Below are 144,179 nucleotides of genomic sequence, written 5' to 3' on the forward strand. Positions count from 1 at the left end.
TAAAAAGTATTTCAGATCATAAGTTGCTGAGAGGAATCCACTCCCACTAAATAATCTTTTGATCTTTAGTTCATTGAGATTGACTTCCTTTCTTCTTCCTCCAGCTGATACTCAGCTTGGTAAATATTTTTTCTATGAAAGAATTGGAATAAAGTAACTTTCCTTGATACTGGAAGCCCAGCTTACAATAAGTAAACAGTTACAATAAGTACCCTTGGCAACGAGATTTTTCAATCTATACTAAGTATTTTCAAGGAGGCAGGGTTTTCCTCCCAAGAAAATGGAGAGATGTAGCAGCCTTTTATTAGAAAAGAAAACACTCCTTTACTAAAAACTCAATTAAGTGAAGGAAGAAACTGTCCCTGGCTGTAGGGTTAATCATCTTAACAAAAACTGATAACATTAGATAACAGATCTATAATTAATGTAGTTCTAATTACTGGAAGACTGGTCAGCAGATAGGCACATTGCTGCTTGAGTCCAGCAATATCTACACCTTGAATTTCTAAACTATTTTTTTTTCCCGAGGCAACAATCCCTTCTCACAAATACAGATTTAAAAATAAATGAATTGCAAGTTTTCTTCTCTGGGTAGATCAGTCACTGTTAGGCCTATTCTTTGATTAAAAACCCAAAGTTCAGGAACAAATATTTCTTATACAAAAGTATGGGAAAAGATTTTTATCCTGCATTTCAGCTGTTAGAATGGCTTGAAGACCATCTCTTCTTTAAAAAATGGAAATGAGAAATTATAGCTCATGAAACTAACTGCCCCTCTTGTGGACAACTGTGGTGATGGACACACCACAGACAAATTTGTAGAGGATTTACTGTTGGCATCTACTAATTTTGATTGCTATTTATTAAACTGATGTGAAACTGATGTGAATTAATTCAATTTAGAAAATTGTGTTAATTCAAATGTTGGTTTCAAAGAACCAGATAAGTTCAGTTTACCTGACTGATTTCATTTGAAAAATGAGGGTTGTTTTTGGCAATATGCAAATTGTCAAATAGATTGAGAAAGTTAATTTGCAAAATTGATTTAATGAAACAGTTTAGCAACTCAGTTACTAGTACTAGCATAACTGTGGTTATAGGATGGTCTGAGAAATTGAAAAGAATCTCAGGAGGCAATAGAAAACTTCTTGGGTACTAGTGCCAAGAAAACTGCATGGATGTGTGCATGAAACCACTAGGAACCAAGCTCAACTTAAACTTTATCTGACTAACAAGAAGCACACAGAAAAACAATTGTAAGGTAGCCACAGAAGAAAAAGAGATATCATCCTCTTGCCTTTATGTATGAATTTCCTGAATTTATTTGGTTATTCAGAGAAGAAATATGTTGGATTAAATGGGCCTTTATTCTAATTCTGCAAGTTTTAAAAATACGTTTCTAAATCCTACACTTACAGTAATATTTAATAATAGAAAAGACTCAGTATAGTTGAATACATTTATTTCAAAAATGCAAGATTGCCACCTTGTGGTTATTTCAGTAACTTACTATCCTGACAAGATCTCTTCTATTTACTTGGGAGTAACCACAACTAAATACTGTTTATTTCTTAATAAGGCACTTAGTCTGAAAGATATTTTAAGGCGTTTTTCCAGACAAAAATATTTCAGACAGTTTTCTTCCCTAGCCTCTTTTGAGTCAGTGTTAAGACTAAGGTACTTTCTGCCCCAATACTGAACCTAATTGTGAATGCCTCAGTTTTATGAGATGTAGTGTTTCATTGTAGCACCTTATTGTAAGCAGATTTAGAGGTTTCAGTACAGAACCAAAAGGCAAACTCACGCTTTTTCTTTAGACATGCGAATGGATCCTTTAAACATATGGTATTTTAAATGAATTTATTAAATAATAAAACTCTGTCCAAGCGTGACTGTAATAGCACCGAAGATGCTAATCTAATTGCAATTTCACTTTGAGGTATTTATAAACCGTCTTATTTGGCCTCAAAACCCCAGTTTTTGTAGTTATGTAGTTTTGGATTATTTTCCTCAACGAACCAATAAACTAGTGTTTTGAACTCCTGTGTTCAACGGTTTTTTTTTTTTTTAAATCTAGTTTTAGGACTTGGGCGGAGAACAGATCACGTTTTCAGTTCATGTTTATGCAGAAATATGGAAAATTCAAAAGCGTTTACAAAACACTGTAAACTGGGTTAGTCACACTAGATTAGAATTATGGCGAGGGGGGAAAAATCTGAAGAAAGCAGCGGCAAAATATTCTCTTGAGCAGGGGATCCTCCAACCTTGGCAACTTTAAGCCTGGCGGACTTCAACTCCCAGAATTCCCCAGCCAGTTTGCTGGGGAATTCTGGGAGTTGAAGTCCGCCAGGCTTAAAGTTGCCAAGGTTGGAGGACCCCCTGCTCTTGAGGACTCAATTGAAACCACCAGCAATACAAGAGTTCACTCCTAAACCAGCAAACACCCGATGAAAGAGTTCCGCTTTCGTCTTCCGTCATCTCACTGCCTTCACGTCACTTCCCCCCTCGCCGTCCCACGATTGGCTGCACGGAGCCGGATGCGAGGGCGGGCAATCCTTCCCCGTTGCCGCAGTGACAGGACCAGAGCGCTCTTGGAGCGGGGAAATGGCGGCGGCATCATCGTCGTCGCGTCGCTCGCAGCAGCATCATCACCATCACCCCGCTCACCCTCCAAGTCATCACTCAGTCCAGACGCCCGTATCTCCGCCTCGCAGCCCCAACCTTTCTCCCACCGGAGCTTCCCCTCAGCAGCGGCCCACTCTGGCCGGACTCGAGGGCGAGGCCCCCGCCAACAGCGGCCGGGAAGGGACGGCGGGAACCGAGAGGCCTTTTTCTCCAGAGAGCGCCTGCGAAAGCTCCGGGCCTCCGCCGCCTCCGGGCTCCGGAGCCAGCAGCGTCGCCACCACTAGCAGCAGCAGCAGCAGCTCCGTGTCTTCGTCTTCCTCCTCTGCGGCCTCCAGCCCGGCTGCTCCCGACAGCCCCGACCCACCCCCTCCGCCGTTGCAGCCCCTTCCTCCGCCCGTGGGAAGCGGCGCTTTTCGGGAGCTGCTCGAAGCCTGCCGCAATGGGGACGTAACTCGGGTCAGGCGCTTGGTGGATGCTACCAACGTCAACGCCAAAGATATGGCCGGGCGGAAATCCACCCCTTTGCACTTCGCGGCAGGTGAGAGTCCCGTGGGGCGGAGCGGGGCGGGGGGAGCTCCAAAGTATAGCGCCGGGCCCGCCGTTTGGTTGAGATGCTTTTGCCACCGATCTCTGAGGTGAAGAAACAGCCGCTCACCGTCCAAGGCCTCTAAGGCCAATGGCCCCAACTCCTTCTTGACCAAAAAAGAGGTGGTAGTAAGCCACAATTGGCTTCAGGCTTTCCGTCGCCTGCATGGAGCAAGGAGAAAAGCCTTGCACAGGAGGCAGCAAAAATGACTAGTTTCCTTCTGTGGGAACCATCCCCTCTGCTCTTGTCTGACCTGCTGAGGGTAAAGGAGGGTTTGCCCTGCTCAGACTGGCTCTTGTACTGTCCAGTGAAGAATGTAGGAAGTTGTGCCTGCCTTTTTTGGCTTTTCATTCTTTCTGGGGGCTCAGGAAAGAGACAAACAGATAAATCGGGGAAGGGGTGAAAGAATGTATCTTGAGGCGTTGCGCAGTAGGAAAGATAGAATAGAATATAATTTTTTATTGGCCAAGTGTGATTGGACACACAAGGAATTTGTCTTGGTGCATACTCTCTCAGTGTTATACTGTTAGAGCAAAGTAGGCTTGCACATTGTATTAAAATCATAAAATAGTTAATTGGTCAGATTTCAGCTTAGTCTACGATGTGAATCCGGCCATTGTGTTAATATGGCGAAGGAACCAAGAAAAGTGTGAGGGTTTGGCTCAGAAGGGCTGCCTGGAGAATGCCCATTCTGAATGGATCCTTTGATGAAGAAATGTATAGTTCCTAAGGATGAGAATAAGGAGTTCTTGGAAAAGGATTCTCTATATAACTTGGAATCATTCCTGGAAGGGTGAACAGTCCTGTATCCCTGACTACAGCATTCATTTAAAGAACAAGGAATGTAGAGCGTTTTAGGATTTTAATCCCAGTTTAGCAATAGTTGTTTCTAAGGCTCACTCCTCACATTGTGTTTTTCAGTTTATGGCTTTCATTAAATGTACAGTAATGTGAACTTATAATTATGCAGAAGATGTATCATCAGAAATTTTTATACGGTGTCTCAAAGATCATGTGGTATAGAGTTTCATAAATTAGACTTGGTAAAATCAATTGCATATGAAATTATTCCATTGAGTGGTCTATGTAATATGAAGTAACAAAAATAAATTTTATTTTATTTATTTATTTTATTTCGAATTTATATACCGCACCTTCTCCCGAGGGACTCAGGGCGGTGTACAGCCAGATAAAAATATACAATACAAACATTAAAAAACAAAAGGATATATATTAATTTGGCCCCAATTTAAGATAACAAACCAATTAAAAATTAAAAATATGTTAAAAAATACTTTAAGCCAGCCCGGCTTGCTGAAAAAAGAAAGTTTTAAGGGCACGGCGGAAGGCACCGAGGTCTTGGATTCTCCTTATCTCTGGGGGCAGCTGATTCCAGAGGGTAGGTGCCCCCACAGAGAAGGCCCTCCCCCTGGGGGTCACCAGCCTACATTGTTTGGCTGATGGCACCCCGAGGAGGCCCTCTCTGTGGGAGCGCACAGGTCGGTGGGAGGCCATCGGTAGCAGCAGGCGGTCTTGAAGATAACTAGGTCCTATGCCATGGAGCGCTTTAAAGGTGGTAACCAACACCTTGAAGCGCACCCGGAAGACCACTGGGAGCCAGTGCAGCTCACGCAGGAGCGGTGTTATGTGGGAGCGCCAGGTGGCTCCTGTAATTACCCGCACGGCCGCATTCTGGACCAGTTGGAGCCTCCAGGTGCTCCTCAAGGGGAGCCCCATGTAGAGAACGTTGCAGTAGTCCAGGCGCGAGGTGACGAGGGCGTGAGTGACTGCACCGGGAATCCCAATCAAGAAAGGGCCGATCAAGAAATTGATTTGCGATTTCACATTCCAAGAAAGAAATGGGAAAAGTAGTGGAAAAGCATAAAAAACTTGAAAGTGTGATTCTTGCAATAATTTTACTTAAACAATTATTTATGGAATTGAATGGTTGATTTTGAAGAGCTAACTCAAAGATTGGTTGATTACATAACTGGCATTTTTAGTTTTGTTATATAAAATGTGAGAAACAATATGCCCAGAAATAATGGTTTTCTCTTTTCGGAAGCACTGCTTATAATTACAGCAAATGTCTTAAAAGTTTCCAAAAGAGGGACTTAAAGGATAGATCACATGCTTAAATCAGTTTAATAGACTTTGTCCCCCCAAACTGCTATTTCCAGTATTCTTTTGTTGGTCAGTATGAAACAAATACAGTATTATTTCCACAACCACATTTGGTACATAACTGGGAAAAAATCCTCCCATTTATTACCCTGTTTGGACCAACAATATGGAAAACACATGTTTATGTTTGAATGCAGACTATCCAAAACCAACTGTTCTCCCTTTATTGGTAAAACTCCACGACTTTTTTAAAAAAAGTTTTTGCTTGCTTTTCTGAGATGCATAAGATAAAATGAGGTAAAGCTATTTCAAATTGCTCCCATCATCTTCCTTCTGTTATCCAAATATTTTGTATTGTCAGCATTTTAAAGAAAAACCTTCTGGAGGTTCTAATATTTGTTCCAGTAATGTAGTGTAGTTTGCCCTGATAGCATATCCTGAATATATAGGGGTGCATAGATACATTAAGGGGGACGGTTTGATGTCGTGATTGTCAGGATAAAAACTGGGAGACTGAATTCTAGTGCTGTTTTAGGCACAAAGCCATCTGGGTAATCTTGGAAAAATCACTTTCCTCCAAGAAGGGAGGCAATGACAGACCACTTCCAAAACACCTTTCTGAGAAAATTGCAGGGACTTACTTATCCAGGCAGTCATTAGGAGTCAAAAACTAGCTTGAAGGCATAAACACATAATAAATGCATTGGAGATGATGCTCTGAGTTTGTATGTAATATTGATTAGATCTCACCTGCAATAATCTGTGAAATTCCACCCAATCTGCATCAAATAGTTATAGGTTCAGTAATAGGGCATTGATGTGCTAATAGTTTTTTGACACTAGTCAGCAGTGCCATTGTATTAAAAATTACTTTAGAGGAATAAATAATATTAGATTCAGGAATGATATGACTTGTGGTAGGTTAGATTCATACTGGTAATACCAAGCAGTAAAATGGTGTTTTTGATGTGTGAAATGGTTTGGAACACAGTTTGTTTTAGGATTACACTGTAATTCTAACCCATGATATCAGAACCTTTAATCTACAGAGATGTAGGAATAGGTAGCTGAGGGAATAAAATAAACCAGAAATTGGTCAAGGAAACAATCATTATTTTATATTATATTATTTTAATTTACATAAGTGATTAGAAAACCCAAACATTCACGAAGCACAGAAAATGTAACACTCAAAGTGAATCAATTTTTTTTTTACTCTAAACCGTGGCAAATAAATTCATGTCCTAAATTCTAATAATGTGCTTCATAGGAGATGTTAAAAATATAAAGTAAGGATGACAGAATTAATTGAACTGAATGTACAACTCTTTCTAAGCCTATAGATAGAATAAGGGATGCACTTCAGAAACTAGTGTGAGGAGCCAGGACAAAAACTAATTTAAAGTAATTAGATTTAATTAAGGTAACTATAGATAATATGATTGTTCTAATAAAGTATTTAATGATTTTTCCCTTCTATCATATAAAAACTAGTTTCGTAAAATTTTTAAGGTCTCTGGAGTTGGATATGCAAGACTTTCAGGGGCTCTTTGGGGTTGTGCATCTCTGCCCTATAATCTTGCTTGAGTGTTACAGAAATAATGTTGCTATTGAAGTTTTGAATGAAGGAATTAAATTCTGATGTACACGATAATGATACATAGCTAGTAGATTTAAATCTGTTTATTACTTGGTTTAGATCAGGGTGGATTTGATTTAAATCAACTCGATTTAAATCATTATTTTTAAAGAGCAACTGTCATTCCTGTCCCCCAGCAGCTCCTCCTCTGACCGATAATCCCAACATTGCAGAATATACAGCCTCATACTACATAACTAAGCTCCATTTCATGCTGAATAAACTAAATTATTAATGTATCTTAAATAGAAAGATAGAATCTATCTTTAGATAGATTTTTACTCCAAAAGCATTTTATTAAAATAAATTTGATTAAAAAATCAATTTAAATTTTAAAAATCTGATTTTTTTGATTTTTTTAAAAAAAATCTTGATTTTTATCCATCCTAGTTTGGATGTTATTACTGTAGACGTGCACTTTGATATATAGCTATTTTTAAATAACAACTCTAGAAAGTTTCTGATCTGAATTAAAGTAACAGGCCAGTGAAGTAAATTAGATTATCTTATATATTTTAACACTGTTTGCTGTGGGAAAGGATTTTAGCAAGAAAGAAAAGAGGTTAGAAATATTTTTTGATTGGCATTTGTAAACTTTTTTAAAACCAACAAAGCAAAATAGAGCTATACTATTTGCAGTGTATTAGCAACAGAGTAAATTATAAATGCGGTAAAATTTATTTTAGAGAGTTATACTCCTGTGTGCCATATAAAGTGGTAATATTTATGCATTTTATATTGCATTAATTCAACTTCTTTTCTAGGTTTTGGAAGAAAGGATGTTGTGGAACACTTGTTACAAACAGGAGCTAATGTCCATGCTCGTGATGATGGTGGACTGATACCTCTTCACAATGCCTGTTCCTTTGGTCATGCTGAGGTAGTTAGTCTCTTGCTGTGTCAAGGAGCAGAACCAAATGCCAGAGACAATTGGAACTATACTCCTTTGCATGAAGCTGCAATCAAAGGCAAGATAGATGTGTGTATTGGTAAGTACACCTTTGTTCACAACAACTGTTTTTTTATGTTAAAAAATTGGTAAATATCAAAGCCAAAGCTCATTTAGAAAATCCATTGAGTAGTCTGTACAAATAATCTAACTGCATTTTATAGCTCATAATCCATGGTTCTTACTGTGTAATACAAAAAATAGAAATAGAATGAAACTTAATCAGCCAAAACAATGAATACATTCAGCACTGCCAAATTCAGTTTAAATATAAAACGCTACCATCTGTGGACTGAAAAATCTTGATATTTGATTCATAGAATGTTTGGGAATAACTTGCAACTTTTCTAAATGTAAGATAAGAGATAGCTGTCTATCCTTACCATATGTAAAATTTAAGAATACTTTCTATAATGTTTTCAGCAGGTTTTGTAGTTGTAATGCTGAATTACCATCATCATAAGACACTAATGTGCATAAATAATGGTGTAAGAATATATTTGATTGTAGTTTAACCTCTATATCAGTTAGGTTTTGATATTAAACTTAATTTTCCTTTCTTTTATTGATTATTAAATTCTTGATTTGACAGTTTTTTTTCCAGTATAGTAAGTTTAATTGTAATCACAGGTCATAAAATATAAAACATACCATAAAATGCAATATAATAAAATAACTGGAATACTGTTTGTATTATAGCATGAAGTTATAAAACAGTATCGGATGTAAAAAAGTTAAACAAGATAAATCTGAGGCTACAAATAAAAAATATTTCTAAGTTTTGAATTTTGAATTAGTGATATCTCACTTTACTTTGTGTTTTAGAACAAATATTTGTATTAGCTAAATTGTTAATTTTACTATGAAGATCAAGAATAGATAAAAATGCTTCTTAGTTATCTGTATTATTAAAAGAAAATAGTTTGGGCTTCTTGTTTTTGAAAGTCTATGAGTATTTGGTAAAGTAAAATAGATAACTGCAACTTATTTGCAGAAAGTAAAGCTAATTGAAATTAAGCTCCTAAAAATCAGCATTATTAGTGTTTTAACACTACAAAATACAATTATCACATACTTTTTTGCAATAAAATATAGCAATTTTCAATATTGTTTAGGGATAATTATTAGCAAAGTGACAGATGACTGCATGTTTATGATGCTTGGTATATTTTAGAAGAATCAATGTAACAGACAATCTGCTTACTCAGAAAACTTTGTAACAAATTATATGTGCATATTTTCTAGACAGTAGATGTGTTCATGGCAAAATACTTTTTGAAACTTTTACACCAAATGTCAGTTAAAGGAGATAGAGAATGTGCTCTGTACATTCATGTCAATTCTGTATTGTCAATAATTAGTTTAGAGAAAATTTGCAGTCTAATAGTAGATTTATGGGTCTAAATTGTTATGTGATATAAGGAGGGATGTTCACCCTTGAGGAAAAACCAGTCAGTAGTTGAATAGTCTATTAAACAAAAGCAGCTTTCTGGATTATGATCTTTGTTGGAAAAAAATGGCAGCATGATCAGTGTATATGTTTATTGGCAGTTGCATTTATTCTATATGCCAAATGTTTGAGAATTATTATTATTTCTTTATTCAGTACTGCTGCAACATGGAGCTGATCCAAATATTCGGAATACAGATGGAAAATCAGCTTTAGATCTTGCAGATCCTTCTGCAAAAGCTGTACTTACTGGTGAGTACATATGATTGTTAAGACATATAATTAGCTTCTAAAATTCTATCTAGATTTTCTGGGATAAAAACAGAACACTGTATGTGTTGATTTACTGCTATTAAGGGATCAAAATCTACTTTGCTTATTGTGTTTACTTTTAGGCATATGATAGGACTTGGAACTTGTAATTTAATGATTTTGGTTAAAGTTTACGTAACTAAGTATTCTTTAAGAAATCTGCAAAGATTTAGGATGGAAATGGCACAGAATTGTACAGAAGTGACATTAATTGCATGCGTGGATACTCCTATGGTGTGAGTACAATCCTCATTGTGTTGCGTTATCTCTAAGTGGCTTTCCATATTACTATATCCTGGGCTTTCACCAGTGGTTGGGAGTGGGAGGCTGTGAGTTGCAGAAGTTTTGCTTCTTAGACTGTTGGTTCCAATTGGTGATGATAAGGGAAAAGTCCATTTCATAACTCCTTAATTGTGGCGTACCATAGTGGTCAGTGCTCTTTCCTTTCTTCAAGAAACTCTCAAAAAATTTCATGAAGCCCTGAGTGAGGCCATCTTTCAACACAGGTTCTGATGTCATCAATATATTGATGATACTTAATTTCCCATCTTGACTTTGAGCCAAGCATGTAATACCATTGACGTGTTGTATTGGGATCTAGTGGCTGACAGAATCTGAATAGAGAGAAACAGAGTTATGCTTGGGTTTGGAAGCTATCCAATTCCAGAGAATTATCAGCTTTACTACTGGATGAAATCATACTCCTTCTTATGGAACTGACTTGTAAAAGGGATTCTTCTGGTCTTTTAGGTTCTGCTGGTTGGGTAGGTTACAGTTACGTCCAAGAAAACTTTGTACAATTAAATTTATTGCAACTCCACTGATTGGCTCTAATCATAGTCACGCCTCATTTACTGTTTCACTGACTATACTATCACTTTGTACTCTACAGTGGGCTGTCTTGTAAAGTAATGAGAAGCTGTAGTTGGTCTCTAATATAGTGCTATCAGGGCTTCTACAGGAAGTAGTGCAAATTGAAGATGGTTCTGCAAAAAGTGGGACTGACAACCATGGTGAAGAACGGAGAACTAGCGAGTAGACTGATTCTCCTCAGATAAGAAGAGGATAGATTACCCACATGCAAGACAGCAGTCCCTGGCCGATTTTGAGCACTGGGAGATGATGGGAATAGCCATCTTGCTTGCAACCACGGTCAGTGCCTTTGAAAAAACACTATGTTTGAAGGCTCTCTTACAATTTAGAAATTATGTTTGGAAATTGCTTGTTAACTACTACTAAGCTATTGAAGACCTTCAGATCAACAAATGTGAAAAATTCAGATGAGTTTGCCTTCAATTCTTAATGAAAGAAAATTTTAATCATAAGCTTAAGTATTTTTTAAAAACTGATATTAACAGCAAAACATTGATCCTTGAAAGTTATAAACTGATTAATTTTAAGTAACTTTAAAAATTGGACACGAGAGAATTAAATATTTTAATTAAGGGAGACGAATATACAGGCCTGATTGACAGGAAATTAACTAGAACTTATTAAATGATGCAAAACATAAAGTGAAAGTACTGAAGGACACTTTTGAAAAACAGAATCAGAAGTTGATATCAACAGTGTCAGTAGCAAGTGTTTGCTTCTACAGATAGACTATGTCCAAAATATGTTATGGAAGAAATAGCAGATGAGAAACAAGTTTTATTTGACATGATAGAGATGGCATTGAAAATGGATCTATAAATGACATTCTATGAACATGACATGGAAAAGAATGTGCCACTGAACATAACAAATGTGCCACTGGACATAACAAAAGAAACTGGTTGATGTTTCAAAAAATACAAATAATGAACAAGGAGAGTAACCTGAATAATTTTTATATTGGATTTACAAACAAGGATTGTTAAAGCTTTGAGAAGAAGAGGCAAAGAATAAATAAAAAGAAAGCATATTTTATTTGATTGGATTAAAAATTAAGACTGTTTAAAGTAAAAAAAAATGAAATTGGTTTATTTGATCAAGGTTAAAATAAAATACGTTGTTATTTTGATAAACCTTAATTCATTAACTTTCTGGTGTTACCAAGACTGAAAAGATCATGCTTTGTGGATTTGTCTATAGATAAGAGATGGAATATGGATGAAGAGGTCATGCATTGTAAACGAAGAGGGAATGAGGAGTTACTAAAATTATTTATAATTGAACTGAAGGCTGAAGGTCACCCTTTTCCTTCTTGTTATTATATTCTTTCTTTTTTTCTTCCCATTTTCTGATTTTTCCTTTTGTACCTTTCACTCTTTTTATTTTTTTAGTTTTACACACATACGCATACATACTGTCTTTCGTAATTAAGGTCACTTTCATATGAAGAACAGTTGCAGGAATTGGGTATGTCTAGTTCAATGAAAAGAAGGATTAAGGGTGACAGCAATGTTCTAAGGGGCTGCCACAAAGCACCAAGAGGTAGGACAGGAAGCAATGGATGGAAACTAATCAAAAAGGGAACCAATCTAGAACTAAGGAGAAATTTCCTGACAGAACAATTAATCAGTGGAACAACTTATTTCCAGAAATTGTGGGTGCTCCAACACTGAAAGTTTTTAAGAAGAAACTGGACAACCATTTGTCTGAAATAGTATAGGGCAAGAGTGTCAAACTCGTGGTCCACAGGCTGGATGCATCACACGCTGGCCACGCCCATCCCCAGTTTAGCAAAGGGAAAAAAGTCATGATATGTCATGTGACGACAATGTGACGCCACGAGTTTGACACCCCTGGTATAGGGTCTTCTGCTGTTGGACTAGAAGACCTCCAAGATCCCTCCCAACTCTGTTATTCTGTTATTCATCCTTTGTTTACATAACACCACAATTTTAAGAGTTACACTGATCGTCATCTGACTGAGTGCCATTCAAGGTGGTAGTTAGAATCTTTGGTTTTCTCTAGGCTTGGTTGTTTTCTTGCAGAAATTTTATTACCTAATTCTTCAGTGTTAGAAGACGTTTGCTCGTATTTATATACAGTATTTTTATTTATTTGTTTATTTGTCTATTATTTTTACAAATAACTAAAGGTGGTGAACTTACACAACACACCTTCCTCCTCCTATTTTTATACAGTAGCTTTCCTTTTCAGTGTTAGTGGGCAACTCTTTATGGTTCAGGATTTGGATTTTGGCAATAGTCCTGTCCTCATACCGTAATATAATCAAGTAGGGTGGGCTTGCTCACAATCTTAGTTTCTTTGCTCATCAATTACCTATTTACTCATAAACTGCCATTTTCAAGGATCACAGAGACAAGCCTTCTCAATTGCTGCCCCCTTTGAAGTCAGCCCTTCAGCATAGACCAGACTAGGAAACTAAAATTATGAATGCTAGTACTACTTTTTTATTTTATTTTATTTTATTTTTTATTATTATTATTTTTTATTTTTTTATTTTTATTTTTATTTTTATTTTTATTTTATTTATTTATTTTATTTTATTTATTTCATTTCATTTCATTTTATTTATTTTTTTTATTTTTTTATTTCATTTGCCACCCTTTTCATTTTGAAGCGATTCTTTTATTATAGGTTTATAGTAATAGAATCTTGTAAGACTAATGCACTTACCCTCTCCTGCCTTTATCTTCAAGGAAACTAGGGATGGTCAATTTTGAGACATTTTCTCTAAATTACTTTTCTCCTTTTGTTTTTATTTGATTGTTGCCTTGGTTGCAACTCTTCCTCCTATTTTTTTCAGGATTATTCTTACACCCCATTACATCTAGACAAAAATATTCCCCTGGATATCTGAATGGCCTGCTTAGCTAAATTCCATCCAGTCACATCCAAACAAATTTTGTACAATTGTTTCACCAAAAAGTCAAAACATTTTATTAAATACATGATTATTTTTCTCCTATAGATTGTCATTTCAAATTAGGGCAAATGGGATTTGTTTGAGAATTGCTTAATATAGCCCTAAACTCTTTGATTAAAGAAGTCAGTCTTAATCCTAGACAAGGCCCTGATGACACATCTTTCATTTTAATAATGCAGGCCCTAAATCCAACAGATTATCCTAAATTAGACCTACTCGTAGACAAAGGAAACAGTGGAGAGGTATGAAGGTTGGTGCAATTAGCCATGAAATTTGATTGATTGATTGATTCAAATTGGAGTAGTTAATGGAAGATAGGGGTGCTAGTATGATAATACCCTCATCTCTCTCTGCCAGTTTTATTGCTTTTAAAGTAGCATTTAGTCCTGATAATAATCATTCTCCTTATTGAGAGTTTAGCTCCCAGTACATTATTAGACAGATACTGTACTTGCGTAAATGTGGGATCAGAGTTGCTCTAGTTGAGAATTCTAAATTAAGTGAACTAGTGAGCTTGCTAGTGCTACTTTCCCATTCTTTAGTATGACATTAATCTCCCATTCTGTCCAATTTTGAGTCAGTATTGAGTATTAGTAAGTTATATAATAGAAACCTTAACGGAAATTTGCTGATTGCTTCTGGTCTCTCATGTAGACCTCGTTATGTCACCTTTGGTGATTTGAAAGCAATCTTTGAATAATTATTTAGAGATAATTTATAGAGAAAGTTGATGTATACATCTACAAATTATTACTAACTAGTGCTTCATAAAAATACAGAAATGCAGATCAGATATGCCATTATTTGTGACCTGGAGAAACAATCTGAAATTGTTTGCTTCAATACCTATTCTAAAGTATGCATTCTTGCCACTCATTTTTCAGGGTTTTGTGTCTCATAGCTACCAAAAGAGGCCTTTGAAGAATAGGAATGTTGTCTCTAAATCAAATTCTGTCCTCCTGGCCAGACTGCTTAAAGAGAAAGCTGTTCAGAGAAGCTCTTGATGATATCCTAATTGAAAATATGAAGAAAGCCATGTCCTTAATCACCATCATCACCACCACCAAAAACAAAACAGGGGTAGCAGAATGCCCAGTTACACTTCCCATTCTTTCGTCTTTACAGCATTCAAACAGATCTGCAGAAGAGCCATAAAACATTGGGGGTGGGTGATAGTAGAAATCCCAAAATAGATTATGCCAGAATGTCAGGCAGAATCCCTTATTCACTCACAGAAGGGTGGGGGGAGTAACAATTTAGTGAGTGTCTTAGCTTCCCTGTGTATAGAAGACTAATGGAATTTGCAGACAACTAGATTCACATGAAATATCAAATGCATGGGTCACAAAGATACATTTCAAATTTGCCATGCCCCCTTGACATTCCAATCCTCAAGTTTTCATAAGATAACCAAACAACAGCTGATCGTAAAGATCATAAGATGTACAAGCTATCAGATACAGTTGCAAGAAAAAGTATGTGAACCCCTTGGGATTACATGGAGTTTTGCATGAATTGGTCATAAAATGTGCTCTGAACTTCATCTAAGTCACAACAATAGAACAACACAGTCTGCTTAAAATAATACTACACAAACATTAGATGTTGCCATGGTTTAATTGAACATAACATGTAAACATTCACAGTGGAGGGAGGAAAAAGTATGTGAGCCCCTAGCCTAATGACTTCTCCAAGAGCTAATTGGAGCCAGGAGTGAGCCAACCTTGACTCCAATCAGGGTGATGATATTGGATGTGTTGCTGACAGCTGTCCTGCCCTTTAAAAACACACACCTATTTTGGGTTTACTGGTTTCAAGAAGCACTGTCTGATGTGAACCATGCCTTGCAGAAAAGAGTTCTCAGAAGACCTACGATCAAGAATTGTTGACTTGCATGAAGCTGGAAAGGGTTACAAAAGTATCTCTAAAAGCTTTGATGTTCATGTGTCCACGGTAAGACAGTCCACAAATGGAGAAAGTTTAGCACTGTTACTACTCTCCCTAGGCGTGGTCGTTCTGTAAAAATGACTGCAAGAGCACAGCGCAGAATGCTTCATGAGGTAAAGAAGAATCCCAGAACGTCAGCTAAAGACCTACAGAAATCTCTGGCAAATGCTAACATTTTTGTTGACACATCTACAATAAGGAAAACATTAAACAAGAATGGAGTACATGGGAGGACACCACGGAGGAAGCCATTGCTGTTCAAAAAAAATATTGCAGCACGTTTGAAGTTTGCAAAAGAGCACCTGGATGTTCCACAGCACTACTGGCAAAATATACTGTGGACAGATGAAACCAAAGTTGAGTTGTTTGGGAAGAACACACAACACTATGTGTGGAGAAAAAAAGGCACAGCACACCAACATCAAAACCTCATCCCCACTGTAAAACATGGCGGAGGGAGCATCATGGTTTGGGGCTGCTTTGCTGTCTCAGGGCCTGGACGGATTGTTGTCATTGATCGGAAAATGAATTCCAGAGTTTATCAAGACATTTTGCAGGAAAACGTACGACCATCTGTCCGCCAACTGAAGCTCCGCAGAGAATGGGTGATGCAACAGGACAATGACCCAAAGCATACAAGTAATTCAACAAAAAAATGGCTTCAACAGCACAGAATACGCCTTCTGGAGTGGCCCAGTCAGAGTCCTGACTTCAACCCGATTGAAATGCTGTGGCATGACCTTAAGAGAGCGATTCACACCAGACATCCCAAGAATATTGCTACCCTGAAACAGTTTTGTGAAGAGGAGTGGTCCAAAATTACTCCAGATCGTTGTGCAGGTCTGATCTGCAACTACAGGAAACGTTTGGTTGAGGTTATTGCTGCCAAAGGAGGGTCAACCAGTTATTAAGTCCAAAGGTTCACATACTTTTTCCTCCCTGCACTGTGAATGTTTACATGTTATGTTCAATTAAACCATGGCAACATCTAATGTTTGTGTAGTATTATTTTAAGCAGACTGTGTTTTTCTATTGTTGTGACTTAGATGAAGTTCAGAGCACATTTTATGACCAATTCATGCAAAACTCCACGTAATCCCAAGGGGTTCACATACTTTTTCTTGCAACTGTAGGTTTAAAGAAGCAAGAGCTTCTCTGATTTATACTCCATAGTTCCAAGAATAGGATTAGTGGATTATCTTGGATCTCATGCAAATAAATCACCATATCAAATACAACAGAATAGAGCCCCTTACGGGGAAAAAAAATACGTTGTGCTCTCAGTAGATTTACTGGAGATGGTTTATACTTTTCTGTCCACCCATCCCACCTATATTCCTTTTATGACCAAGGCCCCCAGGGTTAATTCACATCCCCTAATTTTGCTGTTATCACATCCCAAAGTATTAATGGAAGAACTTGGATTTCAAAAACAAGAGATGAACATCCTTTAACTCTATAGTAATGTTCCGGACAATAAGGGAGACCTGATCTCCATTCCAAAAGAGAGGAAGTAGTTTATATAGCTGCTGATCTTTTCAGGCTATAGCTACCTGGACCTCATACTTTTTGCCAGTCTTCCCGACCAAATTATCAGGGCCTGCATCAGGCAGTGGTCCAAATAAGCTTATCTCACTGGGCATTGAGTCTTTCTCCATTAGAAGTAAAAACATCTTGGCTGTTCCCCTGAGAGATTGGTAAGGTTCTTTATTTCTTTGGACTTGCTGACTGGTTTATCACTCTGAAATGAGGAAGGGAGTTAGCCTTTCCCATAAGAACTAACATCAGAATGCTTATCTCTGCTGTAGAAAAGGACTTTCATATTAAGTCCACTTGAACCATTTCCATACTTTGATGGCATATTTCTCTCTTTTAAATGGACCTGCTTTTATTCTGTTTAGATGTACATCTTATTTTTTTTTGTTTGATGGTATCCCACTGTGTTTTAGCTTTTCAGTCGTATCAATTACAGCTAAAAAAGAAAATTGACATTGTGAAAGATGAAGGGAAACCTGCAAAAAATATAATTCTGACTTTCCATTCACCACTCAGCTGACATGAATTGAGTTGAAAATAATACTTATGTGAAATATTAAATAATTTGTTGTGTTATTTTTTATTCTGTTGAGTATAAGATTGACTGATTTTGGAAACAATTGTGTAACATCTATTGTGATAGCATAGGAATATAGTATTTTGTAGGGAAGACAAAAATGAATTGGGAGACACCAGCATCATTTCTTCTAATGGGTGCTTCCAAAGGAACCTCTCCTTGACATTTAGGATCAGCAACTATACACACTTTTTGAGTAACAAGTGGATTGAAAATAACACAGTATACTGGGATTACAGTTTTTCATGTTTTGGAGCCATCAAACCCAACAAGGTCCCTTCCAACTCTGTTATTCTAATCTATTCTAATCTACAAATCATAGCTGTGTATATTTCCCCCAGTGCCAACAAGAATGAAGTCCTGAGTACTCTTTATTGCACTATCAATGACTTGTAAACCACGTACATGTATACATCCGAACTAGACTGTTGTTCCATGTGTCATATAATATATGAGTATATGCATAATTTATATTTATTTATTTATTTGTTTGTCATGTATATGTAGTGTATATTGGAGGTGGTGACCCTTTTGAGAGCTGAATGCAACAAAATTTCATTTTAATGTATGCCGATTAGCGTGCATTCAAAGTGACAATAAAGTTAGTCTACATGATTAGTTTACCAGAAACAGTTTTGTGAATACTTTCATTTTGTTTCTCTTGAAAAAGGAGTGCTCATGCCCATAGAAAATACAGGTAGTCCTCGATTTACAACCATTCATTTAGTGAGTGTTCAAAGTGACAACAGCATTTTAAAAAGTTACTTATGACCATTTTTACACTTACGACCGTTGCAGCATTCGTATGGTCAGGTGATCAAAATTCGGATGCTGGTCAACTGGCATATAATTATGATGTTTGCAGTATCCTGAAGTCACATGATCACCTTTTGCAACCTTCTGACAAGCAACGTCAATGGGGAAGCCAGATTCACTTAACAACCATGTTACTAACTTAACAACAGTGTTGTTGCAATGTCTCCTGTGCCTGATCTGATTTTTCTCCTCCTCCCCCTAGTACACCAAAGAGATTGAAGAGGAAGGGATTATTAAAAAGTAAGCAGGCACACAATGAGGAGTATATATTGAAAGGATAGTACGATGGCAGTTGGAACTACCAGAATTGCTGTCTAAGAGATCATGTGATGTCACACTATGATCATGTTGCTTAGTAACAGAGTTGCTGATCCCAATTACTGTACTTAAGAGAGTACGACCTGTAATTATATGAGCACCAGGGTGAGCATTGCAAAGGGTAGGGAATGGGGACAAAGAAAGGCTGAAGTAAAAGTATAAGCGCAGTCACTGTCATGTGCTTTTTCTTTTTTACTTAGTGACTGCATCACTTAGTGGCTATGTTATTGATCCCAGTTTTGGTTGCTAAACAAGAAATATCTGTAGTTGCTTGGAATATTTCCTTCATGCGTCACTCCAGAGAACCTAGATAGTTCCCAGTGATTTCACAAGTTATTCGACTCTATTTTAAAGGACAGAAGCAATCCTATAGCCCACGGATGTCAAACTCAATCATGTCATATGACATATTGTGACAAATTGCAGCATTTTTTGCCTTTGCGGAGCTGGGGTGGGCGTGGCCTGCACATGACACATCCAGCTCGCAGGCCACCAGTTTGACAGGCCTGCTATAGCCTTTTAACTCAGAAAAATAGCTAAGAACTGTTTATATATTCTTTTTATGTTAGATTTATATTCTGCTTTTTAGGAGTTGAAAATGGTATTCATTGTTTTCTTGCAAGATCATTTGGGGATAAATGAGGCTGAGACTCAAAGGCTAGCTGAAAGTTAAACAGTAAGCTGAAAATCAGACAGTAAGATTCCTGACATCTAATGTTAACAAAGATATAACATACAGGTGAAACTCAAAAAATTAGAATATTGTACAAAAGTTCATTTATTTCGGTAATGCAACTTAAAAGTTGAAACTAATATATGAGATAGACTCATTACATGCAAAGCGAGATAGTTCAAGCCTTGATTTGTCATAATTTTGATGATTATGGCTTATAGCTCATGAAAACCCCAAATTCACAATCTCAGAAAATTAGTATATTGTGAAAAGGTTCAATATTCTAGGCTCAAAGTGTTCCACTCTAATCAGCTAAGTAAGCCATAACACCTGCAAAGGGTTCCTGAGCCTTTAATGGTCTCTCAGTCTGGTTCAGTAGGAATCACAATCATGGGAAAGACTGCTGACCTGACAGTTGTGCAGAAAACCATCATTGACACCCTCCATAAGGAGGGAAAGCCTCAAAAGGTAATTGCAAAAGAAGTTGGATGTTCCCAAAGTGCTGTATCAAAGCACATTAATAGAAAGTTATGTGGAAGGAAAAAGTGTGGAAGAAAAAGGTGCACAAGCAGCAGGGATGACCGCAATCTGGAGAGGATTGTCAGGAAAAGGCCATTCAAAAGTGTTGGGGACTTTCACAAGAAGTGGACTGAGGCTGGAGTCAGTGCATCAAGAGCCACCACACACGGACGGATCCTGGACATGGGCTTCAAATGTTGTATTCCTCTTGTCAAGCCGCTCCTGAACAACAAACAACGTCAGAAGCATCTTACCTGGGCTAAAGACAAAAAGAACTGGTCTGTTGCTCAGTGGTTCAAAGTCCTCTTTTCTGATGAGAGCAACTTTTGCATCTCATTTGGAAACCAAGGACCCAGAGTCTGGAGGAAGACTGGAGAGGCACACACTGCAAGATACTTGAAGTCCAGTGTGAAGTTTTCACAGTCTGTGTTGATTTGGGGAGCCGTATCATCTGCTGGTGTTGGTCCACTGCGCTTCATTAAGTCCAGGGTCAACACAGCCGTCTACCAGGAGATTTTGGAGCACTTCATGCTTCCTTCCGCAGACGAGCTTTATGGAGATGCTGACTTCATTTTCCAGCAGGACTTGGCACCTGCCCACGCTGCCAAAAGTACCAAAACCTGGTTCAATGACCATGGGATTACTGTGCTTGATTGGCCAGCAAACTTGCCTGACCTAAACCCCATAGAGAATCTATGGGGCATTGCCAAGAGAAAGATGAGAGACATGAGACCGAACAATGCAGAAGAGCTAAAGGCCGCTATTGAAGCATCCTGGTCTTCCATAACACCTCAGCAGTGCCACAGGCTGATAGCATCCATGCCATGCTGCATTGAAGCAGTAATTGATGCAAAAGGGGCCCAAACCAAGTACTGAGTACATATGCATGCTTATACTTTTCAGAGGTCCGATATTGTTCTATGTACAACCTTGTTTTATTGATTTCATGTAAAATTCTAATTTTCTGAGATTGTGAATTTGGGGTTTTCATGAGCTGTAAGCCATAATCATCAAAATTATGACAAATCAAGGCTTGAACAATCTCGCTTTGCATGTAATGAGTCTATCTCATATATTAGTTTCACCTTTTAAGTTGCATTACTGAAATAAATGAACTTTTGCACGATATTCTAATTTTTCGAGTTTCACCTGTATTTGGATACAAGCTCTCAAAAATAGTCTGGAAAGTCAATGTCTTATTATTTTATGTTTGCTGACTTCTTTCTAGATTACATTTCACTTACCAAAGTTAAATATTATCAGGGTGGATAAAAATCTTTAATTTTTTTTTTTAAAAAAAATAAAAAATTGGAATTTTTAAAATTTAAATTGGATTTTTTTGATTTTTATCAAATTTATTTTAATAAAGTGCTTTTGGAGTAAACATCTATCTAAAGATAGTTTTCTATTTAAGATACATTCATAATTTAGTTTATTCAGCATGAAATGAAGCTTAGCTATGTAGCATGAGGCTGTATATTCTGCAATATTGGGACTGTTGGTGAGTCAACAGCGGGTCAGAGGAGGAGCTGCTGCAGGACAGAGATGACAGTTGCTCTTTAAAAATTATGATTTAAATCAAGTTGATTTAAATCAAACCTTTTTACTGGTGATTTAAAGCGTAATTTAAATCGACTTGATTTAAATCAAATCCACCTTGAATATTATGCTATATGAATTTACCAGTTTCCATAGAATGATTTAGGATATTGCCATCATAGGCTTTCCAGTGATTTTCATTTGAAATCTGGATAGTAATTATAACAACAGTTATAATTACTATTATAGTATAGTTACAACAATATAACTTGATGGTAATCTGACGAGTAAAGATTAGACATATGGTTATGATTTAGTGGTATTAACATAAAGCTATCTTTCTGGATCTAGGAATCTGCAAACATTAATGGGGTGTTTTTAAAGAGGTGTTTAGCTATGTGGAAATGTATAGAGATGTTTTTTGTTATATCTGCCAATTTTGCTGCCAAATTTTCATGGAGCAGGTCAAAATACTTTGAAGGAGGCAGAAATGGGATGCTAGAAATGGTAACTAGTTGAATTATTCTTTATCCTCTTGATTACCAAATTTCCTGTCAGAAAATTTAGGGATATTCTAAGGCAGAGGTCCCCAATCTATGGGCCGCAGCCCATTAGTAGGCCATGGCTTATTCGCAAGCGGACTGTGTGAGGCCTCGGCACATGCACACAATCCCACTCATGTTAACATTGCGGGGGCTCATGGTCCCACTCGCACGAGCATCGCAGGTGCTCAGGGCCTCACTCATGCAAGCATCGTGGGAGTTCGGAGCCTAACTTGTGCAAGCATTGCAGGCGTTCACAGCCCCACTCATGCGAGCATCTCAGGTGCTCAGAGCCCCACTTGTGGGCACTCAGCCCCACCTGTGCAAGTGTTGCAGGTGCTTGGAGCCCCACTCGCTTGAGCATCACAAGTGTTCTTGGTCCCACTCACACAAGCCTACCCGTCCCACAAAACCATCCCCTCTTTCCCCTCCCCCCCTCCAGGCTGCCAACCTAGAAAGGTTGAGGAACTCTGCTCTAAAGTATATTTTGGGAAGTGAAGAAAGCAAAATCTGGCATGCTAACACATATTTCTTCATAATGAATATTGCCTTATAACTATGTTCCTGATTTCTTTGATTAGTTTAAATGTTTAAATGTCTCTTAAAATACTTTTGATGTTTCCTAATTTCAACATTCAACAATATTGGATTTTTTCAAAATAAAAAGTTCACATATTTTGAAACCATCTCAACCAGCGGTCAATGATGGTAATGAATTCAATGCAATGACAATGTTGGATGGTGATCAGTAGGAAGAAATGTTACGTAGAAATCTGAATGAAATCTGCAGCATTCCTTTCACTGATGGAACTATTTCTTTCAGTAGACCGAAAAGATGTACAACTACACTGCCATGTGCAGTTTCCTATTGCATTGGAAGTCAGTGCAGTTTATGTCACAAAAGGACAACAGCTGCCTTGGTTGGGCATGCCTGATCAGCAGTGAAAGGAAGAAGATGGCATAGGTCAGTGGGTGTTGGTGACAGCCATCAGGGATAGGTTGCAGAGGCACAGTGCAGGGAGGCCAAAAGGGCACAAATTGGGGAAAGATAGGCAGGTGGGAGGAATTGGAGGAGACCATAGCAGGGCAGGAGAGGTGTGAGATGCTCACCAATGATGATATAATGATTGCCTAATGATCGCAATCAGAGTTTCTGGAACTGCTGTTGCTAAGTGATTTTGTCACGTTTCGCCTAACAACAACCTTTCTGGAAATTCCAGTCCCCATTAGTGTTTTAAAGGAAGGATTACCTGTAAGGTATAATGTGTTTTGTAAGATGATGTGCATACTTCTGTAATTTTGAAGCTGCATTTATAAATCAATTTGAAAGTAGTAATTATATTCATTATCTGTGCAGATACAGAAATAGTACCTGACCAGTGCTAATCACACATAAAATGGCTGTAACATTTTATTAAACAAGATCTGAAATATTAACCTCCTACTCTCCCAAATCATATTTGCAATAGCGGCAGTCCATGGTTAGTGGGTCCAACAGTAGTTTTTGTAATTTTCAGATTTTGTTACCTGTAAAAGGGACACAACAAGGCTAAATTATATAGTCTTAAAAGTTAGGTGACTGGATCTAATGTTTTGCGGTCCTGCTTCTTTGTATATACAAACTAAAACGAAAATAAACATTCTTAGTTTTTAAAAATTGTTTTATTTTGCTTTGAGTAAATAAAACAATGAAACTACTTGATTTATCTCTGTTGTGAAAACTGATTGTGTCTAAAGAAACTTTAGTTTAAAATACTTGAATGTCCAACAAGACAACCAAACATTTCAAATCATTAGTAAATTCATGAAATGATTTTGTAAAATGAGAGCAATTATTACCTAACAAGAGAATGTAATAAGGTTGCTAATTACTGTGCTCAACTTGAAAAGATTTCATTTTCCTACCACCCCTCAAAATATGTCCCCTCTAAAATGGGAATGTTATTTTGGATTCACTGAGAATAAGGGGAATCTTGCAAGTAGGAGGTTATATAAAACTGGCTCTTTTTAGACCTTTTTCATTGGAGGGGAACACAGTGGCAAAATCTAAGTTGTCCCAAGAGGAAGGTTAAAGAAGATGCTTTGCTGATTGTTGTATTCCTTATTGCTTGAATTTTTTTTCTTGCAAAATACTTTCTACAACATCCAATAATGGTTGAAAGTGTCCCAACATCAGAGTGGCCTATTCCAACCTTAGATGAAGTGATTGAACCATGAAATGGAACATTTGATTTCTGTATTGCAATCTGTAAATCTTTCAAGTTCAAACTAGGCTGGCTGAGCAGGACATTTTGACCACACAATGTTTTACACAGCTTTATTTCATAATAATGTTACTGTATGAGAAGAAGCAATAGCTCATATTGTCATGTATATTTAATATTAATTGACATATTACAATTCGACATCATAATTTCATATTTCATAAAGGTGTTGGTCACCACCTTTAAAGCGCTCCATGGCACAGGACCCGGGTACCTTCGAGACCGTCTTCTGCCACCAATAGCCTCCCACCGGCCAGTCCGCTCCCACAGAGAGGGTCTCCTCAGGGTGCCATCGGCCAAGTCATGTCGGCTGGCGACACCCAGGGGGAGGGCCTTCTCTGTGGGAGCCCCAGCCCTGTGGAATGAACTGTCCCCGGAAATTCGTAAGATTTCTGACCTCCGGGTATTTCGCTGCGCACTCAAGACCCTATTGTTCCGCCAAGCTGGGTTACCAACATAATTTTAAATTGGATGTTTTAAATTTTTGGGATTTTAAGTTAAGCCAAATTTATTTAATATTTTTAAATTATTTTAAATTGATGTCTATTCTGTTTTTAAATAGGCTGTACACTGCCCTGAGTCCTTCGAGAGAAGGGCGGTATAGAAATAAAATAATAATAATAATAATAATAATAATAATAATAATAATAATAATCATCATCATCATCATCATCATCATCATCATCATCTCTGTGTTTGGAATATCTAATTAGCTATTTAAATCATAAATAAATCAGAACTAATTTTAAAGTTAAAAAGCAAAAGTGGCATATGTAACAACATATCAAAAATTTTGAATTGGAATCTAAAGAGACATTTTTTTCAAAACTCTCAAGAGCAGCCCCAGAAAGCAGCATTTTCTGGAATTTGATATGGAAGCACTACCACTGAAAAACCTATCATTAGTGGTAATTCATCTAAATGGTAGTCCAGAAATAGGGCCTCTGTGAATCTTCAAACATGAATACCATTCATCGACATAAATCATAGTTTTACATATCCTTCAAATAATCAGGTTATGATGTTTAAATATTGAATGGCTGAAATAAACAAATTGGACATGGAAAAACCAACTATCCAGGATTCAGGTATTTCCATTTGGTAATTGAACTTTCCATGTTCCATTCAAAATCTGTCCCATACAGAATATATTACAGAAATTAGACATGCATCTCTGAATTTAGATAGGATCACATTTGTTATATCAACCAAAGCACTTGGCTACCACTGCCATCTGTGATTCCACACAAAAATTCTAAAATTCATCCAGTTACAAATCTGGTTCTTTAGAAATGGGCAACCCCATCCAATATTAGGAATTCTGCAACAAGGTTTTTTCCCATTATTATTTTTGGTTGCACAGCCAGATATTCAGACTGTATTTGGCATTTGTGTCCACCAATCAAGTCTTTCCCAAGGATCTGGAATAAGCAGATTTGTTTAATAGTACAGGTAGTTCTTGAGTTACAAATGTAATGGAATCTGCCAATTACATTCATAACCTTAGGATTCGTTGGAGTGAATTACAAAAAATGAACGTGAAAACTTCCTGCTTTGGCCTACACTTTTGTTAATTGAATGTGCCAGATGTTAAGTGCACATGAAGTGTCTCAGGGTGGGGAAGGCCAAGAGGAGGCCTAGTGATGGAACAGTCCACCTGCTTAAGACCATCCAAGGTCTCCCCTGATCCACTGAGATACCTCATACAATTGCTTCCCCACCATCCTGCCACGCTGGATCAGTTACCTTGCGAAGATCTAGTGAGCTGTCTCCTCTCCAGCTTCTCTGCAGCGCAAGTTCATGAAATTGCACTCCCTTAAAGCATCCGCAGAAGCGTTTGCAAGGCAATCGGATGCTGGAAGAGAAATTGTTCTGCTCTCAAAGAAATCGCGGAAGAGAGGAAACAAATCTTTGCAAGGTAAATGAGTCCAGTGTGGCAGGATGGAAGGGGCAAAGCAATTGGGAAGGGGGGAGGGGGAATAGTCAGGGTGAATGTTGCAGTGCCTCTGCTGTCGTTCATAAGGGTGAGCAACTACCGTGGTGCTGCAAAAGTCATAATTTTCCTGAGCGCTGCTCCCACTATCCATGGCTGGATTACTTCCTTCAGCTTTGACAACAACTGAGTGAGAGCTAATTTTCCTTTCCTGTAGCCTAGCCACATCCACAATCCCATGATTCCACAGTCTTCACTCAGTTGCTGGCAATCATTGAAGTGACTATTTGAGCTAGTGGAATTTTTATCCAATTTCTTTCCCTTTCCTTCGGGATTTTTCTGTTATTTTTGATTATTTGTTTTACTCAAGGTAAGGAGAAGAGGAGTTTCGTTTTATCAGCTGTGAGGCACGCCTGGTGCTCCGGGCCGCCCACGTTTTTGCGCTAGAAGGTTTCGGCCGCAGCCGGTCTCTGTTCCCCTCGGGACGGGTCCGGCTTCGCTAGTAAATTGCGGAAGGTGTGCTGAGTCCAGCGGCCGCCCCCGCCATCGCGGCTCTCCCTCCTCGCTTCCAGCAGCTTCGGAATATCGGGCTGCCATTGTGAACCGCGGCTCTGTGCCTTGAGGGACGTGAGTAAAGCAGGCGCTGGCTCTACCCTGGCTTCTGGCAAGCGTCGGGAGAGTCGGGCTGCCGCTTATCAGAGGGAGGCGCTACTCACCTACTGCTTGGGCAGCGCAGCATCTGGTCGGACCTTCGGGCCGCCATTGTGAATCCGCGGCTCTGCACCCGCCATTTTAAAATTCGCGCCAGGAGCGCCGCCATTTTGACGGACCTTTGGGCCGCCATTTTGGACCTCTCTGCGTGGCCGCCTTCCCTCTTAGGCCTCGAACTATTTCCTGTGTGCCTCGAGGGGACTTTTGGGCCAACATCGGTGATTTCGGGCACGGAGAGCTTCCCCACAGCCTCGATTTAGCTGACAATCACCAGTGGGAGGACCGGCAGACCTGCATTGGGCCTATCCTTATTGATCCTTGCCCGCCTCATTCAGGACTCATTTCGGGCAGATACTGTGGTAGTCGCCAGTCACCTTGGGCCTCATTTGACCTGAGCACTGTTACCAGCTTATTGCATCAAGCCTGTAACAGGCATGGCAGACTCACCGCTCTCATCAGATTTGGAACCTGAGGCGAGTCCTCCCTGCAAGGCGGCCAGAACTGCTAAAAAGTCAGCTGGGAAGCGGCCGGAGCGTACCAGCTGCAAACCTCGCTCTGACAAGGCGCCACCTGTACAGGACAAGGACGCGTTAAGGCACCACAAGGCCCTAGAGCGCCAGTACTCCAAGGCGCAGAGGGCAGTGGCAACTTCCCCTACCTCGGACAACGGCAGCTCAATGCCTGCTCCTTCCGCACCAAGGGAGGCAGGACCTCCCGTGGGTGATTCCACCACACCAAATATCTCTGTGCCAGGGGGCTGTCTGTCATCCAGAGCCTCAGTGGCTCCAGTTGGCCATCTGGCATTTGAACAGGTCAGGTTAAAAAAGCACAACCTGTCAGATAGGGTCATAGGTACCATTCAAGCAGCGAGATGCCCTTCAGCTGCTCGTATTTACGAGGCCTCGTGGCGAGCGTTCTGTAGCTGGTGCTCGAACCACCACATGGACCCTGCTTCTGCGGTAGTGCACAACATCCTCGAATTTCTTCAGTCAGGGCTAGACAAAGGTTTGGCTCCTTCTACATTGCGTCGTCAGACGGCGGCACTGTCAATGGTGATCAGGTGTCTACCTTACCAATCTCTCTCACACCACCCGCTGATCAGGGGCTTCCTGCATGGCGCAGCAAATTTGCGCCCTCCCACAGTGCACTGCTATCCGACGTGGGATCTTCCCCTGGTTCTCCTGGGCCTTAATGCCCCCCCTTTGAACCTTTGGGGTCTGTTACACTAAAGTACTTGTCCTTCAAGGTGGACTTCCTCCTGGCTATCACCTCAGCCAGGAGGGTTTCAGAACTAGCAGCACTATCTATTAGGAAGGACCTTTGTATTTTTAGGGAAAGCACGGTGATTCTACGCCTGGACCCCTCCTTTGTTCCTAAGGTGAGCTCGTGGTTTCACTGGGACCAGGAGCTCATCTTGCCAGATTTTTGCCCATCTCCTCATGACCACCAGGAGAAGAAATGGTACACCCTCGACGTTCGTCGCGCCCTCTGCCTTTACATTCGTCGGACGTCTTCCTTTCGGCGAATGGAGGCGCTTCTCGTCTCGTTCAATCCTGCCTCGATGGGTCTGAAGATCTCAGCTTCCACGGTTGGCAGGTGGACCAAAGCCTGCATTGCTCTGGTGTACGACTTGAACTCCAAACGATTACCGGACAGGATTCTACCACATTCCACTTGTAGTGTGGCCACCACTGCGGTCTGGGTGACACAGGCGTCGGCGGTGGACATTTGCAGGGCGGCGACCTGGTCGTTGTTTTCCCCGTTCATTCGCCACTACAAGATAGACGCTTATGCCTTGGCTGAGGCATCCTTTGGTCATTGGGTGCTCCAAAAAGGTTTGTCGGACGGGACACTGGAGGGCAGTCAGCCTCCCACCCTTGAGTTTGAGCTTGGGTATATCCCAGCCATGGATAGTGGGAGCAGCGCTCAGGAAAATGGAAGTTGTCTTACCTGAACGTCCCTTTTCTGAGTGCTGCGAACACTATCCATCCCCTCCCTAGTTTGGCTTCCTGCCTAGTTGGTTCGTTGTTGCTGTTTCTTTTTGTTAATAAAAGTTATTTGTTTTACCTCATAAGCAAGGTGGATTTGATTTAAATCGAGTTGATTTAAATCACAATTTAAATCATGATTTAAATCACTAGTAAAAAGGCTTGATTTAAATTAACTCGATTTAAATCATAATTTTTAAAGAGCAACTGTCATCTCTGCTACTCCTTTGACCCACTGTTGACTCACCGATAACCCCAGTGTTGCAGAATATACAGCCTCATGCTACATAACTAAGCTCCATTTCATGCTGAATAAACTAAATTATTTACGTATCTTAAATAGAAAACTATCTTATGATAGATTTTTACCCCAAAAGTTTTTTATTAAGATAAATTCGATAAAAATCAAAAAAATCCAATTTAAATAAAAAAAATCTGATTTTTTTGATTTTTTTAAAAAAATCATTGATTTTTATCCACCCTGCCTCATAGTTTGAAGTTTTGCTGCCCCTTTGTATCAGACTGGGGAACCATGGGATTGTGGGTGTGGCTAGGCTACAGGAAAAGGAAATTAGCTCTCACTCACTTGTTGTCAAAGCTGAAGGAACTAATCCAGCCATGGATAGTGTTCGCAGCACTCAGAAAAGGGACGTTCAGGTAAGACAACGTCCATTTCAGGACAGTGTTGTAAATACTTGTGGAGGTGTTATCACGTAACTTCGAACAGTCACTAAGTGAACTGTCATAACTCGAGGATTATCTGTATTAAGGTCCTGTTGCATGATGCAAGTTATTTCAAGTAAAGTTGCTTTTTGCAATCGATAGATGCGGATTTTGTTAATTTTGATGGTGTTCAAGTGATATTCCAGATGTTTTGGGATTATATCTAAGGAACCTATTACTATTGGTATTACTTTTGCTTTCTTGTGGCACAGTCATTTTACTTCTCTTTTCAGGCCTTTATGGTTTATGATTTTTTCCCCCTTTTCCCTTTCTTTTTCTTCGATTCTGCTGTTTCTAGGTATTTCAGGTAATCCCTGAGATACAATTCACTTAGCGACCATTCAAAGTTATGACGTCCCCCCCAGCACTTACGACCCAGTCCTGAAGTTATGAATGTTGCAGCACCAAGGCCGTCATTCACCCTTACAAACAACCGTAGAAGCACTGCAACATTCGTCCTGCCTATTCCCTCTCCCCCATCCCTCTGCCAGGTCTCCACAGGCAGGTCTGTGGAGGCACACTTATCTTTTGAAGATCTAGCGACCTGTCTCCTCTCCAGCCTCTCTGTTTCTTTGCCTGCTCCCGGCGAAGAGCAGAGGGAGAGCAGGACAAGTGCACCCTGCTCGGCTTTTCTGATACACTGAGGCTGGCTGCCGCTTCCGGAGCAGCAGGCAGCCTCGGTAAATCTCCTCCAAAGGCTTCCAGGCTTGACGTGGAAATGGGTGCCTGAAGTCCTCATGGGCACTCAAACATATTTCACCCAGTCGGACACTGGAACCTTCTGGGGGTCATGGTGTCATATGACTTCAAGCACCCATCCGCTTTTGCAGAGAATGGATGCCTGAAGTCACACATGATCAGGGCACCTAGAAGCTTCCAGTTTCCAGGGAGAAAAGTGTTTGCACACCAACGAGAGACTTGAAGCAACATGACTTCGCTGCCCCAAGGCCTCACTTTGGCATGCAAATACTTTTCTGCACCAAGCCTGGAAGCCTTTGGAGGAAGCTCACCGAGGCTGCACCAGCCCAGAAGCGGCAGGCAGCCACTTCTTATCAACAGTTGTTAAGTCTGGGGTGATATGTGTCAGATGCTTGTCTGTTTGAATTCTAAAGTCCCAGAGCACTTTAACTTCTTCATTTTCTATTGCTTTACTCTATTTTGTCATTTGACCAGTTCCTGCTTGCATTCCAATGTGCCATTGTTTCTACTTTTTAATGCAATTTTTTGTAATCGGTCTGTGTGACCTGCTTGCAGCAGCTAACTAGGTGGTCCACAGTTCTTCAGCTTTTTTGCAGAGATAACATATGCTATCTATGACTGTCTTCTTAATTCTGGATTTATATGCATTTGTTCTTAAGGCTTGATCTTGGGCAGCTAAAAAAAGCATTTTATTAAAATAAATTTGATAAAAAATAAAAGAAATCTGGTTTTTAAATTTTTTTTTAAAAAATCTTTGATTTTTATCAACCCTGCTTCCAATTTCTAGTAGTAATGTTTCAAAGGGTAATTTAAGACTACACAAAATTCAAAGATATATGGTTTAAAATTTGTCTTTACTAACATGTTACAGATATGAATTACAGATATTAGGTATGGAGAAAAGAAAGCAAATCATATTTATTTTTAAGCACATGTCAAGGGGAAAAACAGAAAAAATAAATTGAATGAAATTGAAAAAGAAAGAACACATTAAAGATTCTCAAAATCCTAATAGGATCCAGGAAGCAGGCCTTCTCTATCATAGTACCTATCTTCTGGAACTATATCCCCAAAGATATGCTCGCCCAAATTCTGACCTCATTTAAACAAGCCATTTTTCCCTTCCTCCCCCAAAGCCTTAGGCTAGGATAGATAGCAGGCCCCTTGCGCAGTGAATAATTCATCAGAAGCTATGTTTTATTATTTTTTTTAGTTATTGTTTTGCACAGTTTTAAATTGTTTTAATGTATGTTATCCAGAGTAATTTTATAAATAAAATATAAAAATTACAAAAAGAATTTACAAAATATTCACACAAAAAATAAAAATGAGCTGCCATTATTTTTAACTAGTCACGTTAGATTTGAAAAGATATAATGATAAGAGAGTTTAGGACTTTAAGAACTAATCAATTGACAAATGAATAACAACTAACCTAAATCTCTAGCAATTAGGAGTCTGAGCAGTCTATCTTTAAATTTATAGTCAATCAGGTAAAGTTCCATCTTTTAAAAACTTAAATTGAAAGAAATCCTAACTCTGAATATGGTAGAAAATTATCTGTAAATGTATTGTCCATAAAATGTTTCTAAATTAAATTAAAGTCAGCATCAGGCTTATTTTTAGATATGAAGTTATTTTTGGCATTGATATATACTCCCAAAGCTTAATTTGCCAGTCCTCTCCTTTCAGGAGAGTTACAATTTATTGTAACTTTCAGTGACAAGCATAGAGAATCCTGATAGTAGTTATATGTAAGGATGTAGGTATGCTTTATAGAAATATAAGGCTTTGTAACAAAAAAACCAGCTGGCCAGAAAAGTAAATCATTATTTGGAATTTGTTTCATCTTATGAAGAACTATCTTTCAAAATTGTTGAGCTTTGTGATATGACTACCAAATATGGAAGAATGATCAAATCTATGAAGATTCTAATAAGTTTTTTGTTGTGTTTGAATTCAGTGTTACTTAATCATGAATCTCGGACTTCAATTTCTGAATCATGTTTCAATAAGAATGTATAAGTTCTAGTAAGTGACCTGAATTTTGTGTTACAAACATTTCAAATACAGGCAAGTCTCTAAATATGTAACATTGGTTTTGTAGTTGTTTTTGAAAAGTTTGCTTATTTTAATATATTGTTCTTTTTTTGTGACAGAAATCTATCATTATTTTGGCTTCTTAATCATGATAAATATTCTGTATCAGTGAGAGTAAATTCTAACTGCAATTCATATTCCTCAGAGTCATAAATATGAAAGTCCATTTCAGTTTATCAAAAGCTTTCTTCATATCATGAACATTTGTGAATACTTTACTTATTACTTTTCTGGTTGATTTTATCAGTGGTAAAAATATGTCTACAATTGTTTCATATATCTTTGTGATAAATTCACTCTGAGCTGGATAAATTAGGTTTCTATTAAAAAGACACTTAATTTTTCTGCGAGGATAGTCATGAAAAGTTTAGTCTATCTTCAGTAAGGAAATAAATCACATGGCTCTAGATGGATTGGATTGTTCCACTCCTTGTAAATTAGAAACACATTTGAAGGCAAAAGTACTCCTCCATTTTTTCCTACAGAATCCCAATTTGCTATGGAATAAGTTGAAATTTATGTCATCACCATTCTTTATCTTTGATGTATAATTTAACATATTATTGTAAATAATAAAACAAATGAAAATGGCATGGATTTAAGAATTGGTACCTAAAATGTTAAGACATTGGATTTAGTGATCTCTCAACCAGACTATTTTAATTGGTATCACAAATGCCTTCAGTCTCATAATCAGTCACTCAGCCAATGTGAATGGAGAAAAGTACTGAGGGATTTTGTGTCATTGTGTGCAGCACAGTGAACATGGATAAGAGAAAGAAAAGCAGTTGTCTGTGGAGGAAATGAAGAAAGTAATAACCAAACACAGTAAAGGCTCCAAAACCATCTCCAAAGAGATTTACATTCCTGTGACTATGATTATTAATATTATGAAGAAATTTAAGATCCATGGGACTGTAGCCAACCTTTCTGGACATGGCTGCAAGGGGGAAAATATCCCCAGAACAAATAGAAGGTTAGTTGAAATTGTGGAAGATATAACAACAAGATATAACAACATCAAACTTCACTACCTATCATTGTTGATAGATTTCTAGGTGAAAGATCTAAGAAGACCCCATTTTTGAAAAACAGATACAAAAAAGCTAGACTGGAGTTTTCTAATTTGAATGCTGACAAGCCACAGTCCTTCCCAGCCAGCTTCCAACAGGCAAAGCCAGTGGAGGAAGCTGGATTTGCTTAATAACTCTGTAATTGTTTTAATTGTAGTGATTCACTTAACAACCATGGCAAAAGTCATAAAGTCAGGCATGACTCATTTAAGACCTGCCTTTCTTGGCAACAGAAATTCTGCTTCCAATTGTGGTTGTAAGTTGAGACTACCTTGAGAGAAGAAAACTATCCAATCTCAGACCACTGGAGCAGATTGCTCAAGAAGAAGATCAATTGCTAGTTGAGAAGTGTAGTCTTATTCAGAGTTATAGGAAATGCTTGACTGCAGTTATTGCTCAAAAGGGTGTTTCCATGTCATTTTCATTTATTATTTATCTTTGGACTATGGAATAAAGCAGGGGTCACCAACCTTTCGGACCTCAGGTCCGAATTTAAAATTCATAATTTTAAATCCCGCGGACCACTAATACGAATCCAGCACGCCGCTTGCTGAAGCACCTGGACTCCCAGTGATGGAGTGCTCCTTCAGGCACTTAGTTTGGCTGCCTGTTTCTGCAACCTTAAACACTCAAAGGGCCATTTGGACCTGTTTCCCACAGAAAACAAAACACTAGGATCTCTCATCTCTCTCTCCCCACCCTCTTTGACTGTCTGCCTGTCTCTCTCATCTTTCTTTCTTTCCCCCCTCTTTGTCTGTCTGTATCTCTCCCTCTCTCTCCCCTCTCTTTGTCTGTCTGTCTGTCTCCTCTCTCTCCCCTCGCTGTCTCTTTCTCTCATCTTTCTCTTTCTCTCATCTCTCTCCCCTCCCTCTCTGTCCCTCTTTCTCTCTATCTCTCTTTCCCCTCTCTGTTTGTCTGTTTCTCATCTATCTTTCTCTCCCCCCTCTCATCTTTCTCTCCCCCTCTCTGTCTCTTTCATCTCTTTCTTTCTCTCTCTCATCTCTCTCTCTCTCTCCCCCTCTTTGTCTGTCTGTCTCTCTCTTCTCTCTCCCCCCTTTTTCTCTCTCTCTCATCTCTTTCTCTCTCTCTCCCCCTCTCCCCCCTTTGTCTGTCTCTCTCTTTCTCTCTCCTCTCTCTGTCTCCCTCTCATCTCTCTCTTTCTCTCATCTCTCTCTCCCCCTCTGTCTGTCTCTTTCTGTCTCTCTCCCCCTCTCTTTCTGTCTGTCTCTCATCTGTCTTTCTCTCCCCCTCTCTCTGTCTGTCTGTCTCTCTCTTTCTTTCTCTCCCCCTCTCTGTCTCTCATCTCTCTCCCCCTCTGTCTGTCTGTCTCTCATCTATCTTTCTCTCCCCCTCTCTCTGTCTGTCTCTCTCTTTCTTTCTCTCCCCCCTCTCTCTCATCTCTTTCTCTCATCTCTCTCCCCCTTTCTTTGTCTGCCTGTCTGTCTCTGTCTTCTCTCTCCCCTCTGTTTCTCTCTCTCTCATCTCTTTCTCTCTCTCTCATCTCTCATTCTCTCTCTCATCTCTCTCTCCCTCTCTGTCTGTCTCTCATCTATCTTTCTCTCTCCCCCCTCTGTCTCTCTCTCTCATCTTTCTTTTTCTCCCCCTCTCCCCCTCTCTCATCTCTTTCTTTCTCTCTCATCTCTCTCCCCACTCTCTTTGTCTGCCTGTCTGTCTCTCTCTCCTCTCTCTCTCTCCTCTCTCCCCTCTCATCTCTTTCTCTCATCTCTCATCTCTCTCTCTCTCACTCTCTGTCTTCTCATCTCTCTTTCTCTCTCCCCCTCTGTCTCTCTGTCTCATTTTTCTTTCTCTCTCCCCCCTCTCTCTTTGTCTGTCTATCTCTCATCTCTTTCTTTCCCCCCTCTCTGTCTCTCTCTCTCATCTTTCTTTTTCTGTCTCCCTTTGTCTGTCTGTCTCCTCTCTCTCTCCTCTCTCTGTCTCTCTCTCCCCTCTGTCTCTCTCTCTCTCTCATATTCTGATTCTCCAGCGCTCTCTGGGTCTCGTGGATGCTTCTTCAGCCTTTGTTGGTGCTGGATGCACCTTGGTCCCTCGGGGAGACACATGACCTGCTCTCTGCCCCGAGACACTCATCCGACCTGGCTGCAACTGATGCTCTGCATTGTAATGGGCTCCAGGAGGAGAAGGGGACGCTGTCGCCTCCATTGTGAAGCACGCTAAATTTAATTGCGCTGCAAGAGCAACAGGCCGGCCATGGAGGTGTCAACAGCAGCAGCAGAGAGAAACAGCCGGGCCAGGCCAGGCCAGTGTCTCGGGGCTGAGAGGAAGTCGCACATCTCCCCGTCCAACCGAGATGCATGGAGCACCAACAAGGGCTGGAAGAAATGCCTGCAAGACCCAGCAACAGATGAAACTTCGCTCCTGGTCTGGAATATGGAGTGAATCTCCAGCCCCTGCCCTTCCCTTCTCAGGCCAGGCGAGGAGTGATGGGGAAGGGAGGGATATTCCATATCCGTAGTAAAATCATTTCCAAAAAGTCTAAAATTATCTATCAACAGGTCTTGTTCTCCACCATTCATTTGAGTCTTTTTGCCCCGATATTTCTTAGCCACTGTTAAGGCTGGGGCACACTTTTTATAATCCAATATTTACGGGCAGTTCTCGCCTAGCAAACTCCCTGCTCCGCTCTCTGCTTTTCGCTTCTCCTCCTCTCCTCCAGCACGATCTTTGTTCCCGGTTGCTGTGGTTTCGGGACAGCCGCCATGGCTGTCGTTCCACTGCCGCCAGCGTGAAGGGAAAGCCTCTGGCCCCGAAGAACCTGCCCGTTCTTCTCGGCCACCCAAGAATCAACTTTTGATGAGGTAGCTGGGAAACTTATGGTAACACTCGAAGAATTAGAACATTATTATACCATCAATCATTTAAAACCCAACCCCAACCAGACCCAAATGTGTGCTTTTCACTTCTGAAATTGAGATGCAAGGGAAGAGTTTGATGTTATGTTGTAAGGGGAACCAACTACAAGACTGTCCAACACGGAAGTATCTCTAAGTAGCACTAAGGCTAAAGTCAGCTTGAGGAACAATATCATCAGGAAATTGATAGACTATTCATGGGGGGAGTTCAATGTTGCACACATTAGCTTTGGTGTTGAGCGTCTCTGCAGCAGAGTGTGCTGCGCCAGTGTGAGGCACATCTGCACATGTGAAACAAATTGATATTGCCCTCAGTGAAGCAGTACACTTAATGACATTTCTCAAACCTACCCCAGTGGAGAAAATATATCCTCTCACTGGCATCGCCCCACCTAAGATCAGAGAAATAACAGCAGATGCCAAGAGAACTAAGCAAGAAAATGATCCTCTACATCCTCTGAATATGCCTCAAGCCCACTGACTCAGATCTAGGAACAGCTTTATGGAAAGAAGAAACATTCTTGAGGGTACACAAGAACAAACTTGAATTAAAAGATGGAGGAAGAAGACTATCAAGCAAGGAATAATATTAAAGGAGGATACAGCTGAAGGATCCGACCTCCCTTACACCACTTGGAGGACCCTAAATTGGTTGAGAGTTGGAGTTCCTAAATGTAAAACCAATATTCTCAAGTGGAAGCTCTTGCTGGATAGCAACACGCTATGAGATTGTGGAGAGACACAGAGCCCGGTTCATCTGCTGGTATGTCATCTACTACCAGAAACATATACCGATAATAACTTATTTTTGGACAACGACAAAGCCAAGCAGGTGGCTTCATTCTAGCAGTTTAAAGTTTGATCTAGACATGGAAAAAGAAGAACCCTAGTTAATGGTTTCACCAAACTTAATTTAAACTTAATTTTTTTCACTGCACAAAAATGCAGTACAAATGCAGTTTATAAATCATTTAAATCTTTTATATAATATCAAGTATTGGTTTCTGTTTTGCATTGATTTTAATAGTTTTGAATCATTTGTCTATCCATCCATTTCCATAAAACAAATATAATAAAAGTACATCATAAAGCCCCCCCCCAAAATACACAATAAAAGAGGCCAGTAAAATAAAAAAAATAAAAGATGGTGACATTCTTTAACTGACTAGAATGCTCTCTGAAGTTTTCCTTTCTATTTAATGCCAAAGAAATAAATAATACTCTCAGAAATGTTTTACTGGATTTTCATACTGTGAATAAAGAAACATCAACAGCTGAGTTTGTTTGGAAGATGCTTTTTAATTCAGGTTGGCACTTCAATTTGATAGCTTCTTGTAATAATAATAGGCTATTCAATTCTACTTTTTCAAGCTAGTGATTCTTTGGTACAGTATTACTTTTTGAATTAAGTGTTGCAACTTCTTCACATTTCAGTAATAGTGAATTAAACATCAACTGCATATCTATCCTTGAATTAATGTTAAGAGAAGGGGAACGATATGTATATTTTTTCTCTAAAGGGTATGTCTTTAAACATCTAAGGAAGAAAGTAATGACACATAATCTATGATATTTTTGGCAATTTGCAGAACTCTTTGATATGAACCAAATTTATTGACATTTACGTAAAGAATTTTGTCAATATTTCCAGGAATCAAAAAATACCTTGCAATTTCAAGAAGAAATTGAAAAAAATCACAAGTTATTCTCTATAGTTATCTTTTAAAGCATAAATTGAAGCAATTGCAATTTTCCGTTGTTCAGTTTGAAACCTTAGTAATAAAAATATTTCTATTTCATCTGGAATTTTGTGCTTTATGATAAGTTCCTAATATATATTAATACTCTATTGTTCCCACATGATTTTGACCTATGTTTACATTGTAACATATTAATACAATCTTTTTAAAATTGTATTTTATAAATATCTACTGTCTGCTTTCTCATTTTTTTCTTTTCCTCTCCTTTTTTGAATGTGCTATTCAGTTTCTTAATCTTTGTTGATTTTTTAAAAAATTAATCCATGAAGTCAGTGATTAATTAAATATAAGGGTAGGAAAATGTCTGATCCAATTTCTATCAATTTCCATTTTTTCTCATTTTGTTTTAGTTCATGACTCAAGCATTTTCTTAGCATCTTCTATGGAGAGTATAAAAGCTTTGCCATTCATAAAGACCCACAAATGAAATTGAGTAATCCACCTACATTTAATATTTCTTTCTTGGAGATAAGCTTGATTTATAAAGACTATTCTGTTTCCTTGAATTTATAACTTTTACTCTAAAATGTCTCCCCATTCTAGATAGAATAGAATGCAAAATTATCTACTACATTTTTTAATAAAGATTTCAAAGACTAAAACGTTAAAATTTTCAAAGGCAGTATACTTCAGATATTTAGTGAAGGACATGGTAGTGAGATAGAGTTAAATTTCAGGGTATTAATTTTTCATTCTTTCCAAAAGATACAAAAACAGACAACCATTTTAATGGCCGATTTTAAAATGCTATTGTCAGAAAGAATACTTTTGTCTTTCCCCACATGTTTTATTATGGTGCACTGGTTTTCTTAAGGTTACAAATATATACTTTGGACACAGTTTTAATCACCTCTGAAATAAATCTATTGCAAGATAATTTTGAGGCTACAAATACTCCAGACCTTATTATGTGTACCTTTAAAAAAAAGTCTTGGGGTGTGTCAGTGCCTTTATGCTATACTAGTGTGCTAAGAGACTGAATAGGAAAAATGGGGGAGGAGACACTGTACTCAGCTGCCATGCTGTTATCAGAGGGATTGTTTCTGGACAGAGGTTCAGCATTCATTGGTTGTCTGAAGAAAGCCATTTCATCTGAGGATTGGATAAGAAGCTGCGTCAATTTGCTGCCCGTCTCCAAGGTACTGGTGATGCTGCCTTCACAAGCTGACTAACGTCACAGCTCCATCACCCAGCGGGGTGTGGGCTTGCTTGTCGCCCCCCCTCCTGTTCTCTGTTTAATTCTGTATTTGCTTTCTGCTGCATTTCTTCATCTGTCTTCTGCCAAATGCTAACAGCATGATATTTTGCAATCATTTAGGTGAATACAAGAAGGACGAACTCTTGGAAGCTGCTAGGTAAGTGCTGTTCAGAATACAAATGTATTGTTTTTGAAGAGAGGTGGTAGAAATCAGGGTGAAAATGGGTTTTTATGATCTGTCATGTTGTCATTATCTTTTTATAAAATTGGGCAGATAAGCAGTCCTTGTTAACATGAGTCTTTTGGATTTAACTACTTGCAAAAAGCTAAATAGTTGCTTGTTACAGTATAGTTACAGTTGAATTTAGACAGGATGCATTTCAAATTCTGTTACGTTTAAAAAGCGATTTTTAATGAGAAATTATGTGAGGATATTTTTTTATTCTCTACCTTATGAATTAAAGGCACATCCTTCATTTACATATATGTTATAGAAAAGCTCGAGCAAGAGGCTGGAAGCTATTTATAGTTGAGGAATATTGCAACAATTTGGGAAATGTATATTTATTATATTTAAAATACGATAAATTATTCTATTGTATATGTTTATATAGGCATATTTTAAAGGAAATAATTGAAGCAAAATTTTTCTAAGTCAAAATGCACACAAGGTGGATTGTGAACATGATGTTAATGTGAAACTCCATTTCATATATTCTATAAGGGACTTCCTCTCCCTTCCATTTCTTCTTTGCAGGAGTGGCAATGAAGAAAAACTAATGGCTTTGTTGACACCTTTAAATGTGAATTGTCATGCAAGTGATGGGCGAAAAGTAAGTCTGTAAATATAAATTTGTTGTAATTTTTTTGGCAGCTGGTCAGCATATCTTAACAATTTAAAAATTTGATTAGCAACCAGTTTTGTGGATTGTAATTCGGGTCTCATCACATAAGATTGAATCATGTGTACAATATTGACAGCTTGACAGAGATAGTGGAACATACAGTTGACTGACTGCATTTTAAATGACAGCCTGGCTTTGTGCTTTAGAATGTTTGATAATAAATATAAATTGTGAGTTTGGGTTTGTTAATAACTGTAAATGAACAGTTTTCTCTGTGTGAGTGTTCTGGCTGTGAAAAATAGGGTTTCAGTACTCTAGCTTATTATAGCCAATTTCAGATCAATTTCATTAATCTTGTTGGATATTCATTCCAAATTTTTATAGTCTCACTTAATTGTCTAACTGCAGCTTTACATAATGGGGAATTAAATATATTAATCAGTATGAAGTAAGAAAAGGAAGAACTTACATATTCAGAATTTTAATTAGATGTTTCATTAATTTATGTATTATTATAATCTGAGGTAACAGATTCTAGTCTCATAGTTTACCTGGGTTCACACAGCATGGTTATTTTGTGTGTTAGTGCTTCATAGGATTCATCAATTCTTAATAAGTGTCTGAAATGGGTAATCAGGTACTTCAGCTTCTGTGACTGAAATCTCCCCAGGTAATTTGGGGGCAGGACATGAGAGATATAATTTGGGACAGATTGTGGCTTGTATGCTGCCAGCAGACTCTTTGGGGTTTAAATTGTTCAAAGAATTTGATTAGTAATTCAGTGCAGTGAAGATTTAAAAGAATATTTTGGATGCAATTCACAGCCTAAACACATTTTTCCATAATTCAATATTTATAGCTCTTAACTTATACTCATATGTTAAGTATGATTGGTTAATTATGGATATATATGTACATATATATATCCTGTTAAATGAAGCAGAATTAAGTAATCGATACTTAGCCAGTTTTAAATTTCGTATTTCTTCTTCCTGTAAAATAACTGACTAGTTGTCTTAGTTTTATTTTTGCATTAGAATAACCATCAGTTGATTAATGCTCAAATCATGAGTTTTGAAACTGTATGGTTCAACTCCTGGGTATTTCAGTTTTGCCACCAGGCAAAGCTGGGCTCTGTTACACCATATTTTTGCTCTGCCTTGACAAACCAATTGTCCATTTTGTTATCTGGCCCGTCTTTTTTTTTTTTTTTTGTCACAGTGATTGCCCCTGTAAAAGGTGGTCCCCACACTTCTTAGTCTCTCAAGCCTGCCACTGCCCATTTTGCTCACCTACTCTGTCTACCACCACTGTCTTTTATTCTTCCTCCAGCAGAGTAGCAGCTAAGGGCCCAGAGTTTTGACAGCAGTCAGAGCATCAGAAATAGAAAGGAGGTGAGCAAGAGTTCAGCTTTTTCATACTTGATTATGCAGTGTCAATTGCTTACAAGACCAGTTGCTATTGTAGATTGCTGATATCTGGAGGCCCTGGGCTTTTGCTTATATTAATAATTGCTAAATGAGATCCAGAGCAGCACTTAATCAAGGACAGTATTAATTGTTCAGTAATCAATAACACAATTGAATGTTTAAATGAGGGAAGTGTTTAGGTGTTAGACTGTTTAAAAAGTGAAGCTGTAGCAGAATATAAATAGATCTTAAATTTCTGCCAGAGAACAGAAATAGCTTTAAAATTAATTAATGGATTTAATAGATTAATTAAAAGATTCAATTAATGGGTTAAACAGTTACAGTTAAGAACTTTTAACAATGTATCCCATGATGACAGTTCTAATGATCTGATATGTTAGCTAATTTGACTTTTTAAATTATTAATATTAGAGCAACAATTTTATTTCTTAGATTACTAAAATTAAAGCTGAATTGGGTCTTTCTGTTGCTTAAAACCATATTGCCCATGCAGATTTTGGATTTGCTCATTTGATTCCATCTGCATAATGTTTGACGTATGTTTTGTCAAGGAGAGAACTCTTTTGCTATATACATGAGCGTCCATTTGTAATGGATGCTCATGCATAGTCTACTCATTTTATTATAAGAGTGTTGTTGCATATATTGAAGAAATATACATTTAAGGGAATTGGTCTAAACACAATTACTGCAGTGATGTCTGGAGTATATGAAAATGTTATGTGGATTTGTAGTTTGTTGGCTGAAGGAAAGAGAATGCAATCCACAATCTTTACTAAAAGACTGCCTGTTTATAAGTGTGGGTTGTCCATAAGTTCCATAAGTTGGACTTTCTTAACTTGAGGACAACCTGTAATCATTGGGGTCCAACATTGAATATCTCTCAGATCTTCTAATAGAACATGTGAAAAGCAAAGTTCTTTTTACTTTCAGATTAAAGATAGGGTACCTTTTAAAACACTATACTGGAAATGTGGCTGCTAATAATAAAATAATAAATGTAGAGAATGATTCAGTTCAACAAAACGTGATACACAAGGTGTTAACTTTTGGGTACCACAATAAAGAAAAAATAGAATAAAGTTTCAAATTGTTACCAAACTAGATAAATTAAAATACTGCATTGAAATAAATTTCCCACCCAGTAAAGGCAGCCTTCCTTCCTTCCTTCCTTCCTTCCTTCCTTCCTTCCTTCCTTCCTTCCTTCCTTCCTCCCTCCCTCCCTCCCTCCCTCCCTCCCTCCCTCCCTCCCTCCCATTTTGGGGGTGAGATTTCAGAAGTCATCTGCCATTGCCTGCTTCCTAAAGCTGAGAGATGGGAAGTGGCCCAAGGTCACCCAGCTGGCTTTGTGCCTAAAACAAAACTTGAACTCACAGTCTCCTAGTTTCTAGCCTGGTATTTTAAACACTACACCAGATTTGGCTCTCCAATCAAGTAAAGGAATTACTTCTTTTAAAAAAGGAAACCATGGAGACCCTAGCTGTCCCAAGAAATCTTTCTGATTGACATAAAGCCAAGCTGTTTGATCTTCAATGGAATCACACTTAATATTTTAAAAACAATTCCACTTCATTCAAGTTTTTGAGGGTTTTTTTAGTTCTTACCCAAGGATGCCTTATCTTCACTGATAAACCAAGTAATCATTCCAAATTTTATTGCTATTTTTCATCTATATTATAAAAGATTATAACTCAAGAGTTATGCTAATTTACTTTTTTTATTTATTTACTTTTTTTATTTATTTATTGTAGGATTGTAGAATCCTACAAGACAAATCATCAGGATTTGTTACACATATGAGAGATTTTTCTTAGGCTTCTGGCTTGATTTTCACACCTTATCACTTAAATGACAATCATATATAAATGTTTTCTCTCCCTCTCCCCTACAGAGTAAATCTGTATGTATAGAAGCCTGGTATATCAGGTGGCAACAAGCCTAGAGATCATCTTCTTGATACCTAGAATTCTGTGCCAGAAGCATTGAGTCTATGAGTTATATTGGTGTGTTAAATTATGCATAATCTTATATGTAGTCTCAAGTAATATAATTAAACATGGGTTGGTTATTTAAAGCTTTTTTAGCCATTAAACTAGATCCCCCCCCCCGATACTATTTCCAAGATGTCTTCCAATCCTTAAATGTTTATGGTGCAAGATGGAGTTTACAGAAAGTAAACTGCAATATCTCTGCATTATTTTGTCTACTTGCTTTACCTTTCTGAAAAGGATTTTTCTCATATTACTGCACAGTGGTAGAAATTAGAAAATAAAAGCAGCTTGAAGCACAAATGAATGTTCTTTTCATGCTGAATATACTTAATAATAATGTAAGCCCCTAAGTATAAAGGAAAGACCATAGGGGACTGGGGCCACCCCAATTTAGCGCCAAAACCTCTCCTTACCTTCAGTGGGCAGTGGATCTCAGTTCAAAAATTCTTCATTGTTTTTCTTTAACTATTACTTGGGAAGGGGAAACCATTTCATCTTTCCTCAATTACCTGATAGTAATTAATTCAATTTCAAAAAAAATCATTATCATGTGAAGTACTAGTTATTGTGATTTTGTTTGAATGGCCTTCCCCTTTCTGCATGTTATATAAATACAATTTATTTTAATTTTAATATTTTCTGCATACCCTAAGGATGCTTATGAAATATATAATACTCTATTGAACTTCATAACTTCCCTATCTCCTCCAATGAAGATATACTATTTGTTATTTGTGTTGCGTAAACTTATGCGCTTGGAAAACTAGAATAAAATTACACATGGACATAAGGACATACTGTATGTCCAAAATGCACATACCGGTATTTTGAAAAAAATTGTAAGGCAACGGACCTGATTCTTCTGCCATGCAAATAATCCCCCCCACTTCCCGGTCCCAGCTCAGGGCTGAGGTTTTTAGTATAGTTTTTGTCTTTCAGTCTGTGATGACTCAGTGAATTTCAGGATTGGAAGAGTAACAGAATAACACAGTTGGAATGGACCTTGGAGGTCTTCTAGTCCAACTGATGAGAATGCAAAGAGAAATTTAATATACAGTACAAACACTTTTTGCATATAAATTGTCAAACTTACTTTTTAAGGGAAGCAAAAGAGGGGGCCCATTCCAAACATTCTCAGTGAATCATGTTATTCTTAACTGGAAAATGTTTTGCTGCGGGAGATTCAAGAATCCTGTAAAATAGTCCTTATAGTCATCCAAGAGATAAGATGATATAGTGATCCTAGTTGCGATTCAAATTTCCAATCAACTATGTAACATTCTGAATGATCTTGAGCCAGTTACTATTTCAGCCCTGCCTTAGAAGATTCCTTGATTAAATAGTTGGAGGAAATCTGGAAGAAAAACAAGATATAAATGTTATACATATTTAAATTCAGGCAGGAATAATTGAATTCTTTTCATTCATTCATTCATTGTGGAATTTCAAGTCTTATCTGCGAAGTAGAAAACTTGCTAATTTATACCAGTTATTTTTAAAATAACAATTTGTATAACTTGTTACTGGCAACTTCCCAGTAAAATACTAATTAAAGTTTCTCTTTTGTTAAGATGATCCTGTTTCAATTGTGATTCCTTAATTTTGTGTTCATTATTGTTTGAGTCCCAATTACTAATCTGTGAATAGAGGGGAAGGCTGTTTTTTTTGCTTATTCTCCCTACATCTCCACAAAAGCTACTTGGAGATTTGGAGAAATATGTCTGAGATGGTATTAAAGGCTGCAGTGGGTAATGGAAACAGGTAAAAGTATCTGTTCTTTTAGCCAAAACTTCAGCTGGCTCTTGATCGCTTCCATGAATAGATTTTTTTTTTAATTTTTTCAAAGTTGGAGAAAAGTTGTTCAGCAGCCCCTCTTATCAGGCAGTTATCTTGTCCTGATGCAACTTTTCTGAAGAAAGAGGTTTTCTTTTTTTTACCATTGATGTTAATAGCATACTATACTCAATCTAGTGTTCTTGAGATGTTTTAGAGACTGATAATCTGATAGTTCGGTTATATTGTTTTACGTTGGTAAAGTTGAATTTGCACATACCATGCCCTTAACTAAAGTACAGTCCACAATCTATAGAGTATGGTCATTTTCTAGCAGTTGAATTCCAATTCAAATGGCCAGCCAGTTCAGTCTACAAATTTATTTACTGCTCTACATTTTTCCTCTGTTTTTTATTTTCTAGATGAATGTATTATCACCTGATGTCTCCTGAGTATACTTATGGGATCAGTTTACACAGAGGAATTGCTCTTTAATGTACCTCTTGTTTCTCAGTGGTCCTGTCAGAAATCTATTTTAATCTGTCAGTAGTCTTGGTATTTAAACTGAGGTGTTGTAACAGATGGTTATTCTGTTACATTTATATTCTGTCTTTCCTCCATTGGGAAGGGTAAGTTGGGCTGAATGACTGTCCCAAAGTCATGCAGTGAGAGCTCTCTTTATTTAGGGTAGATTCAAGCCTATTACAATCCATATTGTCTCTACCACACTGGATGTTGTAAATCAGGATTGTCAAACTCATGGCCCATGGGCCAGATGCATCATGCACTGGACATCCCCACCCCCATTTTAGCGAAGGGGAAAGTTGTGATATGTCATGTGACAACAATGTGTCGTCATGAGTTTGACACCCCTGTTGTATATTATTTGCATGGCTTACTTGATCACACCTGTTGAGGGTCATGTATTTTTCATTTCTTGTCACTTGCCCTAATATCCTACTTTCATCTGCTTCAGATTGAAAAGTTACATTCTGTTATTTTCAAAATTATTTTTCTACATATTTAGGTTTCTTTATCATGGTATATAGCAGTGATGGCGAACGTTTTAGAGACCAAGTGCCCAAACTGCAACCCAAAACCCACTTATTTATTGCAAAGTGCCAACACGGTAATTTAACCTGAATAATGAGATTTTACTAATTAAAATAATGATAAACAAGTAGAGTTCAACTAATTGTTCTAAGAAAAACATGATAAATGCACTTTTATGCCCTTTCATTTTTTTCTGCTTTTGAAATATTACGTTTAGCATTAAAACAATAAAAAAAACCTTTTGTAATATCATTTTTCTCTTTCCCCCGTCTTTCTCTCTCTCTCTCTTTTCCTCCCCACTCACTCTCTGTCTCTCTCTTTCCCTCCCTCCCTCTCTCTCTCTCTCTCTCTCTCTGTGTGTGTCATCCATCCGTGCTCTCCTGTCCAGCTTCACATGTCATGTGAATCCAACCACTTGGGCTGTGGAGGGGAAGTGGATGCTGGCAGGCGAAGCCCAGCGTTAGAGATCCACACAAAATAAGGCAACTCCAACCTGGATCTTGTCGGGGAGATCCCCCCCCCTTCCTTCTCCCTCTCTCCCCCTGTGGTGGGGGGCAGCCTGAGCACTGCTCCCTCCTCGGAGGCAACCAGCAAGCAAACAAACATGGTGCTTTGGCTAGGAGGCAGCGGCATGGAGCCCCACCTCTGGCCAGCGAGAGTGGAGCAGGCAGGGCGCGCTCCTTCCCCTCTGCTGCTATGGTGCTGGCGCTGGCCGGGAGGGACACACGAGCCAAACGTTTGGAGCCACACTCAGTGGAGTTTGCAAGTGGGCTTGGTGGGGCCACTTAGCAGGGAGACCCTGGCCCGTTTGGTTTGCTTCAGCATGGGGTGGGAATGCAGAAGGCAGAGGAAATCCATGGCTCTCGGCGTTCAGCCGAGAAGACCCCTTTGGGGTGACTTTTTCTGCTTTTGAAACATTACATTTAGCAACAATAAAAAAGAAAAACTTTTCTAATATAATTTCTCCTTCCCCCCTCTCTTTCCCTCCCTCCCTCCCTCCCTCCCTCCCTCCCTCTCTCTCTCTCTCTCTCTATCTCTCTCTCTCTTTTTCCCTCTCTGTTTCTCTTTCTCTCCCTCCCTGTCTGCCTCCCTCTGTTTCTCTGTTTCTGTCCCCCCTCCATGGGAAGATACCCCTGAACTGGTGCTGGGTGGTGGGAATGACGTCCAAAGGCCGACTAACCCAGGAGCAGCATGCCCATGCTCAACTGGCTTGCGGGGGGGCGGGGCATCCCAACACAGGCAGCCAGCTCTGCAGGAAAAGAAACTCCTTTCTTTTTCCGAGGCCGATGCAGGGTTGCATTGTGGCTCCACGTCCTAATGGGCTTCAGGAGGAAGGATGGGACCCCATCTCCCCCATTGTGAAGCGCACAAGTGAAAACGTTCACTCAATGAATTTCAACTTTGTGAGATCTTTTTCTTTTGCGAGAAGTTGGAATTGATTGAGTGAAACGCGATGGAGAAACGCGATTGGAGCTGGGCTGGGGTGATTTTGTGTATGCCCACAGAGAGGGCTCTGTGTGCCACATTTGGCACGCGCGGGTGATCACGGGAGCGACATAGCGCTCTCATATAACACCTCCTGCGCGAGCTGCACTGGCTCCCGGTGGTCTTCCGGGTGCGCTTCAAGGTGTTGGTTCTCACCTTTAAAGCGCTCCATGGCTTAGGGCCAGGGTATTTACGAGACCGCCTGCTGCTACAGATAACCGCCCACTGGCCAATACGCTCTCACAGAGAGGGCCTCCTCAGGGTGCCGTCGGTCAAGCAATGTCGGCTGGCGGCCCCCAGGGGGAGAGCCTTCTCTGTGGGAGCACCCGCCCTCTGGAACGAGCTACCTCCCGGAATACGGCTGATTCCGGATCTCCGCACTTTCCGTAAGGCCCTGAAGACGTTTTTATTTCAGCAAGCTGGCCTGGCCTGAATAGGTTTTATGGGTTAGTTTTTTAATTGTATTGCTAGGGGTTTTAAATTGGGGCGGCCGTTTAATTTAATTTATTTAATTTATTTTTAATTATTTTAACTTTTATATTGTATATTATTTTAATTCTCAGCTGTTCACCGCCCTGAGTCCCTTCGGGGAGAAGGGCGGGATATAAATTTAATAAATATAAATATATAGATATATAGATAGATAGATAGATAGATAGATAGATAGATAGATAGATAGATAGATAGATTTGCCACCATGGGATATAGAATTGGAAGAAACAGTCTAATTCAGTGATGGCTAACATTTTCCGGACTGAGTGTCCAAAGCGCATGTGCATGCCCGAACCCCCAAAATGCAATGCACGTGCGGCCCTTGTGCATGCGAGTGTGCCCCCCATGTGCCCCGCTCCTGCACATGCACAGCAGAGACTCGAACTGCCAGCTGGCCGGCGGGAGGCGCGCATGCATGTGCAGCAGAGCTGAACTGGGATGACGGCTTGTGTGCCATCAGAGAGGGCACTGCGTGCCATAGGTTCACCATCATGGGTCTAGTTAATAGATGGTGTCGAATCTCATCCTCTGCAGAAATTTACCATATTTTTTGGAGTATAAGACACACCGGAGTATAAGACGCACCTTAGTTTTGGGGGAGGAAAATAAGAAAAAAGCTGATTGGTGGGTGGATCGACTTCCTAGAATACCCCCAATCAGCTGTTCCCAGAGGTGAATTTTAGCAACAGGTTCATTGGTTGTGAACTCTGTGCCTTGCTTTTTTTTCAGCCTCTGAAACTTCTGAAACACTTGTTTCAGAAAAAACATTTTTTTTCTGCCTCTGAAAGCCTCTGAAACAGAGCTTCAGAAAAAAAGCCTCTGAAAATTTGTTTCAGAGGCTTTTTTTCTGAAGCTCTGTTTCGGAGGCTTTTTTTTCTGAAGCTTCGTTTCTGAGACTTTTTTCAGCCTCTGAAACCTCCGTTTGAGAGGCTAGGCGGGGCTACATTCACCCTCTATTTTGGGGGGAAAGGTGCATCTTATACTCCGAAAAATATGGTAAATCAGGCTCATCCAGTCTTTACTTGAACACTTCCAGTAAAAGATAGTTTCAGATTGCTCTTTCTGAGTAGTTGATTGGAGTATCAGCCGTCTTTTACTATTTTTTTCCCCTAACAGTCAAGTGTTCCTCTAAAATGATTGATTTGTTTCAGGTCCCACATCTTGGGACAATAGCGAACAGGTTTTGGTTTTCTTCTATATAGCATCCCTTCAGGTATTTGAAGAATGGAGAGAGGCAAAGGTTGCATGTCACCTTACAACTTTTAAGATTTTTATTTGTTACAAGGACTAAAAGGCTTATATATGTGGCACATCAATTCACAAAAGTGGAGGGGTGAGTTAACCCAGAGCAAAAGCCTATTATAAGGAAAGATGTGTGCTACAATAAAGCACTTTGTAGTTACCTTTTATGCTATGGTGTTTCCAGTCCTTGGAAAACAAAGAATCCCCACATTCTCCTTCATTAAATGTAATTCTTTTATTTTCTCTGACCTGTCAAAATTGTTTTATTTTGCTTTATTTTCTGGGGTTTGGCTCCAGATGAGATGTTTGCCCTTTCTACTGCATTTCAGTTTTTCTGAAACCATTTCTGCAGTTCTAACTAACCTACTGTCTTGATTTCTTCTCTTTGTAAATTCTGTATGTATCTTTTTAAATTTGTTTTATTTATAGTACCAGACACATCAGTGTATCTCTCCCCCCCTCCCCCCCCATTTTTCATAGCAGCCACATTGGCTTTTTCAGTATTCTATTTTTCTCTTCTGGGAATTATTTGTTATTCTGCTTCTAGTACCTCCTTTTATAGGAACTCCAGTCCATCTTGTGCTTCTTTTCCCATTAACTTTTTCTTGGGCAGAATGTTCCTTAGTATTACTCTATATTTACTTAAATCTACTTTTCTAAAGCTAAACATAGGATTTTGCTTATATCTAGTCTAATTTAAAGTCAAAAACTCAGGCATTACATAATCAGTTTTCCCAACATTTCTGATTTTTCCAATTCATTGATCTACCATCTTCCATTAGCTAGTCAATGATAACTGTTCTGAGCCTTCTACCACCCTTTGGAGAATAAAGTTATCAGCAAGAAAGGTCAGGAAGAATGATGGAAGTGCTTTTTTAAAATTGTCTTACAGGCCTCAGTTACTTCACTATTGCTCTTCTGAGCTCCAGATTCTTGTTTGTGTTGATTAGAGGAAACATCTGGAGTTGTTTTAAGCTATATTGAAGGCTGGAATGATGGGAAGGGAAGGAGAGGAAAAAAGAAAGAAGGGAAGGAAAGGAAAGGAAAAGAAAGGCAGAAAGAAGGAAAGTTTTCCTCTTCCTTGCCTATTCTGAAGTGGTTAGCACTACATGTTAATGTTGCCTTGAATTAGTTATTTATCCAGATAATTACGTTCAATCAGAAATCAGAAAGTGTTGAATGGTGTTTATGAAATTAATTTTATTACTTTTCTATGGTGTGCGAAGCAGATTTCTAGTTCTAATTAGGGACATTATATTACAAACATCTGTGATCTTGTTTGCTTTAGAGGCTTTGTAAAAAGAAAAAAAAAAATCCCATCCCTGCTACTTGATAAAATTCTCGACTTAGAGGATTTTGTAGCTCTTCTCCTAATCCTAATTGTGTCTGCAAAAGATAAGGCCCAATTGAGATCCCAAAGTCCAGAAACCTGTGATATAGAATTCCTTTTCTGAAATTATAATTTATTCATTTGTGCTTAAATATTTAATAACTATAATTGAAAGATTTGTCAGTTCATTTACTCAATTAACATATAGCCTTACGTTTTAGGGAACTGTATATAAACTGAAATTGATCATTGTTGCTTTCAGTGTTGTGTCATGGGCTTGCTAAATCTTTATGGATTCCACATTTACTATGTGCCACATTTACTATGAGAATGATTAATAATCAAGTCATAGTATAGCTTTTTTTCCAAGAGGCGAAATCCTTAAAGACGAGACCGCTCAAAAACATTAAATGGAAGAAATACTGAAAATTGCAGCTTCTTGTGAAAGATTTTTGAAGTCAAGTTTCTGTGGCATTGCTTGGCATGGCAGCTCTATAATTTTGTACAGGCTGAGAGGAAGAACTCGCATGGAAAACCCAGTGTTATCGTGATCCCGATACCTTGAGTTTTTATACAGTATGCTGGTTATGGAAGCTATTTTAGTCTTGGTGCCAGAAGCACAATACTGTAGTTGCCGAATAGGGAAAAGGCATCCTCAGAGGATAATAGCCGAGTAGGACTATTGCGTCTTGAATTGCAGAGAAGAGAGAAGTTTATATTAGCCACAAATACCATAAACCAGGCACAGAAGACTGTCTTGACTTGATTGCCCTGTAATTGAGTTTGTTTAGGGACCTTCTCCCTAGTCTTTCTATAGGATAATCCAGAGAAATAAAGCCTGGTATTCTGGAGAAACCTGGCAAAAACAAGAAAGAGAAACCTCAAGAAAAATATTGGCTACCATAAAATAGCAGACAGGATAAATTGTATGTATAAAATATATTTTAAACCTGTTCCTCCATATTTAAACTTCATTTAGTTGATCTAAAGATTGTAAATGCCATTTTAAATTTTTTTTAAAAAGATTTAAACTAAGTTCATGTTATTCAGTACTAAGTGCTTAGAATTTTATTCTTCAGATTTTATTCTTTATTGTTTTGAAAACAATGACAGAAAAACAGAAAATAGTGAAACCCCAAAATTAAAATACATGGACAAAGAAAAAAAACATACATAGATTTTTTTAGAAAAAAAGGTAAAAAAATACAAAGAAAAAAGAACATTATATTACTTCTAGCCTTTGGTAACTCCACCCACCTCGTTTTGTCCAGCAAAAGTATTTTGCTATACAGGATGAAAAGCTGCAATTTGAGTTAAGTATTTTGATAATACATACTCAGCTGGCATTGTTATTTGTAATTATTGTATGTCAACGTAAAGATTTGGTTTAACTTGGAATATGCTTATGTTCTTTAATTACTGTTTCTTATTACAGTCTACCCCATTACATTTGGCTGCAGGATATAACAGAGTTCGTATAGTCCAGCTTTTACTTCAGCATGGTGCTGATGTCCATGCAAAAGATAAAGGGTATGTAAAATTGTATAATTTGGTTTTGATAGTGCTAATATGATGGTAGAGGAGTATGGGTGAAAGCACCTTTTCAGAATGACATTCACAGAATAGGTACTATTTTGAGGCCAGGCAAAACTCTTCCCTCCCCCCTAAATCATTTAAACCTGGTTGCTTTTGTTTAAATTTTGTGTATATTTGTAATTTCTGTTTCCTTCATTATTCTCTGATATTGTTTTGATTTCCATCTTAGCATATTTTGTTGCAGTGTATATTTGCATGAGTAATATTCTGTGAGCCATTCAGATGAATCTAGCATGATTATCAGTAAATATAAGATAGTGATTTGGTTGATTTGAAAGTTTGAACTTTTTCCAAGAAGCAAATCATGTTTCGCTTTTAGATGGAATATCACTATTCTAACTTGTTTGAAACTGGTTCATGGAAGTTGGCTTATTTTACTCATGGTTTTTTATGTCTGAAATTTTGAGTGGAATAAAAATATAAAAACTGTGAAATAGTCCTTTAAAATATTTGTAAAACATGTCCTTTAATGAAATGTAACTGTACACACAGCAGTTAGACAAACAATAAGCCCAAAATAGAGAAAAACAAAAGAATCCCCAGAAAGATACCACTCTACACTTATGCAAGCTGGAAACATTAGAACTCTGCAAAGCTTTAAAAATAAACAATTTGCCAAATGCATTAGCCCAAGCAAAATATTAAAGCAGATAAAATATATGGTGCAATGTAGTGAAGAATTATTTTTCTGAATAGTTAAACAATGTTTTTTCCCCTTTGTTATAGTGGACTTGTGCCGCTACACAATGCTTGTTCCTATGGACATTATGAAGTTACAGAATTGCTGTTGAAGGTGGATAAGTTAATAATTATGTAATTATATAAAGACTGTCATTAACGTGAAGGGTTTTATTCTGTTTACAAATTGTACATTGTATTGCATGTGAGATAATTTGTATGCCTTTGTGATGTTGATAAAGAAAATATTTTAGAGCTCCCTGTTTCGTATTAAAAAAGGCCACTTCTTATTTAAAATAATTCATCATTAAAAGAAAACTAAAAGTTGTCGCCAATTTTGTTAAATTATTATTTTTTTTTAAAAAAATGCACCTCCTTTTACTCTGGTTTAATTTTAATAAGTCAAAAATGATTACATTCCTATTCTATTTTTCTCATCTAGATTGTAGGACAGATTTATTTATTTAGAAAATTTACAGGGCTGCCTAACCTAAGTGAATAACTATTAAAAATAAGAATGAAATTAAATAGCCTGTAGTACAGTGGACTAAAGCACTGTTATTAACAGATTAACATCTGCTGCTTGCAATTACTGCAAGTTCAAATCTCACCAGGCTCAAGGTTGACTCAGCCTTCCATCCTTTCAAAGGTAGGTGAAATGAGGACCCAGATTGTGGGGGCAATAAGCTGACTTTGTATAAATATACAAAAGTATGAAGGCTATTGCTTAACCCATTGTAAGCCGCCCTGAGTCTCTGGAGAAGGGCGGCATATAAATTAAAGCCCCCCCCCCCCAAAAAAAGAATATAAAGAGCCAAGGTATTTTGCAAGTAACTCATAGCCCCTGAAACACACATTGTGGATTTCTTTAGCAGTCATAACCCCTGAAAGGGAAGCCAGACTTTGATGGACTTTTGCTTTGGTATGACCTAAGCATAATTCATAAAATCATCTGCTACAATGTCCTACCTGTCAATGACTACTTCAGCTTCAACCACAACAATACACGAGCACACAATAGATACAAACATAAAGTGAACCGCTCCAAACTCGATTGCAGAAAATATGACTTCAGTAACAGAGTTGTTAATGCCTGGAATGCACTACCAGACTCTGTGGTCTCATCCCCAAACCCCAAAAACTTTAACCTAAGACTCTCTACTGTTGACCTCACCACATTCATAAGAGGTCTGTAGGGGGCGTGCATAAGAGCACCAATGGGCCTACCATCCCTGTCCTGATATTCTCTTTAATTGTATTCATTTTATGTATTCAATTCATGCTTATACTTATATATATTATCTAATATGTACTCGACAAAATAAAATAAATAAAATAAAAATAACCCAGCAAGTCAGGGCCATCCAGTTTTTGGGGAGGAGTGGAGAAGAGGTCAAAGGGGCTGTTTCATTGGGCAGGCATCATGACAGCAAAGGGATGTCTCCTGAATCCCACAAGATGGCGCTGTTTCATAGAACAGGCACTACCATACTTGCCCCAAGCCAGTCATCAGGTTTGTGTTATTTCAAGTTGAGAAATAAACAAAAGACTCTCAAGTGCTATTATATCAAGATTTATTGTAATTGGTCTGTTATACCAATTAATATTTGCAAACATATCTCATGTGTTAATCTCGCTCTTTCGATATCAAGCAGAATACATTTGTTCAGATAATGAAATGAAATGATTAAATTTCTTCATATATGTTAGCTAGAAATTCTAATATGATTTCCATCACATAAAACAGATAATCCAACCTAGTGTATTTAAAACTAAAAAAATAATTATAACCTTGGCGCAACATAAAATGCCCATTGTCTTTTCCTCCTATTACATTTGTTCCTTAGCATGGAGCCTGTGTTAATGCAATGGATCTCTGGCAGTTTACTCCATTACATGAAGCCGCTTCCAAGAATCGTGTGGAAGTTTGTTCTCTGTTACTCAGCCATGGTGCTGATCCAACATTAGTCAACTGTCATGGCAAGAGTGCTGTTGATATGGCACCGACACCTGAGCTCAAAGAGAGGCTCACCTGTAAGTATGACTATGTGCAAGGTGTTATCATTCTCAGCAAGACCACAGAATTCATTCTTTTCTACAGTATTGAAAACAATATTCTGTTCTTTTAAAGGAAGACTAATCTGGTATCTCGCCATCAGTTGATGAATTTTTGGTAACATTTGAGAAATTTAAAGGATTTATGCCTATGCATTTTACTTTATTTAATCTTACTTATTAATCTAAATTTATTTATGTGGCCACCCATCTCAGTACTATGACTCCAGGAGGCTACCAAAAAATTAAAAAATACACTGTAAGAAAAAATAGATATCAGGACCAACTAAAGCATAGAGTGGCTACCAAAGATACCACATACCAGCAATATTGGCTCAGTTGCTTTCTCAACTCCTATGCCCAAGAAAACAGCCTGGTTTTCAAGACTTTCCTAAAAGTGAGCATGGTCGGGAGCAACCTAACCTTGTCTTTTACAGAGGTAATGTTTTAATTTATAGCATAATTCCCGATCACCATCACTTCCTCATTATTGGGAGCTTACAAAAAAGTTTTATTTTGTAAATAAAACTTACAAAATAAATGCCTAGGAACTTTGTGGAATTTAAGATGTTTTTGGTCCAGCTGACCATTGCTCAATCACTGCTAAAAGGAAGCCTATCAGTATGAGTGTTAGCAGTGTTCTGCCTAATGTTTTCAGAAGTGCTATTATCTCAGGTACTGGAGCTAATATTTATAGATATCAAAACTAGTAATCATTGAAAACATTAATTTTCCATGAATTTGTCCTTCCATACTTTTCTAGCTAACTCATTTAGGTATCGCTATGTATCTGTGTGACAATTTTTATAATTTCATAAAGCACCGAGTCAGTTGGTGATCCATTTTCATTATAGTTTTTCTCCATTCAGTACATAATTGTGTATATTGATGTTATGGCCTCTATATCTTGTTTACAATTTCCATCTTTTCTGGCCTAAAAACTCCCAAATGAAAAATTTGTTGATAGGATAGGTCCACTATCTCTTTGATTATCTGCTTCTTTCCATATACTACACCAGGGGTGTCAAACTCAAGGCCCGTGGTCCAGATTTGGCTCATGGTGCGCTTAGCAGATTAAGCACGTAATGCTTGTGAAAGACAGAAAAAATAGCATTTTTCTATTTCCAGGCCACAGGGCCAGCCTGGAAATAGCAAAGGACCGGCCCGTGGTGCCTCTGGCAGACAAAATGGGGCACGGGGGGGGGGGGAGTGTGTGCCCCCCCATTCCCCATTTTGGCTGGCAGGGTGCTGCAGGAGACATCTCTCTCATCTCTTCCGTCCTCCCCTCACTGGCCCGCGGAGGAGAACTACAATGCTGATCCAGCCCTTAAAGAAATCCAGTTTGACACCCCTGTACTACACCCTCTCATTTAGCAATCATATTCCAATGACTTGGGCATTAAGAAAAATGATCACTAAGTGATTGAGAGAGAGAGAAACACAGTGAAGATCACTAGTTGTTGCTGTTTCATTCAGATAAAGTTATCTTGTATAATATCTATTTTTCCCCTTTGGTCAAAAAATGATTTTTAATATCATTTATTACTATATTTTTATATTTGCAAATGGTTGCTAATCAAGTAGCCACTAAATGAGGAATGGCTGTATTTAACACTGTGAAAGCTGTTTTTGAAATGTGTCAGCTTGAATTTTATATATATATAATATTTTAAGTGTGACTATGGAATAGAAAGACATATTTGTAGTTTTTATTTTCATTCTTTTCCTAATGAATCCCCAATGTGGGATTTGTCTTTTTCATAGTTTAGCACACTGAATTTTAATTGAGTTGTTTACTGTTTACTACAGTCTCAAGATTCTTTTCTAGATTAGAGATTCAATCTAACCTCAGTCAGGTTATATGTGAAGATGTTATATTTTTTCTTTCTTTTTGGCATTTGCAAACCCTGAGCCACATTTGCAATTTTAGTAGCTCCTTTTCTGTTTTAAAATTGTTTGCCATCCATTTTTGTTTTGACTACCTTATTTATTTGAAGTTGTCAAAAGAATTGAAATAACCTTCAGAGACTATCAGAGAAACTGTATCTGCAGTAATGTTATTTTGCACTGAAAACTATTTTGATTAAAAACTGCCTTTACTTCTTAAATCATGGATGTTTTTCTGTCTTTCACAAGAATTATTTGAGATAATATATTGGGACAGTCCACTAGAGATTTTTTTCCCTTCTACATTATTTTTCTGCACCACTGTTATAAATCTGGTTTTACAACAGATATTTATCACCCATAACTATGTTTTTTTCCCTTCTGCAGATGAATTCAAAGGACATTCCTTATTACAAGCAGCAAGGGAAGCTGATTTAGCCAAAGTCAAGAAAACACTTGCTTTGGAGGTCATTAATTTTAAGCAGCCACAATCTCATGAGACAGCACTGGTGAGATCATGGAGTCACTCTTCCGCTTTAGCTGTGTATACATTTAAGATTTTCTGGTACAGTCATACCAATAGTTATACATAGAGTTTCACCTATTAGAAATTAATGCTTGACCTGCTATTGATTTAATGTCATGTTAAGAAAAAAATCTGACGGAAACATCTCTTCCATTGACCCAAAACATTTTTTTCTTTTTTCTCTGAAATGTATTGTGCAGTCCCTTCAATATTTTATCTCTTCTGTGAAAGTAATCTGTTAAAATGTAATCACACTATAATTAAGATATTGGAATAGTGTTGAGGAAATCCAAGTCTAAGGCTACCTTTGGCTATGGAAATTCAGTGGGCAGTTTGAGACCACTCATCCTTCCTGTACAAACTTCTACTATGAGATTTTGTTATAGGATAAAATTAAGGGAGACATCCTTGTCAGGGACCTATAGTCATTTGAAGAAAAAATGGGATAAAAACATAATGTTGTTATGATTAGTGGAAGTAATGGTAGAGAAGGTTATCTTTTTATAATAGTTCTTTGATTCAGTGCATGAAAAAAGGAAGGAGCTGAAATGAATATTTTACCTCTCATTCTCTCTAAATATGGTAAATTCCGATTGAAATTTTGCTCCCTCAGATACAAAACCTAACAGATTAGCTCCTTTCCAGAAAAAATAAATAAAACCAGTCTAGGTAGTAAGTATTAGACCTATTCTAATTTGTTCATAATGCCTTTGAGGACTGCTGGAAACTTGCTGACTAAATGTATGTGGGATTTTGGTGGTTGTTCTCTTGTGCTTATTCAATTTACTATCTACTATTTGAGACATGTAAGCCAGGCTGAAATCAACCAAGGATATTTAAAAAGTGACTGAGAAAGATTTGTTCACATGGCTCATGTGGTACTAATTTTTGAGGAAAGATAATAGAGAGCTAAGAATAGGGGAGATCACGTAAATTATGCTTTACTAGATGGGTTGGACACGACTTTGCAACTACTGTAACAACAACAACAAAAGTGCCATACTCTTAAGTTAAATGAACATTATTTTATTTTATTTATGTATTTATTTACTTAAATTTCCATGCTACCCATCTCACTAATACAGCAACTCTGGGTGGCTTACATTTTATTATATTATATATTACATTATATTATCATCTTCTTATACAATGCTGTCTCTTTTGCAGCACTGTGCTGTGTCTTCTCTTCACCCTAAACGGAAACAAGTAACTGAATTACTGCTTCGGAAAGGAGCCAATGTCAATGAAAAAAACAAGGAGTACGTTTATTCTTTGAAATTGCAATATTTGCATTTAGATGGAACAGGCAAGCTTTGAGAGCTGTTAATCTTATCTCTTTTCCAATCTAGTTTCATGACTCCATTGCATGTGGCTGCTGAACGAGCACACAATGATGTTATGGAAGTTCTTCATAAGCATGGAGCAAAGGTAAATATTGTTCTGTATTTTAAATAATACAGTGGATGGAAAGAGTGGTGTGTGATCTCTCGTGTGTGTGATAAGAAGCTATGACTCCTGCTTATTCTAATAGTAACATGGATACATCTGGTCCCGGTGACCGACCCAGATTGGATCCAGTAGCAGGGATAGCTGTTTCAGGAATGGATGCTCAGCATTTCGTCTTGTTCCTTACAGAATATGAATAGATAGTCTTTGGAAATATTATATTATATATATTTCCTGGTCAGATTTATTTGTCATATGTGTTTCTGAAATTATCTACTATAAACTTCTAGAGACGTGGGTTTTGGGAGCGGGGGGAAAGGTCTTTAATTTTATTCCATCTCTACTTGATACAGAATTAATAGAAGTCTGTTTTGACTTAAAAGAATTCGGATAAAACATTTCCTTTTATTTTTCTGCTAAATTCATTCATAATGCATTAGATTTAATAAACAAAATCCTATGATTATTTTCCTGATATTGCCATAGCAGTGTTTGATACAATAACATAGAAAGAGTACATCTTCATAATAGATTCTAATCTGCTCCCATTCCTGACATTTCTTTCCTGACATGCCTTTCTGTTCCAGTCAAACAGTATGCTAAGTAAATGTTAATTAAATCGTTGGGATCATGTGATAGTAAGGCTTTTTTAAAAAATGAGATATGTGGCTGTAATTCTCACTGTGAAGGTTGTTATCCATTTCCTTTTAGTACATTTTAAGTGAAATTCAATAAATTAATCAGTAGGATTTTCAAAGTCAAATATATGCCTAAGATCTGGTATATGTCTGCAACTCCTGCCATTCTTCATAACTTGGAAACTATGCAGAAGCTATTGCATTTATATGCCTATGTAGAGTGAAGCACCTTTAAATCTTAAGACTTGCCCAGCCCTATTAGTCAATAAATGCTTATTTATTCTGTTAGGTACTTGGGACAACATATTAGAAAAGAATATTTTTATTCAGTTAATGAGTGGATTTTTAGAGAAATGGATCAGTTTATCATATTTATTGAAGTATCCTTCAGAGGAATTAAATATCATTCCATTCATTAATTTTGAACCAAGTATAGGCTTGCTAATAATTCTTTCTAATGGAATAATTTAATTTGAGGGTTTAAATTGTCATTAGATATATGGATGCTGTAATTGCATTTATAGTAAGCATGGGAAAAAACATTTCACAGCATCACCTATTTTATGTGCTCCTAAATTTCTTCAATCTTTTCTGGAAAGCTGACTTACTCACAAGCCATACTTCCAGTATGTTCAGATTATTATTTGAGATTATATATAAAGTTTGAGTGAGATGCATCAGCATCTAGTGATGATATCTAACCAACAAGATATTAGATAACTCAAAAGTCTTGTGATAACTCACAGTTCTACTATTAAAAGTAATGTGCTTAGCTAAGATTACAATTCTTAGATACAGTTTACTATGCATGAGATTATGATAAAGTAAAACTGTTATCTTGGATTGTAAATGAAGGAAGAGAATGCACAATTCAGCAGTGGCCAGGATGTTTGCAGTTTGCATATAAAATAAGTATTTGTCTATCCAATATATAGCTTCTTAGAGTTTTAACTTCAACAATGCTTTAACTGTTTGTAAGACAGGTGCACTATAATTTAGGCATGTATTATACAAGTGCTATTCTCCAGCTTTCTGTTGTAGACATTGTTTTAAGCAGGTTTTATAGGACCATAAAATACTTTGCAAGTGTATTGGATTTCTAAGCAGCTGTTTCCTTTTTCTATTTTTCTGTGGGGAAGCATTTTAGGAAAGATTCTTTGCACTTATTTAAATGGCAAAATGGTTCTGTAATTGTTCATTCAGGTTGTAAATTATAATGCGTTTCCCAAGTGAGCTTCTTGCTGATTGAATACCAAGTCTAGCCACTGAATATTTAACTGATGATAGTGAATTTTTAGTTTATAGTCTCATTAATATAAAAGATCACAAAATTGATTCACTTTGTGCTAAGTACAGATATAGCAAAACAAATTCAAATAGTCATAAAATCTAGTAATTAAAATACAAGAATATTTTTAAAATTGGAAGGATATCATATGTTTTAAAAAGCCAGGCAAATTAGAACTTTGCTTAATGCCAAAATGACAGTGCGGTCCAGTAACATGATGCCTCAACCTATGACCATAATTCTGAGCTCTATTATGGCCATAAGTCAAGGACTACCTGTAAAGGAAGTAGTCCACATGCAGACAATCTTTTTGTATCCAGACGCTGCATTGCCTGTATGCTTGCTTATTAGTGGCTATGGGAAGCAGTGAGCAAAGTTAATGTCATACAAATGGGGAAAGATGGAACTTATTGATGTATAAATATTGGTGGAAAGGAGAAATTACATTAGACCTTGAGCCCTAGTGAGGACACGCACATTTTTCATCTTAGCAGAGGTTGAGGTAACCTAATGCCAATATCACTCCCAGGAATCCCTAAACATGGAAGAGGGCTTTTACATATTAGGAAGTCTGGTTTCATACTTTTTACACTGATAGGAACTTAAAATTGTGATGTAGGTTTCTAGTATTTTGCCATTTTTGTTTGCTTAGCTTTAATAAGGTCACATTAAATCTCTGTTGGGAGGCTTAAATATATAGGGAGAGTTGTGCATTGTTCTTTTTACCTTGCTCCTTAGATAACTATCAGTCATTTTCTAATATCTTGTCTTCAGTATCCAAAAGAAACTTCCAGTACAACTTCTCATCATCTATCTGAGGAGAAAATACTTGAGAATTTCTCTTTATATCCTCGTCTCTAGAAAACAAATAATTTGGAAACTGTTGTTTCCACTGCTAAAGTGATACAGATGTTGGCAGAACAGAATGCTATTCTGTATACTGACTGTTGCATTGCTGCAGAATAACATACAGATTGGCCAAGAATTTTGGGACATAAAAGTTAAACACATCTTATAGGCATCAGATGGGAGAAGACTGCTTTAAATTGTGTATGGTATCATAAGAAAACCAATGGGGCATTACAGACATTTTCATTTAATGACATTTCATTTTCATTTAAGACTAATGAATGTGACCATGTTATCCCTCAATCTGTTTTGCTTCTGTTAGTTGGAGTTTTAATTTAATATCATCTTAAGTGCTGAATTAATTTTGAATAGGCAAAATGCAGAATTAGTGTAGATATGAAGTGTCTTTTTAAAAAATTAATTAAAGTTTATGTAGACGAATAGTTTTGATTGGGATATTCAGCAAGAGGCACAAATTGGTTTTGCGCTATCATAAAATATTTTTATTTTCCACTGTCCATTTCATAGCAGTTAGACAGTGTTCAATTATTATCAGTAATATTGCAATTGAGAGCTCATATTTTGAACATTTAAATCTATAGCAAGAATAGTCCTTATTGCTAACAAGAAAAAGCAGAAATTGTTTTTGCTTTCTTTATTTGGATATATTTGGGTATATATATATTCTTCCTTGTTTTCTTCTTCGTTTCTTTCTTGCTATTTTTCCTAAATGGAAATTTAGGGGAAAAAAATCATAAAAATAAACAACAATGGAGAGAATGATAGTGTCTATTGCCTTTAGCAAGAAAATTACTGCCCAACTTTCTATTTTAAAGGCATATAGCTCTAATTTAAATATGTTTGGCTTCTAGTTGAAAACAAGATATCTGCCTTAATAATACATTATCTCCTTTTTAAAGATAAAGTTAATGATTTGTGTTACATTCCTGACAGGCAAATAATTTCCAATTAAAAACAAAAACAAAACACCACATCATGATTTTTTTAAAAAAATACTCTTGATTGTGAGCAAGATTTTGTGCTATTAGTGGTCTTTGGTATGTACCAAAGATCAAAGAAACTTTAATGGAATATACTTAGAGTAAGGGTCCCTTTAATATATGGAGGCCTAATGCAGTGCTTGGAACATTCCAGTTTTCATTACAAATATGTGATTTTTCATTTATAAAAAATGAATTCAGTGCAGTGGTGAAATCTAAATTTCTTACCTAACGGTTCTGTGGGCGTGGCTTGGTGGGGGGTCATGTGACTGGGTGGGCGTGGTTATGTAACCATGTGACGGGGATCAAAAGACAGAAACAATGTCCTGCTGGAGCAGGGTTGGACTAGATGACCTCCAGGTCCCTTCCAACCCTGGATTATCCTCTGAAGCTGCATCTAGTGCCAGATTTGTAGTCCTTCCTTCCTTCCTTCCTTCCTTCCTTCCTTCCTTCCTTCCTTCCTTCCTTCCTTCCTTCTCCCTCCCTCCCTCCCTCCCTCCCAAAAATGAACCCCCCACCTCCCATTTTTTGCCTACATCACCCATTTTTTGCCTAGCAGGCTTCAGCTTTTTTACCTTTTAAAAAATGCTTTTAAAATGTAAAAAAAACCCTCTGACGATCCCAGCTGAGTTGCCTGATCGTCAGAGGCTTTTTTTTTTTTCTTTTTACTTTTAAAAGCATTTTTTTTACAACCTCTTCGGCCGAAGACTTTTAAAGAAAAATGCTTTTAAAAGTAAAAAAAAAAGAAAAAGCCTCTGATGATGCTCGGCATGGGGGGGAGGGGCAGGGATTTTTGCTACCCGTTCTCTGAACCACCCGCCTCCATTGCTACTGAATCGGCCGATCTGGTCCGAACCGGGAGCATTTCACCCCTGATTCAGTGGTAGGAAAATACAATATTTGTATTGTAAGAAAACTAATTTGAAATATGAAGAATTCTTTTACCGGTTTATTTTATGACATCCTCCTAATATATAACTGGAGTTTTGTGTCTAAATTATATATTTTACTATGTTCATAGTTTCATGCTATATTTTTGTATCTTATAGCTTGCTTATATTTTGAATGTCATTTTCCTACTATATTAACATCTTTTTTAGAAAAAAAGCAAACAGATAAAGAGCAATATATTTAAGAAATTTTAATTAGAAATCTGCTTTCCTGTTTTCTAATTCTGTCAAGTTAAATGGAGTGATAGATGATAAGTATCAACCGTTTGTGTTTGTAAGTCTTTGTGTTTGTAAAATGAATGCTTTTCAGCTGTGACACTGGATGAAACCGTTGAGAATACCTTGATCTATGAGAAGACTCTGTCATTCAATATAGAATGAAGTAAAACCAGCTGTTCTCAATGCACTGCTTTGTTACATTGTTACTCTACAGTATATCTGACTGCTACCATACTTCTCTTTTAATTTATTAAATTTGTATGTCGCCCATCTAACCACAAGGTAACTCTGGGCAGCTTACAATATTAAAAAGAATAAAACAATATAAAAACATGTACATAATCAAAATGAAACACTGTAACATACAAATTATCAGCTATAACTAAAAGATGAGGAAGGAGGATGAGTTTGGGTGTGAGGGGAGAATCTATTATTAACTACCTCCAGCATTCTCCTTCATCATTAGAGCCCCAGGCCAAGTGGCAGGAGAGTGGGAGCCGACCTGATTTCAGGTGGAGGGTGGGGGCAAGATGTTCCAAAGGGCAGGAGCGACTTCAGAGAAGGCTCTTTTCCTGGACCCCAGCAGATGGAATTCCCTGGCTGATTGGGCCTTCTTGCATGTCTAAGACACATATCTAGCAATCTGAAAAATCTGTTCTTTTTTCAATAAGGTTAATCTTTAGATTAAGGTCTAAGGGGGGGGAGGGCATTTTTCTTTTCTGAACACATGATACTATAATTGCTATAAGTAGTTTTTAGTAGCATCATTATTCCATTACTAACAATCCCATTATGTCACTTATTGTGCATGAAAGAAACACTATCAAAGTAGTATAGGTAGCAGCAGTATAATCATTTATAATCTTAAATGAGTTACTGCAGCTTGAGGGCAACTAAATGAATATCTTATATAATCTCATTTAACTTGGTTTCTGTCTATCACGTAGGTTATGAAGTGAAATAGAAATAATAAATAAGCTTGCAGTGGAAAATGTTATATAAATACTCCAAATTAACACATATGTATAAATGAACATATTATTCATTTTTCCCTTTAGATGAATGCACTGGACACACTTGGACAGACTCCTTTGCACAGGGCTGCTTTGGCAGGTCACTTGCAGACATGTCGCCTCCTGTTGAATTACGGCTCCGACCCCTCCATCATCTCCTTACAAGGTTTCACAGCAGCACAAATGGGTAATGAAGCAGTGCAGCAAATACTGAATGGTAGGTATTTTTGTTGTTTGACAACAGAAGAATAATTTTGATTTTCAGAAGAAAGTCTGGTTCTAATTTTAGTTTTTTGAAATTCATTTTAAATATCTTGCTCTGCATTTCTGCAAAATTATTATCAATTTAAAAGTGTGAAAAAATAACTTTAAAATAAAAATATGAGTCAATTGGTGGGTCTTAATTTCTCTTTTCGTAAATCTGCTTATGTCCCTCTATTTTTATTAAAGAACAAAATAACGTTAAAAATCTGGACAGAAAATGTGCATGACTGTTTCCTGCTGTTTGCTATTTTCTGCTACATAAACCTAGTGGGCCTTAATTTCTCTTTTTCGTAAAACTGCTCATGTCTCTCATCTTTTATTATTAAATAACAAAATAACAATAAACATCTGGATAGAAAATGTGTGTCTGTTTCCTACAGCTTGTCACTTCCAGCTATTTTAAATGCATGGTTCTGATTATATTATAGAGGAATACAAAAAATAGGCAATCAAACAAACCGTTCTAGTTTTAAGATTATTACAGAGACTGAGCTGAGAAATTTTTCTAGACCAGGGGTCCTCAATCCTTGGGCCACAGCCTACTCCTGGGCCGTGGGCTATTTGCAATTGGACCATGTGACTGGCAGGCTGTCGCTTGTGCAAATCAAACTGTGTGTGTGTGCCAGCCCATCGCTCGTGCAGCCCAGTTCCCCTCTCTCCCCACAGCCGGGCCGCCAAGCCGGACTCTGTTCTAGACTGCATGTTAAGCATGCAGTGATGCATTTAATCATGTTTTTTATTTGGAATTAGAGGTCTTGTTCATTACATTTGGATGGTCCTGTTGTGGTTATTACTGCACTGTTTTATCTACCTTAAGGAAAAGGAGTTCCTAAGAAAAAGAAAAAGACCACCTTTATTACATCTTTCAACAAAATGTATATTCACACAACTTTATCAAAAAGTGCCTGACCATTCAGCCCACTACAGCACAACCAACACAAGCTATGAAAAAGATAAAAGATATTGCAAACACATGACAACACCGTAGCACAGAAACCAACCAACCAGAGCTCTCCAAAACATCTTAAATAACCCTAAAGACCTGGTAGCCCTAAAAGGAAAAAAAGGAAGTCATCTACAACATACTATGTAGGACATCTGGGAGGAAGACTAGCAGAACACATCCATGAATACCAGCTAGCAGTCAGAAGACACAGTGAAAAGTCCTTAATCTCACAACACATGGTCAGATTCAACCATAGTTTCAACTGGGAAATCGTAAGCATACTAGACCAAATTAAATCTAAAATGCTAGAGAATTCCTAGATTTTTGACATTCAGACAAATTGGCTATCAAAAGGCATATATAGGTAGACCACATTTACAGACCATTCAAAGGAACGATAAAAAGCTAAGAAGGAAACAAAAAAGACCAGAACACATCTTCTCCAGCAACCAACAGGGATTAACACCAGAAAAACAAATAAACAGTAAAAAATACCCTAATTAAGGAACTACCAAGGAGAAAACCACATCTGCACCAACACTGGCAGGCGAAACTACTTTATATAAACGGAGCAAAACCCCCACTCACTAGCACTGAAGATGTTACCTAGTCAGATAATTAAACATCTGCAAGCAAACAACCTTTCTCAACACCACAATTTAACCCTGGGCAACGTATGTTCCCTTTTGTTGGCACCAGTAAAAATAATTCAAAATAAAAGTAATTCAGTTTAATTGGGATGAAACAAATGAAGGAATTTGATTGCTTGTGTGTTGCCAGGAGGATTGGGGTGGGGTTATTGTTTTTACTCTTTATATATTGGATTTTCATTTTTTTGAAGCCTCCTAAAGGCACTGAAAGTGAGTGGGCAGCCATATAAATTCTCTAAATAAAATAAAATAAAATACCAGTTTTCTTTTGGGTCCAATTCAAGGTGCTCATTTTAACCTTTAAAAACCTTCATGACATGGGACTGGGCTATCTGAGGGACTGCTTCTCCCTGGTTATATCAGTCTGCCTCATTAGATCTGACAGAGAGGCATACTGTAGGTACCATCAACTATGAACCTGTATTTGGTGCATCTCAGGAGATGTGCTTTCTGCGATGTGCCTTATGGAACATTCTTCCTCCTCAAATTAGATTAGCTCCATCCCTTTTGACATACCAGAAGGTCTTCAACACCTGCTTATGTTACCAATTTGTGGGTCCTGGGGAACTACAGACATGCTTAGATCCTGAGCTGTTTATGCTTATCCTCTCTTCACTTAGGATTTATGAATCTACGCTTTTTATAATATTTACTTTTTAAAATTATTTGTATATGTGGTTTTACCCATTGTTATACATCGACTAGAGTCATCTTGGGTGAAATGGGTAATTCTGTAAATTAGATAAATAACATGGTAGGAAGAGTATTTTAGAGTTTGGAAAGTATAATTGTGCTATATCAAAAAGTAAAATTGAACAAGTGCTAAAAATTTTGGTGTCCAAGAAAAAAAAACATTACAGTCATAATAGCTGTTAGAATGTTAAAAATTGGTAAGGATATAATTATAGATATTAATTATAACTGGAGAAATATTAAAATATGAATGAGCTTGTCTTATAAAGAGGCTGTGGGATATTACTATGCATATGTGAAGAATGTATCTATGTCTGACAATTAGAAGAATGTGATTTTGGTTTCACTAAAAAGGAAAAAGTGTGAATGCAAAAACTACAGGAGATTAGTTTATGTTTGTCTGGGAAGTATTTGGTAGAGTGCTGATTACAAGAGTGCAAGAGGTGCTAATGAATAAAAAATTGGGAAGTGCAATGTGTAAATCTCCAATTTACACATTTTCCTACAGGTGTAGTACAATGAATGATGTTGTTGTAAACTAGATTTAATTACATTTCCTTCTTTTTTTTCAAAATGTGATGCCCTTCATTTCTTAAGTTGCTGTTGTCCATTTAAAAAGGAATGGCATGGTTGCTGCATATATATGTATATAGAGTTAAATGTTTTAAGTATTAGTAAGTTAGCCCTATTAAGTCCTTTAATTATACTTATTTTGATCTACAATATTGGGTCTGATGCTAAGTCCATGAATTTATGCATGGGATGAGATTTGAATTGGGAAGGTTCATATATATAGCTCAGTTATAATCACAATGCTAGAAAGAATATACTGTTATACTGAGCGTTAATAATAGTTTCTAACCTGAATATGTCCTATAAAGCCACAATGCTTATTGTTTTTTCATCTTTAAATAGAAAATACTCCAGTACATACTTCTGATGTAGATTATAGACTGTTGGAAGCATCTAAAGCTGGAGATTTAGAAACTGTAAAGGTATGTTGGAATTTAAGAATTATAAGAAATTGAAGATAAATATGGCCATTTGAAATACAATGAGGAATTTTTTTTTATGATGATAGTCTACAGTGGTCATTGGACTTAAATGCTTCTGTCCTACAATTTTTAGGTTGTTAGAATTTTTATTTTTTTTATTAACGCTAATTAGTATTGCATTCCTGCCTTATACCCTGATTAGTCTTAATTGTGCTTAACTGTTACTTTAAGTTAGATTTTTTTTAAAGCAGAAATAATTAACCACAATGCATCATCACTTTGGGATAAAGTTATAAACCATAATTAATGAAAACAGGAAAATCAAGCTTAGAGGAGAGAATAATATTTTGTGCTAAAGCAGTCTTTGACATTAAATATATATGTAGTAGTTAATATTGTGAAAAGTAATACAGTAGAACCTCTGGTCACAACCATAATTCGTTCCATAACTTTGGTCACAAACCAATTTGGTCGTGATCCGAACCTAATTTTGGAAATTTGACGCTTACAAAATAAAATGTCATGGAAGGGGAAATCGTCTGCGAAAAAAAAAAGAAGTGAATTTTTTGGTTGGAACCCAATCTGGTCATGGTCAGAAGCATTCGTGACCGTTCTACTGTACTGGGTTTGAAACTTTCCTAACTGAAAAGTGTCCTATTCTTGAATAAATGCTATTTACCGGATTTTTCAGACTATAAAATGCACTCCCCCCCCCAAAAAAAATGAGTGGAAATGTCTGTGCGTCTTATAGAGTGAATACGGGCCTGTTTTTGGCCTCCCAAACCCTCCTGTTTTTGCCCTCCCCGGTGTTCAGAAATACTCTGCAGGCTAAAAACAGGCCTGTTTTTGGCCTCCCAAACCTTCCGCGCGTCCTGTTTTTGCCCTCCCTGGCATCCAGAAGCACTCTGCAGCTAAAAATGGGTCCGCTTTTGGCCTCCCAAACTCTCCATAGGTCCCATTTTTGCCCTCCCTGGTGTTGGGGTGGCTGAAAACGGGACACATGGAGGGTTTGGGAGGCAAAAAATGGGCCTGTTTTTCTGTAACAAGTACCACATATATTTATGAGATATTCTGCTTCCCTATTTGGACATTTTTCTGACCATATTAGCTGGCCTTATTTAACCATTCAGGACAACTCTACACCTCCCTACTGCTCTCAGATACCAATCCTCCTACAACATACAATGTTGCCAGATTCTGTGCTGAGCACTTAAAATATGCCAGAAGATGAAATATGCCCCAAATCAGTTTTATTATAGAGTGTTTTGTATTCAATTTGTGATATTATTTGTTTAGATAGCCATGTTTGCCATGTTTTTTTTATGTCCATGCGTAGTTTTTAACCCTCCTGTTAGGTTATTAATGGAACTACAGTTTTTAAATAGTTTCTTATAAAACTCCAAATGATTAATTTTTCTTAGTAAAAATAAAAGATGACATATTGATGGATTTCCACTTCTTTGCACTACTTTGTATCAAATGCTATATTACCTTCACATGATTGGATTTTTTTTTTTATTTCTGAAAAATAAACTGTATGGAATCTTAGTTATTTTATTGTAAGATAATTTGCACCCAGAGCTTTAGTTATTTTTTATATTGTCCAGGAATCTTTATTATTCTTACTATAATGTCTTGAGGTGTGAAATGTCTATTTAAAATGTCTGTGGTGAATTCTACTATGGATGTTTTCCTTTCTCATTTTTACATAGCAACTTTGCAGTCCTCAGAATGTGAATTGTAGAGATTTGGAGGGACGTCATTCAACCCCCTTGCACTTTGCTGCAGGTTATAATCGAGTTTCAGTAGTTGAATACTTGCTTCATCATGGAGCAGATGTTCATGCAAAGGATAAAGGGTAATTGAGACCATGCAATGTACTGTTTTATATATGGGTAGAATGAACTCTTTCTCATCTTTAGAAAACTTCCTTGGTCTACCTCACCTTGTTAAATACATTATTTCTTCCCTACAGAGACAGATCAGTTACAATTTGGTATACTACTTCCAGCAATATCTGCTCATTAAAACCTTGGTCAAATTCAAGCAGAAGATCAAGATATCTAATCTGATAGAGCCAGTATCTATGAGAGCCGTTTCTAGCTCAGTTAAGGCAACAGGCTAGAAACCAGGAGATTGTGAATTCTAGTCCCACTTTAGGCATGAAAGTTGGGCTGGTGATTTTGGACCAATCACTCTCTCTCAGTCCAGCTCACTTCATAGGATTGTTGTTGTGGGGAAAATATGAGGAAGAAGTATTAGGTGTCTTTATCACCTTGTATTATTAATAAAAAAATTTAAAGGTGGGATAAAAAAATAAATAATAAAATTTACCATCTGTGCTGTAGTGCAATTTTCCTTTCATCCTGGACTATCCCTAGATACTTTTAAACATTTTATAAGACCTATTGTCTTCCTGGCACAAATTGATGCTGTTCCCATTAAGGTGACAACTGGCAGATATACTGGCCTTCCTGTGCTTGCTTCCTAGAGCTTTTAGGTGCAGTTTAAGACTTCTTCATTTATTGTGTTTTTTTATAGCCAAAAAAGAAAAAAGTAGATTAAATTCACATCAGTTCAATCTTGCTCAGTATTAATGTGTGCAGAAACTGAGATTGCTGTCCCTCCATCTTGATCATTTCAACTTTATCCTTGCAGTGGTTAGATTATTGCTACATTTCTCACAGTTATGAAAGCTGATTCTTCTTCCTTGTAAAGTGAGCTCCTGGATGTAGACAGTTTATAACCTCAGTTAAAATAATTTGACTAAAATAGAAAAGCAAGATGGCAGTTATTTTGAAGGATAACTATATTTTTTTGTTTTTAGATCTTGATAAATACTCTTAATTTTTTTTAACTTATCAGTGGATTAGTACCTCTACATAACGCTTGTTCATATGGACACTATGAAGTTGCAGAGTTATTAGTGCGACATGGGGCTTCTGTCAACGTTGCTGATTTATGGAAGTTTACACCGCTACATGAAGCAGCAGCAAAGGGAAAATATGAAATCTGCAAACTCCTCCTCAAAGTATGTACTTTAAATTGGGTTTTTTTCCCACAAAGAGTCTTTGTTTACTTCAGACTATGACGCATAATAACACATGCAACAATTCTGTGTAATTTTCTTCAGAATAGAACTCTTCTTGGGATAATAATAAACAGTTCTATTGTTTTTTAAGGAAGGCATTGTACTCTAAATTTAGATTGCTGTATAGCTACAAATTGAAATATTTCTGCAAAGGAATTGTTTGCATGTATGCTGAACAGTATACTCAATCATCTGCATATCAGTGCTGGTTTGTAATCTGCTGCAAAACTATTAGTAACAATTAGGATACAATGCTGCCAGTAAATTTTTCAGAGTGGAGAGACAGGGAAGCAAAGCCAGCTTCAGTCTGCCATTGCTTCCCCAGAAATCCATAAAATTGCTTTTTTCTAAATGCTTTGATTTCTCAGACTATCAACAGTACTGTTGTCATGAACACAACCAGATTTATTGTCAATTTCTCTGTCCCACTAACAATTTAATTTAGCATTTCATTTTCCTCAAAAAATGTTTCAAAAGGTGGTTTTATAAGAGATTTGGGGATGCTGTGATGGTTGTAAGCATGAGGAATGGTTGTAAGTCACTTTTGTCAGTGTCATTGTAATTTTGAATGGTCACCAAATGGTTGTAAATTGAGGACCACCTGTAACTGCCTGCAGAGATAATGCATTGTGGGATACATTTTCAAATAAAGATACGATTCTCAGCATATTACTGCCCTTTGGAGAATGAATCAGAAGAGCGTGAAATGAAAACTGCTTAAAGTTAGATATTAGTTATAGCACGGTATCTGTTTATACCTTCTTTTAAATTTGGAAAACATGTTCTTAAAGCAAGTGTCTTGTTTGCTTATACTGTTTTTAAAGCACCTTGATAGCCCTATATAACACTAAAACATAAATGGCATGGGTACTATGTTTGGGGGGATGGAGGATAAAGTTTTCAGTTGTAAAACAGTAGAAATGTTGTTTGCAGCATGGAGCAGATCCAACCAAAAAGAACAGAGATGGCAACACCCCTCTGGACTTGGTGAAAGAGGGAGATACTGATATCCAGGACCTGCTGCGAGGTGATGCTGCACTGCTGGATGCTGCTAAAAAGGGCTGCCTGGCACGAGTTCAGAAATTATGCTCTCCAGAAAACATCAATTGCCGGGATACCCAGGGCCGAAACTCCACCCCATTACATCTTGCAGGTAAGTGAGCAATTGGGTTAATTTATTCATAGGAAATCCTCCTTGGAACAGATTTAAGAAACTTTTAAAAGTACATGTCTTTTTAATAATTTCTTACGGTATTTGGTCTACGATTCCTTCATTGCTGAGTTTTCATTCATGCTGTGTTTCTTTTTACACATAGCTGGTTATAATAATTTGGAAGTTGCTGAGTATCTTCTAGAACACGGTGCTGATGTTAACGCTCAAGACAAGGGAGGATTAATTCCACTACATAATGCGGCATCCTATGGGGTAAGCATTAATTAATAATCTCAATGTAGTCAAGACGTCCAGCTTGCATTACACGAACAAGTATAAAACAAGTAGAAGAAACCAGAGCAACCAAAAGTGAATAACAGCATAAAATTGATTTTATTTCAGTCTTCTACAAAATGTTGCTATAATATCTCCAAAGGGAATTGTAAGATTTGTACCAATTGATGAGAATATTTGTAACTCGGTTGAATTGAAGTCTTTGGTGTTCTCTGAGCTTGGCTGTTTTCTTGCAGACATTTCATTACCCAACTAGGTTACAGGACAGACCAGTTGTGTATAAACAAAGGGCAAACTCCATTCCCTTCTAGCACTGATTTTACTTACCGTAATTGGATAATGAAACTTCTGCAAGAAAACAACCAAGTTCAGAGAGCACCAAGGATCCCACAGTATAAGATCTGTCTTGCTACTTGATTTAAAAAAAAAAAAAAACACACACACACACATAATTGTTTTAAATAGTAATGTGAATATCATGTTATCTCTTGGTAAATATTTCTCTATTATGAAGGTGAAAACTAAGACTAGATTAAATGATGTACAGATCAAAAGTTCTGTCTTCTATTTTCTGTCTTAGTTGTAATTAGTGTTACCTTTTTTCATTTTTTGCATAGAAAAATAAAAATGACAAAATGCATCTCCCATATTAAGGAAGTTTAGATCGTTGAAGAACTGAAAGTTGCATATTTTACATACTGGCTAACTAGTATGCTTGTTGCTCATAGATCTCTTTGTATAGAATTATCTAATTATATCAATTATTACGTTTACAGTGCTGCATACATCCAGCTCTGTCATAGCTTTGAATATGTAACAAATCATTTAACAATGTTTGCTTTTCTCTTTTTAAATTGGGAATTCTTCCTATTTTTTTTTTCATTATTCCTCAGCATGTGGATATAGCAGCTCTATTAATTAAGTATAATACCTGTGTAAACGCTACAGATAAATGGGCATTTACGCCATTGCATGAAGCAGCACAAAAAGGAAGGACGCAACTCTGTGCTCTACTTTTAGCTCATGGAGCAGATCCAACAATGAAGAACCAAGAAGGCCAAACCCCTTTGGATCTTGCCACAGTAAGTTGGTTTTTAAAAAATAATGACTCTTATTTCAGTATTTAGATCACCTGATTACATTTATTTCCTTCATTGACTACATTTACCATATTTTTCGGAGTATAAGACTAACCGGAGTATAAGACGCACCTTAATTTTGGGGGAGGAAAATAAGAAAAAAAGAATTCTGCCTCTGCCTTCCAGCATCAGGATCACCGGCGTCCTCCCTTCCATTTGGATTTTGATAACAAATAGCAGAGATCTTTTTCTCAGTTTAAAACAAATCCTATCTATTTAACTGAAGTGGGTAGGGTGGGGTGGGGGTTGATTTTCATGGGGGCAGAAATCTCAGGAGGTTAAGGAGAAGTCTGCTGCTGTAGGGAATGGGGATCTCCAGTCCTCGCACAAGTTGTGAAGGCAGCTGTCAGAACTGCTGGAGCTGCTTCCAGGCAGACCCTGAGAAAACTCAGAGCTCTTGGGGGGGGGGGGGCGGTGTGAAGGAGAAATGTCTCAGCTCCCCACATTCACTTGGCATTTTGACCACCCAAAACGGATCAGTGCCACATCCGCAGTGGCCAGCTGCTGCTTTCTCCCAGGATCATTTATCAACGAGTCAGAAAAAAAGTGCAGTTCAGTTTAAGAGAGAGGGGGGGGGGAACCAACCTGGACCTTCTTCCAGCAACAGGAGAGTGTACTTTATCAACATGCCCAGTTTTCCCCTTTAGCCACCAAGAAGGAGGAGGGTACACGGCTCTGCAAATTGCATTGGAGAATCAGAGAGGAAAACGCCAGAAAATGCGATGCATGGAAGCAATGCTCTTGCAAAGCGGGCGCTTCTGCGTGGAGTGAAATATAGTGAAATATCTCAGTAAAAGTACGGAAATGGATTTGACCTGAATCTGTTTCTTTAAACATTTTGAGGAGCTAAGGTTGTTTGTACAGTGTGCTCTATTATCATCCAGTAAACAATACAGAATACCACACAATTTATTATACCACATTGGTTCAATATATATTGGATGTTTGGTAGGGCAGGATAAGAAAATATTTTTTGTTTGTGCAGATTGAATGCCTGATTTTTGAATCCATTGCTTCATTCAGACGACTTATAGTGTGTAATGTGGTTGCAATTACTATTTAACAAATTGCTTTATTCCTTTCATTTTTTATTGCTTGAACTTTATCTGTAACTTTCAAAACAAAGTGTTTTTTTTTTTTAAATGCTTGGCATATGTGAACACCTAAAAATTTATGTATACATAAAAGAGAACTGTCTGAGGGTAAACTATTTTGTAATATTTCAAAGTGTTGTGGAAAGTAAATGTCCTTCAAACTCTATGTTACTACTTCCAAAAACAGGAATTGTTCCAAAGATTGATGACTTGAATATTTGCAAATATTCAAATATTCTTTGAATGTTTGCTTTTGAGTATAGAGATAGTTATCTTGTTTAAACTATTTCTTTAAAAACGATTGATTTTGGTTTTATTTTTTAACTCACCATTTTATTTCCAGGCTGATGATATCAGAGCCCTGCTTATTGATGCAATGCCTCCTGAAGCCTTGCCAACATGCTTTAAACCTCAGGCCACTGTTGTTAGTGCCTCTATCATTTCACCAGCATCCACTCCATCTTGTTTGTCTGCTGCCAGCAGTATAGATAACCTTGCAGGACCTCTGGCTGAAATTGCAGTGGCGGGCCCATCTAATGCTGGAGATGGAGCAACAGGAACAGAGAGGAAAGAAGGAGAAGGTACTCTTCCTGATTATAGGAAATTGCCAAAGTCACAGCCCTAACTGTGCATAACGAGAAATAATCTTTAATCCTATTTTTTGAGGAAATAAGTCTGTTTAGATCATGACTTTTAAGGCTCTGTAAAAAAAACCCTAACACTTGAATACGCATAATGGGAAATCATCTTTAATCCTAATTTTTGAGGAAATAAGTCTAAGGTCCTTATTTTGATCATGATTTCTAAAGCTTTGTCGGGAAAAAAATCTTAACACTTGAAGACATAGATAAAACAGATTTTCCCTTTGGATTAACGATTTTTCTGGACTTTGTCTTTTTAAATTTGGGACTTTAAATTAGTGAACATATAGAGATACTTCGTCTTTGTATAAATTTGATTGATATAAGGCATATATAAAACTATAGTCAAAATCGTAAAAACTGTAGGATGATGGATGTTTGGAGAGAGAAATATCTTTTGGTGTTTGTTATGCTGCCAACCAGCATGAGTAAGTTACTCATTAAGTTATATAACATTAAAGAAGGAGGAGGTGGATAGAGCAGAGAAAAACAGAATGTGCAGATGGTAGCTTTATCTGCCACATGTAACCCTTAATGCTCATTAGAAGAGATTTTATTAATAATGAGAATTCATACTATCACCCATAAAAAATCCCATACGTGTCTCTTGCTTATTCTTTATAATTTTTTTTCTAGTAAAGATTTGCTTTCTTGTAGAAGATGCAATAAGAGGAAGTATTTCAGATTGAAAATATTACAGTTAAAGGACTAAGGATTTAAATGGTGGATAGTTTGTATTGATGACTTACATGAAGGTTATTTTTGTTGTAGTTGTTGGTCTTGACATGAATATCAGCCAGTTCTTGAAAAGCTTGGGTCTGGAACATCTCCGGGATATATTTGAAACGGAACAGGTAAAAATGGTCCTAAGCTAGTATTGCATTTATTCTTCTATTTCAGTTCAATATTGTGCATTAAATGGAAAGTTATGATGGCTAGCATCCAAAGAATCTCATAGCTAAGTTTTCTGTGAGAGATATTTGATTTCTTGTTTCTAAAGCAAACATACACCTGACATACTTTATGGTAAATTGACTTTCAAATAAAGCAGATATGGTATGAACCCTGTTTTTATAGAGACAAATTTAAAATGATCTACTGAGAAGTTATCTGGAATCAGCTATTTGATTACATTCAGTTTTACTTAAGCTGAGCAAAGCAGTTCAGTCAGTTTATTTCTTCTTCAGCCCTATTGCCCTCTTTTTAAAAATGCAGGTATCAACATCTTGTATTGTATAGCATTAGGTCCAGGGGTGGGTTCTACTTACCTTTACTACTGGTTTGTAGCGGGGCTGTGCGCATGCTCCTCTGCACATGTGCAGAAGCGTTTTGGTGACGTCGGGGTTGGTGGGTGGAGCCTCCCGCCGGTTTTACTACCAGTTCTATAGAACCGGTGTGAACCGGGGGCAACCCACCACTGATTAGGTCTATTTTGTTTCTTATTTCAATTAATGTGCAAATAATTTGCCTAAGTTCTATCTTAAAAACAAAAAAGGAATAAATCTTGGTGCTTTTGTTAATGACCTAGCATTTTTTCATCCATTGTTTCAGCAGGGGGAGTTAAAATTGCATTTTTAAAAACCCAACACACACATGAATAATTATGTCCCCATTTCTGCTCTCTGTAATTATTCTCTATGTTGGGGACATGAACCCCAAATTGTGCTGAAAGTTGAAGAGAGAGAGAAATGCTTGGTGCTTGCTACCAGTTATTCTTCTCCTGTCTTCAGCTGCTCCCAGTACAATTTATCTGACCAGCTGGCTGGGTCCTTAATCTTCCTAGATTGCATTCCCCATCTCTACTTAAAATATATTGATGCTGTCTTTCCTATGTTCAAGGGGACTAATGAAAAATGCTACTTTTTCCTTCTGTCTGTGCTGTTCAGATTACCTTGGATGTACTAGCAGACATGGGCCATGAGGAGCTGAAAGAAATTGGCATCAATGCCTATGGACATCGTCATAAGTTAATAAAAGGTGTAGAGAGGCTTCTAGGTGGGCAACAGGGTGAGTCTCTTAATCTACCAAAAATCAATTTGAGATTCAGCCAAGAAGTTAGTTCCACGTGTGATCAGCCTCTCCCATGTAATGTAGCTCTTGTCACTGTTCAGATTCAGGGACGTTGTTTTAATCTTCCAAGTTTAAGGAATTGCCATCCTGGTTTTTTTCTTTTTAAGACTTATAATCAATTATGAGAGAGTATATTTTCTGAGTACTCTAGAATCTTAGGTCTTATTTAATCTCTACGGACAAAGAGATTGCAAACCTTAGAAAATAACTTAATTTAACTTCCTTTTTAGAATCCAGCAATTTTTAAATGATGGCAGCGGACATTCGGTCCTAGTTTTATAGTTGGTTCTTCTTGGTGAATTTATGTGAATAAGAGTTTAACATATTTTCCTTTTCAGGCACCAATCCTTATCTGACTTTTCACTGTGTCAGCCAAGGGACAATTCTTATAGATCTTGCTCCTGATGATAAAGAATACCAATCTGTAGAAGAGGAGGTAAAAAAAATCAATTTTTAAAAAAACTTTAGATAGGTCTTTGAATATAATAGAATTGTTTCTTTTTTTACAAACATTTCTGTACTATGCAGCACCCAGGTAGTCAGGTAATTCTAGATAACATAGTGAAATTTTGTACATATGCAATCTACTTTGCAGGAGACATGAAATCTCCTTAATTTCACAAAACATGGAAAAGCTTAAACTTGTTTCAGAGGTAGGAAACTGAAAGCATCCTAAAGCAAGCTAAATCCAAAAAATGCTAATGAATTCCTGGATGCTTGACAAATCAGCCATCAAAAGGCACATAGAAGTAAACCACATTTACATACCATTCAATAGAGACAAAAGGAAGCTAAAAGGGAAACAAAAGCAGAACATCTTACCAGCAATCAACACCCTGATAAGCAGGGATTAACATTAGACAAACAATCAAGCAGGAAACAGCAGCTTAACCAAGGAACTACCAAGGAGAAAGCAACACCTCACCAACATTGAGAGGGCAAGCTACAATATTTATTTATATGATACCCTTCTTGGTATTACAGCAACTCTGGGTGGCTTACAGGATAATAAAAAGTGAAAAAAGTAGTACAAAACACTTAAAATTAGAAAAATTAAATAAGAAACAAAAATCAAGAGGACAGATGACATGGGGATTGGGATCTTTTCTCTACCCCAGCAGCTACTGCCAGCCTAGAACACCCCTATAAAACGCCACTCCCTTCTAGCATTGGAGATCTAGTTGGGTAACTAAATGTCTGCAAGCAAACAACCAAGGTCAAAGAGCACCAAGGACTCCACAGTTGACTACTGAGCTTCAGGTATTCTCTCCTATCGGTAGCATAGTCCAAGATATACAAAGAATGGAAATCTAGGGTGGAAGTTTGTCACATCTTTGAGTCACTTTCATACTAGAACATTCTCTTTTCACATAGAAATATATTTTTTCTTACATGTATTCTTTGCATATTGCTAGAACGAATGTGTGGCTTATTCAAGTTCTTCTGCCTAAAAAGGCTTTGCCGCATGAAAAGTTCAGAATTTTATGGAAGCATTACTTTCCCTCAGTCTGAAGAGATCTTACACGCCTCTTTCTATTTCCTGTACTTAAAAAGAAATCCCTCTTAAGGATAGTTTGCAATCAGGATTTAATGCAATAGATATAATTAAATATCTACTGAAAGCAGATGGGGAAACTAGAAATTTCAGAAGTAGCAGACAGGGAAAAATTTAAACATCTTTCCTTACATCTAGTCCCAAACCCACTGACTCAGTGATAATTCTGTTTAGATAATTTGCTTTTTTTCAAAAATTTTCTTTGCTTATAATACATTATGTGCAGATAGAGTCTTGTGAGTTGACCAGGTGTAGAAATAAGTCTGGAATGAAGTCTTGTTATTGCTGGGAGAAGCCAAAATTGCACGGCTAGTCTCATACAACCCAAAGTTTGAAAGAGTTTCTTTCTTTATGAGTCAGAAGGTGGCAGCACCCAGCTGATGTCCTCTGCGCTTGTAAACTAAGCGAAATCAGTCCAGGCTGGCTGGTACTTGGGTGGGAGACTTTCAAGGAATACTAGGACATAAGCTAAATGTGGAGGTGAAAAAATGTTAACAGAAACGGTAACAAACCTCTTTTTTATTGTAATCAAGAAACATACATGGATTTATACAGAGGTGTGCTAAATTGGAGCTTGCTAAGCAGCCTCTTGCAAAATCAAAAAAGTAGTTTGATAAAAATTAACATTGCAACCATGAATGGTTGTGGCAAGGTGAAGTAGAAAGGAGCATATGGGAAGGATTTGCAGGGGTGAAAGCCTAAGGCAGCTCCCATAGCAGCCTGCTGTTAGGTCCCAAGGAGGTGTGAGCATTTGAGGTATACCCTAGAGAGGATGGGCTGATGCACTGTTGCCTAGCAGCATTAATCACTCTTATCTCTCTTGACTGACTTGGTTCCAGATAAACAGCAGGAAAGAGAAAGCGAGATAAACAGGATGTCTTTGTTTTTCCAGATCACCACCAAGTGAAGACTGTTCTCTCTACTCCTCCCCACCCCCCATTAATTTATTGGCAGCCCATCTATACTTGTCCATTGTTCAATAAACTGAATTGAAATTGAATATCGGAAGCATGCACCTAGGTTTATCCAAGAATTTTATCAACTAAAGATTTTACATTTACTTACTTTTCTGTTTGATTGTTTAACAGATGCAAAGCACCATCAGGGAACATAGAGATGGTGGTAATGCTGGGGGAATCTTCAATAGATATAATGTCATTAGGGTAAGTTTCAAAGGCTTTATATGCCTAGCTCAAAAATTATTGATGGAAACATCAAATCAGTTGATCCCAGCAGAAGGAAGTAGCGATGATACTGTGTTCAGTTTCTTGATTTTGAAGCTCTTTTGACTATCATCCAGGGTGGGCAAAGCATTTGAAAGAGATGCTTTACAAAGTACATTAGTAATGGCCTTTTTGCTGCAAATGAATAAAAATGAACTGGTGACTTCTGGATTTACCAATGTAAAAGGGCTGTATGGGGAGAAGGGAAGGTAATTTTGTATGTAATTTTGTAATTTTGAAGAAGGAAAACTCTATTAAGTATATCTATAACTGCTGGAAATCACTTTAAGTGTTCTTTATTCTTTTTCTTTGCTCAGTTGTTTTCAATAGCAATAGCACTTAGACTTACTGTATATACCGCTTTACAGTGCTTTACAGCACTCTCTTAAGCAGTTTACAGAGTCAGCATATTGCCCCCAACAATTTGGGTCCTCATTTTACTAACCTCGGAAGGATGGATGGCTGAGTCAACCTTGAGCCTGGTGATATTTGAACTGCCGAATTGTAGGCAGTCAGCAAAAGTAGCCTGCAATACTGCACTCTAAATACTGCGCCACCGAGGCTCAGTACTTTTTTCTTTTTCTTTCTTTTTTCTTACTTCTATATTTTTAGTGTTTATCTTTTAACTTTATAAAAAAATATTTAATAAAAATCATGTATATATAAAAATGCAAGCGTCTTAATGCAACCAAAGCAAGTCTCTTTGAAGCAACTTCACCCTTTGCATATTTGTGCAGCTGCCGCAAAGGCTGTTCTCACATGTCTGCATGTGCATGCACAGATCATACTTCTGTGGAGCCAGGCAGCCAAGCAAAGAGGCTGGAGGCAGCTTTTGAAACAACTGCACCAGCCCTTGCAAAGGACCAAGCTAAGTTCACTCTTGGATGACAGCTGCTTTGTTTATATGAACATTCACCACTGCTTGGAAGACTGCACATTTCAAGCACTTTTCATCTCCCTTAGTGGCTTTAGAATATTAAGGCTATCAAATTTCTAGTTCAGGTTCTCCCTTATTTTATTTATTTTATTTTATTTATTTCTTGTGGTTCCATAGAGATAGGATTGCTTTTTGCATTTGATTCTGTTGTCTTTCAAAGGGGCAACTACAGAAATGTTCCATTTCCCTACTTATGAAAAATTCTGCTTTGTTTATTTAAGATGGCAAAAATAGGTGCAGTTTTAGTCAAGAACAAATATATTTTACTCCAGTGAGTAAGTGAGCAACTTAATTTTATCCAAATCGTGGAGTTCTGGGTGCTCTTGAGTTTGTTATTCGCTTGCAGGCATTTTGTTACCAGATTAGGTAACACCTTCAGTACTAGAAGGGAGTGGGGTTTGCTCTCTCTTCTAGCACTGAAGATGTTACAGTACCTAGTCTGGTAATGAAACATCTACAAGCAAACAATCAAGCTCAGAAAGCACCATGGACTCCACCATTCAACCTGAAGCTACATATATTAATTTCTGTTTGTTCTCTTGTTTATCCCAATTATATTCATGCAGTTAATAATCTGCTAATTTGAACTGTGTAGGGAAGGATAAGCATTATCTACTAGATTTTTAAGAATACAGTAAAGATACAGTGCATAAAATAACGGGGGGGAAAAAGAAACTAATTGGAGTGATATGATGTTTTGTGGTAAGTATGAATCTTAAGTAGTTAAATCGTATCCATTTCATAGTTCATCAAAAAATTGAGCTACTTGAGGTTGCCTGAGATGTATGAATTTATGTTCGTAAGGTATATTTGTGAGCCTTACTAACAGGAGACAAAGCTGTCAAAAAAGAAGCAGCAAATTAAATTAGCCTTTAATTATTCTGGTTATCATTACTAAAACTAAGTTTTTTTAAAAACCACAGAAACCATTTTAAAAATGCAGCTTATAGAGTCATACTGACTCAGGCTTTTGTATTTTGGTCTCAATGTTGTTTTTTTCATTCTTCCATAGATTCAAAAGGTTGTGAATAAAAAGCTAAGAGAGAGATTTTGTCATCGTCAGAAAGAAGTCTCAGAAGAAAACCATAACCATCACAATGAACGCATGTTATTTCATGGTATGTAAGGCGGCCCTCTAAGAATGTGAGGTTGCAGTATAACAAAACTGGTTAAATGTACATAAATTGTACTTTGGTTTATTTACCATTCTACTGTTTGATTCTGGATTCTGGACTCAGCTCCAAGAAGCCAAAAATGGACCTCTGGCTGATTTTTCATCCCTTATCAGTACAGATGTGCTACTCCACCTCCTATAAGGCTCTAGAGTATTTTCCAGCTCCCCAAAGAAATGGGGAGGAGTCCATGAATGAAAAGGAAGGAGAAAAGTTCTGCTATGAAAGCAGTGTTCCATTGTGGAGGAAATTCTATCAGGAGCACTGTTTTGTCCAGGTTTTTTTAATCCAATCTCATGAAATGGCATGCCAGGCAATCCATCCTTCTCCACAGACAGAAAAAGGAATCTACCACTCAAGAGAATGTGCATGTTGCTTAGCAATAAAAAATGAATACGTTCATAAATGTTAACCAGTGCTGCAATTGCTTCCTATTAGAAAAAAAAAATTAGGCGTCACCGCTGCTGTCTTTAGTTTGTACAAGGAATTGAAGATTCTCTCTTTTCTGAGAAACCCAGCTTAACACCTGGGTTGAGATGTGTGGAAATGTCAATGGGAATGGCAGGAAAACACGCACACACGGGCATTCCCATTTGTGCGAGCAGTGGGTCAGTGGGTGCACCCTCCATTTGTGTGAGCGGCAAGCTTGTGTGCATGCTGTTTGTGCAAATGGAGCTGTGCACTTGCATATACTTGGCCACTCGCAAGGAACCATCCCCCCCCCTCCCCGGTTGGGGAACTCTGGTTTATATAATTGAACATGGATAAATTATTTTGCTAATTTTATGTTAAGATGAAGTTACAATTCCTATAGTACATATATATATATATTTACATGCTATATTTTTATTTTAGGATCTCCTTTTATTAATGCTATTATTCACAAAGGATTTGATGAAAGGCATGCATACATTGGAGGGATGTTTGGAGCTGGGATTTATTTTGCAGAAAATTCCTCTAAAAGTAACCAATACGTATATGGAATTGGAGGAGGCACAGGCTGTCCTACACACAAAGACAGGTCCTGCTATATCTGCCACAGGTGAATTCTTGATAAATTGGAGTATCTGGAAAAGCAGGTATAATGTTTCTTTAACTGAAGGAATGCCAAATTAGAGGAAAAATTGGAAAAAAGACAGGACACATTTCTTAGTTTTCTAGCTTGGAGGAATATGAATGCTGAAATATGAATACTCCAGAGACTCTAGGAAGCTTCTGCAAAGTCAAACATGATTCAGAGAACACAAGAATAAAACACCATTTTATTGCAAGGAATTATCATTGAACAGCTTCTGAGTTCATGCTTGCTGTTTCTAATGACCAAACAGAGAGTTGAAATGATAAAAATGACCTTAATAAGTCTGTTCTTTCAGTATGCAAACTGCAGTGGCTTGAGAACCAATTATTTGCAGACTGTATTGATATTCTGCTTAGCCATTCATGCATTTGTGGGAAAATTGTTAGTTTTTCTGAACTAGCTCCTGAACTGTCATTAATCTAGTCACGAGAGAGAGAGAGAAGCCGTTAGGACTTCTGTTCCAAGTTGGACGGGGGTTGGGGGGAGAAGAACCATACTAACATGGTCCTAAGAGCTGATGATTAAGCAAAAATGAAAATTCACCCTTTTTACTGATTTAAACAATGTTTAAGAAATGAAAATTGATCAGTTGTACAAACTTTAGGTCTCTGACATGATGCATATGAAATATTTTGCTGCAACTGAGTTCACTTTTTAAGTTATTTTCTTCCTGTCTTCTTTTAGACAAATGCTTTTTTGCCGTGTGACATTGGGAAAGTCCTTCTTGCAGTTTAGTACCATGAAAATGGCCCACGCCCCTCCCGGACATCACTCTGTAATTGGCAGGCCAAGTGTCAATGGGCTCGCCTATGCTGAGTATGTCATCTATAGAGGGGAACAGGTAGGTGACATATGAAAATGGCATCTGTCTTCATTGGCTCACTGAAATCTTTGCCCTAGGTGTACATTGTTAAGCACCACCAAAAGGTGTCAGAGTTACTTCATATTTTTAACAATAAACTCTGGTTGGCTTGAGCATCACACCAAATTACTATGACAAATTACATGTTTTAAAAAGTTGCATGATTCTAACACTAATAGATTTCACTATCCATAAAATAAAAATATTTTTGAAGACACATTCAGATATTTTGCATAAAATCAGCCATGCCTTCATGTTACTAAAAATACATCACTATTAAAAAAGCCAAGCAAGAAATAAACTGTATCAAAGGCCTATATGCAGTCACTGAATTTTTCTCCAGAACAGTATGCACCTATGGTTTGTGGTAGACTAGTCCAGCAATACTGTACTCTGTGAAAAATAGTGGCTCCTGCCTTCAGAAGGACATCCTTAACACTTTTTGAAAATTAGAAATTGGAGTAGTTGTACTCATTCAAATCTAGGAGGGTCCTTAATTGTTTATATTTTATACTATATCATACATATGTCATACTATGAAAGGATCTTATTTAAGCTCTTGTTTAAATGCTCTTCCCTTGATTTCATGAATAAGACTGTGACTGATGCTTCCAAAATTTTCATCACTTTCCATGCCATCTGCTTTCTGCAAAAGAGGAAAGGAACAAGCATGGCAGAGAAGAGTGTAGTACCACTTTGCAGATGGATATATGTCCACATCAGATACACAGATTTTGAGGACAGTCTGGCGTAATTCCCACAATAGACTTAAGAACAACAATACTTCTTCCCAAAAATCAGACAAAAAAATTGCTTCCATCAATTACACATCATTGTCTCACCTACTGTGGCCTTTGCACTCCCTAGAAGAGTTCAATGCAGTTCCTGGTGATCAGTTTCTCTTCAGACAATATTTAGGAAGATATTAGATGCTGACCTTGGCTTTTATACATCTCTTCTGCCCTATTAGAGTATGCTATTTGCCCCCAAAGAAAGATGTTATATTTGAAGTCATGGAAAAGTATCTGTTCTACATAACATGATAGATATTAAATGGATTGTGTTAGAAGCAAAAATATCAGAGAATCGTGGCTCCTAAGACGGAAGTAAAAATTAAGTAAAATGAACTTTTTCTGTGTTTTTAATTATTTTTGTATAATGTGGAGTAATTTAAGTGTATCTGCTTATTTGTAGGCTTACCCTGAGTATCTCATTACATACCAAATTGTAAAGCCAGATACTCCCTCACAGACAGCAGTGGCTGCGGAACAGAAGACCTAGTAGATGCTGGTTCATTGAAGTAGATTACGTGACTTACGGACTGGATGGTTGAGATTAGTTTCAGAGCATCAAAAATATATGGAATTCTCATCATTCTGGAACTGCTTTATGTGTTTTATAAAGCATTGTTCTGTAAATGAATCTGAGTAACTGATACGTACTCAATTGCTACTATTCCTTTTGAGGAAATGTTTACAAAGATTTGCCTTTTAACATCCTATCTCAGGCTCACTTTCCCTGCAGTTGCCATGTGTGTAATGAGAGCATCACTGCTTCAATCTGGATATATGGAAATGTAATTTGTAGTGCTGTGTTACAACCTTTTTGAAAGAACAGCAGCAACAGCTGTAGTGAAGTGCAGAGCCTCTATTGAACCATACCATCCTCTCAACATTCTTTTTTTTTCTTTTTAGAAGTCTTTAGTCAGTTATTTATTTGCATTTTATTCTTCTGTTACAAAAATGAGCCAGACCCTCCTCAAGGATATTTTTGCACAAAGTCAAGTTGACTAAAATCACTTCACAATGCAATAGGAATTTCTTATCCAAGAAGGTGTTCGAGATAGTTCTTTGGTCTGGGATTCTTTTTGCACTTTTTAATGAATTCTTTTATGTTGCAAGGAACATAACTTTAAGGTAGAAGTCCTGCTTTTTCCCTATCAAGTTTCTCTTTCTTTATAAGATGTTCATACTAGCACCCATGTAGCAACTTCTTTGGAAAATGGTCTCTGTTCCTCTGTTTTGTTTTCTTGTTGCTTTCGTGTGCCTAATATTCCAGTAGCAGAGTTTGGATGTGTCTGATAAAAGGCATAGGAAACATTTGTTGGATGAAACTGAATAGACACAGGATCCTGTTTTCTCTCTGCCCTTCCTAAGTGAAGTTGTAAGCAAGTTAGTGAAATTCCTCAAGGAATTGGATGTCTTCTGTGGGTATTTGTTCTGGGTTTTTAAAATATTTTCATCAGATAATGAACAGCAAGGGAGCAGAGGTATGAGCCAGAAACCTAGTCCATTTCTCAATGTGTGTGTAAACTCCAAAAGGACCATTTTTACACAAAGGGCCTATCAGAGTATAAAAGTTAACTGTAAAGCTTGCTTGAGGTCCTTTTTCCTTCCATAGGAATATTATGTTATTCCTTATATTATGTCTGGATTCATTCATAGGTTGAATTCCATGCAAATATCTTCCAACACCTTATCCCCAGTAGACTAATTAGACCAGTTGGTTATATCAAGGAGTGTATATATGTGTGTGTGTGTGTGTACATTTAATATTTCGGGTTTCTTCCCGTGTAATTGTGAACATATCCCTAAAAGGGTAGAAGTGACGTTTCGACAGAATCTCATCTGCCATCATCAGGCTTATGTGAAGGGTCTTTTGCTGTAACATGTAACAATTCTGTCGAAACGTCACTTCTACCCTTTTAGGGATATGTTCACAATTACACGGGAAGAAACCCGAAATATTAAATGTACACACATATATACCCGTGAAAACTTACATATTATATATATATTTGTTTTATTGCAGAAGACTGCTACTTAGTTTCTAATTGATGTCTATCCATTAAATTCATCCCCCCAGATTTTCTTTGTGGCGAATCCACTTACATATCATCATTGTCATCATCATTAATATAATATCAAAAATCTACCAATGAAAACAATCTCCCTGCCCTCCCCCAAACATCATTTTTAAACAGTTCAATGACTTTCAGGGAAAAACACGTAGTAGTAGAGATGTATAAGTAGAATATATAACGGAGAGAGACTGCAATATTGCTTTGCAAAATCTTTGGTAATTAAAACAGCCAAAGAAAGTTTGCTTATAATATAATTCTTCCATGGAAGTTTTTTATTCCTTGAAAGTAAAGGTATTATATTATGAAATCTACTGGCATCTGCTTGGAAATGGGCAACAGTCTTACCTGATGAACAAAGCCACTACCAAAAATCTTCCTCCAAAGAAATTTCTAATATATATTAGAAAAATATATCTAATGCATATTAGAATAATGTACAGTTTACAAGAAAAATCATGTAAACATTTGTCAGATTCAGCACTTGATCCAGGAGACGAAACAAGGTAACTTGCTGTGAATCTTTCAGTTTTGCTTCTGTTGTTTGAGGTCACTCAGTCTTCCTGGATTTCTCGGCACATGATGTCATAAGGCCCAAGCTCACCAAGATCATTTACCTGTAAAATAAATATCTAAGTTTGGAAAGGATCCAGATGATGAACATTCACTTAGAAATGTTTTTAGGCACAGCTCTGGGCAAAATGCTAACTACAGTTGAATTGCAAATAGATGTGAAAATCAACATTTTGACAACTTCACGTGGATATGAATTGGGACTCTGCTGTTTTTCACATTTAATCCAAATGGTTAACATGGATGTGGAAGCCTAATGTTCTTTTTCTCCAGTAAGAAAGAATATTGATTCTGTGGTTGTCTTTTTCCTCCAGTGTGATGGTTAACCTGATGGGTAATTTAAATCCTAAATTCTGAGAATCTCACATTGCTCCTGTTTTGTAACATGTTTTGTGTAGACTAAAAGGTGCTGTCCAAGGAATTCCATTTTCAGTTACTTGTGTCTTGTAGTAATGTGATTTTTGTTACTTCTTTCTGGTCAGACTTTGAAAAATATACATGCACTCAAGTCTTCAGAGATCTAAAAGCCTAATAAGAGGCATCCTAAAAAAAACTGCAAACATAGCATTTAATGTCATTCAATGTAACACAACAGTTAATGTTCCCACATACAGGAGTTGAGAATTGCTGCAAAGGACTTGTACACTTGATTCTGAAATATATTTCTTTGAGATAAGACTTAAACTAATATATGCAGTAGATTATCTTTCAATATGTTCTGAATAGAAAACCTGATAAGTGCTTTTGTCATATGTGCGCACAGTCTTCAAAATAACAAAAGTGGTGTTAGCCTTAAATAAATTATATTTGGGGCTTCCTTCAACCCACTGGGATGAAAAATCCCAGCCGCATCAAGAGATATTAAGATGCCATAAATATAGTGCCATTCATTGGTTTTGTCCCACTCCAAGATATATGTATAGGTTGAGACTTTTTCAGAAATTAAAGTTGATGGGCTTAATGTCACAGTACAATGTTGGATATAACCTTAGAGCATTATCTACAGTATGTGGGTTTGATTCTAGCATTTGTAACCATAATTAGGAATTTTAAGTACCCCAATCATTTGTGACGGTTACACCTAGTACAAATAGTAAATCTGCTTGCAGCAACATATAGTTTTGAAAGGGACCCTACAACCAATTCATTGATGAATATGTTTATATGATGTATGTATTTGCAGCAACACATTTGTTGTATTACATGTTTAGGTACATATCTATAAATATAAATTCATGAATCTGTTGAGCATATTTTTTTAAATTACAGTCCTGGGAGTTGGGAAATGGGGGTTGCAGCTACAATAATGTATTTGACTATTTTTGGTTGCCCTAATGTCATTGTGAAGAAAGGAGAAAGGAGGAGAGATTGGCTAAGCCTTGTTTGTTGCTGGGATTTACAAAAACAAATAGATGTAGAATTTGGCTTTTTCTCCAAGTTAATCATTTCATACAAGAAACAAAGGATGGGGTGGTCTCATAGTTGCTTTCTCACCAGACTATCATATAAACTGGAGGACAGAAGTGGAATAAAGAGATTTTTTAAAATAGCCATCAATTGAAAAATACAGCATATTTTAAAGTTTCCATCCATTGAAGCCTCTGAATTTTCTGAATATATTATTCATAACTCTGAAGTGCAAAATATATTACAGCTTTCTTTAGAAATCCCAACCCATTCAGAAATGGTACCTTAAGAATAAAATATTTTAAGACTATTTTTATGTAATTTCCAAACCATGGGATATTTGGTTTCAAATGTTTTGCATACCTTTGATTTAAATAAGGTTAAATCTTTCTCCACAAACCTTGAAAATCTGATGCAGAGGCTAGGAAGTGCTAGGAATCTTGGGAATGGTCATCATTTTTATTGTCGTATAATCCTCAGCATTCTTGAATGCCTGAGATTGCATTACGAATTGCTTTCTGTCATGGTGATATTCCAGTAGTAATGTTTTTTTTTTTTCCTGACAATTATCTGTCAATGTCGGAAATGACAAGTGACAATATTAAACAGATACGAAAGAACATTTTATTGACCAGAGGCAAAAATTTCCAGATTGGAATCTCCAAGTAAAGCAGCAGTTTCATACGAGATCTATGTGCCGATACCGGTATATTGAGCTATTGTAATGTGCACACTTGAATTGGGGAGGATGTTCAGGCCAGTCACTGCAGCTGCCTATTTCACACTTCCTTTTGTCCGTTATAGGCCAAGCAGCAGTTCCAAGAAGGCAATTTTCAATTGGGAAATGTCATAAAGAGAACAATTTGAAGGATTTCCCCTACTTGGAAAATGAAAAACTGGAGTGTTAGTTAGTTCATAGATCTTCCACGATATATGTTTCAGACCTTAAGGAATCAATTGAATAAATGCAGGGATGACTCAACCGGTAGGTAGAAGATTGAGATTTAAAGGACAACAAATAACCAGCTATTTATTTTCTCTCAGTATGGTGGGAGAATTTTCTCCCTAGGCAGCAAAACATTTTCAATTCTATCTGCCTACTAAAATACTAAAATTTTTACATATGCCTTCAACTTGATATACATGCACAACATTCTGATCTCTCTTATTTTAATACTATTTTCTTAGCTCCTTCCCCCAAGCCACAACTGCATATTATCATATCCTGGTGTGACTAAGACACAGCTACATAAATAATGAACCAAATGCAGTCTGTTGAAGCATATTCTCATGGCAGCATAAAACATAAACAAATATACCATTTGAACTCTAGTTCCAGTTTACAAGAATGAAGCCAACATGCAAAGTCCACTACTGGATTGTCCCATCACCTTGAAGGCCTGACTACATAACTCCAATGATTTTTGTGATCCAAATTTCTTGCTTTGTGGGTAGTGTGTATGGGCTATTGTAAATGTAGACAAAGCCAATGAAATTGCCATCTGCGACCACGTTTTATGCTGATTTAGCTTGCAATTACTGTATCTAGTTCAGTGGGTTGCTATCTAATATAGAAGAGTTAACATTTCTAGTATTTCCTTGCACTACATGATTGCAGCAGCTTATGGAAAAGTATAACAAGGCATTCTACCACCAACCCAGCAGCTGATTTTTTAAAACAAGGATATAAACTATGTATGCAAAAGAAGCTATATTTTTGCTGAAAACCTTATTTCCAGAATTCAAATACAACTGTAAGCCATAATGGGGTTGGTTTGTTTTTAAATTACTGTAGCACAATACACAAACTCATCCACCATGATTCATTTCTTGGATAGGTTCATATATTGTTCTAAAATAATGTGTGTGTGTGTGTATGTATGTGTGTGTGTATATATATATATATATCGGTATATATGTATGCATACATACTAGTATGCATGCATGCATACATACACACACACCTTTTTCTAATAACAGCTTCTCAGTATTTTGCAGCCAAGAGAAACAAGATTTACATATGCTGTACTTTTTTCAGAACCCTGGAAAAATAGAACGGAATGGGAACTGCCTGGCTTCCTAATCGTTGCATCTCTATAAATTGTGTAGCTACTCTGATTACAAATATTTTATGTGAGAGAACAGCACGCATAGCTAAAATTCTAGAATCAAAATTTCTAGGGCTTGAAAGCAGGGCTCTGGTGTTATTCATTTCTTGGGTACCCCCTCCTATAATGCCAAAATTATTCAAAAAAATAGAATTTGATAAAACAGTAACAATTGGTTATGTTCTATTTATAGAATTTATACTTGGTGCCAGATGTTATTGATTTAGAGTAAAGTGTAGACTAGTAGCCCCTGGGCCAGATGTGTCATACGCAGGCCACAGCCACCCCAGCTCTGCAAATGGGGAAAACATCACAAAATGTCACGTGACGGCAATGCGACGCCGCGAGTTTGACACCTGTGACATCATTGTGTTTTGCACAAGAGTTTTGTGATGTAGTTTCCTTCATGCTTTATTAGATGGGGAAAACATGAGGCAGATCAAATAACAGAGCAGTTTTCAAAGAAGTGGCTGTACAACATCTATTGTATCAAAGTCTTGTACCAGCTTAAAAGCTGACAAATGCATTATACCATTTGCTTGTTTGTGGAGCAGAAATGTTCCATAAGAGTTTGTGCCATAATGTAAGGCACAATTTTCCTCTTCCTGTCTTCCATTCATGTTCCTTTTAGTCTGTAGGTTTGAAGAAAAAAAGACTAAATGTGCATCTAAATATCTGTATGCCATTGACCACCATTTTTGTAATTTATTGATCATAAAATAGATGTTTTTGTGTACTGGTTCTGCAGAAAAATGGTTACTGGTAAAAGGTTTTAAAGACTCTGTTTATAGTGCAATTTCAACAATATTTTTTAATTTATTTGTAATGCCTTCAAGACTTCCAGCAAGTTTTCAGAATTGGTGACTTTGTTTATATAGGTTGATGGCCTCTGCCAAAATATATATATCTTTAGATCATCTTGGCATCTGTTATTTTCATAGGCATTAAAGTACTAGCTTTGCATTTTAAAAATAATCTTGTGTAATTTGCTTGCATAGCTAGCCTGGTATTCTTGATTTCTTTTGACAATAGAAGAACACACGAAGTCTCAGTATGGTTTCTTCATTGTCTGTGAGTTGGAGTTGGTTATTTCCTTTTTTTCCTTAAGAGTTAGATTCTCTTAATTTAACATTGTGATGGAATTTTGCATAAAGCCAATGTAACAACTAAGTTAGCTCTTATTGTGCTTTCATTTAATGTCAGACATATAGTACCTTGTGACAGAATCAATAAACTTTTTTAATACTTGAACATTTGTACTTTTATTATGACATATTAACCATAAAGCTATTCTCCTGTAATAGTAATATAGTGTTGGTCATAATAGCAATCTTAAGATTTCCTCCCTAGCTTACTATTTCATCTTCTCTTCAAAATGCCTTTTGTTCACCGTATTCTCCTCTGCACTGATAGTGTATTTTGGTGCATTGTGTATTTGGCCAGACATATTCCTGGTTTGCTCATATAAACCACAGGTCCCCAACCCCCGGACTGTGGCCTGGTACCAGGCCACTGTGCTGCACACCACTGTGCTGTGGTGGACGAGTGCACGTTCCACTTGTATGAACGGCGCACACATCTGACACTCTCACCGAACCATCCCCTCTCCCACACCACCAGTCCGTCAAGCCAGAAAGGTTGGGGGCCACTGATGTAAACCACCTTTTTATCATTGTTCCCTTATAAAAAGGTTTCCCACATGAAAGTGAAATTATATCTTTCAACTCAAGTTTGCTTGGAATAAAGCAAAACAACCTTGAGTACTTGAGAAAGGTGGGAAATAAAATTTAAAAATGCCTAAAATCAACCTTCAGTGGGCCTGCAGGCTACAAAAATATTGTTAGAACCTACCTAAATTCTCTGCAAGGTATCATTCAAAAGCATGTGTTTTGATATCCCATTTTAAATAAGGAAAAAAATATCTCCCGATACTAGGAAGTCCGCTTTGAATGCAAAAGCAATGCATGTAGTCCCCGACTTACAAGCACAATGGAGCGCAAAATTTCTGTTGCTAGAGCAAGACAGCTAAGTGAGTTTTGCCCCATTTACGACCTTTCTTGCCACTATTGTTAAGTGAGTCACTCCAATTAAGTTAGTAACACAGTTAAATGAACCTGGCTTCCTCATTGTCAGGAAGTCACATGATGACATGACTCTGGGACACTGCAACCATTGTAAGTACATAAAAAAGAATGAATGAGCCTTTTAATTTTCATTATGAAAGGTAACCACAGCTGAAAATTTATTTCAACTAATTATCAAGCAATAAATTAAACATGGTCACAATCTAAAAAAAACACACATGCAATTTAGACATTCTATATAAAATATACACAATTGGGCTGGGTGTGGTATCAAAAACTTTGACTGAAGGGTAGGCCAAGTCGTGTTCGAAGGGGTGTGCAAATTTCCCATATTGTGCCCACAGGAGGCAGAACCTACAAGATTCTGCCTGTGAAAACACTTATCATCCATAGGCACCTGACGTGCTACAGTAAAAATAAGCTAATCTTTAAGGAAGTCAAATATCTCTTCAGAGTAAACTCTCCCAAGCTTTATAATCATCAAGGAGCAAAACATGAAACATGAAACCATTCTATTCTGAAAGACTAGCTTAAGTGTAGAAGATTCATGTGACTATCTTTGGCATAACGTGATGGGTCCAATTTGGGGTGGGGAGAGCAATGTGGGACTAGAGAAAGACCAAGAGTCTAGCTCAATTTTACAGTGAGGATATACCTCAAAAGAAATGAGGGCTAAATCCCAGTAGGAATTGTATGTTTTACTCAAAAGTCCTACTTAAAATTGGCTTCAGCAATAAATTGGAGGAGTTTGATCTGAATAAAAGGGTATATCCTTGCTATCTAGAAATCTTACAGGCTGGCATCTCTCTTGAAGAAAAAATATCTCCCTACATGCCCTTTCTCTTAAGGTTGCTGTAAAAACTTAGTTTCCATGTTACGTAGGATTCCTGGGGAGGGAGAGTGCAACACTTGCATCCTCTTTGAGGAGGATTATTTTATAAAGCAGTGTTGCTCAACCATAGTAAATTTATGAAATGTGGACTTCAATTCCCAGAATTCCCAAGCCAGTATGCCTGGGGAAGATTCAGCCTTTCCTAATCGGATTCTCACCAAATATTCTGATAGCTACTATTATCCTTAAAACTTGGCTATACCGACTGGAGCTTATGAGACTTGAATATCTTGTCACATCACCCTCAGAGGCAAAAGCTGGGAGGACAAGCAAGCATTTCCAGGTTTGCTGGCATTTCCCAAGTTGTCTCAAAAAATAATATCTTCCCTATGTTCATAAATCTGAATCCATTATTTTTTTTCATTTTAAATTACTTTCAGACACATGGAAGGAATCTGAGTGTCACTTCACAGTGAGCCTTCAATTCTTTTCCCTTTCTTTATGCAAAACCTCAGCTTAGCAAAACGGATGACATTAGGATATGTTATAAACTCCAATCAAGAACTCCAAAAACCAGGCACTTTAATAAAATACGTCTACCCTAGGGGTTCCTGCTGATACAAGGTGATCAGGTGCAGGCACTAGGAGAATGCACATTTCAAAACCAGATTGGACACCTTGTCTAAACCCAAGACTTCTTGCGCGTTTGTTAAAGCAGCCCTTGATTCTGGCTTCAAGCAAGCCTGATCAAAAGATGCAGCTACTTTTAATAGCTGCTTTATTTAATGCAACTATTGCTCATGCAGAAGCCTGAAAAAGACAAGGTGTTTCAATAAAAAAAAGCAGAGAGGCTCTGCTCACATAAGAACCAAAACTTTCCTTCCCAATCATTTTTGAAGTGTGCCCTGCCCTAGCAGGCTCTTCACACATACGCAGATACTCCAGCCTGCTCGCCTTCACATAGTTGGAGACTCTAGGTTCATGCTGGCTGAAAATTCTGGAATCTGTAGTCCAAAATATTGGGAGCACTGGCTCAGATTAACACAACTCAGCCTGATGTTCAACCACATTCGAGCCTTTGACTTTCTTTTGTTTTCTCCCTCCCCAACACCCAAAAACATTATCAGGACTTTGAAACTTCAAGCTTTTTATATTTTATATAGTTTTAGAAAATGAGGTAAAACATCTTGCCAAGAAAGGACATGCCGGAACCCATTCCCCACTAGGTTCCGTTCTAGCTGCAACGTTGACCATAATTGGTCTGTCTTTGGTGCATTCCATTTGGCTGTAGGGGAGGGGGGGCAGAGTTTTTTTATTGCCGATAGTGATTGCCAATGGGGCGGTAGGATTGTGTCCTTTGACGTCCCTAGGTGTGACCCCCAAAGGCTTACTCTAGCAGGTGGGAGAGGTGGTGATAGGGCTATGCAGATAAGGAAGGCTGCTCGAAGTGGAATGCACTGCCACAGAGACGGGGAAACTGAAAACGAACTGGGACGTAGGTGTGGAGGAGCTCTTCCCCCTTTCTCTTAGTGTTCCTGAGGGGCTCACAGCCTCAGCAGCACACGATGTGGTCAACACTTGGGATTCAAACTGAAGCAGTTGACCCATGAAGCTGAAGTTTGGAGAGATGATGCTCCGACGTTGCTTGACAAACTCAAAGGCCTCCTCAAGCTTGACTCGCTTCTTCATGATTAGATAAGCCAAACAGATGGTAGCTGATCGGGAGATGCCAGCTTGGCAGTGCACAAGCACCCGTCCGTGACAAACCTTAACAGCATCTAGGGGAGCAGAGCAGACGCATTAGCACATTTCAACCCTTAAAATGCAACTCTGACCCAACTGCATTGCTGTAAGACACAATTCCTCCCAGGCCCTTGGAAATCTCGCCTGCGCCCACTTTATTTATTGGATTACTTTATTCCAAGTGGCCGGCCAATTAGGCGGCTCTGTAAATCGTCTAATAAATAAAAAGAGTATAATTTAGTTAATGTCTTTTACAGCATGTGAAAGGTGCTCTTCAAAGGAAATATTAATTACACTGTCAATCCTTTCAAAATATGTGAAAAAAATGTCTGGAAGCAGGGAAGACGCCACATATGCCTACCAGTAGTTAAGGATGTACAAATATCCAAAACCACAGGAATCAGCTTTTCTTATGTGGAAAGGTTTTTTTTTTAAAGGGCAAGGTACATTTAAATCGCATCTCTCTAACTCTCTATCTCGCTATATCTCTATCTATCATCAGTCTCCAATATTACAATCTTTAATACCCTTCGGTTGAATGCAAGCAAAACATCCCTCAAAAAGTATTTGTGCAGTTAGGCCAAATATCTATCCGGGACTCCTCCACAGGAGGTAAGCTGTTTCTAAACGTAGTTCTAGATATCAAGGTGTGATATACGGTATGCACAAAGCAACCTAAATTATGTTGCAATTTTGTGTGGATTATTCATATCACAAGAATGGAAGAATGAATAGTGACTGGGAAGATCTCCCTCATTTGTTTCAAAAAGGAGATCTTTCCAAGAAACTTGGAGAATAGCTTTCTTTATTCAAGCTCAGTTCTGAATTTCCTGCAGAAGTTAAATCTTGGCCTCAAGTGAGGCTCCTGGTAATATGCAAGAATTCTGCTGCGCTTATCAAGTTAACTCCTCCCTGAGTCAATTGGATTGAGATGGGTGGATATTCAAAAATATCTCTCCCCCCTCATAAAGCATATTGTTACAACTCCGAAAAAACTCAAAAAACTCTGGAGGGGTGTGTCTAGTAGTCCTATTATCTGATGTTAGAAAGTTGGGGAAACAGAGCTTTTAGTGCTACTGAAACTCTGTAGCTTCTTCCCTCCTGCCGTGCCCAGAAACAGCACTCTGGGGCTTTTGTTCTGTTTGATACAGCAAAGGAGCAGATGTAATAGGAAGGCAGAAAGACTAGGCTCAAAGAGATCTAACTAACATGCCATAGTAAAAGCTGTTGAGAACATTGCTTTTAAAAAAAGAGTGTCTTCTGCGGTACACAAAGAAAGTGTCACATCCACAAAAACACACGGCATGGTGTGAGCCAAAATTCTGCATCCTGAACTAGAAAAAGGACAGTCAAATCAGGGATGAAATGTTCCCGGTTCAGACCGGATCGCCTGATCCGGTAGTGATGGCGGCAGGTGGTTTGGAGAACCGGTAGCAAAAATCCCTGCCTCCCCCCCACCCCAGCTGAGCCGCGTGATCATCAGAGGCTTTTTTTTTTTTTACTTTTAAAAGGACTTTTTCTACAACCTCTTCTGACGAAAAAATGCTTTTAAAAGTAAAAAAAAAAGCCTCTGATGATCACGCGGCTCAGCTGGGATTGTCAGAGGCTTTTAAAAGCATTTTTTCTACAACCTCTTCGGCCAAAGAGGTTGTAGAAAAAATGCTTTTAAAAGTAAAAAAAAAAAAAAAAAAGTTGGCCACGCCCACTGTCACATTACACACACACACACACACACACACACCCCCGACCAACCTATGCTGACAGAACCGGTAGTAACAAATTTTACTAGAAGAATACAGTTCTAGGATTAGAAATTTGGGCCCTACAACTTGCATCCAATTGTGGCAGTCCTCATTCAAGTAGAGAGCTTTTTTCCTGCGGCAACACCCCCATTTATCGAATTGCTCCCCAGCAAGACTTGATTGGTGCACACATTAGCACCATTCAGGCAGCAGGTGAGAACCTATTTTCCCAGACTTCTTAATTTGGCTTTTCATTTGTATGTTTTTAGGTGCAGAAAGAACTGCCTTGCAGCTGCCTAGTTTATTGATGGTTTCTTTGGCTTTGTGTGTTTGTGTGCACATGGACTAACCCATGAGTCAGTCTTGACTCCTGATGACCACCTGCTCAAGTAGCCCCAGTGTTCTTGGCAAGGTTTTTCAGAAGTTGTTTGCCATTGTATGCTTCCCAAGGCTGAGGGAAAGGGAACAGCCCAAGGTCACCCAGCTGTCTTTGTGTTTAAGTTAAGGCTAGAACTCACAGTCTCCCACTTCTAACCTGATGCCTTAATCACTACTCCAAACATTTTACTTGCTTTTATTGTTTATGTTTTTATTCAATTTTTTAGTATGCTTTGTTGTAAATTGCCCAGGGCATTAGCGATTCGGTGGCTTAAATTTAATAAATAAAATAAAATCCAATCATCTCCACCAACATTCCATACTTCACCATTATCTTACCTATGTATTCAATGGCTTCCATGAACCAGGAGCTGATGTCAGTTTTGTGATTATCTTCTACTGGAATGCACTTATATTGAAAGTGTCCTTCGAAGTGGTTGGGGCAGTCCGATGAAACATTTAATAAAGCCGTGATTCCCAAGGCCTCCAACATGTCCCTCCGAGCTGCATGATGAGCACTGCCAAGGAAAAGGAAAGGCAAGATTTCCACTGGGCCACCCTACGTCAGAGGGAAGAAATGAAAAAGAGGGAACAGTGTAAGAAACAAGAAAAGCACAGGACCTCATGAACAAAAAAACAATACACCGGCAGTGGTCTACATCTCGCCAATTCTTTCAAAAAGGACATCACCTGAACTTCTATAGGCTGCTGTCTAGATGCACATCGAGTGTTCTCCACTGGGAAATGTTCTCATCTTGCTAATCTAATTATTTTAACGTTCAATTATGATTTGCTGGTCACACCTGCTCATCTATTTCATATAGTTTTAGCTCTTCATTATTTCATAATTTAATTTAAATAGATTAAATCTGAAGTTTGGCAATAAAGGAACTTGCCCACCCTGCTAAGAAAAGATGGAGTCATGAGTCCTGATGCTCTCTGACAACTCAGAAAATATTGTCCCAAACAGCCAACAGTGTTCATTCACCCACTTTATGGCTTCTTTTCACTAACCTCAAGATACTGAATATTACTCCCATAACTTCATTGTGTTTTAACTGTACAGGTTGCAACTTGTTCTTTCCACACCTACATTTCAGTCCAAAAATCAGAGACTGTCACCACACAGTCTCTGCTGTTTGCAGTTAAATTACATTTATAGATTGCCAACCATGAACTACAGAAATTTGTCCACGGTTCTGATATTACCCACCATTTTTAATATTCAAAATCCCCCCCTCCTAAACCCAAACTGGGGAATCAATGTTTATATTCTGCACTTTGTACTTAAAATGACAGAACAAAAATGGGTGCTAGCAAAAATGCCTCCCTAAATTTTATTTAGAAGTGCCAGCATGCTGAGTCACCATGAACATGTAATTCCTAATAGGTTTTTTGAACAGACCCGCTGTGAAACATATACCCAAGGCTCCATATCAGTTGCTGACAGCAAAGGGAAAAAAAAAAAGCACATTTACTGCCGTTCTCCAAATAAACTTGCGTACCTGCTAGCAAATAACTTTGGAATGCACTTTATCACTTCCTTAATGACAGTACTGTTGTTCTTTGTACGTAACTCTGCACTGCAGGTTTGGTTCAGTGTGCTAAGCTCAGACCAAGCCAATACAGTGGCCTGCTTGCTGTACTAGCAGCTAGAAAGGGTTTCATCAATCATCTCTGGCTTCCTCCACTTGAAGTATTTCAGGACTGAGATTGGCAGAAGATAGCAATAGCACTTAGACTTATATACCACTTCACAGTGCTTTACAGCCTTCTCTAAGCGGTTTACAGAGTCAGCATATTGCCCCCAAACAATCTGGGTCCTCATTTTACCAACCTCAGAAGGATGGAAGGCTGAGTCAACCCTGAGTCACTCAGATTTGAACTCCTGGAGTGAGCAGTGAGTTAGCCTGCAATACTGCATTCTAACCACTACGCCACCACGGCTCTTTATCACAAATGAGGGCAAGTCTACTCCACTACAGTATTATCTCTGGATAACCTGGGACCTGACTGCTTCAGCCTATATGCATTCCAAGGAATAAGCTGTCCTTATTGCTTAATTTCTGCTACATATGCAATCACATGACTTGAGAAGGAGTTTCATCGCTTCTTTGTCAGTGTGTGGATTTGCACATTCCTTGATTATAAGTGTATTAATCTCTTCTTGAGGGAAACATATGTGCAACAAACTTAGTGGCAGAGAGTTAACGTTAAAATAATTTTATCTCAAAATATATGGATTTTGGAAATAAATTACCTCCCTTTCCTGTCCCTGAACATGATACGTTACTCAATACATTTTCTTTTTTGGAAAGTATGCAGGTTTATGGCACCTGAACCTTAAAGTACTTGTGGGCTAGAATTTCTAATATTAGGCAGAGAAAGCTCACTAAGTTCCAATTAACCACAAAGATCATTCACCCTAGAAATTACACAAGGAACTCTGTTAGTGAACCAGGGTTTGCCAGAATTAAAACCATCTTAATCAAAGCAACCTAGTCTTTGTTTTTGTTGATGCTGTTGTAATTAAGATACTTTATGATTAACAGTTAGTACATCTGCATAAATGCACTACATATACACACAAACACACTTTGATGTAAAATAACATACATCTGCTGTATGTGATTTTTGGGTTGCAAGTTATTTTATCTCAGTTTCACAACTGAATGAAATCAGTTGTACCTTTTTCTTTTCAGGTCTTAGCTTCTTTGTATAAATCTCTGGATCTAATTTGACAAGCCAAAAGGCAGTTTGCAACACAACATGAAGAAGAGTCTAGAAGAGGTTAATGAAAGAGTATCACATAACTTTATAAAATACCCTGCTCAGGAGGCCATGTCTTAATTTTATTGATTCAATCGCTATCCACTGCAGGACAAAACTCTCATACAATCCTTGCTTAATATCCAGCTGCTTATCAACCATTCAAAGTTATCATGAAATCCCCATCCTTCCAAAGTTACAACCCATTCTCAAAGTAAGTGTATCACATACCCCCTGCAGTCAAGTGATGTTCCATAGGGCAGGGTCCACAGCACAAAAGGCCTGCTGCCTACGTCCCACCAGATATATAACTGCTTAGTAGATGAGACCAGTAGCATACCTCTGCTGCTCAACCTGATGAAACGGGTAGATGTAACTAGGAAGTGGTACATCCTCAAATAACTTTGTCTCAGGGCATGTAGGGCATTAAAGGTCAAATCTAGCACCTTGGATTGTACCCAGATTACAAACTGACAACTGGCTGAGCTCATGGAAAAGAGATGTAATTTATACCATACAAAGGCAGACACAACTGTGCAGCCGCATTCTGCACTAGGTAAAGCCTCTAAATACTTTTTAAAGGTATTACAGCGTATCACAATCATTCATTCTAGAGAGGACCATGGCATGAGTAAATGCAACTAGAGCCTCAGGGTGCAAGGAAGGTTGCATCTGGAACACAACAAGAAGTTATGCAGTACAAAGGCCCTGCTAGCTATGACTGCCACCTGCTCCTCCAGCAGGAGTCATGATTCTAGAAGGAACCCCAGATGGCAAACCAGGTCTGTTTGGCCAATACCATACCATACCATCCAACACCAAAGATGGTAAAATACCAGATCCAGAAGGCTTCAAACCCTGCAAACCTCGGAGTCCTTCTTTCTGAGGAGGGCTCTGGTCATCTTAAACAAGACCACTGGGTGACTGCCTGCAGATGCAATAAGGGCAGAGAAATCTCCCAGAACCATTAGTTCGGTTGACTGAATCAAGAACCTCAGGCAGTGAGGTTACTGCTAGGTTCCTGCTACTTGGCAGGAAGGCTGGGACAGTAGCAATAATCCCAACTGATTCCCAACTTCAAGAACAGGGTCTCACATCATACCCCTTAATCTTGTCTTAATCTGGCTCTAACTCTAGAGCCAACAGCGCTTCCCAAAATAAACCGTATCTAGCCTACACATCTTTATTAGGGGGCCAAGACACAAAACATGGGTCCAATCAAGAACATCAATGCATGATATGCAGGTCCTACCCATTTTCTTTGTTGGGCTAAAAAGCACATACAGAGACTTACAGATTTGCATCACTGTGCACCCATCAGAAGCACATCTGAATCTATCTTTTCAAAAAGCAGAAGCGAAGAAAAGAAAAAGTGCAATAAAAACGTTGCCCTATTTCTCAATTAGATAGATTTGTCTTCCCATTTCACTTCAATTGACAACAAATTACCGAGAGCTTTCTGGTCAACAATGCTGTGCAGAGGGAAAAGAAACTTATGTTGTTTGTGACCACACATCAAGCAAGTTGCTTTGATTTCCCTCTAGTGCTTCACTATACTACTAAATTTATATTGCCCAATATGAACAAAGTCATGATTAAATTTTGGAACAGATGAGAAAACCTAGAGTTACATCCCCACATGACCACGGGACTCACTACATGGCTTGGGACCAATCTACATCTCAGGTCAATCTATCTCACAAGGTGAGATACAAAAAAAGAGGAGACTCCCCCACCATACTAGAGAAAAGTATAACAACTTGCCCGTATAGATTTGGAGAACCTGAAATTCCAGCCCATGTGTTCCTTCAGTGTCCTTTCTACAGCTACTTGTGCTCAACTCTCATAACTTTATTTGCCAACAGAAGTTCAATCAGTGATTTTGTTTGCTTTGTATTACCAAATCAGAACCTTAACATCTCTGGAAGGATTGCAAAATTTCCTACAGCTGCCATTGCTTTACGCAGAAAAATACTGTCTTGATTTTAGCATTTTATAACTATAAAAAACACATTTTACCTTGGATGCTGTTCTGCATCATATATGACTCACCATCAAGCATGATTAAATTAAATTCAAGAGGAGAACCCCCATGTATATCACCAGAGGGATATGGATGCCATCAATAAATAAAAGGAAGCTTTTTGCCTCAGACAGCAGAGAGTTTTGAAGCATAGAGAAGTCAGCCTACCTGATCATGCTGTGGTGTCCCACAGGAACTGCAACTATGGTCCAGATGCTCCACGGGTGCCAAAGTAGAGGCTGATGTAAGAGATTTTGTCTTTGTGCAGAATTCTGGATATTCTGACTGGAATCTTTCATAGCCACCTGAAAGTAAAAAAGAAAACATACCAAGTGGTGGTCATCATTTACAAGATGCTACAGATTTATTCAAATATTACCAATGCACAAGTAGACACAGAGGCTGGCCCACTTTCAACATATGCACAACATGCATAAATGTGTATTCAGACTTACATACTAAGGTCCATCGCCACAGATGTTTGCTTAAAAGCAGAGGAAGGGATGGTGCCACATGATGGCAATGATATGATTCGTTTTAACAAAAGGGATAGCAAAGGCAAGGATGTTTTGAAGTTTTTTATGACATTGTGTAAAACTGTTTATGAAGTTTTCTTGGCAATAGTATGAAATCTTCTTTTGGAACTTTGACTTCCCACAACCTAGGATTTCCTTGGTGATGACCCATACCAATTAATCAAGCCTAATCAGGTTCAACCGTGCATGGCTTCCTAGACTGACTAAAACTAGCCAGTTTTAGCAGAAGACTGGAATTGCACTCAAGACTTGGCACAGGTGTTTTCAAAAGATCTCCTGCAAGGTGTGTTACTGATACAGATCCCCAATTCCCTTGCCCATTTCTCCTGCTCGTTTCCCATCTGTTATATTAGTGCCTTACAGGAAAAACAAGCTGCTGTTTGTATTCATACAAAGCTGGCTTTGACTTCAAAAATAATTAGCTGATCTTATGGCTGTAGAGACAAATCAAATATCAAATGAAGACATGGGTCACACCACACTGGATAAAATAGAGGACAAAGAAAAAAGGCTGAGATCAACACGCGCTACTTTGTTCGAAACCTTCTGACTGCTGGCTATGGTTAATTGTGGTTTCTATTCAATGAGAGGAATCCTTGGTTAATCTACAGAGGCATTTATGTATAAAGGAAATATTGAAGAGCTGTCAAAGCATAACAGCCAAAGAAATCAAAAGGACCAGAGACCAAGAGGGCTATCATGAAAGCAATAGCAATCAACTGGCACACCAGGATAGTACAGGTTGTAATAAAGTGATATATGGTCCCACTATTGGTAATCAAATACAATTTCTAAAAATGTACTTTCAAAAAACTAAGCATCTGAGACAGTAATAAAAAACTCAGTGCAGAGGAATGAAATGTGATTTACTGTTGACAAAAATTAAAGGTAGAGCTTTATCGAATTATCGAAGATAATTCTTGGTTAGCATCTGGATATGTCCATGTTTGCTTGGCACTATTGCAAATAAGACTGGCCTCTACATTCTTTCAAATCACTCTCTAACATCATTGACAATCTTAATAAGGGTTCCCAAATGAAGCTTTTAGGTGACCAGTGGCAATTAGTACCAACCTTTGGGAAATTGACTTATACTACAGGAAATGTGAGAGGAAGGTGCCCACTTTCCCAATTTAATTTTTTAAATTGTTTTTAATAGTCTGCCTAATTAATGAATGGTTCTTTGGGACGACAACAAAAACCACAGCAAAATGTGATCATGTGACATCACGATTCTATAACCTTTTGTAAATGCAAGCCAATTTCCTGCAATGCAATCACATGACTGTGCAGCAGTTGTAACTTCAAAGATGAGTCATAAGTAACTTTGAGTTTGTCATAATTTTGAATGGTCATTAATCAACCGTTTCTACGTTAAGTACTACCTGTACTCTAAAAATACAATGAAACTGAGTATGTGATCATGAATGTTTGGTTACCAAAGAATTGGTACCGTGTTTCCCTGAAAATAAGACCCTTATATTTTTTTGAACCCTGAAATAAGCGCTTGGTCTTATTGCCATGCGCTCAAAAGCCCAATTGGGCTTATTATCAGGGGATGCCTTATTTTGGGGAAAACAGGGTAATTTCATGAATGTTGGAAGGTTACCAAGGAACCTACCATGACTTACTTTACATCTTCAAGCTTCATTTGAACCATGCCTACTTTTTTGGTGTCTACTTTTCACTACTCACTGCTTTCCCTCCCACTATATGCATATAGCTGTAGCTAAGAATATTATTCATTTATCTGTCAATATTAAGCACCTCCCCCCCCCATTGTTAGTTTCTAAGGTGTCAAAAGTTTTTGTTTTAGCTACCATATAAATTAACATGATTATACTTCTGGAAAGTTTACAGCAAATTTGTTAACACACAGTCCTCTTAGTGCAAAGTCCATTTTTTACTTCTGGAGTCACTCAATAGTGAAATAGGCAGCATATAAATTTAATATATACTTTACAACCATCAAAAATTGCCAAACTAGTAGAACTCCCAACTTCTGGGTCAATTTTATTTATACAATTTAGAGACTGCCTGATCCAGGTAGCAACAAAATAGAAAAACAGGTCATGCATATCCTGTAGCAAATTGGCTCCAGGAGACATGATTACCAAAAATGATGAGTACCAAACAAATTTTTCCCATATGGAATAATGTAGGCAGCCAACATTGACAAGTCCTAGCTTGTATGTTGACTACCAAATGAATGATGAGTAGCAGACCAGGACAAAATTTTCGTGTCAAAATGATTAAAGTACCAAATTCGATGAGTTTCAAAGCAGTTGAGTACCAAGACACTACTGTGTATATATAGAGTAAAATAAGGAGCCTACAGCAGCTCAACAAGCACCCTTCTCAAGGCCTTGCACAGACCAACCTACATGGGCTGCAAAAGAACACCTGCCATGTTAGGAGCTGGGGCTGGTCAGTAGTATGTCTTTCAAGGTGATGGTGAATTTATTACTTTCTTAAAAACTCTGACAGGCGTTTTTTTTTAAAAAAAAAACCTTCACAAGGATGCTGCTTAGCTGGCTGGCCACACATCAGGCAGCCTTGTCATAGACTTTCAGAAGATTAGGATAGAAGCCATTCTGGGAGCGCCCAGTTCAAGAGGGCAGGTCCTGCAATAGAGCAGCCATGCTTCCTAGACTCTAATAGATCATCTTGTTTGATCAGGGGAATTTATTTTTTATTTATTTTATTTTATTTCGAATTTATATACCGCACCTTCTCCCGAGGGACTCAGGGCGGTGTACAGCCAGCTAAAAACATACAATACAAACATTAAAAACAATTAAAAGGATATATATTAATTTGGCCCCAATTTAAAATGACAAACCAGTTAAAAATGTTTTTTAAAAAATGTTATGTTAAACCAACCCGGCTTGCTGGAAAAAGAAAGTTTTAAGGGCACGGGGGAAGGCACCGAGGTCTTGAATTCTCCTTATCTTTGGGGGCAGCTGATTCCAGAGGGTAGGTGCCCCCACAGAGAAGGCCCTCCCCCTGGGGGTCACCAGCCTACATTGTTTGGCTGATGGCACCCTGAGGAGGCCCTCTCTGTGGGAGGTCATCGGTAGCAGCAGGCGGTCTCGAAGATAACTAGGTCCTATGCCATGGAGCGCTTTAAAGGTGGTGACCAACACCTTGAAGCGCACCCGGAAGACCACTGGGAGCCAGTGCAGCTCACGCAGGAGCGGTGTTATGTGGGAACGCCAGGCAGCTCCCGTAATTACCCATGTGGCCGCATTCTGGACCAGTTGGAGCCTCCGGGTGCTCCTCAAGGGGAGCCCCATGTAGAGAGCATTGCAGTAGTCCAGGCGCGAGGTGACGAGGGCATGAGTGACTGTGCACAGGGAATCCCGATCAAGAAAGGGCCGCAACTGGCGGATCAGGCGAACCTGACAAAACGGCCCCCTGGCTACCACTGTCAGATGTTCCTCTAAAGACAGCTGCGTATCCAGGAGGACACCCAGATTGCGAGCCCTCTCCGCGGGGGCCAAAGACTCGCCCCGATAGTCAGTGATGGAGTCAACTGACTATATCGGGATGCCGGGAACCACAGCCACTCAGTCTTGGAAGGGTTGAGCCTGAGCCTGTTCCTCCCCATCCAGATCCACACAGCCTCCAGGCACTGGGACATCACTTCAAGGGCATCGTTGGGGTGACCTGGGGTGGAGATGTACAGCTGGGTGTCTGGTGGGCCGAAACCATCAGAGAAGGATAGTCCCTCTAATAACCAGGCTCTATGTCAGGAAAGGATTTATAGGTGATAGCCAAGACTTCATAATGCACTTGGAAGTCAACACGCAACCAGTGCTATTTGCAAAGCAGTGGTACCCTATGGGTATGATATGGCATGCCATCGCTGCTCACACCTCCGCATTCTGGACCAGGTGTAACTTTTGGGTGGTATTCAAGGGCAGTCCAATATAGACTGCACTGCAAGTGTCCATCTTTGGAGTGGTTAGGGCATGAATGACCATAAGGCATCCTGAATTAGAAATGGGCACTACAGACACACTAAATCAGTGATGGCTAACCTTTTTGCCATTGCATGCCAAAAACGGGGGGGGGGAGCGCGGGAGGAGACGCACACGTGTGTGCCAACACCTATAATTCAATGCGCTCTAACCCCGTACATGCACGTGCAACTCCCCTGCGTGACCCCCGCTTTTGGCACGCGATGGCACAGTGGGCCTGGTAGGCCCGTTTTTCATCCTCCCCAGGCTCCAGAGGCTTTCTTGGGGCGGGACTGGAAGTTAGGAAACAAGTTAAGCTAGGGCAACGCTCGCATGCCCACTAATATGGCTCCACGTGCTATCTGTGGCACGTGTGCCATAGGTTCGCCATCCCTAGATGAATCTTTTCAAAGGCCTTCTTGGGTAAAGTTGCCTCCTGGTTCCAAAGTACACACCAGTGTCAAATGGGAAAGTCCTACTCCATCCAAAACTAAAGATGGAAAATTCTGGGAACTGAGGAACCCAAGTATCCACAAGTACTAGGTTTTATAAGGATTGAGACCAAGTCTGATTTGAACAACCTCTCCTCCAGACAGGACATGAACCATATCACATGCATGGCTCTGTATCAAGACATATCATTAGGTATCATTACCATGCTGGTCATATTGAACTCCCAGATGATAGATGACCTCACCCAGAAGTATCATGCAGATGTTAAATACAAAAGTGACTTTCAAACCCTGAGACATTCTGCAAATGACAGGCTGTGGTTATGACCTCTTCCTTCCATCAATACCCATTGCAACCAACAAATCAGGAAGAACCATCATAATATGGTGCCCATCATTCCCAGCTGGACCATGATTAATGCTAGTGAAAGCTGCTGAGAAATCATGGAGCACTACACATCACCCTCATTTGAGTTCAGCCAAATGTCATTAACAAACACCCCCCAAATTGTGATTTTATCTTCCCAGGGACAGCAAGTTCTACCATTCATACAGAAATGCAATGCTCTTCTCCACCACATTAATTTTTAGTGTGAGTAATTTCACCTTGTCCTACAGAAATGCCCACACTGAGAAGGCTTTTAAGTACAAGGCCGTCATCCTTCCCCTTCCTCCATTATTTTATTTATTGATTTATTAAATTATATCAACTAACCCAAGGATCGTAATGGATCAAGGTTTCTTGGTCCATAAGCCACAGGAGGAGATGTTATAATAAAAGTGGCTAAAATGCACATAACACTAGGGTATTCTATGAAGAAGGCTGATCCAGTAAAATACCTTGCGTTCTCTAGGTCAGATCTCAATTACAACAAGCAAGTTTTTCCCCCAAAAACCTATTGGAGGAAGCTAGAAAAGTAACAGGAAAGAGACCCCTCCTCCCCAGTTCTGAAGTGTCTGTAAAAGTATGGTAAGATAAATGTAGCAATTCCTCTAAAAATTTTGAAAGATTAAGCATTAGCAAATATTTTCTATCAACCTCAGAGTTTGTAGGAACTCTACCACTGACAAGATCTTTGAACAGTACTATTGCAAAAATGCTCTATTCCCAGAGCAGTAAGCTAAAAATAAATTGCATTTAATTGTTCAATAGAATTGACTCCCAGTATAAAAAAAATCTTGAATTTAATTGGATAAATAAAAACAGGACTGTATACATTACAAGGCTACATGCAAAATGATCTTTCCAGTAAGGTTCATATTCTACATATACCCAAACCAAACATGGAACACCAAGTTAGGTAAATTAGTCAAATGTTCATAATTAATTCTAGCTTTGTTTAGCATGGCCCAGGAGAAACCAAGGCCATCATGAAAAAACTAAATTCTAAAGAGAATTCAATTTTTGATCCTCTAAAATTGGCTGAGGTTTGTCCCTATAAAGAGCCTAAGGAGAGCCCTCCACTTTCCAAGGCCTTCCCCAACCAGTTCCAACTTTAGCAGACATTTTTTTCAGCAAAACTGCATTGCAACATCAAGCATTTCCTGGAATCAGAAGGACAGGAGGTTTCTATAAAGGTTGGGAATTAGCTACAAGAATTCCAACAATGGCAATTGGGTAATTAGATAACAAAGGTTACAACTTAAAGCCCCAATCTTGCTAATCATCCACGATTTCAACTGAAGTGAAACACAAAGGAAGCAAAGATGCAAAAAGAACTAATCAGTTGTCAAATGAGTACAAATGCCTTTTGAAATTGATCAATGGAATTGGTTTATTTTGACTTTTTGTCTGCTATAAACATGGCATTAAAAGCCATAGAGAATTGTTCCATGAATCATTTCTATTTTTAAGAGAGCCTCCCTTATATTAGAGATTATAACCACTTATCTCAAGACTCAAGTTTCATTTTTTTTCATCATCACTGTTAGTTTCAGTAATTAGCAAATCTATTGATTAAAGTGTAGGCCGTAGGGCTTTCTGTTCATCTATAACACAAGGTTTTGAAAATGTTTAAATTATATTTGAGGGGGCTTATGACTACTGTCTTTCCAATGTCCCTTAGAAGAAGGAAACCATAAAATAAATCCTATTCTGAGCTGGAAAATTTTGGCTAGGGCTATTTAAGGACTCTGCGTTGCAAAGAGGGGAGGGACTTTTCCACAGAAGCTCATAAGAACTTCCTTCCAGAGGACACAAATACAATCCCTGGAGACATGGCACTACCCCTACAGATAGAACTGTAGGGCTACTTCCCACCACTACCACCCTTATTCTCATGCATTCCTAAGGGGAGAGGCCATTAGGGGAACAATAAAACAGGATCTCTCACCCTTTTCCCTTCCACCCACCCAAAGCTTTTGTAATTCAAAAGGTCACCAGCTGCCTTCATGCACACAACCAGCTAATAAGTCAGATGGGCAGGAAATACCCCCCTCCCCTCCAATACTGCCTGGTTTCCTTGGGCCACACCCAAGCAAGAAATGGGAACTAGCTGAGGGGCAAAGATTACAAGGGAAACCATTATTAATCAAAGCATGGATTTTTGCTAACTCCCCCCCCCCAACACCTTAGATAACCCAATTCCACAACTGAATGGTTTTTCTCGCTCTGGTCAGTTTCCCAGCAGCTTTTCTCACATACAGCTGTATAAAGGCCACATCCTGTTGACTGCTGGACTATTTACTTTATTTTGAGGGCAATTTGACTGCCTGGCAAGCTCTGAGTTGATAAACAGTGGGACCCTCCCAAGCCATTTTCTTCCAAAAGTTGATCAAATGCCTTTTAGAAAAGGCTCCCTTTGGGGATTAGGAACACAATCCCACCCTCCTTTCCAGAAGTCTTTCCTGACTTCTTTGCCAAACCAGGGGGCAGAGAGAAAAATCTGAGAAATTAGGTTGAAAACCTCTAAGTGAAATGAGTCTGCAGGTCCTTCCTTTTTTGGTCGGTCTGAGAAATTCTCTCTAGGAGCCGAAGGAAGGTTTCCTATCGTCCTGATTTCTGCTGCTGGTTTTCTAATAACGGGCGTCTTACACTTTGCCCCGAAGCCCGAGTCAGGTGGCGGACGGAGGGGCGCGAAGCCAAGCGGGAGAACAGCCGCGGGGCCCCTTGGCGTCATCGCTGCTCAAACCACGCCAGAGAAGAGCGCTCCCCCACCGTCCCCCGCCCGCCAGACGGAAGTGGAGAAGGGCGTGAGAGGGGACTGACACGCGGCTCACACGTTGTGCCCTTCGAATGGGTGGGATTTAGACCTCCTCCTCCTCCTCCTCCTCCTCCCTTCATTCCGCCCCCGGCAGCGCTCACTGCCGAGTCCCCACATCCTTCGCAAGAGAGCAGATGAGACAAACGGCGACTTAGCAGGGACGGATAAGAGAAGGGCCCGACTCGAAGACTTGTCTCCGAATCGGGCCCTTTTCTCTCTCCGACCCGGCTAAGTCGCCCTTTCAATCCTCCCCCTTCAGTCCGACCACGCTAAGTCGACTTGTCTCCGTCCAACTCCAGCAAAGCAGGCACGGCGGGGTCCTTCCAGAGAAACCTGAATTATAAACCTCAAGCCTTTGAGAGTCCCGCGTCTTCCAAATCGCGAGGGGCGAGAGGCACATGCTTCAGCGGCATTGTCCTTCCCAGGCTGTACTAGGGATTTAAACCCCGGGGGCTCCGCTCATTCCAACCGGCCCTTTTAAACCCATAACCCGCTGGATGGTCTGGCTCAAACCGGGTCCAGCGGACGGGAAGTGAGTCTTAAGGGCCACAGTCCAAACGCCTGACCCCACTTCCCGGCTAACACCGGTATTCGTGCGCACCCCCCACTCCCTTACCTTTCAGCAAGCAGATGTTGGTGTGCTCCGTGTCCTTGCGCAGCGCCCGCACCACCAGCGACACGGTGCTATCCTCCCGCAGAGACTCAGCCCGCGGGCTCCGCTCGTCGTACACAACCACGGCCGAGTAGAGACCCGAACGCAGGCGGGAGCGCACCTCGTCTTCCGCCGGGAGGATTTGCTCCAGGCTGATCGACCCTTTGGTCCGCCGTCGGACGATGGTGTTGCACCTCACGTTGAGAGCGCCACGGATGTAGCCGGCGCTGTGAGCGAGGAAGGGCCTGCAGTCCAAGAGGAGACACTTCCCGCCAGCGGGAGGAGAGGAGGAACTGGTGGTGGTGGTGGTGGTGCCGCCGCCGTTTTGGTTGTAGCTCCCGCCGTTGCGGTCCCCCCGATGCAGGAGGTGCCGAAGCACGTTGCAGTCCATCTCCCGTAGCTCCACCATGGCTGCGGGCTCTGCGCAGGCTCCTTCCTGGCCCGGGAAACGGCTAAGGCCTTAGAACATTTTGCTTCCGCGCCGTATCAGGCTCAAGTCATTAATAACGGAGCTGCTGGTAGTGGCAATGCTCCCCGCACGCTGGCTCGAGTGCGGGGGAGGATTCCTTTTACTACCTCGCCCCGCCCCCCACATCCTCTCCTCTCTCCTTTCCCTTCTCTCCGGCCTCGAGCCTCATTCTCGCTTCGGTCGCTGTGAATGGAACGCAGCCGGGTCTGCCGACGTCACAATGAGGGGGGGGGGAAAAAAAGTAAACGGCGCTTCGGTTCGCCTTCATTCATTAGAAAGCTTAAGGCAGGGCGGGGTTTATGGCCGTTTCTTCCTCAGAGGGAACGTTATTTACTTTAGGCAGCCGCCGGCTTTAAAGGAAAACGCGGAGTGTTGGGTTGGGTCACTGGTGAAAGGAGGAACGGTTCATCGACAAGCATGCGAGGTTCGTGGCGGCCTCGAACCTCTCCCAACAGGCTATTGACTAGCATTGTGTATGCTGGTGTGTGACGGTAATAAACATTGGTTTGCAGATTTTCATAAACCATTATATAATTCTAGTAAAAAAAAAAATCAAAACAAGTCCCTGAAATAATAATTTCACAGGGACTCGCTATAATATATATAAAACTTGCAGCCACTTTTCTTGCTTTCCCTCAGTCTTTTTTTTTTATTTTCAGTTGCCAGGTTTGGTGGTTAAATGAACCTGAGTAATCTGGTTTCTGTAAAAAAAATTTTTTTAAAAAACGGGGAAAAAAATCCTCAGGGGTGCATGGATTTAGCTCACCATTACTAATTTAACTGATCTTCCTGGGACCCTTTCTGGATACCTTTCGTTTGATTTCAAACGCACCAGCATTTGTAGAGTGGACCTCTTGTGAATCACATAAGATTGAATCACATAATTCACATTCAGTACTGGGAGGAAAGGAGGGTGACGGAGGAAAATAGTGACCTTGTCATCTTGACCGGCTGTGGTTTCCTGTTGTACTTCTGATTTGTCATCTCTTTTTGTAGCAATATTTTATCATGGGTGTAACTATTATAAGGGCATCATCAAAATAGGAAATCTCTCATTAAAATCAGTGGGCCATCAAAGGTCTTAAGAGCCGTTGGATTTTCTCCCAGGTTGAGTTCAATAACAAAATTCTTCAGGTTTCTCTGTTGTTGTTTTTTAATCTATTGTAATTGAAACTAATTTTATGTGTGGGGGGGTGGTCCAGGGCAATATTCTCTTCTGTCCCTGTCCAAGGCTCTGAATTCTAAAGACATATCTGGCCATTTATTTGATGATCTCCTATTTCTACTCAAAAAGTGTTGAACAAAACTAGAGGATCCCAGATCTTCCAAAATAGCTAAGAAAGGTGTTCTTTGATTAAATCTTTCTAATGGCCAGCACCAAGAATATAAGGGTGCTTTCAACACCAGTTTCATAACATCTGTCAGATTCTCTCTCCCCCCCCTCTCTCTCTCTCAGAGAGAGAACACGTGTGTGTGTTTCCTGAGGGTGTTACTTTAACTCTGTTGAGGCAATTGAAAAGTTCATGTGGATGTGTAATAGTTGCATATTAGGAAGTCATATGAATTGCCAAAGCAATATGTTACTCTCTCTCTTATACAACATAAATAGTAATTACCTTGGGGATTTGTATTGCCATTTCAAAGTGAGGAGTTTCCATTCCACACCTAGTAATTATAATGTGTAAGGCACTCTCAGCAGTCTCTCAGGGAAAGTAAGAAAGGTGTGTGTGGGAAAGGAGGTGAACTTCTCTCTCAAACATGAAAATGAACTTATTTCAGTTGCCAATTTGAACTAGCTTTCCTTTTTTTAATGTGTCTGGTTAACACGCACGTGATGGGATGTGCCTTCCTATTACACCTGGGTCATCCAGTGAACCTTAACTCCCCTAATTTTAAAAGAGGAAATAAGTGTGCATCTAATTGAAGTAAAGATATATTCATGTTTCTTTGGCTAAATTAGCTTAACCCTGAACTGGTGGCTTCCAAATATGTTGAACAACATAGACATTATAAATGATTAATGGAAGCACCAGATTGAAAAAGATTGGTTTAGGAAGCCCCCAGATTTCTACTATACAATATATGTCTTTATTTTTTAAAGCTTATTTTTGAATTTCAGTCTGTGGTTTTCTGCAGCCATCTTCCAGAGATAATCCTTCATGCTATGCAAGATGAGATCCAATAATATGCATTTCAGCATTCACAATTTAACTACACAGATGAATGCGTTCAGCTTGATCCAGCTAGTTATATATTAATATTCCAGGTATAGTACGATAGGTCTGCTCTTAATTCTATGCATATTGGGGTGAAAGTAAATCCAGCTGAATTAAATAAGAGTTCACTATATGAAATCAGTGTCTGAATCATGTCCATTGTCTAGCACTTGATATTAATTTGTCATTGTTCTTCCTAAAATGTGGTTTTCATAATGGGATTCAGTATTCTAGGTGTTGTCTGAGAAATGCAAAATATAAGGAAAGGATGATTTGTCTAGATTTTGATTTTTGTTTATGTAGGCTAGGATTGTATTTGCTTTTTGTAGCAGAAGCATCTTGTTGGCTCATGTTCAACAAAGGATCCACCAGGTCCTTTTTTTGCACATCTCTTTTTTCTGTCTCTGACCAAGAAGGGTACCACCACACATTATTTTTATCATACAACCAGAAAAAATATATATTCTGGCAATTATCAATTCATTGGGATCCTGAGACTCATAGACTTGAGAGCAAATCCTATTCTGAAGTCAAAGGCTCATGTGATCCTCTGAACTACAGCCATAATCCATGCAGTCTAACCTCCTTTCATTTTTGGGCTGGCCATGTGTTTTGACCTTGCCCTTTGCATATCTCTCAACTCCCAGCAATTGGGTCAATCTTTTTGAAAATCAAATGTTTATCTTAGAGGGCATTCTGAGACTTGTACCCACATGAGTTTGAGTCCCAGTACTATAACAGGATGTCACACCAAGGAAAGAAAAAAAGCTATTTTACTAAGTCATGGGAACCATGATTTCAGCTTGACATTTTTTAAAATGTAAGGATATATTCAGTGCTCATTAACTAAGGAATCCTTAAAGGATTTGGAAGTTACCACAGCATCCTAATCACATTAACCGAAGTTCCTAATACTTGAGCATTGGGAAAAATGACTTTGTTTGCAGCAGAAACTAGTTCTGCACATTATTACAGTGATGAAATATAGTTTGGAATAGTATTAAAAAGAATAACAGCAGCAGTAACATCAAATATTTCAAAGCTGTTTTTAAGAAATAAGGCCAGGCAAGAAGAACGTTTGGAGTGTTTGAATAGATAAAGTATTTTAAAAGTATTTTAATAATATAAATGTTAGAATGAATATTTCTGAGCAATTTCTTTTTCCAATAGATTTTGACTCCACTATGCCATCACCTTGTGACATTGTCCTTGTGCTGGCTTATCCAAAGGCTGGTTTGTTTTTGTTTTTTTGGACTGTCAAGAACCTTGCTTTGAGCAGTTCATTCTGTCTCAAGCCAAGTAAATAGCTAACCAACCATGACTGATCTAAACAAGCTTAGCACATTTGAGCCTGTTTGTGGTTGTATGAGAATCCCAGGACTGTAGGCTAGTCTGAATAGCTGAAAAATCCTTATGGTTGCCAAGAAAACAATATGAAGTACAATGAAGTCACAAAGAATTGGCTTCATTTGAAAGGGTTGTTGCAAACCAAGCAACAAAATCGAACTTGATAAGTTTCAGGTTCTGATAGATCTTTGCAAATGATCAGTTTTGTGAAGAACAGATTCATCTATATGGATGAATCTGAGCTCAAGCTGCTATTCCTCTCCTCCATTCTTGAAGCATTTACCAAGGCTGGCCTTTTTATCTTGGTATCTAATCATGATGACCCATAGAAACCCCAGTTGATTAAATAGGTCTGCTTCTTTTTTTAATCTGCTTAACTGATTTGATGGAGAATCCAGAATGGCATGTTATTTAATATGCCAATTGCAGTAGCTGCTGCCTGTCCAAGTTGCAAGTATTTCCCAAGTGTTTCCTAATATGGTTGGAAATATTGCTATAATTTCTTGGGTAATCTGGAGCTTGGGTGATCAAGAAGAAAAGGCATGAAGATGACAACTTGCTGAATACTAAAGGAGCAAATCAGAACATCTCTTTACCCTGCCAAACTATATATCATCAATTCTCACAAGATTTGTGAATTCTCACTTGCCAGGTTTAGGAGAATTCAAATGAGAACGACAAAATCTTGCATGATTTCACAGTGCCAAGATTCGGGCCAATTTCATTTTTTTTCTCAAATGACACTGCTTATGGCTCGAATCACCTACAATCTTCTCAGGGACCACCAATACTCTCCAATCTACACAAAAATGATTTTATGCCAATGTTGTTTTACAGTGGTGTATATTTTATATTTGCCACTAGAAATAGTCTAATAAAACTTCTACAGCAGGCATTTGCATATATAGCCTCTAATAAATCAATAAAATGTTGAAGTGCTACGAATTCTTGATTGATTCTCACCAGAACATGTTTCAAGTATCCTCTTAAATATTCACCAGTTTGCTGCCTCTGACCTTGGGAACCACATTTAAATTGTTACCACCACTGTTGACCTTCCATCAATCTCAGCAATTCAATTTCTCCTCACATCAACCCATTCTTACTTTTAACTATTTGTTCCACAAAAACTCATGCTGATACAATCACTTTTAATCAATTCTCCATTAGTTGGGTTGCCCTGGAACTTGCAAATACACATATGGATGTGTGTGAGACTTCAAAGTTCCATCTTGCAAATACTGTACTATAACTCTTACGATGCTATGTGAATGCCTGCAAAACGGAATGCTCCCTTCAGACACATTGCATCATGAATTGCACCGTACTCATAAATGATTTATTTGTGTTTATACAACTTGGTACCAGAGCTGATCAATCTGAAATACGTTTACACATTCCTGAGTAATAGTCCTATGACGTCAGCAGAACTCAGTCACAAATTCTTCTAAAAGGATATCAACCAGAGCTCATGTAATTCTTGGGCAAGTACTTAATAAGTTTGAGAGAAGCCACTCCAGAAAAACTCTCAATTGTGTCTTTACCTTAAGTCCCTCAAGAATTTCTATCCAGAAAAAAAAAAAACCAGCTTGATTCTTCAATGCAGGAAAGACTTTCAAAGAATCATCCACTTCATAAGGCTGTAAAAGCCTGAAAAGTAACAGAAACAGAAAGTTGGTTGGTTCCTTTCTTCTCTTCTCCAGAGTCCGGCTGGCCATTACAATGGTGGAAGTGGTCTGCAAAACGCTTTGGCTGAAGATCCAGGAGGAATTTGAGCAATAGAAAGTGTTGAACTGCCCTACTGGCCCCTCCCTAAATAGTCTTCCTGAGTTTCTCTGTCCTTTATTTGCCCAAAGGGGAAGATTTTAGTCCTGAAAAGCAATTCTAAAGCACCATTCATTTCCTTTGCTGCAAACCTAAAGGCCTGGCTTTTATCCTGCAGCTGCCAGGAAGGAAATCAAGGAAGGAATCCAGGGGAAATGAATTGTTACTGGCAACAAAGTTATATGATGGAATCTCAATAGATCTCTTGAATTAAAGCAGGAAGATGTATGCAGTTGGGAACTGTCAAACTGACACATCTTCAAGGACTCGGTGTTGCAAATTGGCACTCTCAGCCTCATCACATTTACTTGGATTCAGGCAACCTTGATTTTAGTACTATTTATTTCTAAGTATTAGAAATGCAGTTTCAGTTTTAGTGCCAAGGGATAAATCAAACTCTAGTTGTAAATTTTAGAACTGCTTTAAAATTGAGAGCCATCTTCCTTTCCCCTCAATGCTAATTTTGAAGTGAGATCTAATGTGATATTAGCATGCTTAGTTGGAAAGCCCTAACACAACCTTGGCAAACTCTAGTTGCAATGTGAAAAGTAAGATCGGCATATCTAAGGAGGCTGTTGTACTGTAAGGCCATCTAACAAATGCTCAGATTCACATATCATTCTTACTCCTTTTTTGGAGGATGGGTAATCACAGGACCATGCTGAAGAAAATACTAGATTATGAAGTCACAAAATGTGTGAATACATCTACAGCAATAGGAAATTGTTTAAAATATACCATAGCAGAACCTCTTCACCTACAGCAATATTAGAAGTATATGTAAAAATGTGGATGAGATTACCTGAAAGTATGGGAATCTTGTTTATCAAAGGGAAGTAGGTCATGGCTTCCTGTGAGCAAACTTGAGTTTGTTGCTATGTGAAATGGTCTCAAACATCCCAGAGCTTTGGTCCAAGAGCACAAAATGGGTTTTTAACACCTTGGCATTTGCGCTCACAGGCAAATGCAAAAAGTCAGCTGTTGAATATTCACAGGAATTGTGGATAGTTTTACTTGTTCGCATGTTATGGGTCATCTGTATAGAGCAAAAAGCAAGGATCACACAATATGGAAGGAAGCAGTTTTACAGCTGCTTATACTACAGAAAGACATCCTGAATTGGTTTCATTCTGACATTACCTTGCTTCCCTTCCAGAATTTTACAAAAGGGTCCAGATTTTACTAGCCTCTTCTGGAAAGCAGGCTGTTTCCCTACAAGACATTGAATTGTCTTTTTAAAATAAATTGATATAGACTGTTTGCAGTGGTGGATTTCAAATTTTTTTACTACCAGTTCTGTGGATGTGGCTTGGTGGGTGTGGCATGGCTTGGTGGGCGTGGCAGGGGAAGGATACTGTAAAATCTCCATTCCCACCCCACTCCAGGGGAAGGAAACTGCAAAATCGCCATTTCCTCCGGATCAACTGGGGCTTGAGAGGCAAAGAATAGATGGGGGTGGGGCCACTCAGAGGGGGTATTTACTGGTTCTCCGAACTACTCAAAATTTCTGCTACCGGTTCTCCAGAACTGGTCAGAACCTGCTGAAACCCACCTCGAACTATTTGAGTTTAGATCTTTTTATTGGAATATGTGTTTTTGTACACTTTTTCTTAGTTTTGCTCTTCAATTTTCCTTTAGAAAACATGAACAATTAACATTTTTACTCTTATGAGCCTCTTTTAAATTTGCCACTTTTTCAGATTTTTTTCGTTATTTTTTCCAAGAAAATATGGTTCCCATATGGTAGTGGTTCATTTGAATGTTCCCCAGCTCAGGAAGAAAGTCATCCTATCAGGGAGATGGTTGGTATATACATCCAATCATTCATTCAATCCATCCATCCATCCATCCATCCATCCATCCATCCATCCATATGCTGTACATACATACATATAAATTCAACTCTTGCCATTGGTATTATTCTGACAACAATTACACTGGTAATATGGTGCTTCGAAATGCAGATGTAGCCTGAAACAAACACAAGCACACCTAAAGCACCACAGGAAAGGGAAAGGGAGGACAAAGATAACAAGCGGAAGGACTTTGTAAACATCAACCGAAGAAGGAACCTGTTAGTAAGTGTTAAATTCAGGGAAAATGAAACAGATCCTCTCTTTAAAGGATATCTTCTTGCATGGAAAAATATGCGCTCCTCTTGCCAGACTGACCTTCTCCGTTAAGAGAAGAAGTCTTTTAAGCAGAAGAGTGCAAAATGCAGCAGTAAATGTAATCTTGGGAGCTTGCTCCATTGCAATTAATTTTGTGCAAATTCTGAATTTGCTAAAACCTGGTATGTTAGGTAAGTCATAGTTAGGTGTGTTCACAGACTGTACTAAGCTGAAAAGGCTGACTATATTATGGTTTAATACATTATGTAAAGGCAAGTTCTACTATCTGGGCAGAAGGGATATGCCTTGATGTAATATCTTTTTATAGTATTTAAATCATGAGGACTCTTTCCTATAGTTGTATGATGGTCATGTCTGTACAATTACAGGTAGTGCTCGACTTATAACAGTTCATTTGGTGACCATTTGAAGTTAACAACAGCACCAAAAGATAACTTCTGACCATTTTTCACACAACCATTGCAGCATCCCCATGGTCACATGATCAAAATTCAGATGCTTGGCAACTGACTCATAGTGGCAGTGTCCTAGGGTCATGTGATCTCCTCTGGTTTCCGTATTGGCTTTGCTTGTCAGAAGGTTTTGAAACCTTCTGACAAGCAAAGCCAATGCGGAAACCAGATTCACTTAACAATCTTCTTATTAACTTAATAACTTCAGTGATTCACTTAACAAATGCGGCAGGAAAGGGGCAAAACTCAGTTAACAAATGTGTTATTTGGCAACAGAAATTTTGGGCTCAATTGTGGTCGTAAATCGAGGACTACCTGTAGTATCTGGGGAAAACAAATATTTTTTTAGATCATTTTGCTTGTCCTCTGACCAAATGCATGAATTACAGAACTAAGTAATAGGCTCATTTCTGACTCTGTCCTTTGCACTCCAAGAGAAGGGCTCCAAGAGAAGGGCTACCAGATCTGGATTTCAAAAATCCAGAGGACTATTACGTGACAGATAGCAAAGAGACAGACTCTGACTCTTCAATGCCATCTAGTGTTTATCAGGATTTGTACAACTCCAATATGGAAACTTGATCCCAAAGATTTGTTCCAATAACCTGCTCTGGACTTTATCTGCCTGTCTTGTCAACTGCATACACTTACACTCAAAACTTCTCGGAGTCCTTCAGTAGCTCAGGCAAACTCTTAAAACTCGGATCTCCAAAGAAATTAGTGTTAATTGCATCCCCCCAGGTGCACTGGTTTAGTAATTGAGGAAGATGTATGTTAATGACTTTTGTCTCTGAAAAGAGAGAGGATTTTGGGGAAGGATAAAGTTAAAAGAGAAGGGGGGAAGGGAGAATAAAAGTGTGTTTTGCTACTTTTCAGTGGCCAACTAAACACCAACACTGAAAAGTAGCAAAACACATTGCTCTCATAAGATTTGTGCAAGCTTTTAGAGTGGTAAATTCAGGACCAACAGAGGGAGGCAGGAAGGTCATTCAAACAGCCTCAGGTTTGCTAACTTTTTAATCTTTAAAATATCTATGTTATTACTATAATGGGGATGCCTTGGTTTATTTTCATAGGTCATACTTACATAATTATTTTGCAATATAATGGCTGAGGGATCAAATCTCTGGACCTGCTAACATTATATCTTAATCTTATATTTTATAGATCTCTGTAAATCTTTACAATAGCAATATCACTTAGACTTATATACCGCTTCATAGTGCCTTACAGCCCCCTCTAAGCAGTTTGTTATGTGAAGATAGGACAATTAAAAGAGCCTGGGGCACAGTTTATTCACATGACAGATAGTGAGGACCAGGTCATCTAAAAAGTTAGAGGTTTGTTTCTAGATTACAAAATGGCAACATTTTGCAATCTTCTAAACAATGATGAGTCTATGGTACTTAAAAATGTAATCATTTTTATAATTGCAGAGGTTGCTAGATATTCCAGTCAATATCATCAAATACAGGATTATTTATTCATTTAGCTTTTTATTGTGCCTTCTAGACACTTGCTAATTTTAAAGTTAGTTAGTCCACCTCAGCACCAAATCTCTTAGTGTTTTAACTGAACTAAAATCACCTTTCCCTCAAAGATTGTGTTTAGAACAGATGTTGCTTCCACTGCAAAAGTGTCCTTAATTATAGAAGTATATTTTTCTCCACATTCACTTTGATAACAAAAAAGTGATATATTCATAAAGAAAATAAATCTTGGGGGCTGGATAAACTATGATATTGTCATGCTTTTGTTCTTCTTGCTTTCTAGCCTGATACAGACTTAAAAAGAGACAGATAAATATTGTTTCAACAGTAAGTCAAACTTTAGTGACCAAAAGGAAATCTAGGGACACCTTATTCCTCTCTACTCAGCACTGAGTTTACACTTGGAGTAATGTGTACTGTTGTGAGCATTTCATTTCCAAGAGGATATTGAAATGTTAAGAATAGTCAGAAGAGACAACAAAGATGACACAGGAACAGCATGAAGGAACCTTTGATAGTTAATCTAGAGAAAAGAAGACTGAGGGAAGAAATAATAACATGATAGACATGTCCAGCTGCATAAAAGGAAACTACAGGAAAGAAAGTCATGACTGGACTGGGCTGGGCTGGGCTGGACTAGAACAGAACAGAACAGAACAGAATACCTTATTGGCCATGTGTGATTAGACATGCAAGGAATTTGTCTCTTGTCTGCATAAGCTCTCAGTGTACATACTGAGTGTACATGAGTGCATGTACTGAGTGTATGTACAGTGTACATACAAACAAGTGTACAAACAAAACAAAACAAAACAAAACAAAAACAAAAGTATACATACAAAAAGCAAGTGTACATTATAAACCAATATTTCTCAAACTTGGCAATTTTAAGATATGTGTACTTGACTCCAGAATTCCCAATTCAACCCTGTGATGCCTGATGTTTACATCTGTTTATATTTCAGGATCAATATCACAAATGCTAATAAGCTTGTTTTTCAATTCTGCCACTGTAGAATACAGGCATGTATACAACTCAACATTTCTAAAGCAAAACAAAACATGCCTAATTGAAAATTTGTTGTCAATAAGGTATAAAATATGACAAGTAAAACAAATTATTTCTAAGAGCACTTTTTTCTTCATCATGGAATTTCTTCTTAGGGAAACCAAGTCTTCAAGGAAGGCTTTTGCACTTGCGAATTTTCTTTTAAAAAAAGAAACCACAGAGACTGTTTTATAATTGGCTGCTGTGATACTTTGTGTAAGCATTTAATTTTTTTTTAAAATATTTTTAAAAATATCTTCTTATTTAGAAAAGGAGGTAGCGTTAAAACAATGAAGAAATTAGTGATCATGCATTAGCATTAATGTGACTGAACTTCAGGTTTGTTAATACAGCTTTGACTGGAACTATTTTTTTTACAATTAGGTAGTCTAAAAAGAACAAAAGTTAAATCAATGAAGAGAAAGCATGAGCTGGACTTCTCTTGAACCAAACAGTTTTCCCAGTCATAAAATTCATGTACTTTTAAGTGCCTGCCTGAGCTTTTCTTTTAACACCTTTAGGAGAAGAAAGGCAACACCCAAAAATAAACAAATCTGAGCATCCATAATAGCCAAAGGACCATAACAATAAACACTTTCAAATTAACACAGGAAATCTAAAAAATAATATTTTTTTTTAGAAAGGCCCCCAGTTAAAATTATTTGAGTAAAAAAAAAAAAGTCTGTAAAATGTCCAGAGAAATGTTTAAAATATAAGACAATGGTTCTCAATCTTTTTAGGATACTGAGCTCATTCAGATTTTTCAAAGGCTCTTAAAAGTACACCCACAAAATTACAAACACAGCTGATTCTGATGCAGATCCTTGTGTGTGTATGTGGGGTGTGTGTGTGTGATGTGGACAAGTGCTTTGTTTTATATCACCCATTTTGACAACTGTTAATGGTCATTTATTCCCGTGTTTTCTGTCTTCTTTTTTTTTGTTTTTAATCAAGAATATCAAAAAGTCTTGTGTAACGAAGTTATTATGCCATAAGCTTCTTTAGATATAATGTGTTGGACAAAACAGGCAGCACGGCTCAGAGCTCTCCTTTTTGGAATTTGCAACTTGGACAACTGACTTGCTATTTTAGGCAGGTCTAGTTTTTTGGTTTTTATTTTATAAGACTTGCATGCTTAGCAGATTCCTTGGCAAAAACCAGCCAACCATGTCACAAAATTGTATAAAAGGCTATCTTAGGCATGCTGAATAGAAATACATATGAATGCATACATAAATATGCCCTAAATTCATAAAAGCAGTACTTTCATTAGGTTAGCAACAATTCTATCAAACCACCACAAAATTCAGTACAGTTGCATGTCTGCTTTTCTAAATACTCTGGATATGAAAAAAAAGGAGTTGGTAGATGGTCAGCTTTCTGATATGAACATTAGGTCTTTCAAGTGTAGAGAATAAATTAGTTTGCAAATATTTTTAATTCTTCATATGGGGAAGTATAATTTCTTTCTAGTTGTTAAGGTCAGAATTCTTTTCCACAAAATTATAGCTACCAAGAATTATAAGAAAGGTAAAGGATGCTCAGTCGTGTCTGATTCTATGGGGAGGTGCTCATCTCCATTTCCTAGCTGAGGGAGCCAGCATTGTCTGAAGACGCTTCCGTGGTCATGTGGCTGACATGACTATATGCTGCAGTGCACAGAACAGTTGATACCTTCTCACTGGAGTGGTATCTATTTATCTACTTCCATTTGCATGCTTTTGAACTGCTAGGTTAGCAGAAGCTGGGGCAGGAGTGGGAGTTCACCCCTTCATGTGGTACTTGGGTCTCGAACTGCTAAACTTTAGGACAACAAGAATTATAGCTTCCCATAAATGAGAAGTTTATTCTTTTAGCTATCATGGATTTAACTGAAAAATCAAAATAGTGGTGTATCGGTAGGGAGTGTCATCTCTGATATCTTAGCTACATATGCAGACACAAAAATTTGAAAACACTGAGACAGGGGTGAAATGCTACCAGTTTGGGCTGGTTCGCCCAAACCGGTAGTAAAAAATGTGCGTGTCACTCACCTGATCATCGGAACTTTTTTTTTTTAATTTTTAGGTATTTTTTTACTGCCAGTTTGGGTGAATAGGTAGTAAAAAATGCTTTAAAAAAGTTAAAAAAAGAGGCTCCGACGATCACAGCTTTGATCCACGATTGTCAAACCTTTTTTTTACTTTTTTTAAAGCATTTTTTAGTACCTATTCACCCAAACTGGCAGTAAAAAAATACCTAAAAATTAAAAAAAAAGTTCTGATGATCAGGTGAGTGACACGCACATTTTTTACTACCTATTCGCCCGAGCTGGTAGTAAAAAAAGTTTTTTAAAAGTTTTTAAAAAACGATCACACGCCACAGCTGATCACCCCCCCGCGCTGTTCTACTTACCTTCCCAAGCCTCCTTTTGGCGCGCACTGTTGTGTGCACATGCACATCTTGCGTTTGGTGCGCACTGTGCATGCACGTGACCAACATGGGTTTGGCGCGCGGCGCGCATGCGTAACCAGCGAACCGGTAGTAAATCGGTTCAGATTTCACCACTGGACAGAGATATTAATGCAGATAATTACATATTGCAAATGAATGATTAGGGAAGTTTTCTGCTTTTATAGCTTTAGGATATTGGACAGAATGATTTCCAAAAGTTATACCTTCCATTTTTTTCAGGCCAGGAGACCAGATTTTAGAAAGTAGTAAGCAAGCCTGAATTTTCCTTAAGCGGCAATAAATAAAAGAGCAAACAGATTTCTTCACCCTGTAGTTGCATAGATTTCATGAAAGATTGAATAGAATCTGAATCTCTTAGGAAACACGATCCCATCTTTTAAAATAATCCTGCCCTTCTGGTTTGGAAGATAATATACATTATTTTGTATCAAAACAAAAAATTCTTGTTTGTTTAAATTATTTTGAGGAATCTGTGATGGATGACATCACACCATCAGTTTATTATTCTATTATTGCCTATTTTTCTTTTTAATTTTTAATTTCATATTAAAAATTATGTATTTTCATTGGAGTTTATTGTCTTGTTGAGTGTTAGGTGGCTATTGCTAACCATTAAGTGTCTTTGGACTACTGTGAGTATCAATCCCAACAAATCCATCAATAATAAATATAATGGATTCCATTTCTTAAATTCAACTTTTGCTGAGAGAAATATTTTTTATGAGACTTCACTTCTTGATGTTAAGGACAATTTGATTAGAATTAAACCAAATAAGTTAATACCAATTAATTACTTGTTTGGTCTAGAACAGGAGTGAAAACTATGGCTCTTTTATGCTTTGTACTGACTCAGGAATTCTGGGAGTTGAAGTCCACAAGTCATAAAAAGGCCATAGTCCCCCACATCTGGCCTAGAAATATAGAAACATTCTATTTTTGTGGTGAAGATTCTGAATTGTACTCAGCAGCAAACATAGGAGAGTTTATGTCATTATGATTTTTAAATTGATTAAAATTTTGTTTTTGAATTGTTTTCCTAGATTGGGAGGCCCTTCAGGCAGTCTTTCATGCCCTAGTCACTTCACAGCAAAACTACAACACACACAACATAGGACTGTCCTTGAAGACTACCCAGAAGCTCCAACTGGACCAGAATGCATTAACACAGGAATGGTAGGCATCCCTCAATATGTCCATGTAACACACTTGCTTTAGAGGTGCATTGGTTGCCAGTTTGCTTCCAAGTGCAATTCAAGATGCTGATCATGACTTATAAAACATCGGTCTTGATTATTTTTTGGGGGGGGGGCACCCATGGTGCTTGTCCAGTCAGCACAAACTGGCAGGCCTGGCACATTGTGGGTTCCATTGTCATCTATGGGGACCCAGGAAGTGTGTCTTCTCTGTCATGGTGCCTATTTTCTGGAATGAGGTTCCCCTTCACATGTGGGGAGCTGCCATCCTGTTCGTATTCCAGAGGGCCTTAAAGAACGGAATCTTTTCTCCCAAGGATTGTTAGAGACCTTTGAGGATGTGAAATGCTTGCTTTGTTGGCATTGCTGCCATCTGCTTAAATATTTGTTATATATTAGTCATTTGTTTTATGTTGGAAGCTGCCCAGAGTCAGCTAGAGTTGGGTGGTATCTAAGTTGAATAAGATAAATTATCATGCATCCTGTGTATTGGAGGCATATAGTAGTAGAGTGGTGGGATGCTCCCGGTTCTGTCCAGTTCTTTAGAACTGGTAGTAAAAGCGGCGGGAGGCTCCACCCACCCGCCCTGATGTCATAATTGACGATCTACGCATGCACAAAAGCTTCTGCGCATGCATAGAAGCGTGCATGCTCCCGTTACAAACTGGTAGTAAAGATAGGTAGAACCCACCCCTGGTATAGTACCAATGTTTACATTAAATAAGCCATAAATAGCATTTACAAATGACAGCTCCATTTGAAATTGAGGAGGATTATTTTGGCTTTCTGTGGTTATTTTGTATTTTTTCACCCCTCCTGATTTTGCAATTTATTATTATGCTTATATTTTTCTTCTTGTTTGACACTATATGCCATCCTGAGTCCTTTAGGATAGAGGTAGCTGCATGAGCACTGTAAAATAAATGTAAAGATAAATAAATAAGTACATTTCTGCAGGAGTCCCACTAGATTTCTCCAAAGAATTAAGTACACGTAAAGTTGATTGAAAGGCCAGCATCTAAACAAGATGAAGAGGGGGAAGATTAAAGGCAGGCTTTGTTGCCAGGGTGACAGACAGGGGAGATCTTCAACCCACCAGGCCTGGCTGTTTGTGGGCCCTAAACTGGAGCCTGGAGTATGATAAAAAGACGACTGGGTCTGTCTGCACACTGAGCTTATCATAAAGATCCAGAATACAATTTGACACATCCGACTTTATAGGAAATACCCTCTCAAGAATATGAGGGGAGCAGTTCCTACTTCTCATGGTGAGAATTTGCTGGTGGGAGAATGTGCTCCAATTAGATGTATGAGTTGTATAGCGAAAGAGCAATTTTCTGCTTCAGAAGCAGTTTCTTCCTATAGTGCTTGTCATAGTCATTTTTTCTTGTCTCATTTCATGTGGAAAGGTCAATTGTCTTCTGCCTGGAGCTCTTGATGGATCACAGAGACATTGTGGAAGGATCACGCTAGGCCTCAAGATTTTAAAACCTGATTTATTATTAGTGGTGTTGTTAATTAGTTTTATGGCAAGGGCTGGAAATGAATGTTTGCTGTAATGCTTACTGTTAACCTTCTTTTGCCCTGCTTTTTATAAAGCCAATAATTCTCCATTGTGTCTAAATGGCTTCATTCCTTGAAACTTCCTGAGCTTGTCAATGCTTTTTTGAAAAATGCAAGGGCACAATCCAACGAAACACTCTTGTCTGATCATAACGATTAATCATAATGATTAAGCACATTTTCACCATCTCTGAAAGCAATGAGATCTAAAAGTGCTTCGATGGTTATTCCCCACATTTATTGTAAACCTCAAAATACTTTTTTAAAAAATTCCCTTTAAAAATATGGAGCAACTCTGATATACTGTATGATGACACCCTCTTATCTTCTTTAAGTGTAGTCTTCTCCCCCTTTTAAGCTAACAATACTAGAGAAAAGAAAATTCTTGATTCAAGTATACATCAATATGAAGCACGAGGCATCCAAAGGAGCAAGGCAAACAAACTAGTAAACAAACTAGAAAGATATGATCAAGACAGACTCCAAGATAACTGATAAAACTCTTTCAATTCAGTGTATTTAAGAATGCTTTGGTATGCATACACACTTGAAACTCTGGGAAGAGTGAAAAATAGAGCAACAAAAATGATTTGGGGGCTGGAGGCTAAAACATGAAGAACGGTTGCAGGAATTGGGTATGCCTAGTCTAGTGAAAAGAAGGTCTAGGGGTGGCATGATAGCCGTGTTCCAATATCTAAAGGACTGCCACAAAGAAGAATGGGTCAACTTATTCTCCAATGCACCAAAAGGCAAAACAGAAAACAATGGATGGGAACTAATCAAGGAGGGAAGCAACCTAGAACTCAGGAAACATTTCCTAACAGCGAGAACAATTAACCAATGGAATGGCTTGCTTTCAGAAGCTGTGGATGCTTCATCACTGGAGACTTTTAAGAAGACACTGGACAGCCACTTGTCTGGAATGGTATAGGGTCTTCTGCTTGAGCAGGGGGTTAGATTAGAAGACCTCCAAGGTCCCTTCCAACTCTGTTATTCTGCTTCTGCATAAACTTAGTAGGACTTGCTCTGGCAATATTCTTAACCTTTTTAAAGTGGCAAATAACAAATAGTTTTGAACAAGGATGTCAGTAAAAGATGGGTGCATAGTCCAAGACTGAACTATTATTGAACAAAATAAGATTAGTGTCCAGGTGTCACATGCTGGGGAATGAACACTAGCTTTACCTCTTCTAAATTAGCCTATTGCCCTTATGCTCCATTACTAGGGCTGAAGAAAAATATAATTTCCAGGAGCATGTGGCACCCCACACATATTGTCCTTTTCATGCTTTACCATAGGATGCAGACATTATATTTTTTTTCTGGGCCTTCCTGTGAGTCAACTGTGTTCCAGTTGCCAAAGGATGGTCTCAGAGGAGAGTGAAAAATACCCCAGTGTTCGTGCTGTTTATAATGTTATTTTATTGCTCTCATTTCCTTGAGGTTATTGTATGCTACAAAACACCAAAGGCCAATTAAATAAAGAGCTTGCAAAACGGAGGTAAGCCTTCTTCCCCAATAAAGCCCCACCTGCCCTAAATTTAATTTAATGGGATTATGTGCTTGGAGATAGCTTAAGAAATAGTACTTAACATTGTAAATGAATGACTGTGCCTAGATTTCTCCGCCAATTCCAAAGTATATAATGAAATAAAATATAAATAAATAGCAAAACATAGGTGTTACTTTTCACATGAACTAATGTGAAACTGGTTAATGATGATTTATTGTTTCATTAATAGTTTCAGGAATTAGAACTAGCTAATGTTATAAAAGCAACTAGTTGTGGGAGTTTGTACTCTAATACGAATGGGTTGTTATTCCTGCTCATGAAGAATGAGTTCACAATTTAAGATAAGGCAAAGCCAGAGGTGGGTTTCAGCAGGTTCTGACCAGTTCTGGAGAACCGGTAGTGGAAATTTTGAGTAGTTTGGAGAACCGGTAGTAAAAATTCTGATTGGCCCCGCCCCCATCTATTCTCTGCCTCCCAAGTCCCAGCTGATCGGGAGGAAATGGGGATTTTACAGTAACCTTCCCCTGGATTGGGATGGGATTGGAGATTTTACAGTATCCTTCCCCTACCATGCCCACCAAGCCATGCCCACCAAGCCATACCCACAGAACCGGTAGTAAAAAATTTTGAAACCCACCAGTGGGCTAACCCATAATCGTGTCAGTTTAGCATGTTGTATAAAACTAGACATTGTACAGACAGTCCTCCACTTATAAAGAAATTATGTTCCAAGAGACTGTTCGTAAATGCATTTTGTTCGTAAATCCAACCAAGTATAAAAAACACAGCACAATTCTTACCTCTCATAAGTAGCACTTACACTTAATTTCAGACATACTGAAATTCACAGTCATGATACAAAGGAAGAACACCACAAACTAACATCATGCATGCAATCAGCAAATACACAGAACATCTTAGTGTCCAAGACAGCATACACTCAGCCTCCCAACATTTGACTATGCTGCCAAGCATACATATCCAGCACGCTGCAAACTAACACTTTCCTACTTTTTCCTGCCTTCCAGAATCTTCTAGGCTGGAGTTGCAGTCAGGTATGTTTCTATCAGTGAAAGTTTGTGACGTAACTCAAAAGTTTGTAAGTAAAGGACTGTCTGTAATTTGTTATCTAAACTGTGGGCAAACAAAGCATGCTTTACTTCATTATGTAAACACAGTTTGAAAGTAAACCACTCTTGAGTATATAAGTGAAATATTTTTCCAGTTATTCACCAACGGAAAAAAATGCACCTCAGTGTAAATAGTCTGTAATGATGCAGAAAGCCTCCAGTTTAAATTTTATCTTTTCCATGAATCCACTTGTTGGTTTAAGATGTACAGGTAGACCTCAACTTACAACAGTTTGTTTAGTGATCGTTCAAAGTTACAACGGCACTGAAAAAAGTGACTTACGACTGTTTTTCACAGTTACGACCTTTGCAGCATCCCCATGATCATGTGATCAAAATTCAGATGCTTGGCAACTGGTTCATACTTATGACCGTTGCTGTGTCCCAAAATCATGGGATCACCTTTTGCGACCTGACAAGCAAAGTCAGTGGGGAAACCAGATTCACTTAACAACCAGGTTAATAACTTATCAACTGTAGTGATTCAATTAACAACTGAGGCAAGAAAGGTCATAAAATGGGGCAAAACTCACTTAATAAAGTCTCACTTAATAACAGAAATTTCAGGTTCAATTGTGGTTGTAAGTCAAAGACTACCTGTACTGTAAGCCTCAGAGCATCTTTACTCTTCTGGCAATATAGGAATAATACTTACAGGACTCTTGTAAGAACATCATGTGAAGCATTTCATATTGGTTGGAAATGTTTTTTAAAAACTTGGAATAATATTAATGTAAATGGTTATTATTAAAAGCAGCAGTTAAAATGTGTTTTTAGATAGTACTGTATTCAGAACCAACTAAGAGAAATTGTTGCTCTATATGACTGATTACATTGATATGATAGAAATACTGTTTGTTATGGTTCATTCTAATTTAAAAGATCAGTTGATTTATAGTTTTTAAAAAAATCTATATTGAAGAAAGTCAGAAGTTGCTTTTTTCCTATAGCTGTTTTTTGTTATTGTTGCTTGAGTTACTTAATTTTTATTTTTGTTGTCCCTGTCCCCCTTTTTTTAAACTCCCTTTCTTTGATTTTCTTGTATTTTTTTTTTTAATATATCATAGATCAGACTGCAGATAAGTCATTTAGAATTGCCAGGGAAATGTCAGTTATGCATATAAAAATAAGTAAACATCCCCAGCCACATCTCAATATCAGCTTTCTTTCTCACTTCTGTAATTTTTCAGTTTCATTATCCACATAATGTCAAACATTTACATCCATATTGGATAAAAATATTATTTTCTAATTTTGCATTCAGTATATTTTGCATAAGCAGAGCTATTTTGGTGTCACGGTTAAGGCACCCGGCTAGAAACCAGGAGGCCATGAGTTCTAATCCTGCCTTAGGCATGAAAGCCACTGGGTGACATTGGGTGGGTCACTTTCTGTCAGCCCAACCTATCTCATACAGTTATTGTGGGGAAAATAGGAGGAGGAAGGAATATTAGGTATGTTTGCCAAGTTATTTATAAAATAAATACTTAATAAACTAATTAATTGACTAGAGTCCTGATTATCCATTGCCCCAACCAGTAGCTTACCCTGGAGATCAATTTCAAAACCTAGTTCTACACCTATCTTTTTGCAGATGGTAATCTGACATGTTTAAATGGATTTGGATTAGCTCCTGGCCCTTCTCCAGGAATTGATTTTCACCTCCCTCAGAGCTGTAATCTAACAGAGATCACAGCTGCAATACACATCATGTACACACCAATTGTGGCAACTAAGTGGAATGTAACCCCCAAGCTGCATTAACTGGTTTCGTAGTGCAGTACAAATTGTGTTAAGCAATCTTTTCTGTTGCATGTTTTTGTGACCTTTAAACTGTGGAAGGAACAAGGAAAGCCTATAGTTTGCGGGGTGGTAGTGATGGGGTGAGGAATTCATTGAGCAGTGGTCTAATTTTGGCACTTTAAGTCCTTCCTGTTTCTTTACCATAACTGATGTAATTGCAAGAGCCAATGTGTATTATGAGTGTGTTCCTGGGGAACCCCAACTACCATTCTAAATCCAGTTACTGTAAATTGGATGGTGTTAATTAATTTTTGTTCTCTTATTCATTCCTCAGTCATGATTCTTTTATGTTTGCAACTTAACATTTGGTTATATTTTCCTGTTTATCTGGATTTTTCTTGTTGTTTTTAAAATTTAACAATATAATTACTGTCACTATAGAAGCAATTTTTAGAAGGCAAAAATTATATGCGTGCAAAGGAATCTACAAAGATTTTTGGCTCCAAAGAGAATTCATATTACTCTTTGCTTAGAAAGAAAACATCTCTTTCATGTTTTACAATGCTCTTTTTAGCTGTTGCTTGCTGCTCCTGGACTGATATTTGTGATGGTTCCTCTGTTTATTTATGCCTTGTTTTATTCTTTTTATTAGATTCTAAAGAGCACCACAATTAGGAGTTTGTGTTGTGGCCCGTCAGCAGCCTGTGCAGTTAGTAGCTGATTCCGACAGCGAAGAGGCTGGTGTGGTGCTGCGCCAGCAGCTGTGCAGCAGGCGCTCGAGTCAGACAATGAGGCTGGAGAAGATGTGGTGCCAGAGGCGGAGATTCAGCCAGGGCCTTCAGAACCTCCAGAAGCTCCCATAAGTAAAGAGGAAGAAGAGGAGGAGCCTCTTCTTGATGCACGAGCGCGCAGAGTTGTTAAAAGGCAGGAGTAAGGCTTGGGGCTAATTGGCCACTCCCCTAGCCTATTTAAGGAAGGACAACGACTGATGCAATTTGCAGGAAACAACTTCGTTCATATTCCTTCGCGTCTTGATTCCAGAAACGTTTGCTTCGGCTCTTGTTTCTCTCTTGTCACTTTTCCTGCAAATTGCTTCTGGCATTCTGCCAACCACAGTAAGATTACAGTTATCTGAAATACTGTACCTCAGAATTGAGTTATTATTCTTTGGATTCTTGTCGGTTGTTAATTAAGTTAAATTAACAGCCCTTGTTCAGAAAAGACTGATTTAAACTGTATTTGTGTTCGAACAACTACTAAGAAAGCTCATTAGTAGTTTTTAATTAATAAACTAAGGTTTGTACGGACTTTGTATGTGCTGCATTCTTTGGGGTCTGTAACTGGGGCAGAACAGTTTGCTATTTATTTAAGTAGCACGGTTCCTGGGATGAAGGAATGAGTAGAGCTGGAATTAACTCACACCTGGTTGCCTTCCACTATTCTTCCCTTTGGACCGAATTTTGATCTTAAATACAGTAGCTCATTCTCAGACTTAGAAATCCATCAATTGTCCAAGAGGGCACTTTTCAGACTGAGGATCCAGGCTCATATTTGCATAGAAAGTATGCTAAATTACATATATATAAGCAAATTTTGGCCAACAAAAAGATGCCAATGATATTTATTTTAGGCTGACAAATTGTGGGATGCTCACAAGATTTTTTGAGACACTGCGCTTGTGCTTGGTCATCACAATTACTCTGATGAATGAGTTCACTCATTTACTGGTTCACACAATACATTGAGATATTTAAGCAAAGGAAAAAGCCATGATGACAGACACAATCACATGAGCCCTGCCTCTGTTTTTTACACGTAGGTGACATGTGTCAAATAATTAAAAAGAGATGGACTTCAATTACATGGTCCCACACATCACCTTGACTCTTTTGATCTCCCCTTTGGATATCCCTAGAGATTGAACATCCTACCCTGCAGAAACCCTAATAATATTAAGATTAACCAAGGTTGCATCTTTTAGCTTTAAATGAGCATGTTATGTTACATGGTGCGAATATAACCAATATGTCCCTGTGAAAATAACTATTTTGCAAGACTAGTGAAAGAATTAATAAAGTAAGGTACATGAAGCACATGGGACAATTATGTCCTACATAAATACTAATTCGGGTTTTATTATGCATTAAGGTCTGCAAAATTTAAGGATCCAAAATAAACTTTATTGATCAATCTATTAATTTGTAAGACTAAAAACTTTTTTTTAAAAGTATCTGCAGACTTTTGTAGAATACTGATGTAACTTCAAATATTATTTAAACTTTCCATATTAGTAGGATTAGTTGTTTTCTAAACTTGAAACTGGAAAAGTGGATTTTTCAAAAAGAAATGGAATTTGCTCATTTCTAAAATGAGTATAAGCATTATAATACACCATTTGATACTTTGACAACTTTGTAAAGATGGTGAATTAGCTGTAACTTTTGAATTTAGTTGCATTTCAAGAATAGAAAACCTGGTGCTTTGGGTACACCTGTATAGTATGGTTATCTTATCATTAAGTAATAAAACTAAATTGTACTTTGTGGGTAACTATGTCATTGGTATAAGTTTAAAGTTAGAAATTAATGGTGGGATCCTAATGAAAGAATCAAGAAAGATTGAAAGTTATTTCTATTTGCAACTGCTCAAAGTCAATCTTGATTTATATTGACAGTTCATAGGATTAAAATCCAGTTTCACTCAGTAATTCTATCATGCATCAGGAATGACTTTTGCCCAAGTGGCAGCATCTGCCTCTAGCAGCCTCTTGGCCAATGGATGGGATTTGGTAATGCTCAAAGTCTTGCCAGTTAGGACACAGATTGCATACATTTGCTTTGCTTAAGGACAAAAACTAATTCTCAGATGATTTGGTTGCTAAAGTTTATTTTGGCCATAATGGAACCCATGCCTATAACTTGATTTAAAATAAGAAGGATGAAGAACATGGAATCCGTGTAATTAAAAATGTAATGACTGAGAATAATTTTTAGGACCATCCATATATTTGAATTATATTTTTGAGCAACATACAGAGGGAACAGGGATCCTGTAGAGACTGACATTTTCTCCTTGTTGCTTCATCTCAAAGAGCTTTTCCATATACAAATTGGACTTAGTGATTAAGAGCTTGGACCCGTGTTCCAAGTCTAGTCTCTAAGATCCTTGGATCTTAGTTGCTTCCTCTCAGCCCATCTTATCCAACAGAGTTGTTGTGGTGTAGAACAAGTTGTGGGGGGTGGAAGAGCTCTTAAGGACAGTACTTTCAGCTTCTAAAGGAAAAATAGGATAGAAATTATGTAGAAATATACAGAATTACTTTTTCAAGCTTACTGAGTTTCCATCAAAGATTAACATGAGCATTGGAAAGGAAGGTGACATTTTAAGAATTTGGAAGTATTAAAAATAGAGTTGGAAGAGCAAAGGTAATCCACAAGTGGAAAAAAAGTTACTAATTTGGACCTCCTTAATATCTCACATATTTTTTCTTCTATTAAAGCTAAATAATTTCTACTGATAATTATCAGACTTGTCTTATAGATGCTTATGTACCAAATCAGCATAGCCTATAACATATGTAAAAACAATTTATTTTCATCATTCTCTCAGCAAACAATGACTAATTGAGCAATTAGTCATCTTTGGATGAATTCATCTGATCTCTATTAAATAACAGTATTCACTGGGTTATGATTAGAGACATCATGATTCAACCAAGCATTGAAAAAACATTGAATTGGTTCCTGATATTTCTTTGAATTAATTTGGATAAAAATATAATTTTCATGCATCACCATGAAAATTTACTTCTGTGATATTCTGTGAACCTTGCTGAACAAAGTAACCAGCCTGGTTTGGTACTAACTCTGGGTGAATTATTTAAATTTGAAAGAAACAAAAGTCAATTTTGGATAAGTAGGCAAGCTGGAGTCCAGAAAAGCAGGTCACCTTTAGTGTAAGTCTCTTTTCAAGTTTGCATGAAGCTAAGAACTGGCCTCAGCACTAAAAAACATCTAGCAGACTATCTACAGGTAGTCCTTGACTTCGTTTAGTGACTGTTCAAAGCCTTTGCAGCATCCCCATGATCATGTGATCAAAATTCAGATGTTTCACAACTGGTTCATATTTATGACCATTGCTGTGTCCCAAGGTCATGTGATCGCCTTTTTGTAAACTTCTGGCAAGCAAAGTCAATGGGGAAGCCAGATTCACTTAACAACTGGGTTTCTAACTTATCAATTGCAGTGATTCACTTGACAACTATGGCAAGAAAAGTCGTAAAATGGGGCAAAACTCACTTAACAACAGACATTTTGGGTTTAATTGTGGTTGTAAGTCGATGACTATCTGTACAGAGAAACAGAGGTTAGCCCTATGTTTCTTTTTAGTTGATGTTGTTGTATGGGCAACATTTGTTGTGATACCTAAATTGCTTTAAAAAATACATTTTTGGAGTTGTTATTTTGTTGTTGTTGTTTTCTGATGTATAATTGCCCACCAAAGGAATTCTTCTAGAGACAGGGTTACTCCAATCCAGATAACTAGAAAGTACAGCAAAGAATCACTCTCTGCTGCCCTCTGATGATTGTCTGATAGTTTGCAAGGCAGATACTGTATAGCAGCCCTGCCAGAGAAGGCTTGCTGCAGGCTCTTTGTGAAAGTATATTGTTACTTTCTTTGGAACTTAAATCTGGACAGTTGTAGATGGAGTCTAGTTTAGTCAACTTCTGAGAATTGTTTGCCTTTAATGCGCAAGGACCCTTTCAGCAAAGAAAGGATGTGCAACATTTTATGTAAGAATTGGCTGACAGTAGGAAATCTTTGATGAGGTATCGTTGACCCAATATAATTACTGGAAGAATGACCTTCAGCCTTGTATTGGTCAACTGAGAGATAGCTATTTCATGTTTTGCTTGAAATTCAGGGACTTCACTTAAGTACACAGAGTATTTCATTGTTTATTTATGTGGTGAGTAGATATTCTCCAACCTTTGGTCAACTAATATCTCCCAGGCGTGATTCACATATATTGAATACATAAGTGAGAGAGGTCTGGTCCTCCAGCTTATTAAGTTATAAGAGAGGGGAAACAGGTGGAAAAAGAAGATTCTTGAAGGTGAGAACAACTAGATGAACTACAAATGAGAATTCGGCTTCAGCTTAGGACTAGCTGATTTCTCTCTGTTGTTGATCTTGTAGTGAAGGAAAATAAGTGATCCTCATTCTTTGGTCAAGGGATGGGGGTCAGGGCAGGGGTGAAATGGTACCAGTTTGCTTCGGTTCAGGTGAACCAGTAGTGATAAAAACTACTGGTTCAGGCGAACTGGTAGTAAAAAAATGCTTTAAAAAAGTTGTTTAAAAGGTTCCGATGATCGCGTGGAATTTTGCATTTCACCACTGTGTCAGGGGTGTTGTCAATGCTGCCATCCAGGTCAACAGGCAATGAACTAAGGGTTATTTTTGTAGTCAGGAAGTTAACTTTTAGAAAACCAGGACACTGGGCTCACATACTTCCTTTTCTAATCACTTGCAGAAATCACTTTTTAACTTCTTTTCAGCTATTAGAAGCCATTGGATGGACAGCTTTTACAGGGCCAGCAGGTTTCCATCAATCCTTAATGAAATACGTTTTAAATACACATTTAAGGACTTTTAAAAATGCTTTAGCATTTTTAGCAAAAGAGCAATTAGAACTTTGATTTTGGAAAGTTACAAATGGACTAAGAGTCCAGATGGATTTGGAATAAGATTTTGGAATTAATTATAAGAATCCTTCCCATGGGAAAGTGTTTTTATTTTGAATTCTCTTAGAGGGTAAGACTTTGAATTTAGATATTAGAGGGTAACAGAACAAAGTAAATATTAAAATTACATTAATATCACAATTAATGGAGAAGAATACTTAAATTTGACTTATTAATACAGCATGGAGCAAAATATTTTAACATTGAAGATATTTTTGAACGATAGACACAGAACTACCTGCTTCTATAGGTAGACTTGTATTTAAAATATGTTATGTAAGAGCAACAAGTTTTACTGGACAAGACTGAGATTGATGTGAAAGTGGATTTAAAAATGACAAGCTTCAAGAATGATGTGAAAAAATATATTATACTGGAAGTGCAAATGAAACTGGCTGATATTTTAATAATTAAAAGAATATACAGATAACATAACAAAAAGAATGACCTAGATCTGTGATGACGAACCTATGGCACGTGTACCATAGGTGGCACGCTTAGCCATATCAGTGGGCACATGAGCTCAGCTCTGGCAAACATGCATGTGTCGCCCAGCTGATTTTCGGGCCTTCTGGACCCACCAGAAGTAGGGAAACAGGCTGTTTCCTGCCTCTGGAGGGCCTCAGGGTGGTGGTGGGGAAGGCCCATTTTTTGTTGTCCCCAGCCTTTAGAACCTCTCTAGGAGTCTGGTGAGGGTGAAAAAGCCCTTCCCCCCCCCCACGGAGGCCCTCCAGAGTCCAGAAACGGCCCGTTTGCCAACTTCGGGCCTTCTGGGCCCACCAGAAGTTGGCAAACAGGTGGTTTTTGGCCTCCGGAGGACCTCGGGGGGGGAGGCCATTTTCGCCCTCCCCAGACTCCTAGAGAGGCTGGGGACAGCAAAAAATGGGCCTTCCAGTCCCACCGGAAGTTGGGAAACGGACCGTTTCTGGCCTCTGGAGGACCTCCGGGGCGGGGGGGAGTAAGGAAGGCCATTTTCACCCTCCCCAGACTGCTCGAAACGCTCTGGGGCCAGGTAAGAGAGAAAAACGGGCTTACCAGTCCATCGCATGCCAGGAGCGGGGTGAGGGGTCGCGCACGCATGTGTGGGGGGGCAGGGTGTATAGAATTATAGTTGTGGGCATGTGTGTGCGCGACCCCCCGCCCACTCTTCCTGGCACATGATGGCAAAAAGGTTAACCATCACTGACCTAGATCAGTGGAGAGCCCTCTCTATGGGCATGCGAGCTGTCACACAGCTCAGCTCTGTTGCGCATGCATGCATGCCTCCTGCCGGCCAGCTGTCTTCGGGTCTCTGTCATGCATGCATGGGAGCCAGGGCGCATGCACAGGGTGCATGCAGGGTGTGCATGCCTGCACAGAGGGAGTGGCGCATGCAGGGCATGCGTACATGCACGGGGAAGGGTGCATGCAGGGACTGTTTGCACATGCGTGGGGGGCAGGGGGCATCTGGGGGCACACACGTATTGAATTTTGGGGGTTCATGTGCACTTTGGGCACTCAGTCTGGAAAAGGTTAGCTATCACTGACCTAGATAATTTTCCTATATTAGATTTACAAAGCTAAAGCTTTGAAGGATTTTGAGAGAAGGGGGGGGAGTTCTAGAACATTATTTGAAGGAACTAAATATTTTATTTATTTATTTGTGTCCTGCCTTTATCGTTTTTACAAATAAGGTAGTGAACATATCCAACACACCTCCCCCTCCTAATTTTTCCAACAATAACGGTCCTGGGAAATAGTTGGGCTGAGAGGGAGTAACTGGCCCAAGGCCACCCACTTGGTTTTCATGGCTAAGATGGGACTTGAGCTCATGGTCCCTTCCTTTCTAGCCTGGTGCTTTAACCACTCGGGCAAAAAAAGACCAAGATGGTTAAAAGTAAAAGAAAGCAATATAAAGTTGTTTTATTTGATCAAGGTTAAATAGATATGTTGCTAGCTCTAATAACCCTTCCTACATTTTTACTGATCAGGATTGAAACAATGAAGACTTTGTTTATAGATGCCAAATGTGATCTGGGAAGAAAAGATCATTTGTTGTGTTTTAAAAGAAAGTGATAAATTATTAAAATAATTTATACTTGTGAGGATACAGAAAAGTCCTTTTCATATACAGTGGGGCAAAAAAGTATTTAGTCAGCCACCAATTGTGCAAGTTCTCCCACTTAAAAAGATGAGAGAGGCCTGTAATTGACATCATAGGTAGACCTCAACTATGAGAGACAAAATGAGAAAACAAATCCAGACAATCACATTGTCTGATTTGGAAAGAATTTATTTGCAAATTGTGGTGGAAAATAAGTATTTGGTCAATATCAAAAGTTCATCTCAATACTTTGTTATATATCCTTTGTTGGCAATGACAGAGGTCAAATGTTTTCTGTAAGTCTTCACAAGGTTGGCACACACTGTTGCTGGTATGTTGGCCCATTCCTCCAGGCAGATCTTCTCTAGAGCAGTGATGTTTTGGGGCTGTCGCTGGGCAACACGGACTTTCAACTCCCTCCAAAGCTTTTCTATGGGGTTGAGATCTGGAGACTGGCTAGGCCACTCCAGGACCTTGAAATGCTTCTTACGAAGCCACTCCTTCGTTGCCCGGGCGGTGTGTTTGGGATCATTGTCATGCTGAAAGACCCAGCCACGTTTCATCTTCAATGCCCTTGCTGATGGAAAGAGGTTTGCACTCAAAATCTCACGATACATGGCCCCATTCATTCTTTCCTGTACACGGATCAGTCGTCCTGGTCCCTTTGCAGAGAAACAGCCCCAAAGCATGATGTTGCCACCCCCATGCTTCACAGTAGGTATGGTGTTCTTTGGATGCAACTCAGCATTCTCTCTCCTCCAAACACGACGAGTTGTGTTTCTACCAAACAGTTCTACTTTGGTTTCATATGACCATATGACATTCTCCCAATCCTCTTCTGGATCATCCAAATGCTCTCTAGCAAACTTCAGACGGGCCTGGACATGTAGTGGCTTAAGCAGGGGGACACATCTGGCACTGCAGGATCTGAGTCCCTGGCGGCGTAGTGTGTTACTGATGGTAGCCTTTGTTACGTTGATCCCAGCTCTCTGCAGGTCATTCACTAGGTCCCCCCATGTGGTTCTGGGATTTTTGCTCACCGTTCTTGTGATCATTTTGACCCCACAGGGTGAGATCTTGCGTGGAGCCCCAGATCGAGGGAGATTATCAGTGGTCTTGTATGTCTTCCATTTTCTAATTATTGCTCCCACAGTTGATTTCTTCACACCAAGCTGCTTGCCTATTGCAGATTCAGTCTTCCCAGCCTGGTGCAGGTCTACAATTTTGTTTCCGGTGTCCTTCGACAGCTCTTTGGTCTTCACCACAGTGGAGTTTGGAGTGTGACTGTTTGAGGTTGTGGACAGGTGTCTTTTATACTGATAACAAGTTCAAACAGGTGCCATTAATACAGGTAATGAGTGGAGGACAGAAGAGCCTCTTAAAGAAGAAGTTACAGGTCTGTGAGAGCCAGAAATCTTGCTTGTTTATAGGTGACCAAGTACTTATTTTCCACTATAATTTGCAAATAAATTCTGTCCAAATCAGACAATCACATTGTCTGGATTTGTTTTCTCATTTTGTCTCTCATAGTTGAGGTCTACCTATGATGACAATTACAGGCCTCTCTCATCTTTTTAAGTGGGAGAACTTGCACAATTGGTGGCTGACTAAATACTTTTTTGCCCCACTGTATTTCTTTTCTTTTTCTTCATTGTATTTTTCTTTTTCTTTCCTTTCTTTTTATTTTCTGCACCATTTTTTCTTTTTTCTCTCTTATTTTTTGAATTTGTATTTTATCTTTTTAATTGATATGTACTGTATGTATGTATGTATATAGACACAGAGAGAGAACCAGAGCTCTTTCTAATTCTTATTATCTTCCAAGGCCTATCAAACAACCTAGAATTCAGAGAGTCCTTAGTTAATGACTACTTTTTCAGCAACTGAAGATACAACGGAGCTGAACAAGGAGATTTATGGCTGCTCCTCAAAACTGTGGCTGTCACAATATCATGATTCAGGAATTTGGCAACCAGCTCACAATTACAATGACTGCAGTGTCCTTGATTGCTATTTGCAACCTGAAATGTGGGCTTTCAACTAGGAGAGTCAATGGTGGAGTCAGCAGAGGCTGACCAATGGCAATTAGGTGACATGGCACCTAACGATCCCATGAAATTCACCAAACAACCACAATTGGAAATTTCAGAACTTGGTGTAAGTTGCTTCATAACCGCATCATGTAGCAACAGAGTTCCTGGTCCAAATTACCATTATTAATTCAGGCCCACCTATTTGTGCTCCTAATAAAGATTCAGGAGCCAATTATGTAAGAAAGTCAGCTGCAAGCTTCTTCAGTATCGATGAGAAGATCCACTCCATGGATCACAGGAAGGCTCTCTCATGTATATGACGAAATAGTACAGATGCTGGAATTCTTGCAACCCCACCCCTTTCTTCTCAATAAATCTTGTTAATGAGAACACTGTGAGAATTGCCCTTGGAAAGAATTATGTTGGGTTTTAAGCAGTTGCCGAAGAGCCTGACAGATATGATCTTAATATACAAAGTGATCAAAACTAGGATTACCATACATCCATATTTTCCCAGAAACAGAAGTTGCAGGGGAGAATGTTAATGACTGAATTCTAATCCCTGATGTTCTGAAATGGGGCAGCAGAGGTGGTATGCAGTGATTGGCGGTAATGATGTATGACCTTCGGGGAGAGATATACACTGCTTCCTGAGCAGTAGTTTCTAGGATAGAAGAGGATCTTTGCTGCCTCCTGATTGATGCACAAAAATGAGGGAAATTGATCAGCAAGGAAAAAGTGCTGCTCCCCAGGAACTGCTAGAAGATGCTATTCAGAGTTTGGGGCAGTGGTGGGTTGCTCCCGGTTCGGTCCGGTTCGGCCGAGCCAGTAGCGGTGACGCTATTACGTCACCGAACCGGTTCTCTTTCTTTGGGAACTGGGCCCTCCCACCCGCCCCCGCGTTATTCCAACCTTATATTTCTTCTTTTTTCGCCCAGCTGAGAGGTGCGGCAGAGCGGATTACCGCACCTCAGCTGGGCAGATTCGCAACGCGCTTGCGTAAATTGCGCACACAAAGAGAACCGGTAGTAAAGCCGGTTAGAACCCACCCCTGGTTTGGGGTGGTTTAAGGCTGCTGTTTGGTGTGTGTGTGTGTTTGTGTTTACCAGACGAGAATGAACAAGAAAAAGCTTATTCAAATGCTACTTTATGTTCCCAAGACATGTGATTTCTCATCACAAACATTTATTCTAATGGTTCAGACTTCTGTTCTCAGACTGCAAACCCTGGTACAGTTTGTAAAAACGTGATTTTATAGTATAAACTCTGGCAGAGATTTTTTAATGACAAAAACTGGCTTAGTCCCACTTGGGAGAAAGCAAGGATCTGATCTGCAATTGATTTATTTGGGCATTTGCAGTCCCTATGCTAAAAGTATGTGAATGAATGAATGAATGAATGAATGAATGAATGAATGAATGAATGATTGAGTCAGTCAGTCAATCAATCAACCAACAAACCAACCAACCAATCAATCAATCAATTTTCA

The 144,179-nt window shown here is 38.3% G+C and overlaps 2 protein-coding genes across 2 annotated transcripts; one reads left to right on the forward strand and one right to left on the reverse strand.

Annotated features, from left to right (window-relative positions):
• The first annotated feature begins 2,505 nt into the window (after positions 1-2,505).
• On the forward strand, positions 2,506-86,354 carry TNKS (tankyrase). The gene is made up of 27 exons (XM_034410862.3): positions 2,506-3,163; positions 7,739-7,963; positions 9,530-9,625; positions 39,409-39,445; positions 40,046-40,121; positions 52,365-52,459; positions 53,252-53,318; positions 55,051-55,237; positions 57,533-57,654; positions 58,839-58,930; positions 59,021-59,099; positions 65,121-65,292; positions 68,544-68,623; positions 70,336-70,481; positions 71,489-71,654; positions 72,648-72,867; positions 73,031-73,140; positions 74,055-74,243; positions 75,738-75,975; positions 76,807-76,889; positions 77,922-78,042; positions 78,444-78,541; positions 80,749-80,823; positions 82,833-82,938; positions 83,848-84,034; positions 84,755-84,911; positions 86,127-86,354. Exons 1-27 carry the CDS (start codon positions 2,605-2,607, stop codon positions 86,211-86,213), a joined length of 3,870 nt encoding a protein of 1,289 aa, XP_034266753.1. The 5' UTR covers positions 2,506-2,604; the 3' UTR covers positions 86,214-86,354.
• A 7,735-nt stretch (positions 86,355-94,089) lies between these two features.
• On the reverse strand, positions 94,090-113,079 carry DUSP4 (dual specificity phosphatase 4). Its single transcript, XM_034410863.3, has 4 exons — positions 112,221-113,079; positions 103,620-103,756; positions 98,999-99,218; positions 94,090-96,574 (listed from the first exon to the last, which is right to left on the reverse strand). The coding sequence occupies exons 1-4, from the start codon at positions 112,663-112,665 to the stop codon at positions 96,189-96,191; spliced, it is 1,188 nt and encodes a 395-aa protein (XP_034266754.2). The 5' UTR covers positions 112,666-113,079; the 3' UTR covers positions 94,090-96,188.
• Positions 113,080-144,179: the final 31,100 nt, after the last annotated feature.

This window comes from Pantherophis guttatus, chromosome 2, assembly GCF_059756535.1.
Source record: "Pantherophis guttatus breed Tessera chromosome 2, ASM5975653v1, whole genome shotgun sequence".
Taxonomy (NCBI): Eukaryota; Metazoa; Chordata; class Lepidosauria; order Squamata; family Colubridae; genus Pantherophis; species Pantherophis guttatus.

Excerpts from the sequence above, each read along its gene's own strand:
- TNKS (XM_034410862.3), top strand. The coding sequence starts at position 2,605 with ATGGCGGCGGCATCATCGTCGTCGCGTCGCTCGCAGCAGCATCATCAC. Across the intron at positions 39,446-40,045 it reads GAACTCTTGGAAGCTGCTAG|GAGTGGCAATGAAGAAAAAC; the intron begins GTAAGTGCTGTT and ends TCTTCTTTGCAG. Across the intron at positions 40,122-52,364 it reads ATGCAAGTGATGGGCGAAAA|TCTACCCCATTACATTTGGC; the intron begins GTAAGTCTGTAA and ends TTCTTATTACAG.
- DUSP4 (XM_034410863.3), bottom strand. The coding sequence starts at position 112,665 with ATGGTGGAGCTACGGGAGATGGACTGCAACGTGCTTCGGCACCTCCTG. Across the intron at positions 103,757-112,220 it reads CAACATCTGCTTGCTGAAAG|GTGGCTATGAAAGATTCCAG; the intron begins GTAAGGGAGTGG and ends TTTTACTTTCAG. Across the intron at positions 96,575-98,998 it reads GGAAGCCATTGAATACATAG|ATGCTGTTAAGGTTTGTCAC; the intron begins GTAAGATAATGG and ends CTGCTCCCCTAG.